Raw genomic sequence first — 126,292 nt, 5'->3', positions numbered from 1 at the left:
GTGCCGTGCCGTGCTTGGCCCATCTTCTCCATCCGTAGCCGCGGCCCGTCTGTGGCACGCCCATTTTCGTGCTGGGCCGTGCCTGGCCCATGGGCTGCTCGTGCCTTGTTCATGGGCCGGCCCATCGTGCTATTTTCCTTTTTTTTTGTTTTTTTTTTTTTAAAAAACAAAGAACTTTTTATAATAATTGTATGGTTTTAGTACTTTTTGTTGATTAATATAATAACTTAACTAAAATATATATTTTATTAAATATTAATGTAATTGATTACTTGTATTTTTAATATATTCGATTTAATCAAATAATTAAGAAACGATGAAAAAAAAGAGTTTTTTATTAAATGATTAAGAAACAATGCTAAAAAAAATACCTCAATCTTTTATTAAAAAAGCATGAAACGATATAACTACACGTCTACAAGTTTATTCAATTAAAAAAAACGATGAAACGATTAAGAAACGATATTAATCTAATATAATAATAAGAAAAAAATACAAAATACAAGTTTATTTAATATGATATGCAACTATGAATCTGACGAGGTGCTTGTTTCGTCGGAATCAAGCTCGTGCTCATGATCGACAAAGTCTTGTTGTCGATTTTCGGCATCCATCCAATCCTTATAGCACACTAACATTTTAAGTGTATCGGATCTTAGACGAGTTCGTTTTTCATCCAATACCCTTTTTGCTCCACTAAAGCAACTTTCGGATGCAACGGAAGACACTTGAATGCTTAAGAAGTCCCTTGCTATTGCCGACATCACCGGAAGCGACCTCCTTTGATTTCGCCACCATTGCAAAAGGTCAAGGTTGTTGGACTCTTCTTCGGTCATACCTCGCATATAATCGTAGGTAGTGTACATTTGATACTCGGCCAAGTTAGATGTTGGAGTAGATTGTTGTCGACTCGGCCTTACTCGACTCATCAAACCTTTAAGAGCGGTCAAGCTCGCTCCTTGAATAGCACCACCACTTGTACCAGCACTAGAAGTAGTATGAGAAGAAACACGAGTGAAGTTGTTAATAACGGACTCGTAATGGTTATATACAAGAAAAATTGCGAACTAATTCTTTCTCTATATTGAGCTTCGTCAAAAGGTAAACATAATAGACACCTATAAACACCAACTAATTGTATAGTTTCCTCTAATTTCCACCTAGGGTCTAAAATCATACAAAAAACGTAAACAATGGGAATATATGACCAATACTTGAGCCACTTTTGCTCCATTTTTGGAAGAAACCCGCTAAACATATCATTTTGACGATAATTGTTAAAAAGTTGCGCAATAGGAATAACATTACCAACGAAATTAGGAGCGGTAGGTTTATAAACATGTGAAAAAGAGAGAGTTGCAAAGTTAAAAGCACCTAATAAATCAATATACAATGAAATTTTCGTCCAATCCTCCTCTAATAACAAGTTATCGGGAAAGGATCGGTTCCAAAAAGTAGTAAGAGGTTCTTTATAGGGAATCATAGCACTCAACATAATGTACATAGAATTCCACCTAGTGTTATTTTCGTCGGGAAATTTAATGCATTTATATCCTTCGGCCTCGCAAAAATCTTTCCATTGTTTAAATCTCCACTTTGTCGAGTTAAAATGCATAACAATATTTTTAAATTTCGCATGATAAGTTTTAATGCCTTCAAGACCATCTTTAACACATAAGTTTAAAACATGACATGCACATCTAACATGCAACAAATCACCATCTAAAATAACATCATTTAAACTAGCTTTTAACTTGTTAGCAACAGAATTCATGGTAGATGCATTATCAAAAGTACAAGTTAAAATTTTAGATGCAAGTCCGTAATCATTAATACCGTTCATGATAATTGCATGTGTATTTTCGGCATTATGAGGGTATTCTAATTTAGCAAAGTCAATGATTCGTTTTTGCATAGTCCAAGTGTCATCCAACCAATGAGCGGTAATGCATATATACGAATACTCGACGCCCGAATCCCACCCATCGGCAGTTATACTAAATTTACATTTAGTCTTTTCAAACTCAGAAATAAGGTTTTGTCGTGCCGTCAAAAATAATACCATGCCTTTTGTTCCGGGTGTAATTCCAGAGCAAGTATCGTTACCACCCGTGGCTTGTAGAATGATGTCTTGAGTTGGACTCTCCTTTGGTCTTAATCGTTCCTCTCGGCCTCTCCTGCAACAATGAACGAACTGAGGGCTTGGCTTTGTGCCAAGCGTACTCACTCCGACGCCCAAGTCAGTAAACTTAAATGTATAAGTTGTATGCTAATTGGCTAGGAATATATTGTAGAGAGATAAGTAAGATTATACCGGATGAATAGTGTATTTAGGTTAAGTTGTGTATTTTCTGGATTGGATCCCATCCTCAATGAAGGTTGAGGAGTATTTATAGACTTCACCTTTTGTCACGTAGTGGCCAAGTGGCCAAGTGGCTAGCAGGTGGAAAGACTGATCTACCCCTCGGCCGAGGTTTCTACGGCGGGCCGGCGGGCCCTGTTGACTCACCGCCGAGGGGTCTTGGATGTGAGTACGCGGGTATGTGTCCCGGCTGGAAGGTTGTCATGCCGAGACCCGGGCTGACCGGCTGATGATTCTCATCGGCTAGGTTGTCTAGGTCGTTGACTTGCTGTGGACATCTTTGACCTTGCTCAATATGTTGACTTGGTCAGCGGTGCAGAATATGCCCCATCAATTTGCCCCCAGCGTAGTCTATGCCGTGGTATGGGCTTCGATGTACGTCTGAGCGTATATTCTGCGCAAGTAGTTTGTAGAAATTTTTCCTTCGTCGGCTTTTTCTGCGGCGGCTTCTTCCGCTCTGCCTAGTCTTTCTTAGGCCGTACCATATCCCCCCTCCACATGGATGTGTATTGGGCATCCGATGTGGAAAAGAAAGGGACGCTGGCCGAGACCGGGGTTGAGATTGCCGGTTACTTTTGATTGCCCCCGGCCGGCGGTGTCTAGCTTGGTCGATCATGTGGCCGGCGGAGAAAAAGGTGCATGGGAATTTGTTGAGGAAGGTGAATAGGCGGAGAGATTTGAATAGGCGTGTTGAAGACGTTTGGTCACTGTTGCATGGATTGACACAACTGTTGCAACGATTGACATCCCGTGGTTGCATGTCCGACACGTGTCTGCACGCTGATTGGTTGACGCTTCATGGGCTGTTTGCTGATTGGTCCTGCTTCATGGGCTTTTCCCTATAAATAGGGCAATTGCTCCGAAAATTTGGCCACCAATTTCATTCTCCAAAATTTCCTTCTCTCTAAACTTCCAAGGGTTTCTTTTTCTAATTTCCAGAGTTGTTACCCCGGCGAGCGTTTTCTTCAAGGTAAACAAACAAACTTTCCAATTTTTCAATTTTGTAATTTCATTGTAAACATGTCTTCTGCCGACGCCGGGCCTAGTAAGCCGGGCCGTAGGTCACCTTCTCCCGAGGTCGATCCTCGAATTCTGGAGGAATGGGAGGATGATTCTGATGTCGATGATGACGCAGAAGATTTTGGTGTGACGATCTTTGAGGAGGCTCGTCCCAACAACGTGAGGAAGTACGTTATGGATCACGGCCTTGCTTGTAAAGTCCGTCTTGACTGTACTTGGACCCATAAGTTAGCCCGCTGTTCCGGTGAGATATTTTTCGAGAAACATTTCTTCTTTGGTGAGGGCTACGAAATCGTTATCCCGGAGGAGGGTCAGGCTGTCTGTTGCCCTCCACCGGGCCACACCGGCGTATATATGCGACATTTGGAGTTTGGGCTCCGATTTCCGCTGAATGGGTACGTTGTGGCCATCCTTAAGGCCATGAACGTTGCCGTTGCCCAATTGCACCCGTTGGCCATGAGGACCATAATCGGGTTTGTCTGGCTTTGTCTCTTCAAGGGGGAGGCCCCAACGGTGAACTTATTTCGCCGACTTCACTATCTCCACCGTCATTCTCTCGGCCGCGCGGATGGTTCAGCGTGCACACGGAGAAGGGTTATATTATCTGGCGACAAACTTTCCTCTTGCAAGGCGGCGGGGTCGGTGGGTGTACGTTAAGGTGCCGAACGACTATCCGCTTCCTCGCTCCTTTCAAAGATCAAGTTAACTTGCGGTGTGAGACTAAGGCGGAGCATGACAGATGGGTCTCCCGGAAGAAACTCAAAATGGATGCTGGCAGGGTTCTTCTCTCGGAGGACGAGAGGTTGGCAATGCGGCTTTTTGAGGTAGACAAGGGTGGGCTGCCGAAAAGATGGATTCCTCCAACGCAGATCATTCTTCAGGATGAGCCGCTTTGCCATGTCGGCCTCATACCGGCCCTAGCGCAGGGTGAGTGGGGTCGGTGTGAGGCCCATCACTGTTCTCGTTGTGTCTTTAAACTTTGATTTATTTCTTCTACTTAACTATTGCTTCGTTTCCTTCGCAGGCCATTTTGGACCGGACCTGTCTGAGGATATCCTCCGGAGAATGGGGCTGAACAAAGATAAAACCGTTGCTAACTTACATCCCAAAGCTCTCCCCAATGACCGCAGGAGGTCGCCGACTGATCTCATAGAGCAGCGGCTGAAAGGCTTGAGTGCGGTGGAGACCCAGGCGAAGGTTGTTAGTAACGTGTCGCGTCATATGCGCAAAACGAAGTCCTCGGCGGTGGTGGCGTCGACACCGGCCCCGCCTTCCATCCTCCCTGTTCAGAAGGAGACGGTGGAGGTCATTTGTATCTCCAACGGGGATGACTCCGACGAGGAGGAGGGCTCGCCCCTCGTCCGTAAAAGAAAACAGACGGCCTATACCGCGACCGTTGATTCTGCTGCTGACGAGGAGACGCGCGTTTCGGCCAAGAGGGCCAAGCACGGTATTGTTCTTTCTGTGGCTTTAGATTTAGCCGGTTCCTTAGGCGCTTCGGCATGTCTGCGTATGTCGATACTTATGCTTGCTTTAAATTTTGTAGATCGGCCCCAGTCGTCCGCCGCTCCTGTTGGGCAGCAGGTGGAGGGGAGCTCTGTGCGGGCTGGCGATCAACACGTCACCGTGAACTCTTCATCCCAGAAGGTTTCCTTCCCCCGGCTACAGGCCGGTGATAAAAATGTCGCCACTGTCCCTTCATCCCAGAAGGTTTCCTTCTCCCAGCTCATAGATGAAGGCACGGAGCGATCAAAGAGGCGGCGAGGTGGAACAGTCTTACGGTGCTCGTATCGTAGAGCGGGGAGAAGGTCGTGGCTCAATCCACCTTGGAGCTAAATGCCACTAAGAGGGTGGCCGCGAAGGCCAAGCAGGATCTTCTCAATGAGCGGGCTTAGGGGAGAGGCCGAGAGGGCGCTCTTGGGCGAAAGAAAACTCGGGCGGGACGTTGAGAAAGAGGTCCTTCTTTGAGAGAGCCAAGGCCGAGGCTGCGGCAGCTGAATCTGTTAAGCTGCTGGAGAAGTGTACACTCGTTCAGAGGCACGCCGACCTCTACCTCAAGCAGAGGAATGAATCCAGGGACCTGTTTAAAGCCCAGGCGGAGGTGGTTCGGATCAGAGATGCCGTCATTAGGCAAAAGGACAGAGACATTGAGATGCTCCAAACCGTCATGCTCCCTAACATGTGTGCTGAATTCCGGGATTTAGCCGAAGGAGCTGCTAGGGAAGTGATTGAGGAGCTCTTCCCTCTTGATGGTTCCTTTCCGTGGGACAGATATGACAAGCTGCTTGATGACAAGCTCGAAGCCAAGGAGCAGGCCGTGGCGGAGAAGGCTAAAGAGGCGGTGAGGCGAAGGCGAGAGAAGGAGGCGGCCGCCGAGAAGGCGACTCTGGGCCGAGAAGGCTAAGGAGGCCCAAGAGGAAGCCAAGCGGGCAAAGGCGGCCGAGGCCGCCGAGGCTAAAGCCGAGGTCTTGAAGCCGAGGCCGCTAAGGAGCCGCTGCCGGGTACTCATCGAGGAAAGTGCCGCTGCCGCTGCTGATGGCGAGCAACAACGGACATAGGGGGATAGCATTTGTAATTTTTGGTCTTTTGGCTTATCCTTGTAATTTCTCGTGATTCGTTGAACATATTTAATAAGAGTCCGTTTTTACTTCACTTCTTTTCCTGGTGCTAGTATTCGAGCTTCGACTGTCCTTCTAGCGTCTCCGTCTTTGTCCGGGTTGTCTCTTTCCGTTATTAATTGAATCTCTTATGTTCCCGCCTCGGCTTGGCCGAGGCAGTCTAGAGTGCGTGTCTCAATTGTGTTAACGCTTCCAAGGCATCTTGATCGTTTCAGCGAGTATTAACCGCGCTGGTTGTAACCGTCGCAGTGTCTGCTTCCTTAGGGTGCATGCCGCTCTTGTCGATACGACAGTGTGAGCTGTCGTCTGCCGTGGCGTCTACTACTTGGAGTGACTGCGACGGCGTCACACCTCTTGGGGTGACTGCCGTGGCGTCTACTACTTGGAGTGACTGCGACGGTGCCTGTTTCTTGAAGGAGACTCCCGTGGCGTCTACTACTTGGAGTGACTGCGACGGCGTCACACCTCTTGGGGTGACTGCCGTGGCGTCTACTACTTGGAGTGACTGCGACGGTGCCTGTTTCTTGAAGGAGACTCCCGTGGCGTCTACTACTTGGAGTGACTGCGACGGCGTCACACCTCTTGGGGTGACTGCCGTGGCGTCTACTACTTGGAGTGACTGCGACGGTGCCTGTTCCTTGAAGGAGACTCCCGTGGCGTCTACTACTTGGAGTGACTGCGACGGCGTCACACCTCTTGGGGTGACTGCCGTGGCGTCTACTACTTGGAGTGACTGCGACGGTGCCTGTTGCTTGAAGGAGATTTCCGCTCTTGTCGATATGACAGTGTGAGTCGGCGTCTGCTCCTTCCTAGTGATTACGGGAAGAGCGTACATTCTGATGGAAGACTTGGATGATTTTTCATTTAGGTAAAAACATGCGCCGGGGCGCCCACAGCTATTTTGGACACCTCCGACGTTACATGGAGTATTCCCGAGATTTTCCGGCGTCCTAATGGCCCGTTGAAGGCGTACCTCCCCAGTTAGACGTTAGTTACATCCATGAGGTCGCTCTCCTGTTGTAAGGATAGACCTTTCCCTTTCTCCGATTTCTTTGCCACCTTAAGGGATTGCATGTTGCATCCTCTGGCAGCTATCTGGGCGTTCACCACCTCGTCATTCTCGTCTTTGGAGACGAGCTTATGCGCTTCCCCCCGGTCCGAGACGTACATCAATGTTAGGGCCCGATGGACATCACCGCATCGCCTCGCTCGAGTGACGCGGCCTATGAGAACGTTGTAGGCGGATGAGCCGTCGATGACCACGAACTCGGCTAGGACATTCTTGGCCGCATTCCTTTCGCCGAACATTACGGAGTCCGATTGATCCCGGTGGTACCGGTCCGGCCCCGAGAAACGTATAGCGGGTTGGTGCGGGGGCTTAAATCCTTGACCTTCGGTAGCCGAGGCCGAGGAAGCACTCCTGAACATGACATTCGTGTATGCGCCTGTGTCAATCAGGCACCTTTTGACCAGGTGGTTGGATATGTCCAAATTGACTACAAGTGGGTCGCTGTGAGGAGTGATGACTCCTTCGTAGTCCTTTCTTCCGATAGTCATGTCGGGGATGTTGGAAGAGGGGGTGGCTGTGTTGGGCACAAAGTTGATGGCCTGATAGAGCTCGTTCAGGTGTCGTTTGTACCCATGAGCGGACCCTCCGTTCTCGTGGCCCCCGATGACAACGTGGATCACTCCTATCCGTTCGAAGACGGATTTCTTCTCTGAACTGCCGGCGTCGGTTTTTTGGCTTTTGGCAACGTACTTGCCGAGGCTCCCCTTCCTGATCAGCTCTTCAATGGCGTTCTTCAGATGCCGCGATCGTTGGTTAGATGGCGGTGTGGCCGTGGTACTCACAAGATCTTGGCTCGTGTCACCGTCACTCTTTGGTTTTGGGGTCTCTCCCACTTCGGCCCTCGCTTTTGCTCGGGCGAAGACTTCGGCGGGCGATACGACGAGAGGGGTTTTATCGTTATACCGCCTCGGTGGTACGTTCCCGAACTCCACCGGCGCCCGCCGAGTCCCGTTTCTGGCAGATTTGTCGGGCCGTGACCTATTATTGTCACGGCGTCTTTCTTCGGACCGTGACCCGCTGTTGTCACGGCGTCTTTCCTGCGGATTGTCCTCCGCGCTCTTCTTTTCCGAGTGCTCGGCCTCGCTCGGCCCGACCACGTCTTGTGATAGTCTTCTACCTTGATGGCTTGGTCGGCCTTCTTCCTGGCGGCATCCAGACCCAGGCCTCCGCACTTGATGAGCTCATTTTTCAAATCTCCCCTTGGGAGGCCTTTCATCAGCGCGAAGGCGCCGTTCGGGATTAACCTCCCGAATCTGTTGGACCTTTCCGTCGAACCTTTTTATGTAGCTTCGTAGAGACTCGCCCCCTTCTTGTTTGATAGTTAGGAGGTCCGATGTCTCCACGGCCCTTCTCTTGTTGCAAGAGTACTGGGCTAGAAAGGCGTCCCTTAGGTCGGCGTAGTAGTACACCGAGCCGTCTGGGAGCCCCTTGTACCAACTTTGAGCCATCCCATGCAATGTCGTCGTTGGAAGACTCGGCACCATACTTCATCGGGCGCTCCCATACGACATGTGAGACTCGAAAGCCTCGGCGTGGTCGGTGGGTCACCCTCTCCTTTGTATGATATGGGTGGCAACTTGAGCTTAGTTGGCACCTGGACTTCTAGGACGTAGGCGCCGAGGGGTCGTCGATCACATCTTGGACGACACGTGGCGATCGGCTCCTCGCATTCCTAGCCCGACTCCTCTCCTCGTAGCGGGAGGGACTCCTTCCATGACTCGCGAGTCGGGCTTCTTCTTCTCCGACTACGATGGGTCGGACTTCTTTCATTCCTCCGGAGTGGGCCTCGTGGGCTGCTGCGGTGACGCTCCCCCCGCGAGTGCGGTCGGGACTTATGTCCATCACCGGCATTCAGGCTCCTCCGGTGTTTCAACAGGGCCAACCTCTTCTAGTGCTCCGTTCAAGTCTCTTGGAGTCACGTTACGGGCCCCGGTCTCTGGACGGGTCCCGCCGCTCTTGTCGGTGTGACAGTGTGAGTCGACGTCCTACCGATGAGGTCCAGGATTTGCTTTAGCAATGCCACGTCGACCACATGTCCCATGAGGGTGACTTGGTTGGCGAAGCGCGTCGCATCCGGTGTTATTGGCATCCCGAACTCGGTTGGATTACTCCGCCGGCGGAGGGCTGTATGACTCCAGAATTGTTGAAGGTATCATCCGGGTGGAGGGGCTCGTCGGTTACGAACACCTCTTGTTCTTTTGACATCTTCTTAGCTTTTTGGGTGGGTTTTTGTTGTTTTTTTTTTTGTTTTGGGAATGAATGTGACTAGCTTCTAGTGTCTATTCCCACAGACGGCGCCAATTGTTCCGGGTGTAATTCCAGAGCAAGTATCGTTACCACCCGTGGCTTGTAGAATGATGTCTTGAGTTGGACTCTCCTTTGGTCTTAATCGTTCCTCTCGGCCTCTCCTGCAACAATGAACGAACTGAGGGCTTGGCTTTGTGCCAAGCGTACTCACTCCGACGCCCAAGTCAGTAAACTTAAATGTATAAGTTGTATGCTAATTGGCTAGGAATATATTGTAGAGAGATAAGGAAGATTATACCGGATGAATAGTGTATTTAGGTTAAGTTGTGTATTTTCTGGATTGGATCCCATCCTCAATGAAGGTTGAGGAGTATTTATAGACTTCACCTTTTGTCACGTAGTGGCCAAGTGGCCAAGTGGCTAGCAGGTGGAAAGACTGATCTACCCCTCGGCCGAGGTTTCTACGGCGGGCCGGCGGGCCCTGTTGACTCACCGCCGAGGGGTCTTGGATGTGAGTACGCGGGTATGTGTCCCGGCTGGAAGGTTGTCATGCCGAGACCCGGGCTGACCGGCTGATGATTCTCATCGGCTAGGCTGTCTAGGTCGTTGACTTGCTGTGGACATCTTTGACCTTGCTCAATATGTTGACTTGGTCAGCGGTGCAGAATATGCCCCATCACCTTTATTTCTAACGGCCCGTCTACTTGTTTCTTTGTGGCGGGGTTGATTTTTTTTAACATATTCGTTAAAAGCACGATGTTCAACTAGTGTAAACGGTTTTTCCGTTTGAATAATCATTCTAGCCAATTGGGTGGAACATTCATCATAATTATAATTGGACGATTGGTTATCGGGGTGAGTCACGAATTGGTCCATTGTAGGTTGGTCACTTTGGATTCGTTTAGTACAACTTTTCCAATGTCGATTTAGATGACCGGTACCACCCGTAGTAGCACAACTAAATATGCGATCACAATATCTACATTTGCAAACCGGTCTAGTTTTACACTTAAAAAAATGACTCCATGCTTCACTAGAATGACCCTTTTTATGCATTTCGTCCATTTCTTGTTCGGTACACCATACATCTACTACGGGTTGTTTGGGTTGTGTTTGGGGTAGTGATGTCTCGGTAGATGACCCATGTTCGGACGGTGGTCTTATCCCCCCCGTCACAAAAGGTGGTAAAATAGGCATTGTACTAGGTCCTTCAAAAGCTTGATTTTCGAAAATAGTATTTTCAAAATGCATGTTATCAAGTAGTGACGGATTAAAATTCATATATTGGTTCATGTTTAATGGTGGTTCGGGGTTTGGTGAATCCGACTCACTAATATGACGTGACCTCTTAGACGAGTTTTGTGAGTCCATAATTATAATTAAATTTTTAAAAGACAAACTAATATTTAAAGAGAATTAATTAACTAAATTTAACTCAACAAACAAAAATTAAAACAATATAATAAAAAGTAGAGTTAGAAAATGCAAACAAAGCTATCGGAATTCGGAATATCGAAATGAAGAATTGAACCCTTGCTTGAACCGAATACCCGATTCAACAAACCCGATGTTATAAAACCCAATTGAACCCTTGCTTGAACTTCCGATTCAACAAACCCGATTAACTAATTACTTTATATAACTAATTATTTTATATTACTAATTATTTTATATAAGATTTTTATATATTTATAAGTTATATTGTAAAATTATAAGAAGTATATAAGAATAAAGATAAGTAGAAGAGAATAAGAGATGGATTGAATTGTGAAGAAATGAATTGAATTAAGGTTGTATTTATAGAGTTTGTAATTAAAAAAAAAAAAAAAAAAAAAAAAAAAAGAGAGAAAACAGACGAAAACAGACGACTAGCAGCAAGTACCAACGGTACAATTGTACAAATAACAAAACAGAGCAACGGTACAAAAAACAGAGCAACGACTATAATTCTACCAACGACTATAATTCCATGGGCCACCATGCCAGTTTCGTGCCGCCCACCGTGCCGCCCACCGTGCCGCGTGCGTGCCGTGCCTGGCCGTGCCAGGGCCGTGCCGTGCCAGGGCACGATGATTTCACAAATCTGCCGTCGGAGCCCGGTTCGAGCACGAACGTGCTGGGCTCGTGCCACCTCGATTCTGCCACCGTGCCGGGCCGTGCTCGTGCCGGCGTCCGTGCCTGGCCGTGCCGCCCATCGTGCCGAGCCCGAACTGCCATCTCTAGTCGTATCGGGTGTCAGAACGAGTTGATTCCGTGTTGTTAATATGTAGGGTTCTATTGGGTCGTGTTTCGAACGGATTGTTCAGATTTGTCGGGTCATGTCGAGCTTGTCAGCTTTATACATAGGTATCCCATAATTTGCTTTAAGAATACAATACACATGAATTGTGAGTACTTACTCTGTTTCAGTAAATAGTTTACATTCTTTATTTTGAAAGGGGAAAATAAAACAATACTCCCTCCATTCAACTCCACTTTGCAACTTTGGTTTTTACACGGATATTAAGGAGCGGATTAAAAAAAGTATTAAAAGTACATGGGGAAAGAGAAAGAAGAGGTTAAAAATATTAAAAAAACATAAAGGTGGGGTTTTATGGTGGGTTAGTGTGGGGTATGGGTGACATTTTTTGTAAATAAAGATTTTTAATAAGGATAGAATTGTCATTTTTTTAGCCAAATAAGGAAACCTGTAAAGTGGAGTTGAATGGACGGAAATGGAATACATGTAAAGTGGAGTTGAATGGAGGGAGTATAAACTACATAATTGTATTGAATTTGCTTTCTTTGTCTTAACAAAATCATTAAAGGCAAATTAGCTCAAACAATCATTGTCGTTTAGTGTGAATAAAATACATATCCTGTGAATGATGTGTCCTACTTTTTATAGCACAAATTCTTGTTTGTGACGGCACATATCCGTCACTCTTGAGTGACGGATACCATTTTACCTCACAAAGTACCCACTTTTTCTCTCTCTGCAACACTGTTCATGTGGTCCTCTTTCTCCACTAACCCATTTTGTTACCATTTTATCTCACAAAATATCCGCCACAAATGGTAACCCGTCACAAGGGAGACCAATTGTTTTTATAGTGTTCTAGTACGTACTTACTAATTTAATACTTTCTATATTCATCACGAACTAAGTAATTAGTCCACACTCAAATGATTTTGTAGTAGTTTTTGTGTTCCATCTTTTTCACCTACTTCGCTACTCATTGTGTCATCTTTCAAGACTATGGTAAAGGTTATCTCCTATTTTGGTTCTAGGAAGGTCTTGCATATTCTTATGATTGGGTGTCGGATGTTAATTGGTCGAAGTAAGTCGGAAATGATATGTCATTTTTATAAATTATAATTTTTCATATTGGGTTAGGAAAACATTATATTATATTTGTATTTCATTTAAAAAAGAGTTTACAAAGGAAAAGAAAACGATCTCATATTACAATAATATTAACTAGCGTCTCTTCCTCGAATTCACTAGTATAACTATATAGTACAAGCAAAAGGTTTCATGAACTTTGTAGTCATTTTATCTTCATTAAGACTTCTCACACTCCATCCAACCATCCTTTGCAAAACACATAAGCAATAGTGATTAAGGTATACTTCACCAATTCCTTCTCCCAGACTAACCATTTATTATTGTGGATTTGTCAATCCAACTTCGGTCGCTCAAAAATCCTTTACAACATCATTCTAGACAAGTGTCGTTCAATCAGCCTATAATGTTAAATGTGCACCTTACTAATAAATCGAATTGCGTTTATAATCATTCAAATCAACAAATATGTAAAACATGGATTAAAATCGAATTACGTGTAGGTTGTCACTCTAATATAATAACATTCAAAAATTCAGTCCAAGTATAGTACCTCGGCTTCGACACATTTTGTGCATTACTAAAAAAAAAAAAAAGGGAAAGAGTTGACGAGTGTTCGAATTAGTATAGGAAATTTATATCATAACTAATTGAGATATTTTACGGTATACCTTTAACTTTTTCGGTTTTCTATGTCGTATCACTACAATTTTGAAATTCTATGGTGTACCCTTGAACTCTATACATTATTCTATATCATATCTAATTTATTATCTTTACTAACTTAGTTTGTTAATTACTCTATTAAATCATTTATTTACTATTCAAAGTACTCGATAACCTAATGATCAAATACTTATTAGTTCGCCGAAATATCCATTAACCCACCAAATAGTATACATATCTAATTAAAATTCATCAAATCTCTATTATAATTTAATGCTTCATAACAAAAGTTTTTAATAGTAGTTTATACTGATTAAAAGTGATTCGTGATACTTCTCAAACATGATGGTGATCAACATTAATGAGTCAAGATAAAGATCAAAGTACGATTGTTTAATAATGATAAAGTTAAGTATAAATTACAAATAACCACCTTATATTTACGTATTTTTACAAATAATCACCTTGTATTTGGTTTTTTACAAGTAACCCCCAACATTCATCGTATATTCCCCAATCACCACCGTATTTTTGCCCTGAGCATCGGCTTTCTTGTTTTCCGACTCGTAAAGTGACGACTTATTTATATTACCCAAATTGCCCACCTATACTACAACAATGATTATCCCAATTACATTTCATTTTGTTTCCCCAATTCAATACCCTAAATTCATCATAGCATAAATTTGCCCAATTCATTAGTTTATCTCACTCCTTAACTATTTGCTCCCCTTTATTACCTCAATCTGGGCATATTTTTTCATTCGTTGGTATACAAGCTTAAACAGGTAATTATAGAAAATAATAATTCTTCTATCCCCAATAGTTTGAGACATAGAGTCATACTGGCACGCTACTTCTGCAGTTCTCCCTCTCTTTATACTCTTTTATCTTTTTTTTTATTAAGAAAAATCTAGCACAAAGCTAGACTAATTGATTCCGCCATAAAGAGACTTTGTGCTTGTTTGTTTACCCACCAAAATCCCATGAATTGCATTTTTTGCATCTCGTTTGGTTACTCCAAAAATTGCAAAATGGAGAGTTTTCAACTCCTGTGGAGTTTCCAACTCCTACATGATATAGGAGTTTAATTACCTAGCCCCTCCTAGGTAATTGGAAACTCAAACATCCTTCCCCCACCCAATTTACCAATTTGCCCTTAAAAAAAAATGTTTTTTAGATTATATAAGGATATATTTGTATTTACTAAGCAAAATCATGTGAACTAAAGTTGTTTAACCAAACGTAACGCGGGAGTTTAATTCCTTGGGAAAACAAACTCCTCCATGGTAACCAAACATGTTTTTCTCATTTTATGAGAATTGTATATATGAATTAGAATCCTATGAGTTACAAATTAACACAGGAATTCAACTCCTACATGAACCAAACGAGCACTCAGTGATGCAATTTGGATGGTTAAATTGATACCAACGAATAAGATGTAACAAAGGGGAGCAAATAATGAGGAATGGATAAACTAATGAATTGGGGAAATTTATGATATGAATTTGGAGATTTGGGGCTAATGATTCGGGAAATACAATTAAATGTATTTGGGGGTAATTAGTATTGTAGTATAGGAGGGTAATTTGGGTAATATGAATAAGTCGTCACTTTATGAGTCGTAAAACAAGAAAACCGATGTTCGGGGCAAAAATACGGTGGTGATTGGGGAATATACAATGAATGTTGGGGGTTATTTGTAAAAAACCAAATACAAGGTGGTTATTTGGAAAAATACGTAAATACAAGGTGGTTATTTGTAATTTATCCTAAAATTAATTGAGAGTTGAACGAGGACATGATGAAAAAACAAGTAAGAAGATTAGATGTACAATGTAAAATATAAAAACCCGAAAGACTCAAGATACACCGTGGAATATCCCTAATTAATTTAAACGATATCAGTAAAACTCGGACAATAAAAAACAACTCTCACCAAAGCCCAAAATATATTAGGCATAAGCCCAAACACAAACATTCACCACAACCCAAATCAACATATTAATAAAACTAATACCAACCGTCAGATGAAACAAATAATCAACGGCTGTGAAAAACCCTAATTTCTCATCAAAACCATCACTCTTGCCTCCTTTCACTTCTTCATTTTCCATATTCTTCCTTTCATCCATCCTCAGGTCACTCTCTCTATCTCTCACTATGTTTTTTTCGTTACTTAATTTATTTTCGCAGTACGTAAACGTCTCATGGCAATATATAGACATGTATATTTCTGTTGTTTTAATGGTTTGTTGGTATTTAGCAAGTTTCGCAAATGTTAGTGTATAATTATTGTTGATAATGAATTAATGATGCATAGTTAAAAATTAGTGTGATAGAATAGATTGGGTGTTTTTGATTTATTAGAATTGTTTGCTGTGATTTAAGTTTCTGCCATTTAGAGTACTACAAATTCTTGTGTGAGGCGGCTTTGTACTAGTAGTTGGTAAATCGGTCTTTTTTTTGCTAACTACTTCCTCCGTCCCAATCATTTGTTTACCTTTGATTAAATATTTCTTACTTTTAATATAAAAAGTAAACAAATGACCGAGACTAAAAGGGTAATTGATCCTTTTTGGACGACCTTATATGAGAGTGATGGACTCAACTTTTTGGTTGTTTTGATTGATTTTGCTTGGAATAAGGATTTCCCTGAAAGGCTTTATGAATAAGGTGTCGTCTTTGGGTGGTATAGACTTAGTTGTTGCTACTAGTGGCTGATCGTGAATTAGAAACTTGTGTGGCCGAAGTAATGAGAGAACGAAATTGCGTTTCCAAAACCTGGAACCTTGGATCACTGTGGGTTGTGACAAAAATAGTTGTATACTCCACAATGCACCCTCCGTCCAATCATTTGTTTACGTTTTATATTCGTTGTAGACTTGTAGGGGTAATTTAAATTAAAGGTAAACAAATGATTGAGACGAAGGGAGTAGCTATTTTATCTAAAAATGAAGTGGTGTAGGAGACCCACAGGCTACAATTTGGCTTCGCCATTGGTTGCTGTCTGATCTATGTTTGACCAGGGCCAAAGATGTCATGACATGCCTCTGAATGTTATGGTTTAGATGTGTTGAGAATGATCTTTTTTTGGTGGCTTTTCCAGTTTTCCTTGGGAATGGAATGTCAAATAAATGAACATTTTTTGGATCCATGATGCTGTGATTTGTTCCACTACAATTTATACCTAGCATGGTTTATGTACTTGTGTTGTTTGCCTACGTCTTTTCGTTTAGAAAATGGCCTCCTTCCTCCCAACTTTAATTTTAGAATAACATGTCTCCATAGTCCTGGATGCCATATCAGTTCTCTTTAACGGTTGGATGAGTTTCCAAAACCTGCAACCTAGGAACGGGATGTGAAAATGTTACCAACTGAACGACATTGACACTGAAATAGTCGTATACTCCGTAATACACCCTTTGTGTCAATCATTTGTTTACATTTTATATTCTGTAGGGGTGTTTTAATCAAAGGTAAACAATTGATTGGGACGGAGGGAGTAGTTGTTTTATCAAAAATGAAGTGGTGTAACTGTGTAAGTGACCCATAGGCTACAATGTAGTTCCACCAGTCGTTGCTATATGATCTGTGTGCTTTACCAGGCGCCAAACATGTCATGACATGCCTCCTACTGTTATGACTTAATTGTGTCGTAGAATGTTCTTTGTTGCGGCTTTCCCTTTGGAATAGAATGTTGATTGAATGAACATTTTTCGAAACATGATGCTGTGACTTGTTTCACTACAATTTATACCTAGTATGAGTACTTGCGTTGTTTGCGACATCCTTTGTTTGGAATCTGACCTCCTTACTCCCAACTTTAATTTTAGAAGAACATGTCTCCAAAGTCCTTGATGCCCTATTAGTTCTATTTTAACGGTTGGTTCAGTTACTGTAAATAGCCTGGTTTATCTTAAGAAAATAGAGTCTGACTTATGCATTGCCATTTTGTAGGTAATGGCTCCGAAACAGCCGAACACTGGTCTTTTTGTTGGCCTGAACAAGGGTCACATTGTCACCAAGAAGGAACTTGCTCCAAGACCATCTGACAGAAAAGGGGTAAGTAAGTTCATGTAAAAGTAAAACACTTGCATATTGCTTTTTTATAAAATCCCAGACTGAATTTTGTTCTCGATTGCCTCTAAATAAGCTTGATGCACAGTTTATCATAGATGTCTACTCATTTTAAGCCACTACCGTTGTCTACATCATTTACACCCAATTCACTACTGTTCACTTTTGGTTAATCTCTGAATGTCGAAACGACTAAAACATCTTTGAAGTCTATGGGTTTGACTCCATTCACCAACCGACTTGCACTCTATTGCATATACGCGCACTTTTACTTCCTCTTTCTTATTGTTTTTATGATATAGAACTGTAGTGAATTCATAAGAGTACTAGCAAATCTAGAATTCTAGGAATTTGTCAAGTCTTGGCGGCAGTGGCGTATCTTGAATGATGAGTCTGGGGTCAACTTTAATGTAATTTTCAAGTTTCTATTCATTATGGGGTCTAAAAGATAAAACTCCGTATAAAATTTTCAAATCAAACGAGTTCAACAACAAAGAATGTGTGTAGTTCAAGAGTCCCTCCGTATAAAATTTTCATTATGGGGTCAACTTTAATGTAATTTTCAAGTTTCTATTCATTATGGGGTCTAAAAGATAAAACTCCGCTTTCCTCTATGTGGCTGCTCGTCTGATTTGACACTTACCGTTGTATTCTGCAATATTCAGTCTCTCGTCTTTCAGTTGCATTCACGAGTTTAATAATTTGCTTTTATACTCAATTCAGAAAAAAACCAAGAGAGTCGATTTTGTGAGGGGTGTCATAAGAGAGGTGGCTGGTTTCGCTCCTTACGAAAAGAGGATTACTGAGCTTCTGAAGGTTGGCAAGGACAAGCGTGCACTGAAAGTGGCCAAGAGAAAGCTAGGAACCCACAAGAGGGCCAAGAGAAAGAGAGAGGAGATGTCGAACGTTCTCAGGAAGATGAGGGCTGCCGGAGGTGCCGAGAAAAAGAAGTGATAATGTAACCAAGCAGCTTTATTTCTGTTGTAGTTACCGTAACATTGTGTTCCTGTTATTATTAAGGTTAGCAGCGGATCTGAAAATTTTGGATTTTGGCACTTGAATGCTGAAAAGCTTTAGCATTGGTGAACTTTGTTTTTGTGCTATTTGTAGTTTAAAAGTGCTGCTGTATGGTACTTAATTTACGACCGACCCTTGAGGCCTTGTTGCATCATTTTGTCATGATTTTTGGACATGTTTAGCCTGTTATATCTTCACCCAAATTTTGCATGGAAAATTAGAATTACCAAATTTAGTTAATATAAGGAGACAACTATGCTGGATTTTAGGAATGTTTTCAACCCTGGTATGCAAAAACAAGTACAATCATAGAGAACAACACATTTTATTAAACCATTCCTCACAAACTTTACACTCCATGGTCCATAACTCCATATACACTATATTTGCTCTATTGATGAGTCAATAAGTCATTTTCTGCTTTAATTAGCTTGCATCACTGACTCCGTCTCATTTATTTATTTAGTGATAGCAAGGTGGTTGTAATGGTTACGTTGGTGTTGCTTCTTAATAGTGTGCAAGGAACTGCATTCTTATCAAGAAACATTGAGGATGATGATTCTACTATTACTAGTACTAGTACTACAATCCCACCGAATCACATTCTTAATTTCTTATCCCTCCTGCGGCATCAAAAATCACTAACTTAAGAGGTATCCCTCCTCCGTTGGGTAAGAGTTGTAAAGTTTGTGTCGATATCAAGGATACAGAAGTACGAGCTTATAAAAAAAAAATTGGTGTTAGTGTCCTAGATTATTCTCCCTTTGACGCTTCCTCCCGTAAAGAAAGATTAATGTAATTAACCAAATCATAGTTCTCGAAAAGATGATTAATCTGGAAAAACAAATCGTTACTTTCAAAAATCATAAACACGAGTTATAGCAGATTAATGTAATTAACCAAATCGTAGTTCTCGAAAAGATGATCAATCTGGAAAAAAAAAATCGTTACTTTCAGAAATCGTAAACACGAGTTATGGCTTTCCGGATCAAATTTTTGAATATTTCATGCAAGGTGTCAAACATTAAGGCCTCAAGGTAGAGTGCGAATTTTCCGATATAAATTGTTTTGTTGGTTTTTGACTATTGGACTAGTATTTTGCAAAAAATGACCTTATGGAACAATTTGTGATTTGCGTAATAATCTTATAAGATAGGCCCAATGTACCAAGGCGATCCAATTTTAAGAAGTCTAAAAGAGGTTCAAACGGACCAAGCTAACTAGATAAGGCGGTCCACCCATTTACTGCAAAAAGAATTTGAAATACCTACTAATTTCATCTTTGTGGATGAGAGATGATACAAATATACAATATCGCCACCTCGAAAGGTGGGACAATAAATATGCGATTTTATCAACTTCGCGAAAACATGAACCCTACTTCATAACTACATATAAAACAAATTTTGATGTAAATGTTTTATATGATCATAAATTCTTGTTTAAGACATGTATATCCGTTTTAAAACGAGTCAAATATAAAAGATCAATAAGTCTTCCTTGTGACAGGTATATATGTCACAACTTTGTGACGAGTCAAGTACTACTCATGTTGTTCCGGGTGTAATTCCAGAGCAGTTATATGTCACCACCCGTGCTTGTAGAATGACGTCTTTAGTTGAATCCTCCTTGCGGTCTCCTGAAACGATGAACAAACTGAGGGCTCGGCTTTGGGCCGAGCGAACTCACTCCGACGCTCAAGTCAGTAACTTAGAGAGGTAAGTTGTTGTTACTTGGCAAAGTACGTATTGTAGAGAGATAAGGAAGATATTACCAGATGAATAGTGATTCTTAGGTTAAATTGTGGATCCTTTACTCAATGAGAGTAGAGGAGTATTTATAGACTTTCACCTTTTGTCACGTAGTGGCCAAGTGGCTAGCAGGTGAAAAGACTGATCTACCCTCGGCCGAGGGGCTCATGGCAGGCCGGCGGGCCCTGTTGACTCGCCGCCGAGGGGTCTTGGATATGAGTTCGCGGATGTGTGCCCCGGCTGGCTAGTTGCCCCGGCCGGGACCCATCTGACAGGCCGACAGGCTGCGTCGGTTAAGGGTTGTCTAAGCCGTTGACTTCTTTGTGGATATCTTTGACCTTGCTCAATATGTTGATCGTCGGCGGTGCGAGAATATGCCCCATGAATTTTCCCCCAGCGTAGTCTATGCCGTGGTATGGGCTCCGATGTATGTTGAGCGTATATTCTCGCGTAAGACAAAATTTTCTCGCCCGCTTCTTCTACCTCGGCGTGGCTCGCTTAGGCCGTACCATATCCCCCTCCACATGGTTGTGTAATGGACATCCGATGTGGAAAAGGCAATGACTCGGGCCGAGACCGGGCGGAGAGTGCTTAGGTTGTTTCGATTGCCCCCGGCCGGTGCTTTACGGCTTGGTTGATCATGTGGCCGGCGGGAGAAACGGATACTTAGGAATTTGTTGAGGAAGATGAACAGGGCGGGGAGATATGAAGGGGCGTGTTGAAGACGCTTGGTCACTGTTGCATTGATTGACATTCAACTGTTGCAACGATTGACATTCCGTGGCTGCATGTCTGACACGTGTCTGATTGCTGATTGGCTGACGTTTCATGGGCTGTGCCCTGATTGGTCCTTCTTCATGGGCTTTTTCCTATAAATAGGGCAGTTGGTCTTTGAAATTGGGCACCAATTTCGCTCTCTTAAAATTTTCTTTCCTTCAAATTTCCAAGGGTTTTTCTCTCTTCTGATCTTCAGTGTCGTTACTTTGGCTAGTGTTTTTCTTCAAGGTAAACAAACAAACTTTTCTCGATCTCTTATTTTGTTGAACATTTTTAATAAGAGCTCGTTTCTTTTGCCTCCGGCTTTGCCGAGGTCTTTACCCCATTTTTCTGAGTTTTCTTGCGCTAGTAGTTGAGCATTTTAACTGTAAACGTTTTTCACTTTGCCTCTGGCTTGGCCGAGGTCTTTTCCCGTCTTCGTCTGGGTTGTCTTCTTACGTTATTAATTGAGCGCCTCTTTTGTTTTCGCCTCGGCCTGGCCGAGGCAGTCTAGAGTGCGTACCTCAACTGTTTAACGTTCCTAAGGAATGTTGATTGCTTTTGCGAGTATCACCGTTGTCTTTGTAGTGATGCTAGCCGTGGCGTCTACCTCTTGGGGTGACTGCGACGGCGCACCTGCTCTTGATGATGGCTGCCGTGGCGTCTACCACTTGGAGTGATCTGCTGCGCGCGTCTACCTCTTGGGGTGATCGCCGTAGCGTCTACTACTTGAGGTGACTGCGACGGCGCCTTTGCTTCTTGATGATGACTAGTGGCGTCTACCACTGGAGTGACTTCTGCGGCGTCTACCTCTTGGGGTGATGCCGTAGCGTCTACTACTTGGGGTGACTAACGACGGTACACGCTTCTTGATGATGATGCCGTGGCGTCTACCACTTGGAGTGATCTAGCTGCGGCGTCTAACTCTTGGGGTGACTGCCGTAGCGTCTACTACTTGGGGTGACTGCGACGGCGCCTGCTTCTTGATGATGACTGCCGCTCTTGTCGGTATGACAGAGTGAGCCGGTACCTGTTTCTGATAGTGACTTTTTGGGAAATGAACACTTTGATGGAGAACTTGGACGATTCCTCATTAGATATAAACATGTGTCGGGTACCCACATTGTCTTGGCACCTCCCAGGCACTTTACAAGGTACTCTCTGAGATCGTCGGTGTTTTAATGGCTTATTAAAGGCACACCTTCCTAGTTAGCCGTCAGTTGCATCCATGAGGTCGCCCTCCTGTTGTAAGGATGGGCTTTTCCCCTTCTCTGACTTCTTTGCCGCTTTGAGGGATTGCATGTTGCATACTCGCGGATATCCGGACGTTGACCACCTCGTCCTTCTCGTCCTTGGAGACGAGCTTATGCGCTTCCCCCCGGTCCGAGACATACATCAGTGTCAGGGCCCGTATGGACATCACTGCGTCGGCCTCGCTCAGAGTGACTCGGCCGATAAGAACGTTGTAGGCGGACGAGCCGTCAATGACCACGAACTCAACCAGGACATTCTTAGCCGCACTCCCTTCGCCGAACATCACCGGCGATCCCGATTGACCCCGGGGGGTACTAGACCGGCCCCGAGAAGGCATGCGGTGGACTGGTGCAAGGGCTTAGGTCCTTGACTTTCAGACCGAGGTTGAGGAAGCATTCCCTGAACATGATGTTCGTGTAGGCGCCTGTGTCAATCAGGCACATCTTGACCAGGTGGTTGGATATGTCCAAGTGGACTATGAGTGAGTCGCTGTGAGGGGCGATGACTCCCTCGTAGTCCTTCTTCCCAATAGTCATGTCGGGGATGTTGGAAGCGGGGACCGCTGTTTTGGGCACAAAGTTGATGGCCTGATACAGCTCGTTCAGGTGCCGTTTGTGCCCATGAGCGGACCCACCATTCTCGTTGCCCCCGATGACAACATGGATCACTCCTATCCGTTCAAAGACGGACTTCTTATTTGAACCGCCGGCCTCAGTCTTTTGGCCTTTGGCAACATACTTGCCGAGGCTCCCCTTCCGGATTAGCTCTTCAATGGCATTCTTCGAGATGCCTAGCGGTTGTCGATAAGGTGACCGGTGTGGCCGTGGTACTCACGATCTTGGCTCGTGTCACCGTCTCCCTTCGGCTTGGGGGGCCTTTCCCATTTCTGGCCCTCGCCCTTGTTCAGGGCGAAGACCTCGGCGGCGGATACAACCAGGGGGGTGTGATCACTGTACCGCCTTTGGTGATACGTTCCCGGGCTCCCCCCGGCGCCCGCCGAGCTCTGTTTCCTGGCGGATCTATCAGACCGTGACCTATTATTGTCACGGCGTCTTTCATCCGGGTTATCCCCCCGGTGGCTCCTCTTCTCTGAGTGCCCGGCCTCGCTGTGGCCTACCCAGGTCTTGTGATAGTCCTCTACCTTGATGGCTTGGTCGGCCATCTTCCCGGCGGCGTCTAAGCCCAGGCCTCCGGACTTGATGAGCTCGTTTTTTAAGTCTCCCCTTGGGAGGCCTTTCATCGGCCGCGAAGCGCCGGCTCGGGATTAATCTCCCGAATTTGTTGAACCTTGGCATCGAACCTCTTCACATAGCTTCGTAGAGACTCGCCCCCCTCCCGCCGATAGTTAGGAGGTCCGATGTCTCCACGGCCTTCCTCTTATTGCAAGAGTCTTGGGCTAGGAAGTTGCGTCCCTTAGGTCGGCGTAACGATATCCGAGCCGTCGGGCGACCCTTTGTACCAACTCCGAGCCATCCCATGCAAGGTCGTTGGGAAGACTCGGCACCAGACTTCATCGGGTTGTTCCCACACCGACATGTACGACTCAAAGGCCTCGGCATGGTCGGTGGGGTCTCTATCCCCTTTGTAAGTGAACGCCGGCAATTTTAGTTTAGTTGGCACGGCGGTGTCAAGGACATAGGCACCGAGGGGTCTGTCGACCACGTGTCGAATGACACGCGGCGATCGGCTCCTCGCATTCCTAGTCCGGCCCCTCTCCTCGTCTTGGGTGGGGCTTCTCCTCCGACTATGGTAAGTCGGGCTTCTTCTCCGACTCGACGAGTCGGACTTCTTTCACTCCTCCGAGGCGGCCTCGTCGGTTCCGCTGGCGACGCCTGTCCTCCGCGGTGCGGGAGGAACTTAGGTCTACCACCGGCACGCCGGGCTCCTCCGGCGTCTTGACGGGGCCGACTTCCTCCAGTGCTCCATTCAAGTCTCTTGGAGTCACGTTAAGGCCCTGGTCTCCTGGGACGGGTTCCGCCGCTCTTGTCGGTGTGACGGTGTGTGAGCCGACGTACTACTAATGAGGTCCAGGAGTAGCTTCAGTTTCGCTACATCAACCACATGTCCCATGATGGTGACCTGGTTGGCGAAGCGCGGCGTATCTGTATTATTGGCATCCCGTACTCCGGCTGAATTACCCGGCCGGTGGAGGGCTGCGCAACTCCGAGTTGTGGACGGTATCATCTTGCGAACTCGGTTTCGTCGATTCGAATACCTCTTGTTGTTTTGACATCTTCTTAGCTTTTTGGGTGGGTTTTTGTTTTGTTTTTTTTTTTGTTTGGGAATGAATGTGACTAGCTTCTAGTATCTTCCCCACAGACGGCGCCAATTGTTCCGGGTGTAATTCCGGAGCGATTATATGTCACCACCCGTGCTTGTAGAATGACGTCTTTAGTTGAATCCTCCTTGCGGTCTCCTGAAACGATGAACAAGCGAGGGCTCGGCTTTGGGCCGAGCGAACTCACTCCGACGCTCAAGTCGGTAACTTAGAGAGGTAAGTTGTTGTTACTTGGCAAAGTACGTATTGTAGAGAGATAAGGAAGATATTACCAGATGAATAGTGATTCTTAGGTTAAATTGTGGATCCTTTACTCAATGAGAGTAGAGGAGTATTTATAGACTTTCACCTTTTGTCACGTAGTGGCCAAGTGGCCAAGTGGCTAGCGGTGGAAAGATCGATCTACCCTCGGCCGAGGGGCTCATGGCAGGCCGGCGGGCCCCGTGACTCGCCGAGGGTCTTGGATATGAGTTCGCGGATGTGTGCCCCGGCGCTAGTTGCCCCGGCCGGGACCCATCCGACAGCCGACGACAGTCGCGTCGGTTAGGGTCAGGTCTAAAAGCCGTTGACTTGCTGTGGATATCTTTGACCTTGCTCAATATGTTGACTGGTCAGCGGGTGCAGAATATGCCACATCATGAGTGATGAGACAAAATAGATTGCTACTCCCTAAGCACTCTGCTTTTGTCTTATCTACCCACATGAATAGTATTTGATCCGTCGTAAGCTTGCGACGTCACAAATGAGAATTTGTGATAATAGATGGGAAAAAAAGCATAATGTATAACGACTATTAAAATTTTTGTCTCATGTATTTAAGTGCGGTGCTATTTAACTTGTTTTAATAAAAATAAATATAACAGTTGAGTCTCAACTCTCAACCACCACCTTAAAGTTTTGGCTGAGATGGTTCATCTATCATGATATCAGAGCTAGTGTGACCGAAGGTCACGTGTTCAAATCCTGACAGTCTCCAATAACTCACTGGGCTGGACTGGGTCGGGCCAGGGGCGGGCCGCGCTAAGGGTTGGCAGCACTAGCACGACACGGGTGAGGGACCGGGCCGGGCCGGGCCACCTATATTTTTAATTTTTTAGTGTTTGGACCGGGTTGGGCCAAGGAAAATGCGGCATTGGCCCGGCCCGAGGGGAGTAACGGGCTGTGCTGGGCTGGCACACGAGCTGTGCTAAAAGTCTGCTTACGAGACCGGACCGAACCGGATTGGCCCGCCATGTTGAGCACTTCTAGTAATAGGGATAAATATAATAGTTGATTCTCAACCATCACCTTAATGTTTTGGCTAAGATGGTTATCTCTCGGGTTACAATGTGTTTTAAGCGAGACCTAATTGACTAGTTGTTATACCTAGAGGTGGCAATCGGGTCAATCGGGTCGGGTTTGGGTCGGGTCAAGTCGGGCCGGGTCATATCGGGTCAACCACCCCTTTCGGGTCGGATCGGGTCGGGTTCGGGTCATTATCGGATCAGGTCGTCATTTCGGGTCAAATGATGTATCGGATTGGGGCGGGTTTGGGTCGGGTCATCATCAGGTCGGGTCATTCCGGGTCAAATGATGTATCGGGTCGGGTTGGGTTTAGGTCGGGTCATTATCGGGTCCGGTTACTTTATCACATTACTTCAATTTTTGACCATTAAATTTAGTTTTTATGCATTATTTGGTTTAATTACTACATTATTAAGTCAAACATAACAATCTAATAACAAAATCACTTTAATTTTGATCAATATTAAGCGTAATAATTGTATGTTTATCAATTTAATCGGTTCAGTATCGGGTCGGGTCAATTTCGGGTCGGGTCTGGGTCGGGTTCGGGTCACTGGTCATCGGGTCAAGTCGGGTTACGTGTCGTCATCGGGTCGGGTCGGATCGGTTTCGGGTCACTGGTCATCGGGTCATGTCGGATTACGGGTCATCGTCGGTTTCGGTTTCGGGTTGCAATATTCTCGGGTCGGGTCGGATTTGCTCGGTTTCAGGTCGGGTCAGACTTGCCCGCTCTAGTTAGACCATCCCCAAGCAGAAGGTCGAGTTAATCGGGTCACCAATATTTTTCCTCATTATCACACCTTAATTATCTTGACCCACTTTCATCCTCCCAAGCAGAAGGTCACGACCTAGGTCACCAACCCAATTATTTTTCACTTTTTACCAATGAGAGAGTGCCACCTACCGGGTCATCATACTCAACCAAATGTCACCTTCTCTTTATTTTGACGGTTGTCCTTTTTTTTGTTTCCAACCAATGGGAGTGTGTCACCTAGCGGGTCACCAACAAGGACACCAACTCAACTCAAGGTCACCAATTGACCCTGAGTAGTTGAAGGTCACCAAAATTAACCCCTTAATCCTAATTTAAGGTGTCATTAAGGTGACCCAACAAGGTCACGACCCAGTCGGTGACCTTGCTTGAGGATGGTCTTATACCCCTGTGCCTTGATAATATTCATCTCGCACGCTGAATATGACAAGCAACATGTACGGTGCGAATATTAACTCCACATCTCTATCCATCATTTTACTAGAGTAATTTTAAAGACTTGACTAAAACAAACAAACAAACAAACGGCCATAATATAGGAGAATAATTAAATTGATTTGGGGCGTCGAAAAAGGAAGAATTAATGAGAAATAAAATGACAAGTATAGAAATGAGAGAAATGTCAGAGAAATATTAGAATAAAACATTCAAGGCAAGACCCATGAGCTCTCCATACAAAGCTGCTACTAGATCGGTAGCCTTGAAGGAACCAAAACTATATCATATGTCATGTCTACAACTGCCTCAATTTACCCCACCCTCTTGCATAGTATGTCGGAGTTGGTTTTCCTTAAGACGGCTATATCTTTTCTAAAGGCAAGGCTTTTTATTGGTCATATGTATTCTGCTTTTATTTCATTTATCTATCCTATATAACCGGTTATAAATTTAAGACGGATATATCTGTTTAAACAAGAATCCGTGTTTCTAGATGCCTAATACGAAGTAGATTATTTGAATCGAGTTCAGTTTGGATTAGCTCAAGCATATTATAAAGTATCAATTTGGATCTTCTTAATTTCCTCTCATATTTGTTTACTTCCATTATTTTCAGGGTTTAGATAATATATATAGGTAATATATCGGAATAAGAATGATTCAATGGTAAAATTTCAAGCAATAGACAATGAGGTTGAGACGAAATTTATTATATGTCAAATGATCTGATTAGTGGTTGTTAAGTGAATCAATCACTTTAGATTCGATCATATTTCATTAAAGTTGGAGTCAAGTCAATTGAATTTTGAATTGGGTTACCATGTACTTTTATCTGTCAAACTTGGCTCGAGCGCGTGCTTAACATTGATTTAACCGAGCTCAAAGAATGTTTTGACCAAACTAATTTCACGAAATCTTCGTGTGATGGACAACTTTCTAGTAGGCTAGTAGTGTGAGTATCCGTATGCTATTCAATACTTCCTTTATTTTGATCATTTGTTTAATTTTGATTAAAATTAAGAATAGAATATAAAATGTAAACAAACGATGGAGACCGTGGAGTATTTGTTCTTGTATTTGAAAAGTTGAGCCCTGCAATTGATTGGTTGAATTGATATATTATGTTTACGTGACACTCTAATTGATTAGATCTACAAAGGATGAGATCAATTGATGATTGGTCGGCAAAGATAACAAATTAAAGTTACTAAATTAATGTTTGATGTGGCTTTGTACACGAGTAGTTGTCTATGAATGCCGTTCAAATTTTAGTTCGTGCAAATGTGCAATTGTAGATTTATGAATCTTATAATTATGGGCGTTTTTAAGATCCTCACAAGCAAGACGGAGTAAAGAGAGTGTATGGGCTATAATTGGCTTAAGATGTCGGATGAACTCCACGGTGACCATGCATTACAAGCGGATGTTTGAATGGAGAGGAAGACTTTTCGCTTCCGCTTCCTACACTTTAAAATTGTGGTGACGGTTAAAAAAGCGTGTTGATTAAGAGAATATATTGAACATTAAATAAAGATTGTGTTAAAATATAAAACCGATCATGGAATCCAACCATCAACTTAAACTTTTAGTTTGGATGATTTTTTAACATGGTATCAGAGCTAACATGGTATTAGAGCTAGTATGACCAAAAGGTCATGGGTCCGAATCTCAGCACCCTTATTTCTAAAGTGGAATATTAGTAGAATTCGTTTTGGGGAAAGATGAGAGAGAAAGGTAGAGAGAGAAAGGCGATTTCCTCTATTCTTTTCTAGGGTTTCTGAATCTTCAAGCAATGGCTGGAAATTCGTCCCCTATTCAATCTTCTGTTCCTCAATCTAATAATAATCAAAATAATAATAATTCTCAAATTAATAACTCACAAACAACTAGTAATACTTCTAATATGAATACAAATATTAATAATTCTACTGTTACTCCGGATAATACTGCGATGAATCAAGATGCTGAAATTGCGAGTGTTCAACAAGCGGTTGCTGCGCTGCTCCATGGGCAGACTATAGTAACTCCAGAACCTGTACTTGTTGAAGATGTTGATGAGGAAGAAAGTGAATGGCAGGAGGTCTCACCTAAGCGTACGAAAAAACAACGAGAACCAACTGCAGAGAGGATTCCTGCGAAAGGTACATCTTTAAAACTTACTCTTGAAGATGTCAAGGAGGAAATTGACTATTGGTCTCTAGCTGTTTATGGGTATGTTATGGGTGCACATCCGCCATGGGAAGTTCTGGAGGGCTATCTTAGGCGTATATGGCAGAATTATGAAATATCTAAGATATCCTTCTTGCCTAATGGTTTATTTGTTGTGAGTTTTGCTAAGCTAGAGCACCAGAAGTTAGTCTTGGCCCAAGGCATGTTTCTCTTTGATGGGAAACCTATTATTCTTCGTCCATGGGAACCTAATGTTAAGATTACTAAGGTGTCAGTGAAAACTGTTCCGATTTGGGTTAAATTTGCTGGTTTGGACTTGAAATTCTGGGGTAAGAAGTGTCTGGAGAAACTTGCTTCTCTAATTGGGAAGTTTGTTAGGATTGATGATGTTACCTTGGATAAAAGTCTTCTGGGCTATGCAAAGATTCTGGTTGAAGTGGACATTGACCAGCATTTCCCTGATAAGATCATGTTTGAAGATGAGACTGGGCAGCCTGTTACTGTACTTGTTGAATATGACTGGCTTCCAATCACTTTCCAAAAATGCAAGGGATTGGTCATCAAACTGTCAAGTGCAGGGGTAGGAGCAGGTTTGTTAAGAAGCCTGCAGTGGCAAAAAAAGTACCAGTTCCTGTTCAAGTGTGGAAGAAAAAAGATAACCCAATGTTACAGCTTGATCCTAAGGAATATCCAATCCTGCCTAATCCAGCTGGTGTTATTGGGGATAAAAGGAAAAAGGGGATTCAGTTAGAAGAAAGAATTAATAACATTTCAGATCATTTTACTCCAAAGAAATACTCCTATGCCTCTGCTGTCTAGTTATACTCCTGCAAGGATCATTAATAGAGTGACTAGGAATGAGTCCAGGTTGCCAGGGGTTAAGGAAGGTGAGCTGACTTTGGACTTCACTTCTATAATTGTTCCTGAGTCTGAACTGGTTGATAAAGGGGGGGGGGGAGGGATGGCCTCTTCATCCCATGACTAAATTAGGAGTTTGGAATGTGAGGGGCCTCAATAGTGACACCAAGCAAAGAGACATCAAATGGTTTTTGTATCAGTCTGAGATTGTCTTATTTGGGCTCCTTGAGACCAGGGTCAAACCTGGCTCTCTAAATAAAGTAGCTACAAATGTCTGTAATAGGTGGTCCTTTCTTACTAATCATAGTTGTCACTCTGGGGGCAGAATTTGGGTCCTTTGGCAGAGTCAAATAATTAGTGTAACTGTAGTTGATATGGGTGCTCAGTTTATTCATCTTAAGGTTAATGATCTTAGAGATGGTAAAACCTTCTATGCTACTTATGTTTATGGTTTTAATAAAATTGAGGAGAGGGTGCCTTTATGGGATGCTTTCCTTAGTTGGAATGTTAGGGAACCTTGGATAGTTTTGGGGGACTTCAACAATGTTATGTTTGTTAATGAGAGAATTGGCCTTGATGTTAAGGATAGTGAAATGATTCCTTTTCAGAATACTATGGCAGCTTGTGATTTACAGGATGTTAAAACCACTAGAGCCTTCTTCACTTGGACTAACAAACAACCTAGTGCCACTAGAGTGTTTAGTAGAATTGACAGGGTTTTAGTGAGTGATAGCTGGTTACATGTGTGGCCTGATTATTATGCCCACTTTGCTCTTGAAGGAAGCTTTGACCATTGCTCTTGTATTGTTGAGGGGTCTTCTAATTCCCTGGTTAGGAGGAAACCTTTTAAATTTTTCAATATGTGGAGTAAAGTTGATGACTTCCAATTTGTGGTTGCTCAAGGATGGAATGTATATTATGCTGGATCACCTATGTTTAGACTGGTCCAGAAACTCAAGTCTCTGAAACCTTTGCTTAAAGAGTTGAATAGAAGTCTGTTCTCAGACATTGAGAGGAATGATGAGATTGCCTATAAATTTTTGTTGGACTGTCAACAAAAGTTACATCTGGATCCTGGTAACACACATTTAATAGATATGGAGTATCAAGCTAGAGAGAGCTACCTTATGCTGTCCATTGCTAAAGAAGATTTTTTAAGGCAAAAAGCAAAAGTGAATTGGGCAAAGGATGGAGATGTCAATTCTGCCATGTTTCATAAAGCCATTAAGCATAGGCAAATTCAAAATAAGGTACTTCTCATTGAGGATACTGAGGGGCAGTCCTTTAAGACTCCTGATGATATCTTACAGGCTTTTGTGAAGTACTATGAGCAACTCCTTGGGTCTAGTTCCCCTACCTCTCCTTTTTATCCACATGTTGTTAAACAAGGGGTGAGGGTTAGTGAGACTGATTGGGAGGATTTATGTCAGGGCCCTACTGATGAGGAAATCAAAACCTTGATATTTTCTATACCTGATGATAAGAGCCCTGGTCCAGATGGCTATTCTAGTTGTTTTTTTAAGAAAAGCTGGGACACTGTTGGGGCTGATGTGTGTAAGGCAGTCAAAGATTTTTTCAGTTCTGGACAGCTGCTTAAACAATTAAATTGTACTAATCTGGTTCTTATTCCAAAGGTTGATAATCCTATGATCATAAGGACTTCGTGCCTATTACTGTTGCAATCTCATCTACAAGATTATCTCAAAGATTCTCTGTGCCAGGCTGGCTAAGGTTCTTCCTTATCTGGTTAACCCTTGTCAATCTGCTTTTATCAAGGACATGAGTATTATGGGTAATATCTTAATTAACCAATACCTAGTTCGTATGTATACCAGGAAGCATGCCTCTCCTAGGTGCTTGATGAAAATAGACCTGAGGAAGGCCTATTATTCTATTGAATGGCACTTTGTCAGGCAGATGCTCACTAGTCTCCACTTCCCTCCAAAATTTATTGCTTGGATAATGGTTTGCATCACTTCTACTTCTTATTCCATTGTTCTTAATGGCCAAACTCATGGTTTCTTTAAGGGTAAAAGAGGACTTAGACAAGGTGATCCCCTCTCACCCCTCCTTTTTACACTTTGTATGGAGTATTTAAGCAGGCTTATTCATGTGGTTAGTGCCTTACCTGGTTTCAAATTTCACCCTCTCTGCAAAGACTTACAGTTGACCAACCCTATGTTTGCTGATGACCTCCTCCTCTTCTGTAGAGGAGACATACCTTATGTGGTTGCTATTAATGAGGTTTTTAAATATTTTTCTGATGCCTCTGGTTTACACATTAATACTGATAAGACTGATATTATTATGAATGGGATTCCTTCTGATATTGAGGAAGCTATCATGAGGCACACTGGTTTTAAAAAAGGATCCTTACCTTTCAAGTATTTGGGGGTCCAAATTTCTCATAAAAGATTGTCCAAGATAGACTGTAATGTTCTTGTTGACAAGATGCTGTCTAGAATTAGAGGCTGGAACAAAAAGAAAATCTCCTACTCTGGAAGATTAATTTTAGTCAAGTCTGTTTTGGAAACAATTCACAATTATTGGTCCCAGATTTTTGTCTTGCCTACTGGGGTTATGGACAGAATAAAAGCTCTCTGTCGAGATTTCTTATGGGAAGGCAATGAAAGTTACACAAAGGCTCCTCTAGTTGCTTGGTTTGTCATATGTCAAAAGAAAGAGTGTGGGGGTTTAGGCCTAGTTGACACACACCTATGGAACCTAGCTGCTGTTGGTAAACTGGTTTGGTGGATAGCTGTCAAGAAAGATCACCTCTGGATTAGGTGGGTTGATAAGATTTATATCAAGGATACTTCCTGGTTTGATTACCAACCTTCTCAATCTAGTTCGTGGGCTTGGAGGAAGATTTGTGAGATTAAAGATAGATTTAGAGATGCTTATCTACAAGGAAAATGGCTGGAAACTGATGATGTGTATACAATCTTTAAAGGTTATGAGTGGCTTACTTATCAATCTCAACAAAAAGTTATGTGGGCAAAGGTTGTTTGGAACAGGTTTAATACTCCAAGGCACTGCTTCATCTTGTGGCTTTTGCAGAGGCAAAGACTTTTAACCTTGGATAGATTGCAGAAAATGGGGGTGGCTACCTCTGGAGTGTGTTTTGTGTGCAGCAGGGGGACTGAGAGCCATCAACATCTCTTCCAAGACTGTGAGTATGCAAAAAAATGCTACCAGCTCCTCTTCTCTTGGTTAAAGATTACACTGACAGGTGATGTTTCCGCTGAGAAGATGCTAAGACTGAGGAATCTCTCTGGTTTTCAGAGACTTGTGGTTAGCTCTTTGATTGTAGCTGTTCAGTATGGGATTTGGCATGTGAGGAATGTTTGTAGAGTGGACAAGTATTTGGTGCATCCAGAAACACTCTTACAGAGGGTCAGGAAAGAAGCTAAGCTGCGTATAATGGCAATGGCATTGGGTCAAGTCCGTAAAATTGATAGTGACTGGTGCAACAGTCTGGGTCTGATGTAATTCTTTGTTTTTTATTATGACTGTAGGATGTTTAGTGTCTACTTTGCTTTCTAGTGGTTGTTTGGCATAGTCCTTTCGCCTAAGGATTTATGCAGGAAAATGGTTGTAATGGTGACCTTTGAGATCCCTTTTGGGATGATTATAATACTACTCACATTTCCACCAAAAAAAAGTGGAATATTAGCACCAGGTTTGAGAGTTACAATCCATCCAAACTTCAAACCTAAAGGACATCTGTGTAAAGGCGCATGTCAGAATATAAAACTGATCATTGGACATCAGCCATCAATTTAAGCATTATTGATTAAGTTTCCAGCATAGACTTAAACTTTTACATGAGAGACCAAGAGAGCCTTTTGACAAATCACAACCTATGATCATACACTCATGTATCCATATTTCAAGCCTACAAAGTATAAAATTGACTCCCTAATCTCATGATAAATAACTATGTTAGTTAACTAAATGAGTTAGTTTTGTCTTGTCACATTTGAGTGAAACTGAATTATTTTACTCGCTCCCTCTATAACCCTTTCTTCTTCCCATTTTTCTAAGGATAGCGATAAGGCGCCACCTGGTGGCGTCGAATCTCTGCGCCACCTTAATTAAAGAAAAATAAAAATAAAAAAATAAAATATTACTTTTCGTATTCACGCCAAAATTTAAAGGGTGTATCTGTAATTTTGTATCTATTCAATTAAAATAAAACTCTAATTAAACTAAATTTATCTATAACATTTTACACCAAAATAATTTATTTACTATTAATCTAGTTTAATCTAAACCTTCTTCGAAGTTTCTTCATCTACTTCGTTTTTCATCTACAAGCCAATTCAATACGATCCCTCGACGAAAAAGACACTAATATTATCAATGTTATTGCGTTTTGACGTTGGAACTCTAGTACAATAGATAGTATCCCCTACCTTCTCCATGCATCAAATACTACTACATCATTTCTTAATCGAAATATCGAATGAGCACGACAATCGCCAATCGGCATAATTTGTGTTTTTTTATAGATTGTTGAATGCATTCTTATCTACTATACAAGCCGTTATATATTTCTTGTTATTCTCCTCCTCAAAACATGGCAAAAATGGTGGAAATCCTAATAATTTTTCATAGTTATTGTTGAAACTATAATTAATTATGCAATTATAGTTCCTAAAATACCCTTTTTTACTAATTAGTTTAAAATTCAAACTTTTTGAGAGGGAAATGAAAAAAACCCTATATAATTTACTACAATACCCTCGGTGCGCCCAATTTGAGTACCACCCGGTGGCGCCATTTCATTTTCCTTTTTCTAATATATGTGAGAAGTATTTTAATGAAATGGGAAGAAAATAGGTTTATGGAGAGATTACTCGGTATTAATATCTTGACTTATATTTGTCCAATTATAACGGGTTGATTGATAAATTAGCGAATCAACAAGTCTCATTGAAGACGAGTATATCTGTCACAAGCTGAAGACGGGTCAAATAATATCAAGTGGGTAGATAAGTCAAAAGCAGTATGCTTAGGAAGTATCATCACCATTCTACTTTTGTCTTATCTACTCATTTGGGTATAACTTGACCCGTCTTCAGCTTAGCTTGGGAGGGATATACCCGTCTTCAATGAGAATTTGGGTTAACTAATACACCGTACTAGATTTGATTAGGGTAGGTAAGAAAGGGATGTTTCATGTATGATACCTAAATACAAAAAACTACATTCCATGAATAAGAATTGCATATTTGGTTCTCAATCATGTGGTCAGTATACTCAGTATGTAATCAGTATGACTGTATTACCATACATCATGAACAGATCCTCTTTTGACCATTTCTTTACTGTGCTCATTTACCAGCATCATTCTTTCTCAATTTGAGATACAAATCTCATCATACATAATAAATGCATTTGACACCAACTTGGAGTATTTGCGTTTGGCCACTAAATGGTTTCCCAAACATATATTTATGGACGATTTCTCATGATAATGTTAAGAGTTGTTTGATTGTTATTTAAAAAACATGAAAAATGGATATTTTATGATGAATTATAAAAATTGGAGTTATCTGGTTGCCATGTTTTTTGTAAAAATGGGAGAGGTGACAATTGACAATACCATGAAATGTAATTCTTATAAAAATGTATAACGAACTACAAACGAGAAAACTTAAACCTATCCACAATTTGTACCAAAGGCACGTTATTTAATCTCTTGTATGACTGATTTACACTCTCTCCGTCCTGGTTATTTGTTTATCTATTTTATTTATGAGTTTTTTTTCTTTTTTCTTTTTACGAGGGAACCCGCAGCCGCTACCTTCAGTGCGCATTGGGTAAACCCTCGGGTGTACGTGATAGTCTACAAACCACGTATACCAGATAAGCCACCCGAGGGTGACAGGCTCGAAGTCTATTAGGGATGGACTTAGGCCAAGAATGCTCCACAAGATTTTGCTTTTGGGGAGGCTTAAACCTGGGTCTCCTGGGAATTTCATCCAAGTTTTAATCACTAGACTCCATCCTTACGGGTTATTTATGAGTGTCTTACTCTTATTCATTGTTTATATTTTCTATTTTAGGAATTCCTTTGATGGACAATTTGATACTTCACACTCGATTTGGTCAATTTTTCATAGAATATAATTGACCCCAACTCTTTCCTTGGTTTTATGTCAAAACCAAAGGTAAATAAATGAACGAGACGGGAAGAGCGTAATTTTATGTAAAACAGAATTCAACTCCCTAGAACAGACATTACCGACCTTAAATGTTAGTAAAAGGTAGTTACAAGAAGAGTACGTATTACCATGTACTATTTCCGTGATATAAAAAGGGAAGCATATGGCCGATTTTAATATTGATGACGGAATTTGAACTTAGATTATCACCCTATTTCTCAAAACTTATCAATTATAGAAAATCGGCATTAGTGCACTACCCAATTATTTGTGAAACCGGCTTGTTTGGATACTAAAATAGGAGGGAAAGGAAGGGGAGGGGGAAGCAGGGAAGGGAAAGGGAGAGAAGGGAAGGGGAGGGGGAATGTGGTGTGGATGTTTGGATACAATTTCCCTCCAAATCTTGCCTATTGTGGAGAGATTTTGACTAGGCTTGGAGGAGGGAAATTGGATCCCTCCAAATCTCTCCCCCTCCATTTCCCTCTATACTCATTTGCTATCCAAACAAGGGATTTTAAATCCCCTACTCTCCCTCCCTTTCATTTCCCTCCAAATCACTCAATCCAAACACACCAAACAGTTAGACAAGCAAGTTAACAAGCCAGTAAGAAGGATTGTACATAACAAATAATGGGGCTTCATTTGCATTGAATTTGCGATAGTAAGATGGATGTGCAAGTGCCAAGTAGTGCAAGTCATGAGAACATCATAACCCTAATCATTACTCGACCCCTCTCCTGCTACTGCCCCCATGCAAATTTATCACAAAATCATACCACCTTACTATACTATGCTCGTACCATCATTAATTAATAACAAAGCCACTCCACAAATGTAACATAGCATCACATTTCATCACTACATCACATTTTCAATTCATTACATTGCCTTATTTCAACTTTCTACTAATTAGTCCTTCAAATTCACCAAATCTTACCTACATCCTTTTCAAAGTTTTATTAAAATATTTGGGGAAAAAAAAATGTAAAAGAGCACATGAAATTAAATCAAGTAATCATCAATATCAAATACTTTTTTTTTTTTTAATATCGTCATTAACCTTTCCTATTGTTGTTTGAGCTGACTACTTGAAGGGGTTGGCTAGCCTGACAGTTAGATTGCCCATAGCCCATAGGGTATGTATTTTCCAGGCACGGCCAATCCAATATGGCCCGTGTAATACTCCAGACCGATTTAGGTCCACGATAATCGGCGTGGCCTGTTACTTAGCCACACTCCCAAGGATGGGTTCAGGGTCGACTAGGTTGTGCTCCAACAGCCCCCGAATTGGCACAATTCACCTTTGAACCACGTCTATTTCTTAGATTATTGATAACCACCTAACAATAGAATCTAATTTTTATGACAAATTATGTACACCTAAATTTGTAGATTACCATATGATCTAATCAATCAAACGATTGTAATATAGTTGTTCAGGATCATATGGTAAGTGCGGTGACACACTTTCAAAAATTTACAAAGTTCCAACCTACTAAACCATCCCACCGACTTAAGTTAGTTAACCCTCTTGTCGTCAAAATAAAAAACAAAACAAATACCCATGTAAATCCGACCCGCGTCCACTCCTATTTTAATTTTGCTTTTCATTACCCTTACGACTCTGATCTACTCCATATTGCCATTCTAAAGTACCTAATTAACTAACCCTAACAAAATTTACTCAACCTATACTCAACCCCCACCCTAAATGAAGACCTGGATTTGACAAGCAACTCGAATTAATCCATCTCTAACTCCTTCCATGATCCGACTTGAGTGACTTTTGTCTTATATAGTTATACTGACCATTTTCCCTATCTAACTCGATTGCTACACACCAGAAAATAACCTAGATGTAAAAAACCCAACCCAGCTCTACAGCCTCTACCTAACTTGCATCGAACCCATTTATCTGGTCAATATTTAACTAAACTATACAATAACGCAATACATCGAGTGTATCTAAGTATTTATTTAATTTATTTCCTTTTTTTTGTGGCGAGTAAACCTACAGCCGCTACCTTTGATGCACACTGGGTAAACCCTCGGGAATATGTGATAACACCATGTATATCAGGTAAGCCACCCGATGATGACATGCTCGAAGTTTAGAAGGAATTGACTCAAGCCATACCCATTTACAAAATACATTCTCCTACAAATAGTCCTAGCAAAATTGATCCGACCCAACACTCGAACTTAACCCGAATCCGATTGAGCCGATCAATATAACTCAACCCAAATGTTTATTATTCTCTGATTATTAACCACAAATAACTAGATAATAGCTAACCCAAAATAACCCAAAGCCAAAATAACTCGGACCTAACTAGGGATGGCAATGGGTCGAGTACCCGACCCAGACCTTGAGGGTCGGACCCTAATGGGTCGGGTATGGGTCTCGTTTTTTCAGACCCAATGGGTATGGGTCGGGTATGGGTCTTAAGAAAATATTTCGGGTCCGGGTCCGGTTCTAAGTTATGAGACCTATACCCGACCCTTAGACCCTTTAATAAAAAAAAAAAAAAAAAAAATCAAAATCACAACTTTTCTGAATTCATACGGTATTGATTTTAGGGTTCCGAGTTTAATTCTTTCACATGTATGGGGAGGTAAAATTAATTTAGGTATTCTTTGTTTTTCATAATCTCTATGGTATGTATGTATATTGGATTTGACAGTGTACAATAAAGATTAATAAACTCATAATGTTAAAGTAGTATGATTTTTTTTTTTTTTTTAATATTATAGACCCATTCCTGTTAATTATGTTATTAAAGTGGGTGAAACTTGGACCCGCGGGTAGACGCAACCCTTACCCATAGGGTCCGGGTATGGGTTCTCAAATTTTAGACCTTTGCTGGTCTGGGTCGGGTACGAGTCTAAAGGGAAAATCTCGGGTCCGAGTCTGGGTCTGAATCTGGACAAACCCGACCCAAACCCGACCCATTACCATACCTAGACCTAACCAAACCCAACCCGATTAACCGGTTTACCAGATCTACTATCTACAAATATACAATCATACAAAAATTACCCCTCTAAAACAACAAATTTCCACATAAATAACCAAAAATAAAATAGACCCACTCATTCCCACACACACATACACACAAGTCACAACTTACTTCCATCACCCAATCATCTTTCCTCTCTTATCCCTTCCACCACCACACCCACCACCACACCACCAGATCCAATCTCCAACCTCTCCATAACAAATAATGGAACTCACAAAATCCCTCAAAACGACACCGTATCCACCCAAAACCACAACTTCATTCCCAGAAGAAGTCCTAGAACACGTACTATCCTTCATCGAGTCACACTCAGACCTCAACTCAGTCTCACTCGTTTGCAAGACATGGTACGAGGTTGACCGTTGGTGTCGTCGTAAAATATTCATCGGTAACTGTTATTCTGTGGACCCCACTTACGTGATCCGTAGATTTAAGGATGTTAGATCACTTACTATTAAAGGAAAGCCTCATTTTGCTGATTTTAATCTTGTACCTGATGGATGGGGTGCTCATTCTTTTCCTTGGATTTACGGGTTTTCGGTCGGGTTTCCGGGTTTGGAGGAGCTTCGGTTTAAGAGAATGGTGGTTACTGATGAAGGTCTTGAGTTGATTGGGAGTAAACTGAGGAATTTTAAGGTTCTTGTTTTGTGTTCCTGTGATGGGTTTTCTACTAATGGCTTGGCTTCTATTGCTGCTAATTGCAGGTGGGTTTGTTTGGATTTTGATTTTGGGGTTTTATTGTTGATTGATTTTGATTTTTTGGTGTTTTTAATGTGGTATTTTGATTAGATTTGATACTTTTGAGTTAATTAGATGTTTTTGAAATTTGATTGTTGATTGAATTTGAAATTTGGTGTTTTTGATATGGTATTTGGATTAAAGATTTGATGTTTTGAGTTATTGGAGATGTGTAGATTTATTGATTTAGTTTTTCTAATTTGATTGAATTGAAAATTTAGTGTTTTTGATGATGTATTTTGGTTAATGATTTGCTCTTTAGCTGTTTAAGATCATTCTAATTAATATTCGTCTATGCAAGTGGGTAATACTTACTCGTTTTAACTATAAAGCGGATATCTCCGACTTAACAAGTGTTTTTAAATGGGGTGGATGAGTTAATTTTAGATTTGGCTTCTATTCTTGCTAATTGCAGGTGGATTGATTTTTCTGATTTGAGTTTTTGAGTTTGATTGTTCATTGACTTGGAAAATTGGGGTTTTCTTGTGGTATTTTGATTACAGATTTGATTTGGGTATTTTTAATTTTATTCTATGGCTGCTAGCCTGCTATGATTATTTACACAAGTTCTCATTTAAGACGGAAAGTATCCGTCTTAAGCTTTAAGATTTTATTGGGTTTTTTGAGTTTGATTGTTCAATGAATTGAAAAGTTGGTTTTTTCTCATGGTATATTGATTACAGATTTGATCTAGGTAATTTTTATTTTTAATAAATGGGTGGATGAATTTAATTTATAGATGTGACTTGTGAGTATTGATTTTAATTGGAGTTTGGTGATGTTGATGATGATTTTAGGTTTGACTGCTGGCATTAATTGATGAGTGCATCATCAATCTTATGAATGTTATGATGATTATGTAGTGGATCTAAAGTTGCTGAAATTTCCAGCTTCTGAGTCTTGTCTAATTTTACTTTCTTCAGTGTGATTTGGGTGGTTGTTTAGTTCCGAAGCTTTACTTTTTTTTAACCAGAAGTACTCTTAATATTTTTTGGGAGATTTCTAAAATTGACTTAGTTGTTTCTCATTCAAGATTGTGTGTTGATAATTGTTGACATTTCTGAAGTTTGGGTTTATGAGCATTACAAAATAATTTTTGGCGTCTGTTGAATCTTCATCAAGCAGATCTAATGTTACTTTGCATGCCTTATTATCGCCTTTAATGACCGAAGATTAAAAATTTGATCTTTAGTCTTTCACTTCATTTTAGGATCTGGGATGTGCTTACATATTTCAATTGCTTCCGGTCGTTGATTGGTTTTAGTGTTTATTCAATTATACTTCTCATCATCTTTTTTTAGTCATTTTTCTTAGCTTTGTGTTGTTTAGTGTTTGATTTTTTTGTCTTTGACTTAATTTGACATTTCTGTTCTATTACATTTGTATTTTGTTTAATTTCTTTTAAGAATTAAAGAGTTGATTTTGGGTCACCAATTGATTCCATCTACTGCTGAATAACGTGATCATGTTTTTGTTCACTCGATTCTTTTGCTTTTGGGGAACCACATTTCATCATTTTTTATTTTGTTATTGTCTATTGTTTTAAGGTTTCTAATGATACCAAGCACATTATAGATTTCGGGGTCTTAAAACACTATGATTTCAATCTTAGAAATTGATAATGGTTACTGTACTCTAGTTGCTTCATTCGGTGTTTGTTTGCGATGCTCCCCTTCTAAAATAGGGAGTGCTTTGACTTCAAAATCCTCATTTTACTCCTAGTCATGTGTTTTTTTTAATATTTGATTTGTTAACTGTAGGTTAAATTTCTGTGTTTTTTTTGCTAATTTTAAATCACGATATTTTTAACTTCCAAATGTCAATGCATTTACATTATTTTCCTTTTTTTTTTCTTTGCTCTTATAGTTTCTTGGATTTACGAAAGGGCAATATATGAGGTGGCTCATTCGCTGGTATCATTGTCTGTTGTGGTATCCTTGAATAAATGGCGTGACGAAAGATTTCGACTTTTTGTTCTGGACCACTGAGTATATCTCAGGGATAGTTTAGTTGCTTTCTATATTGGCATAGGTGATTGCTATGTGTATGAATGAGAATTTGCAGGCATGAGGATTCCTTACTATTCTATAAGATACATTTCATTTTTCCAAATCGAACCCGTCACAACATCACCTTACCCACCCCCTTTTCTTCAATTAAAAAGACTATCTTTTTATGTGTAGATAATATTGTTCATGGAAACCACACATGTAATGGATTGTATTTTAATGTGGTGGCAAATCCATTGTGGGTGGGAAATGTGATTATTTGAAGTTTTATTCGGACTTCGGGTTTTTGAGTTGGGTCTGCATGGGAAGTCACTATCTGATATTGCCTTTGCTTTGGGTTCTTTTTCTTTGCTAAGGACCACTATTTATGTGTTTTTTTTTTTCAGTTTTGGATGGTTGTATTTTGGACACTGCAGGCCCCTTAGAGATGCTGCCTTTTTAAAAAGAATAATTATTTGAGTTCCTTTGCTTTATATTGTTGTTCAAAAGAACAATAAGTAATTGTTCGCTTTTTATCTTCTTACTTTCTTCGGCTTATTCATGTTCCTGATTCTATTATGATTCCTAGATCGAATCTATCCTTTTGCCATAAGTGATGAAATAAGTAAAACTTCTAGTCAATATTTGCTGATGTTGGTTTTCTAGAACAAGCTGATTTTCTTCCATGACCTCATACTTCCTCGATTAGTCGATTTCATTGTATAACTTTCTATTTTCCATTTGACTTTTTTCCTCGAGACTTAAAAGAATCTAATTGTAATAGAATTTTCTTAGCAATGGGGGAAATAGTGTTTTCCAAATGGTTTTTACTTTTATTTTTTTAATAATTGTTTCTGTGTCTGTTCTTGTCCAAACAGGAATTTGAGGACTCTAGACTTGTGCGAAAGTGAAGTTGATGACCGGAGTGGAAACTGGATAAGCGATTTCCCGGACACTTACACATCCTTAGAGTCTCTTAACATCGCCTGCCTAAGCTCTGAGCTGAGATTCTGTTCTCTTGAGCGTTTGGTTGCCAGGTGTCCGAATCTAAAATCACTTAGGCTTAACCGTGCTGTTCCTTTAGAGAAGCTGGCAATTCTCTTGGAGAAGGCTCCTCAATTAGTTAACTTTGGCACAGGCTCGTTTTTGACTGAGCTCAGCACCGAAGCCTATTCAAAGCTCACAAAAGCCTTCGCTGGGTGCAAGAGCCTCAAGGGCCTTTCAGGCCTATATGACGTGGTGCCAAATTATCTTCCATCCCTTTATCCCGCTTGCTCGGGGCTTACCTCGTTGAACCTGAGTTATGCCACCATTCACTCCCCTGATTTAATCGACCTTGTGAGTCACTGTCCGAGTCTCCAACGTCTTTGGGTATGTATCTAATTTTTTCATAGCTTTTAGTAAAGTTAGTGCAGAAACTGATGATGAGTTTTTGGAACAATGGCTCTTTTTGAATTAGGTGAAAGTAGGTTAGGCTTGTGTCATGAGTTTAACCTAACCTTGGTTAGGTTTGTGTCATAGATTGAACCTTTACTCAGGTTAGGTTTGGTGAATTTAACCAAAAAAAAAAAAAAAAAAAAAAAAAAAAAGCTAACCAAGCAAAGGTAGGTTTAAGTTTAACTTTACCCGTGCATTAACATAGAAAAAGTCTTTTCTTAACATGGTGAACAAAACACTTAAAACCATTTAACCTGTGCTCACCTTAATCCGAACATATTTTAAGGCTAATTAGAATAGTTCGTGGGTTTAACTTGGAACAAATGCCACCCGTGTTCTGTACTACTGTTGTACTGCTTCTCTGTGTTGTTGCCTCGTGGTGAAAGAGTGGAGTACGTTGTTGTATTATTGTAGCTCGTAAAGGCCGACAATTCTAGCTATAACTATATCGGACCGAAAACCTAAAAGATAAACCTTTACGACGCCATGGATCATTTTCCAAATTACGTATTGTGATTCTAGTTAGCCTCCTGAATCCGATGTTGGTTTCCTCTATGAACTTGGGTCTTTGTTTTATTTATATATCACGCTCATTACAGGTACTTGATTACATAGAAGACAGTGGTCTTGAAATGCTTGCTCAGACTTGCAAGGACTTGCGAGAGTTGCGGGTATTCCCATCTGAGCCATACATTCAAGAACCGAATGTTTGCTTGACGGAACAAGGCCTAGTTTCTGTTGCAATGGGTTGCCCTAAACTTCAGTCGATTCTATACTTCTGTCGCCAATTTTCCAATGAAGCATTGTGTACCATTGCCAAGAATCGGCCCAACCTAACCCGCTTCCGGCTGTGCATTATCGAGCCCCAGTCCCCTGATTACCTAACCAACGAACCCTTGGACGACGGTTTTGGTGCTATTGTCGAGCACTGCAAGGATTTAAGACGACTTTCCTTGTCTGGCTTGCTCACAGACCGTGTATTCGAGTACATTGGCACACATGCCAAGAAGCTCGAGATGCTCTCTCTTGCCTTTGCTGGAGAGAGTGATTTGGGTCTTCATTATCTTCTATCCGGGTGTAAAAATCTTCGGAAGCTCGAGATTAGGGATTGTCCTTTTGGAGGAAAAGCGCTTATGATGAACGCAGCAAAGTTGGAGACAATGCGATCCCTTTGGATGTCTTCGTGCCAGGTGAGCTACGAGGAGTGTAAACTGCTTGGCAAGAAGATGCCGGGATTGAATGTCGAGGTTATGGACGAGAGAGGGCTTTCAGATTATTCTCAGACCAACGACTGCCCGATTGATAAACTTTATATCTACCGCTCACTTGTGGGGCCTAGGGCCGACTCTCCGGCTTTTGTGTTGACTATGAATGAAAACACAGGACCAGAAGTAATGGTAGACAATGAATAAAAACCCTAGAGCATGTGTTTCATTCAAATGGGTATGAGCTCCTCCCAGAACCTAAAGCAGGTCGGGCGTGGTTGCTATTGCAGCATCGGAAAGCGGGCATGGCGGTTTCCGACTTTGTAGGTTATCTGTACTAATGTTGTATTTTTAATTAGGCAGGATGATGTTTTCATCCAGACTGGAGAACCTTCATAATTTGTATGTATACATTGATGGTCACATTCATTTCATTATTTGATGTAACAGAATAATCCCAATTTTCAATGACTTGGCAGTTAAACGCGATTTGTAAATGTTTAATAATCATGAACAAATTAATCATGTTTTTTTAAAAGTTTTGATAATCATGTCAATATCCGAGCATAAGTAGGGCCTATTTATATAAAGGAAATTCACTATATTAATAAATGAGGTAAAATTAAATTGTGCTGTAGTATATTGTACAACAAATCTTATTTGAAAATTTGTATTAATATATGAGAATTCACGGCTTGCCCGATATTGCATTTTAAGTTCGTTTCTATGATCGTTATATCGTTATATGACGTACAACCATTTTATAATATGTCATGCACCTTAATTTATAATAGCTTATGCATCTCATTAACTTTAGCAATAAATGAGATCCATGAGCTATTATAAAATTGGTTTATATCGTTTAACGATCTTATTTGAGAATTTGTGTTAATATGTGAATCCTAATTTCTGACTTCAAAGATATTGCACTTATGTCATTGGGGGGTATATAATTGGTCTTTATAAAACAATACTAGTTTAGAACCCGTGCAAAATTGCACTGGCATATATAAATAATATATACAAATAATTATACAAATTTTATGATCACAATAATATTGTATAAATAGATGGTATAACATTATCATATATAAATAATTTTATATTATTACATGAGAAATGTTGTACTTGAAAATCTACTTAAATGAATTGTATGACAAATACAAACGAACAATTATAACAATGTTAAGCATTTAATGTCTAACGCAAATGATTCTCTTCAATCACAATAATATCGATATATCCAAGTGAGCACTCTAATTTTTTTTTAATCGACATTGTACTTCGACCTATCAAGGCAATATAAAAAATAATTACGCTTGTTAGTTTATTTACTAACAATTCTAAATACACAAATTCTCATTTGTGACGGCCGATATCCGTCACAAGCTTGTGACGGGTCAAATAAACCCCTGTGCATTCTATTTTTTGTCTTATCATGGTGTAATACTTGACCCGTCACAAGTAAAACGTATTGTAAAGTGTAATTAAAGCTAGATACGTGAAAGAGAGGCATAAATTAGTTGGAGGCAGGAGCTTAAAGTTGGGCCAGTTTACTATTGAGAAGGTAACAAAGGTGCAACTAAAGCTGGTAAATTGACTCGATCAGAGACCTGATTCCCGAATTCTAGACCTAACTCGAATAACCAGACTCGAATCATCCGTCCTTAACTCGACTTGACATCCGAACTCAAGATCCCAGGTTGGTTTGAAATCCGAATTGACCCGACCCGAATGTTGATTGTTTCAAACAAATTATTATCCACAAATAACTTGATAATAGGTGACCCGAAAATGACCTGAACCTAAAATAATCCGACCCAAAACCAAACTTGCCTCGACCCAGTTAACCCGCTTACCGTGTCTAGGTGCAAGGTGTTTGATTAAGGGGTCTCCAGAAAGGGTATGGGAAAAGAAATTAATGATTCTCTTATGTTTGATTGACCACTTTAATGATTCCCTTTACCCATATTCCCTATTAGCAAACCCCCAATTCCCCAAATCCCTCTAAACTGATTAACACAGCAATCCGACGGCTGTACCTGCCGCCCTGCCACGGCCGCCGCTCTGCCACTGCCGGTCACCCTCTGCTCACTTCCACCGCTGTCCTCTTTTCTGTCACTACAATGTTAGTTCTCCCCTTTCTTTCTACTGTGACGTCTCCTTTCCCCTCTTTCTTTCTTTTTTTCTTATTCAAGTATAGATTCATATAAATATTGTACCCATTATCATTCTCAATTTCTCATACTATTATTTTGATTTTTTTTTTCTTTGATTTTTCCTCCAATTTTTCAGTTTTTTATTCTTAAACTACCCGTTGTTTGTTTATTGATGTTGACCACGTTAATGGTGATAGCTTAAACTTTGGCGAGACGATCTTTCATTAAGTTAGTGAGAGACCACTTTTGTCATACCCCTTTATGTATTCTTTCGTACCCGTTTCATTATTAATTGTGTTTTCACAAAAATCGTACCTATTTATCATATATTGTAACCATTTTTATTCGTTTCCCATTTTATTGTATACGTATTCATTTGATTACTACCATTTGTCCATTAAATGGTAATTGGTTCCCAATAAATTTATTGAAAGTCCGTCACTCGGCAGACTTACTACTGTTTGTTTTTCTGAAATTGTGTACGTATCAGACCATACTTTAGTTAGCTCCAATTTAGTATTGTGTTTAATTTGCAGACCATGTTATAATGTTTATTAGAAGACCAGCTGCACTTGATGACGAGAGATATAGTTTTTGTTGTGTCTAATTTGCAAATTGCAATGTCTTGGTCAGTTCTGTAAATGATATGGTAGAAATGGCTCGTAATGATCTTTCATTGAGAAGAAGGAGAGATATGGACTTTATTCCATATGTCATCACTATAATAATTGTGTTGTATTGCTACATTTGATGTGGTACACCATTAAGAAAACCATAGATGCGATACTATGTTGTGGTTATTTGATTTAAATTAGCTTTGTTGCCAATTTTATGTTGTTGTAATGTTTAATTAGGATGAATGAAAGTATTGCTAGTGGAGGTGGAAGAGGTAAAAACAAACGTTTTTGGACTAAAGAAGAAGATAATGCCTTGATAACCGCTTTGTCTGACTTGAATGGCGATCCACATTGGAAATGTGACAAAGGATTTAGGAATGGTTACATGGTGCGGTTAGAAGAGGTTATTGGCAAGGCTATTCCTGGTTGTGGTTTGAAAGCTTCGCCACACATTGATTCTAGGCTCAAGACACTCGTAACCAAATTTAAAGCCATTGTTCAAATGTTAGGTACAAGTGGCTTCAAATGGGATGATGAGAGACACATGATTTCTGTGGAGAGATCGGTGTATGATGAGTATTGTAAGGTAATCAAGCTTACAACTAAGTATTTGTTTTGCACGTTAATTTTGTAATCAAGAGATATGTATTTGTTAATTACATTAAATTTCTTTTGTTCATTTTTAAGGTTCATCCAAACTCCAAGAACCTATATGGACATGATTTTCCTCACTTCAATGCATTATGGGATATTTATGGTAAAGATTATGGAACTGAAAAACCTGGAAAACCGACCGAGAGGTTTGTTGATGCTATTGATAATATGAAGAAACCTATTGATGCTATTAATAATATGGAGAAACCTATTGATGCTATTGATAATATGGAGAACTCTATTGATGCTATTGATAATATGGAGAAGTCTGCCACTATGCCGGTCATGATTGATTCAAGTGATGAAGAAGATACTATTGTTAGTGGTAATGAAAACCAAATAGTGGAGTCCGCGCCTCCATTGAAAAAAGTGAAGCGAGAAAACACTTCTAACAGTGAGGAAGGTAAGAAAGAATGTGAAAGTGGAAGTAATTCTGAATTAGCTAGCTTACAAGCTTTTATGAAAGACATGAATGTTCATCTTTCTACTATGGCTAATGTAATGTCTCGTGCTGATAAACGTGAGCAAGAAATAATCGACAAGAGTGAAAAAGTGTTAGACGTACTTCTTGCTTTGGAAGGTGTTACTCCACAACAAGCTTTGGAAGTAGCTCAAATTTTGACTGCACACCCAAACAAGCTCATGATTTTTTTCAAGTGTCCCGATGATTTGAAATGCATCTTTGTCAAAAGTCTTCTTGCTTAAATGAAGGTGATGTTTCAGTTTATAAAAGACTAGTAGTTGCACTAGTAATCGTTTATTGCTTTTGAACTTTTTTTTTAGTCATGTAGAACAATGTTTTCGTTTTGGACAAGAGGTGATATTTTGAAAAAAGAAGTTTGATCATAATAATACTCTGTAGGTTGATTATTTGCAAAAGGTTACCTACAAAAATAGGTGGAAAAAAGGTTGAAAAAAAAAAGTTGGAAGAAAAGGGTGGAAAAAAAAGACCGGAAAAATAAAACCAGAAAATCACGTGAAAAAACATACTCCCTCCATACCACACCAATGGTAACATTGACTTTTTCACACTTGTCGATACACGTTTTGTAACGTGAATATCTTTTGTTACACATTATTAAAAATTATAAAAATTTGATATTATTATAACATTAATGACGATAAATCAATCAAGATCTTACATGATTATATTTATTAAGAATAATATCGAAGATTCCCTACGATCATGAATAGTGACAAAAAGAAGTAGCGGGAAAAAAGGCATAAAAACAGATTGATTCATTTCTTTAATAACCAAACAGCTACGAAGGGAATCAAGGGGTAAACCATTCCCTTTGAAAATTACAACCAAACAAGTTTAATTCAGGATAATCCCTTTCCTTTCCCCGTGATTCCCTTTGCCTTTTCCTAGTGCGAACTAAACGCAAACTCTCTAATGCCTCCGTCTCTTCTTTAGACAAACGAATTGTAATATGTTTCTTTACTTGGACTTCTCGTAAAATGGAATGAATAACAATTCACCAGGACGGTGAGAGTACTTCACAAGCTGAAAATGTCCTTATACTAGATTCATATCTTTAATTTCGCAAAAGAATAAAAATCTCTATAATATCAAGATCATAATAATATACAACATGAGGCCCAACTTCCCCAAATTCTAGAAACTAGTTTAACATATAAATTTTCTATTTCGACCGAAGGAAAGCGGAAAAAAATCCGAAAATGGTTGAAAATGAAAAGAGAAAAATAAATTATACCCCTAAATACAATTCCTCAGCCTATTCAGGCTGCACCTCAAACTCAATCCGGCAATGGTGCAACTATGTTCCAGTTTCCGGTATTTATTTTCCCCGAGTTTTGGAGCTACTACTGGTATCTCTTCGGCCGGTTGACTTGGGTTCACTGCCCTCAACTACATTCTTCTTCTTCCGCCTGGGTCCACCAGCAGAAGCAGGGTCCACCAATGGTCCCGACCAATGCTGACCTGGCCCTTTCGCGTATGTAAAAGACGTGGTACTGTAAGGAATGTCGGTTGGGATGTTTGCAGGATCTATGTGCTGTGAAACACCCAAGGGGTAGCCAAGGCCTCCGTCTTGGTGAGGTGGAGGAAATTTTTCACTCTTGCTCTTTGCATTTGCTTGGGTAATCATACGACGCCGCTGCTACATGATTGTGAAACAAACTTGATTAAAGAACATGATTTCAAAGCAGCAGTTAGCTGACATAATCATGAACTGAGTTATTTATGACCGGACTTTAAAACCCATCGGCATTAAGATTGCCCTTGCGGGCACCCCTTATAACCAAGACGAACACAATAGCATTCGTTAATGTGGACAGAAGCATCTCAGTATTCAATAGCAAATTAGTAGTTAGAAACCCAGATTACCCACGCTAACACGCTAACAAAAATTATACACAACTCTTGTTTAAACTGATTTTAGGGACTTGTACATTTATCAAGTACAATTTTCTCAAAAAAGGAAAAAAAATGAATCATTCAGTTCAATGAGGAAGCCATAAAAGTGACGGAGGAGAATAATTTTGGGCCTTTGTTGGTTTCTACAAGATCAGCCTGAAGAGCCGCGAGAAATGTGTGGCATTTGGCATAGAAAGGAAGTTGTCATGAAGAAGGCAATCTAAATACGTTAAATTGTGAAGGTGTGGGGTACAAAATGGAATTCTGTATTCCAGTGGCTGAATTATCGTAGACAGTAGAGGATAACAGGAAAATGTAATATAAGACACATACATCGAGATTAACTTGAAGCTCTGCATTAGCTTCAGGGGCCGGCTTTGCCCTAAGTCGGTCACGTGTCCTAGTTTTCTTCGCCCCATCACCTTGTTGTTTGTTAGCAGCTCTTAGCCTGCAGCACAAAAATTAACTTTTAACACTTTATGAAAAGGCATACTGAATATTTGAATATGGAGATTGTCTTTGTAGATCTCAAGTGTACAAAGGTCGTTGAATATGTAGAATTGTCGACGAGGCATCACCTGAAGTTCATTGATAATTTCCAAATAAAATAAAATAAAAAATACACAGCAGCACATCTTCAACCAAAGTCTAGAGGTTAAAACAGAGGTATTAGGGACATTTGAACGGAAGTTTGAATCTACTCTACTCCTGATAATGTATTTCCCTCACTTATGGCTCCTTTGACGCAAAAAAAAAAAGGAAAAAAAAAAACTTGGAACTGTAAAATAATGGCGTGGTGTCGTGAGTATCAAACGGTGACGAGTAGCAACCTCATGACATTACCACCTTCTCTACCTGTCGTGTGGATGTATGTTTTAGTGTTTCTGTTAAGCTATCAAATATACAAGAGGTTGCAAGAAATTCTAAGACGAATTTCTACGTGGTACCCTTTTGTGTTTTCAAATTCTATGTGGTACCCCTCGTTTTTTTTAAACATCACTGATTCACTGGTACCCCTAAACTTAGCAAATAATTCTTAAAATACCAAAAATACTAAAAATCGAGTTTTCAAAAAATGAAATTTTGTAAAGAAAATATGTTTACGATTGAATAAACGATATTAATGTTAATGATATGACAAATTATTGCCAAAAGATCAATAAAAAGTGTATAAAATAAACTTTTAAAATAGGCGGATTTGTGCATTTTGGGTATTTTGAGACGTTTTCATTAAGTTTAGGGATACCAATGATGTTTTGAAAAATCGAGGGGCACCATGTAGAAAAACCCTAAAAAAATTTTAGAACCAATGTCTATGAGTGCAATATCTCGATTGTGACAGTGACATAAGTTGGACTGAAACAGCATGACGCAGAACGAAATAAGCCAATGGCTCAGATGGAGGTCACAAGGTGATATTAGGAAGTAGAAACCACATCATTTAAGTGGCCAATCAAATGAAGGCAGTAGATGCTTCACTAAGTTCCACAGTAAATAGCAATGTCCAATAGCTATCAATTTGCAGATCAGCTCACTTATTATAACAACATTACCCCGCTGCCTCAACGGCTCTTGCTTGTGGCAACGTAAGAGGGGTCGGATGTACATATTATTTTCCTCTGTGAAAATTGCATCGTCGACCGCATCGACACTCGACCACATCCCGATATAAGAAGCATAGAGAGTTTAATGAGACTTTGGTTAATTCCATCAAATAAAAGGTGAAGAATAGTGGTTCTTTCTATTGGAGATGGAAACTACTTATCTTACTACAATCCTAGTCTCCTAGAAGAGAGGATGGTTCACTAGCAGTAAGAACCAAGAAGATATATTGTCCTACTGACGAGACTGATTGAGGCTTAGTACCTTGTAACTATTTCAGTAAATGAATAGTGGAGAATAGGGTTGAGACTTCAAGATGCTGCCAAGATGGTCGCTACTAGCCCTCCTTTTCATTTTTATCATTGTTCATTTGTTAGAATACTTATCCTTTCACAAACTAGGCGGATTCATCCCCCAGGCCCCAAACCAATGAGAGGCAGAGTGAGATTGATTATTATACAAACTACAAAGAACAACGATACTTTGAACAGGAAATATGTCCAGTGACATCAAATGAGCATCATCCTGCCCGATGAAGTGCTAAAATTTTTGCAACTCACAGAAACATGAAACTAGCACAGCAAGAGGCTCAGTAACATACAGAATAAGATAATTCCTCAAAAGGAGATGAAAATCATTAAAATATACTGACCTCCTAGCCTCGTCGTCACGTCGTTTTGCATCCATCTCCTTGCTTGGTGGATATTTTGGAAGCGTTGATGGATCACACGCAAGAGGCTCAGTATTGAAAAACTGCTCAACATCAAGGTAAAGTAAATTTCATTACCATTTCCAATATATCTGCCAAAAGGCAACCTAGTAGATTAAGCTAATCATGAAGACAATATCCCTTCAGGTTTTCAAGTAGTTATGGTACACATTCTTCGCCGAGTAAAGTTATAAATTCCTAAAATGTCGACATAACTAAGTCTCAAATTGGAAAACAACCCTTTTAAGTTATTCTTGTCTAACAATAGAAATAAATTCAAGCAAAGGCAGGCAAAATTACAAACCAGTTTATGCGTAAAGCCGTAAATTAAGAAATGAGTACATATCTAGAACTAGAACATGACATGTTCAATGTATTGAATTGAAAATGAATAAATCAAAGTAGCTTCACCTCCAAGACAAAGTATATAGCAGTAAGGCTGAACTTAACTTGTAACAAAGGTAAGCACAGGCGACAAAAATAGAATCCTGAGTATAAAAAGTGTAGGTAATGAAATATTAGAAGTCCTCCAAGTTGGTGAGAACAACCCAAAGACGTGTAGCAATGGTTTACAAGTCAAAAATACAATTTGAAAAACATAGATCATATTTAGAAAAAAAAAGAACCGTTAAACGAGACGCATATCAAAAGCTAGACGATGAGCCTATAGCCAAATGAAAAGTACTGTAAAACCTAACAATGACAATTTCAATAAGATTCTCATCCAAAAGGTATGTATGTTCAGGTTCAACTGTTCCTTGATTATACATCACACTTTCGAGTCACAAATGGGCTGAAAAAACACAGCATGGGATAGAGATGGATGGCATATACAAGTATACAACCCTTTCAGCATCATCAACACCAAAAATTCCTTAAATTTCTTAAATTTTTGGAGAATCGAAACAAATTATACCTAGACAATCAATAGACATTTGACCAAATTAGTGGAGCAATGAACCATGACGCAAAACATACAAGCAAGCTAAATAAAAGCAGTGCTTCCTGAGAGAGAGAATCTCACATCACTATTCAAAGCATCTGTGGCAGTTAAACGTTCTGCTGGATCAATTGCAAGAAGAGTATCAATTAAAGACAATGCTGATGGTGGAAAATCTTTAAATGTCTCCCGTATGGATCTTTTGTATGGATCTCGTGGTCTGAAAATGGTTGCATTTGGTAACTTCGATTTTTTCCAGTACTCATCGGAAGGCGACCCGCATAGCTTATATATCTTATGCAGTTGCTCCACCTAGGTCAATCACATAATTGTTAGATACACTTTACAACAAACATCAATTATTCGAGGCAATTATTGGCGCAATTTTCATTATGAGTAATCCAACATCAGCCTGTTTGCGTTAACATAACAGTAAGATTGCATACATCCGAACCCCTGTTCCACCATTTGAGGAAGCCCCTCGGGCAATGGGATAATGCTGTTTTTGTGGTGGCTGGTGGGAGGCATATATGAAGCTTAATACCATTTAAACGGGCATGAAGGATTCCAGAAAACACGAAAAGAACAATGAGGACTGGAACAGAATTATTTTGAAAGCTTAGATCCCAAAAGGTGGAAAAGAGCTTACAACAATTGCAAGCATAGCATGCTAAGGTGCAACAATCCTCTGGAAAACAACCCAATACTAAGTGGTCTAGCTTTTTAGTGGGTATAGAATACCCTATATTCAACGTATACGCTAAATGCTCCAGCTTTTTAGTTCTTGATCAGCTCTCGATTCTATTTATATTAAGAACATAGTTATTGATCCGTTTTTGATTCTCTTTACATTAAGAAAAGCAGACAACCTTATAAAAGCTGAACTAAACCAATTGATCAGTTCTGGATTCTCTATTTTAAGAAAATAGGAAATTGAAAGTTTACCTCGGTTCGGCCAGGCATGATAGGTCTCCCAGCCAACAACTCCGCCAAGATGCAGCCCGCACTCCAAAGATCAATGCCAACACCATAATCAGTTGCACCAAGAAGCAGCTCAGGAGCTCGATACCATAAAGTAACAACACGACTCGTCATAGGATGCTTTTTATTTGGATCAAAGAAAGTTGCCAATCCAAAATCAGCTATCTTCAGTATTCCCCCATTGTCAAGGAGAAGATTAGATCCTTTTATATCACGGTGAAGCACACCACGGTTGTGGCAATGCTCTAGCCCAGAGATCAACTGGTTCATATAACATTTTACCTGCAATAGGGGAACAGCTTTTGACTAGGAACTAGGCTGAAAGTAACACGATAGACTCAAAAAGTCGAGTAATTATTCAATGCCAAAGGATAGTTCACCACCAACCTGAGGCTCTGTAAACTTAATATCGGGACTTGCAGCAAGTCCAGCTAGATCATGTTCCATGTATTCAAACACCAAGTACAAACTACAAGACATCCTTGATGTTACCAAACCTTCAAGCTTTACCACATTAGGATGGTTCAATCTACGTATGATCAAAATCTCGCGTGCCATGAATTTTACACTCTCAGGCTCCAAATTGTCAAACCGAACCTTTTTAAGAGCAACAATCTTCCCACTTAAAGAATCTTTGGCTTTATATACATTACTATATGTCCCTTGCCCAATCTACCATTGACAAAGAAATGATATCAGCAGTGCACGATTCCACGCTAAAGCATACTAAGTCAACAACTAACTCAAATTCTCATATGAGACGGAGTCATATCATAATAATCTCAGCATAAGACCAACCTATACAATGGAACACTAAATCATTGTTTCAGACTTTCAGTTCGTCTCGTATGTTAATTGAGAAAAATGAAGTGAAGGGCAATCCACATACCTTGTCAATCTTCTCAAAAGTATCGGCTCGTCTAGGAACCCAACCATTAATTGCTTCACCAGCAACCGCCGAGAGCCAAGAAGGCCAGCCAGCAGCCACTTGTTCACCATGTATATTTTTCGGAGGATTACTCAACCTAGGATTTGCCTTTGACCGCTTTCTTTCTCCTCTTGACTTTTGACTTTTCTCCACCTTCACTTCTTCATCCTCACCACCTTCCTCCCCATTCTCTCCACCCTTCCTATCCTCCTCCTCATCCTCCTTCTTCCCACCATCACTCAACTCAGAAGCACCATTCTCCCCCTCCTTCCCTTCACCCAAACTCGAAACGACACCGACTTCAGGCAACTCAGCTTTCCTGCCAGATTCAGCACCCAAATCCCCCTTACTCTTTTTCTCTCTTCCCTCTAAAGCTAACCCTTCTTTCCCAAACACACAACCCATCTTCTACACAATCTAAATACCCTCATACCTCAACATCATCCAATCATCTAACGATCTATAGCATTAAATCAAAAACTAATCACTACCCACAAACCCTAACCCCTCAAAATCCCCAATTTACAAACTGAAACACACACAAAAACATCAAATCACAAAAAAGATTACAACTTTGGAACTTAGATTTGATGGGTACTTAGTAAAACACTTAAATAAACAAGATTAAGCAGAAAAATCACCTTGGATTGATTAATTGATCGTTTCTTGGGCAATAAAGACTGTTTTTTTCCCAAATTATAAGAGAAAAAACACAAGAAAAGGGAGTAAAAGGGAATTATAAGAAGGGTTGGAAAAAAGAAGTTAGTTAAGTATGCATGTAGAGAGTAGAAGACTGAAGTCGTAGTTTTGAAAAGGGTGTAGTTACTTTGAGACTAAAGAAAGCAGACAGTAGAAGTAGTAGAAATAGTACTATGTAGAAATGTAGAATGTAGTTGTAGTCTTCTTTCTTCACTTCTTTAGTTTTTATGATCTCAATTTCTTGATTCACCCACTTCAACTGTGTTCAGTTTAACTATAGAATAGAACAACTAAGAATTAGTACTTTCATTTGATTGACAATTGGTCTCCCTTGTGACGGGTTACCATTTGTGACGGATATTTTGTGAGATAAAATGGTAACAAAATGGGTTAGTGGAGAAAGGGGACCACATGAATAGTGTTACACAGAGAGAAAAAGTGGGTACTTTGTGAGGTAAAATGGTATCCGTCTTCAGCTTGTGACGGATATGTCATGTCTTCAATGAGAATTTGTGTTTGATTGATTGGTCATTTTTTAACCAATTACTTCAATTATGTTGTGAAAGTGGGAGGTTACACACTCTTGGATTGGGTTTGTGTATGTACTCCCTCCTCTTTCGAATAAGTGTCACCTTAGGACAATGACACGAAAATTAAGGAATATAGTTAAAATAATAAAAATTATTGTATAAGGGTAAAAATATACTCCCTCCATTCAACTCCACATGGCCCTTTTCTATTTTACGCACTATTCACAAGTGAGCGTTCACTATCAATTTTCTCTCAATACGTAAGTGAACATATATTCGTGTGAGATCTTGTTTAATTCATCTTTACGAGTACATTAAAAATATCTAACTTTTATAATTTTTGCAAATACGTAGCTAACGATATTTACCGCGTAAAACACGCGTTGGCAAACGTGATAAAAGAAAAGAGCCATGTGGAGTTGAATGGAGGGAGTATGAGTTAAATAATGAAAAGTATTGAATATGATGGGGTATGGTCGTATGGGTGGTTGAGGTGGTAAATAAATAAAAGAGCTAAGGATAGGAAAGTAAAAAACCATGTCCAAATATGGCAAATGGGATAATTATGTGAATAGACGGAAATAGCAAATGGGATAGTTATTTAGAATAGGAAGAAGTATATTTTATCATTTTTTTTTAATGTGTATCCAGTATACACGTTTTAGTGATCTGAAATGAGTATAAATACGAGTATTTTTATAACAGATTTTTCTTCGTGTTATGTTAGCTACAAGGGTAGCACAATAGTCCATGTAAATACGAGTATTTCTATACCTTCTTTTGATTGATCACAAATTCTAGCTTGCGACGGACAAAATCCGTCACAAACTTGTGACGTGAGACAAAGAAGTAAGTGAGAAGGGCAAGTGAGAGAGGGTTGTGAGAGACTGAGAGGTCACAAGTAAAAGAGGTGGTTGATTGATTGGCCTAACGCAGTAATGGGGCGAGGGGCTTCAAACTTGAGATCTAATGTACACTATGTGGCTATGCACCTATACCTTTTTCTTAATTACTAAAGTTAAAAGATTTTCTATTTTTATCAATATTATACTTATTAGATGTTATAAAAAGTGATCTAATGATCCAAATTCTCATTTGATTTTTTTTTTAAAGTATCATTGGATCTTTATTATGTGTTTGATACTCTGGTGAATATGTCTGGAAAAAAAAAACATATGTTCGATAATTTATAGCATGAAAAAGTCTTTTATAAACAATACATTTAGTAGATAATACAATTAAATTATATAATTATTTATATTATATGTTGTCTCATTTACAATCGTAGATCTAACTCTTGATTAGTACAAGTAATTGTGAATATATTCCTCATTGTTCTAGGTTCTTGGCACGGAGGTGTATTTTTTTTTTGTTGTAACTTGTAAGGGACTCACAAGAATAAAGATGTTGTTGACGGGATTTAAATCCAGTTCATGAATATCATCCCTTATAATTTTACGCAATCAATTAAACTAGGTAATATCTACATATAATACATATACAGATATACTATCAAGAAAAACACATTAGAAACGCATGGTATATGTAGTGTTGATACAAATGAATTGCTAAAGGATCAAGAGATTATTTGATGTTGAAGCAGTTTTGTTTATCCTAGCAGTTTTCAGAAATGTGAGGTTTGTAAATTGTAAACCGAAGGATAGGTTAATGAGGAAGCAAATAACTAGCAAAAATGGGCAATTAGAATTCTCTTTATTTTCTAAAAAAAAAATAGAGGGTCTATTTCCTATTAAGGGTCAAGATTTCATCTCACGGCGATCTAATGGTCCATGTTTTCAATCGATAAATAAAGGAAAAATGTAATAGAAAAAGAGGTGTAATATTATATTGTAATGTGAGAGGAAATGGACAAGAAATAGAGAGAAGGAAATGGAGAGGATTTTTACTCAAAAATGAGTGCTTTAGCCGAGAGATTAATTGATTTAGTAAGTCTTTTGTTTAAGAGGGTTCTAAATTTAAAACCTTTTACAAAACTCTTTTCATATAAATGCTATTTTTAACCTTACTTACATGGATTATGGGTTTGGTCTTAACTCTGAACTTATACAAAGTGTCTTGCTTATGACGGGCCTCATTCCGTTACAAGCTGAAAACCTCTCACAACAAGGGAGGGGGGACAAGGTGGGGCACCCCCATGTACTTTTCACTAACTTCTTAATGAGTATTTTATAAGAGGAAACAGTATCTGTCATAAGCTTGTGACGGATATCGCCCGTCTTCAATGGGATTTTGCGGAACTTATAATGGTGTCTTTAACGAGAATTCGTAAAATTTGGTGTTGAACTAAGCAACTAGCTATCTTTTCTTCAGTTGCCCATTATAATACTTTCACAAATTATTGTTTTCGACGGACTATTTTTGTCTTTAGAAAGAACGGGATTTTATAGTTACTTTATGGTCAAATGTACCAGCAATGGTCCTGCCAGTTTTACAGCTTGTGATAACTTATTTTTCAAAATTGGTCACATTTACATATAAAATAATCTTAAAATCCCATTTTTTTAAAAGACTAAAATGACCCGTCTAAAAGAAGACCAGTTGTAATACTTTATACTTTTTGGAGTCAACTCTCTGTACTCTGTAGGGCCTTGATTTGGTGCCGTAATAAAAACGGAGGAAAAAGTTATTGGGAAAAAAAATTGTGAATTAACATGTTGATGTGTAATACTGTAATGTACACTTCAACGGTAACTCCAAGAGGAAAAAACAAAGAGAGGAAAGGATGAAAGATATGGTTAAACAAGACAAACACTAATCTATGTATGAAAAACAAATTTCATTATCTATTGGAATGTTTTAAACTAAACAACGTAACTCTTCAATCTACAATGACTTACATAAAGTCCTCCATCAAAGATTCCGTAATGAAGACTAAAACCGATATTTAATACCATGGTTTGTAATGAAAAACCTTCCCTCCCAACTAAGATTTTATCTGCCAAAACTCGAACCAAACTCCTGATGGTTGAAGAGTATACTATAATGTGTCTCAATCACCAGTCTTTCTTGCACTACAAAGACTATCTCCTAAATTGACCTGAATTTTGAAGCATTCGACAGTATTCCGCTATAATAGAAGAGTGCTTCACCAAATCCCATATCTTGGCAGTGTTTTTGAGCCATTCCCTCTCAGATACTGTTCTAGAAAATGGCGGACGTGTCATTGACAAAACATAATCCCTAATTTTCCACATCGCAGAATCATAGCTTTCATGTAGAATTTCCGAGGAATGGTCTGTTCTTCTAGGGACTACGAACAAGTCTAACTTTTTCGAGTCACCCTCGGTGGCACAACTCTTGCTTCTTGGTCTCATAAATGAAGATGAACGGAAATATTGAGCAAGGACCTTCTCCATCTTATCAGTTATCTGTGATGATGTCTCTTCCTCACGCAACCTGCACAAACGTTACGAATACATGGCTTTATATTAAGCTTGTGCTGCATACTACAATACCAAAGAAAGACTATTCCTTCAAAAGAATACCGAAGAAAGTCCAACTACATAACTAACATAAGCGAACTCACAAAAAAATCACCTTTCTGTTCTCAAAGAGAGAAACCCCCCATTATGCTACAGGAATTAAAGGGGAACCTAACATACAAGGAAGCCCAACACATGATATGTTAGAGACTTGTAGCGCTGTCGCCAATATAGACCACTTAAGAGTGAGATTTAAAATCCCATTGACTCCTGCTTGAAAGTTGAAACTCTCACCTTAGGTTATTCGTTACCCTTTCTTTTTCAATTTTACGACTTGTTTGGCAACAAAGGGAAGCAGGTATAGTGGCAGCGGATAGCAGAAGGAGGTGAAGAAGGCTAATAACTACAGCCTTTAAAGCGGTGCTACCACCCCTTTATCTTCCATAGTTTCGTTCACTTCACCATTTGATTACTTCTATCATTTTTTAGCTCCATTACTCTTGTAATAACTACCTTCAATACAATGGAGCCATTAGGGCTTGCTTGGATAATGGGTTCGTAATTTAGGGGGTGGAGGAATCAAGGGGGTGAAGGAAGCAACAGTGGTAGTGGTGAGAGGGAGGAAGGGTAATAGTTACCCACCACTGAACTCATAAACTAATAGTGTGACACATTCCAAATACGTAATTGTTCCCACACAACCACCTTCATTGTTTTTGCATTACCAGTTTAGCACCATTTCCCTTAGTCTTCCTTGGTTTTGCGACTTTTTTACCTCCATTCCAAACAAGCCCTTGTACTTAAATGTTTTTCATGGACTTTCACCTACATTCTTACTCCACGGACCAAGCTAGGCTTAATCTAGTGTAAGAAATGTTATTGGTGGTGGTGGGATTTACGTCCCAAGTTCAAGCTTTCCTCTAGACAGTGTAAGAATTTCCTCCCCATCCCTTCTCATAAGCCCGACATGGGTCCACCACCTTGCCTATTGCAGAATTACTTGTAGAAAAATAGCACTTCTAAATAAGAATGCTTACTTGGTATGTACAAAGATAGGTGTTGCAATGTGTTCTTCTCCAGCTTCTTGGAGTTTATCCTTATTATCCTTCTCTGAGCCCAAGTTTGAACCATGCGACTGTAATGTCACCGACGATGGATCAGGAATCCCATGTTTCAGCAAGTCCACCTGCATATGCATTTGTGCACATGTGAAATAATTAGAAAATTACTAGGATATAAACACAAATCTTCTACGAAAAACACAAACCGATGAAGGATCAGGTATCCCGTGTTACCGTTGACATCAAACGCCACATGTTAGCATCATGAACTCCTTCTGCGACCACCAACACAACGTGACATACAGATGCTAAGAGGACACCAAGCTATAAATTCCCTTGCAGCAAACAGAGGGGATAAATCAATCAGTAGAACTTTGCTTAAAACGAGTTGCAACTAGCAAGACTCTAAATAAAACTCACATTTTTGTCAAGAATGTACGAGAACATATAATGTTTCTGTATTTTAATGCTTACCTGAATGCCAAGAATTTCATGAGCCAATTCTGAAGAAACAGTTTCTCCGGTTAATATAGGAACAGTCGATGAGCCGTCAGGTCTTGTCATTTCAGCCAGAACTGATGGGCTAAACAAGGGCTATAAGATAAAAGTGGGAGTTACACATAAGATACCCAATTGGAAGGAGAGAGACACGTAACACAGTCAACACAATTAAGAGGTGAAAATTCATGAAGCCTTGATGTTGTAAAGCTCTTTTTATTTACATCATGTAATAACAGACTGATGGGTAAAAATTAGCTACTCTATGGAAGAAGCTACCAATATGATCAACGCAAATTGCAGAGTTCAAAGGAAAGAAAAAGTAACCTGGGTATCAAGAAGGATAAAACGTTCAGAAGAGATGCGGGGTTCCATGCCGGTAGTACAATGCCTAGCATTTGCTCGAGTTTCCTCAGACTGAATCCCAAAAGGAGGTAACATTCCTGCAACCAGTAATCCTCATTTTCATTTTTCTAAACAACATTAACGCATTTGTACCACAGAAAATCCCTCATAGTAGCCTTCCTCCAACAGCAAAACTTTAATGGCAATATAAAAGGGATGGGCGCTATCAACACTCTCACTTGAGAGTTTCGAGGAAATGGGCAATGAGGCAATGAAATCGAGAAAAGATTAGTGATTGATAGTGCAATACTAAGTAAAGGGTGTGTGTGTCAATGTAGCAAAAAAATTGCTACTTTCTTGATCCCATTTATATTTTTCTCGTCCAAATTTGGTTGTATAACCATATAAGTGTATAAGATGTCAATTTTGATTAATAAGTTCTCAATGGTAGAGTATTTACTACGGAGTACTACTTAAAAATTGTGATGTGAAAATAATTATTTCGATGAATCAAAGATAACAAATTATATGCTGTATCTCTTTGTACATTTGGAAAATAATGATGACTATTAAGGACGATATAAATGGGATTCAACGAGTATAAAAATGAAATTAACAACCGTAGTAAAATATTACCGGGAGATGTAGGATCAAAGCCATAAATCAGGTTCAAAATGGTCGACTTTCCAACACCAGGCGGACCAATCACCCCCACCACCGTGAAGTCTGTATTGTCCGTCAAAAACTGCACATTTTCATTTAACTCATTTTCCAATACTAAATAAAATTGAAGAAAAACAATGACTAAATTATATTCCCTTCCGTCCCAATCATTTTTTTACAATGAATATAAAAGGTAAACAAATGACTGAGACGGAAAGGGTAAGAGAGTGAGAATCAGCAGCAGCATACATACAGGAAGAAAGCGATCAAAGTGAAAATCCCAAGTATCAGAAAGGAGATTGAGGGAGGCCACTGGAGGTAACCGTGACCTTAATGAAGCAGCATTCGCCTCGTCATCACCGCCTCGAATGAGCTTTCCCCCACCCGACCCGCCACCTGCAACCAGCCCTGGTTTTGCCAATAATATTTTCGGCGATGGCGATAATGAACCGCCTGACGCCATTCTCTATCTAGAGGGACAGTATTATGGTTCTTTGTCCTTAATTGTAAAACTTGAAGGAATTGGTAAAATTACTCTTCTACATCAAAAAGAGTAAACAAATTCAACAATTAAACTGATAAAATCGCCATTTTTGCACCAATTTTACACAGGTAACTACAATCAGTACAATTTTAGACATTTGAAATTAATCAAGGTGCATAATCATGACTCCGCCACTTGTTCAATTAGTAAATTAACAGTAAATCAAAATCACAGAAAATTGAAAACAGAAGTTGAAGATTAAAGTTTGAATTTTACCTAATTTGGTCGTCTAAATTAGAATGTTGGGGAACAGCTGAAAAACTTCAGAAATTGTCGAAGCTTCAAACCATCGTAAATTCGCAACAAAACAAGGTTGTACCCGTGTTTTGAAAAAAAGAGGGCACCATTTAGAAATCGAAAAAATACGGGGTACCCTATAAAAAAAACCGCTAAATTAATTGAGCTGGTAAATCTGACCCGATCCGAGTGTCCCGATTCGAACCCGAGCAAACCCAACCTGACAATATTGCAACCCGAAACCGACATGCCCCGATGATCAGTGACCCGAAACTGACCCGGCCTGACCCAATGACGACCCGTAACCCGATACATCATATGACCCAAAATGACCTGACCCGATAATGACTCGACCCAACCCGATACATCATTTGACCCGAAATGACTCGGCCCGATAATGGCCCGAACATGACCTGGCCCGACCCGAAAAGGTTAGCAGACTCAATATGACCCGAACCCGACTTGACCTGACCCAAACCCGATTGCCACCTCTTGGCTATGAGCCCCTTTTTGAGAGGTTGGGTCGTATTGAATTTGAATTCCGTCACTCTGTGGCTTACGGCGGATTTCTATTTGGGGGTGTCATTTTGCTAATTCGTTTTATGGCTTGGGGGTGTCATTTTGATCTTCTTGCTAATTCGTTTTCATGTTTTTGGTTTCTCGAGTCGGTTTCGGTTCTGATCAAGTTTGGGACAAACAAAGTTATTATTGGCTTAAATTCCAGTCAAGTCAATCACAAGAATTTTGAGTTCCATGGGGTCGGGTTTTGGGAGATTTGAATTTGGTTCCTTGGTTCAGGTCAAGTTGTCTAGGTTGCTCGTAATTATTCGTTGCTCTTAACATATAATCCAAGGATAGAATGAGAATCTTGTTTTCGCAAGAAAAATGTTTTGGAACTATGATCAAGTCTATTAAGACCTGAGAGACGACCTCATCTTATCGAGACACCATTTACAAATTAAGTGTACCAACACTAGTAACCAATCCGCGGTCCTCTCAATAGCTAGAAAGTCTCACATCCAACCAAATAGAGCATGTCTAGACTACTCCAGTAAGATCCTTAAACTAATAGATGAAACTAAGATGGACTAAATTGAAATCCAAAAGGGAGTAAAATGTAGGAATTCATGTTAAAATATAAAAACTAATACAGCACAAATTCTAGGACATAGTTCATCTCATTAAGCAAGAAACTACTAGTAAAACAAGTCTGTTTGCTAGCAAATCTACGACATACATAAAAGACCGAATAACAAAATCCCAACAAAGAGCAGATTATACAATGGAAGAACATCATGCTCTGTTGGGAATTTAAGATATTAACCAAAAATTCCGATTTGCAGTTCCGAGTAGGCCTCATACTTCAACACCCTTTTTCTTTTTCTTCTTTTTGTCTTTCTTCTCGCTCGCAGGTTCAGCATCATCACTCACATCTGCGTGTTTTCGCTTCTTTTTTGTTTCCTTCTCTTCCTCATCATCGACCGCCTTTTTTTTCTTCTTTTTCTCTTTTTTCGTCTCCTCTGCTTCCGGCTCAGCATCCTCAGCTCGCTTCTTTTTCTTCTTCTTCTTCTCCTCCTTGGTAGCATCCTCTACTTCTTTATCATCCCCATTTGCAACACCTTCGTCTGCCACAGATTCCTTCTTTTTGTCCTTCTTTTTGTCTTTCTTTGACTTCTTTGAATCATCTACACTAGGAGCGTCCTCTAACATGGGAACCACCTTGTCATCTTTCTTACTAATGATAGCATCTGCTGAAGGATTGTATGTCTGGAAAAAATAGAGAAGTTAGGAGGCTACATTTTTCTCCAGAACGTTATTTAGGGATTGAAGTCATTCTGGTCAGGGTTGTTTGGAGTTAGGTCGTTACAAGGCGAGTCCTAATACTCCTTAAGGACGTCTCAAATGGTATATTGGGATACAAATCTTTTTGAATCAGGTGGTTCAAGTCACTTTGAGTCAGGCTGTTCAGGTTGTTACAAATGGTCAATATTAAGAATCGCTTTGAAATGCAAATTCAGGTCAGATAATAAGGTATACCAACAAGTACCACGGGTCTGAAAACAAAAAGAAGACCCGACAACCCAGGCAACTAATAAAAAACAGTGGAGGGGGTTCATTAGCACAACCATACCATCTCCTCTCATAATCCACGGAATAAGGAAGCAAGATGAAAGAGAAATACCTTAGCAGGAGTGATTAGTGCACCAGATCCCTTTTTACGGTCTTTGTCATACACTTCAATATTCGCTTTGCCCTTGGCTGATCCAGCGGACCGTCCCAACTCCCTGCCTTCCAAGTTTCTCAAACGATTTTCAAGCTGTACATAAAACCAAAAACAAGGGAAATGAGAAAATTAACAATATAATATGAGTATCATATTGAAACATTCTTCGAACAAAAATTCTACCTTCCTCTCAGAGGACGGTACTCCTCACACACAAACACAATAATGGCTTGTGTTTGTGTGTGAGGAGTACCGTCCTCCGGGAGGACAGTAGAATTACTCTTCTTCGAATAGGTAAGTTGTTACCTTGAGACGGTTGTCAACACCCATTGAATTATCGGGGTTATCTCCAAGAGCATCATAGCGAATAGCAAGTGCAGCCTTCGCTGCTAAAGAACGAGATATTTTACCCTTGTGCTTCGGGGCAGCCTGCCCAATCAAGGAAGCATGATAGATAAGCCCATATTTAGGTGTGGCATGCTTTGTTTTCAGGGCTCTGAAAAGAGCCTTCTCTGCCCCAAGAATCTGTACTGTACTTCCAGGCTGCTTTGCAAGATTTATCAAACTTCCACCATGTGCAATTAGGCGAGCACCGACAAGCTCGCCCACAAGAGCAGTCAAATTTGGTGCAATGGTATTCATTCTGCTTTTAAGATAATCATAAAGTTGAGCTCTATACTCCGAGAGAGACAACACTTGGTCACAGAGTTGTTTGATGTTAACTAAATCAAGTTCGCTCACTTCAGTTCCCATAGAAATCACTGAAGCCTCTTTGAGATCTGCTTCAACCTCCTCAGGTAACACCTGCAAATAAAGAAAAGATATAAGCAGAAATCCCTATCGATCGATGCATCTTGTAATCGGTCATTGAGCTAAGAATGCAGTCAACAGGAAAGAAAACAAAATAGAATTACTGGAAATTAAGATTTAAAATTCTATACCTCGGAGAAGTCCAACTTTGCAGCGTTAACACGATCTCCCATTAATTTAACAGCCTTAGAATAGAGTATATTATCTTGAACAATCTTTGCAAGCTCAGGGAAATGCCATCCATACCATTCACGAACTCTCATTGCATAGGTGTTGAGCTCTTTGTCGAGATCATCTAACAATCCAATGGCTTGAATGATCATTGTATCAACCTGCACAAATACAATGAGAAGGGTCAAAATCTTTCAAATTTTGCAACAACTTCAGAAAGAAAATAACGAACTCTAAAGAACAAATTCTTACTGACCTTGTCAGGACTAAACTTCAACTTGTATCTGGACAAGCTATGTGATAAACCCAAGCTCATTGGAGCTAGATCTTGAGATCCTAGACCTGAAATGAGTTCAGTCAACTGACTCCTTATACCTCTCATTAGCTCCATGACGGAATTATTGTGTACACAGTCAATTTGCTGCAAGAAAGGATTAAAACCCAATCAGATAAATGCAAATGCAACACAAGGACAAAGATATAATATTGAAAAGGTATACTAACCAGTTTCTCCTTTATCGCACTTCCAAGTTTAGAATCAGCAACCGCTAAAGTTTCACCCTGGCAATGTGATTTCAAAAACTTTCTGAGACCCTTGCTCGTTTTGCCGTCAATCAAAAGGGTAGCTGCTGATAGAGCTTCTGCTGTATTTTCAAACTTGTCAAAAGCTTTCAGCTTTACTACCTGTACAAAATTGTGTTAATTAAACCATATTAAAGAAGAGAAATTCATAGTACGAGTACACCATTCAAACCATTTTAATATTCTCATTATTGATGTAGTGAACTGAAGTGCTGAACACCATTAAAAACAAAGTTTTCTCAGAAAGAGCAAGACCAAAAGCAAATTTTACATTATTGACGATCTTGAACTGAAATTTTGTAGACAGCTAATCAGAGAATAACTCATACTTACTAATATTTGTAATCGCTTCTCAAACATTATAAAATATTTAGAAATTGTTCATCTAAGAACTCCATGTTACGATTTACACTGTAATATTCAATGCCTTGGACAAAATGTAACCTATGGTAGACACAACTTTCGCAGAACAGTTTGTCTTAGCGAGCTTTAGGCGATTCAATCATTCCATTTAAGAGAAAATTAAGCCATAAACATCACTTTTACATTCAATTTATAAAGCATGCATGTCACTAGGTGACCAGGTGCACCTTTTAGATATGGACCAGCTACGCTAACTAGCAAGGCACATGACTAACGCAAATACGGAATATTTTTTTGCAAATAAAGATTCGTCTGCAAAAAAAACTATGGTAGGAGAACTCCCTATCTTTTAGGCTACAAAATAGATCTCCCTACATTATATTTTGCAAATAAAGATTCGTCTGCAAAAAAACTGTGTCTAATCGCCTCAAGCTCTCGGGGCCGCCTTGCTGCTCTTTAAACCGAGACAAATACAAACCAATACCATAACTCTTCAAACCCAAAAGACAAACATATCACTTGTACCCAACAACAACAACTCCATAAACTCAAAACAACACTACCCACATTCTCTACTCTACATTATATACTCCACCATCCCATCATTTGTTTACCTTTGATTAAAATACCCGTCATAAAGAAATAAAAAAAGTAAACAAATAATCGGGACGGAGACATGCAAAGATTAACACTAAACCAAATTTAAAAAACAGTAAAATAATTGACCTTTCTAGCTGCATCAGTAGAAGCAAACTCCTTCCATAAATCCTGCAAAACACAACAACCCAATTAAAAAGTTGAAATCTTTTGATTTAAAAACAGACAAAAATCACAGTAAAAACAACAATAATTAAAAAAAAAATACTTACATCAATTTGAGAAAGCTTTCCTTCATCTAAAACTTTGAAAAGGGCAAACCCTGCTGGAGTTTCAAAGAGGACCAACATAATGCAAAACCCTAAAAAAATTCAAACTTTAGAAGAAATTAGAATTAGGGATTCAAGTGTAAAACCCTAAAATTAAAATGAAGAGATAATAAGTTGGTATTTAGAGAAAGGAGGTACCAGAGAGGAGGAGGAAGAGAGGAATTAGGGTTTTGGAGAAGGAAGGAAGGCGATGTGGTGTTGTTTATATGAGGGTTTTAGAGTTTGAGAAAGTGGGATGAAGTGGGTTTTATAATTGGAGGGCAGATTTGTGTCGGGTCGAATATGTCGTCAAAGGCTTAACATTTGGGCTTGTACTTATTCTTGGACTCTTTTTTTTTTTTTTTTGGCAAATTCTCATTTGTGACGACGATATCCGTCCGTCAAAACTTGTGAGTGCAGATTTTTTCTCACAAAATCTTTCGTTGAGAGGTGAGTGAGAAGCACATAAAGTCTTTTGTCCCCTCTCCCTTTTTTGTGAGAGGTCACAAGCTTGTGACGGGATTAGCCCGTCACAAGTAAGACTAGCTGTTTTTTTTTTTCGGTCTTAGGGTAATGAGACTAGCAGGTAGCTTAATAATGTTGAGAAACGAAATACTCTCTGTTAGGTGTAGTTTATTTTCACATAACGTATTTTACTTACGCGGTAATTTTTTCACAATAAATTTCATTTGCACACTTTTAAACTACAAACCCCTAATAAACAAAATTCTCTCAAATTATAACCATATAATGTCTTTGATGGGGCATATTCTGCACCCTCTGACCGAGTCAACACATTGAGTAAGGTCAAAGATATCCACAAGCAAGTCAACGACTTAGACAGCCTAACCGACGCACCCTGTCGGCCTGTATCTTGGGTCCCGGCCGGGACAACTAGCCAGCCGGGGCACACATCCGCGAACTCATATCCAAGACCCCTCGGCGGCGAGTCAACAGAGCCCGCCGGCCTGCCATGGGTCCCTCGGCCGAGGGGTAGATCAGTCTTTCCACCTGCTAGCCACTTGGCCACTTGGCCACTACGTGACAAAAGGTGAAAGTCTATAAATACTCCTCAACTCTCATTGAGAAAAGGATCCACAATTTAACCAAAACACCTCATAATCTGGTAATATCTTCCTTATCTCTCTACAATATATACTTCGCTAAGTAACAACAACTTATCTCTCTAAGTTTACTGACTTGAGCGTCGGAGTGAGTTCGCTCGGCCCAAAGCCGAGCCCTCAGTTTGTTCATTGTTTCAGGAGACCGAAAGGAGGATTCAGCCAAGGACGTCATTCTACAAGCACGGGTGGTAACAAATAACTGCTCTGGAATTACACCCGGAACAATTGGCGCTGTCTGTGGGAATAGATACTAGAAGCTAGTCACATTCATTCCCAAACACAAAAAAAAAAAAAAAAAAAAAAAAAAAACACAGAACGAAAACCCACCCAAAAAGCTAAGAAGATGTCGAAACAACCAGAGAAGGTGCTGGTGGAAAATGAATTCTACCAAGATGACACATTCCACAACTCAGAAATCGGGCAGTCCCCCACCGGTCGTATCACCGATACGACGAACGGATGCCGAAGGAACAAGATACACCGCCGCCACGACCAGTCACCATCATGGGGCATGTGGTTGATGCGGCAAAGAAAAATCAAGCTACTCCTGGACCTAATTGGTAGTACGCCGCTCACACTTTGTCACACCGACAAGAGCGGCGGAACCCGTCCGAGAGACCAGGGGCCTGAATGTGACTTCAAGAGACTTGAACGAGCACCGGAAGAAGCCGGCCCCGTCAAGACGCCGGGAGCCCAGTGCTAGTGGTAGACCCGAGTCCTTCCCGCACTCGCGGGAGGACGGCGTCGCCGCAAAGACCGACGAGGCATACCCCGGAGGAGTGAAAGAAGTCCGACTCGCCGTAGTCGGAGAAGGAGTCCGACTCACCGAGTCAGAGAAGAAGCCCGACTCACCAGAGTCGGAGAAGAAGCCCTTCCCGCCACGGGGAGAGGAGCAGGACTAGGGACGCGAGGAGTCGATCGCCGCGTATCGTTCGACACGTGGTTAGACAGCCCCTCAGCGCCTACGTCCTAGAAGTCTCGGTACCAACTAAGCTCAAGTTGCCACCCATATCATACAAAGGAGAAAGTGACCCAACCGACCACGCCGAGGCTTTCGAGTCTTACATGTCGGCATGGGAGCAGCCTGACGAGGTTTGGTGTCGTGTCTTCCCAACGACCCTGCATGGGATGGCACAAAGCTGGTACAAGGGGCTGCCCGACGGCTCGGTATACTGCTACGCCGACCTAAGGGTCGCCTTTTTAGCCCAGTACTCTTGCAATAAGAGGAAGGTCGTGGAGACATCGGATCTCCTGACTATCAGACAGGAGGGGGGCGAGTCTCTACGAAGCTATGTGAAGAGGTTCGACGCCAAGGTTCAGCAGATTCGAGAGCTGAACCCCGAACTGGCGGCCTTCGCGCTGATGAAAGGCCTCCCAAGGGGAGACTTAAAAAACGAGCTCATCAAGTACGGAGGTCTGGGCCTAGACGCCGCTAGGAAGATGGCCGACCAGGCCATCAAGGTGGAAGACTATCACAAGATCTGGGTAGGCCACAGCGAAGCTGGGCACTCAGAGAAGAAGAGCCATCGGGGGGACAACCCGGATGAAAGACGCCGTGACAATAATAGGTCACATTCTGACAAGTCTGACAGGAAACAGAATTCGGCGGGCGCCGGGGGAAGTTCGGGACCGCACCACCAAAAGCGGTACAATGATCACACCCCCCTGGTCGTATCGGCCGCCGAAGTCTTCGCCCTGAGCAAAAACGAGGGTCGGAAGTGGGAAAGGCCCCCCAGGCCGAGAAGTGACGGTGACACGAGCCAGTACTGTGAGTATCACGGCCACACCGGTCACTTAACTGACAACTGCCGGCATCTGAAGAATGCCATCGAAGAGCTGATCCGAAAAGGAAGCCTCGGCAAATATGTTGCCAAAGGTCAAAGGACTGACGTCGGCGGTTCAGACAAGAAATCCGTCTTTGAACGGATAGGAGTGATCCATGTTGTCATCGGGGGCAACGAGAACGGTGGGTCCGCTCATGGGCACAAACGGCACCTGAATGAACTATATCAGGCCATCAACTTTGTGCCCAACACAGCGGCTCCCGCTTCCAACATCCCCGATATAACTATTGGAAAGAAGGACTACGAGGGAGTCATCGCCCCTCACAGCGACCCACTCGTAGTCCACTTGGACATAGCCAACCACCTGGTGAAGAGGCGCCTGATTGACACAGGCGCCTACACAAACATTATGTACAGAGAATGCTTTCTCAACCTCGGTCTGAAGGTTGAAGACTTGAGTCCCTGCACCAACCCGTTGTACAGCTTCTCTGGGGCTGGCCTAGTACCCCTTGGGTCAATCAGGTTGCCGGTGAGTTTCGGCGAGGGAAGTGCGGCCAAGAATGTTATGTCTGAGTTCGTGGTCATTGACGGCTCGTCTGCCTACAACGTTCTCATAGGCCGGGTCACCCTGAGCGAGGCGGACGCTGTAATGTCCATCCGGGCCCTGACACTGATGTACGTCTCGGACCGGGGGGAAGCGCATAAGCTCGTCTCAAAGAACGAAGAGGACGAAGTGGTCAATGTCTAAGTGTCCGCCAGAGGGTGCAACATGCAATCCTTCAAAGTGGCGAAGAAATCAGAGAAGGGGAAGAGCCCATCCTTGCAACAGGAGGGCGAACGCATGGATGCCTCCGTCGGCATGGTCGAAGAAGCGGAGACCGAGGAAGTGGAGATTGACCCAGGCCGCACCGTAACTATCGGTGTTAACCTGGAGCCAAAATTCAGGGCCGCCCTCCTAGACCTACTGAGGAAGAACAAAGACGTCTTCGCCTACTCAGCGGCCGAGATGCCAGGCGTGAGCCGGGAGGTAATCGTTCACAAGCTGAACGTACTCCCCACCGCTCGCCCTGTCAAGCAAAGGATGAGGAACTCCTCAGCCGAGAAGGATGAGGCCATCAAAGCCGAGGTAGATAAATTACTAGCGGCGGGCTTTATCATGCCTTGTACCTATCCTGAGTGGCTGGCTAATGTTGTAATGGTGAGGAAATCATCGGGAGCATGGAGGATGTGTGTAGATTTTACCAATCTTAATAAAGCATGCCCCAAAGATTGTTATCCCTTGCCTCGAATAGATAGTTTAATCGACGCGACGGCAGGCTACACTATGCTGAGCCTGCTGGACGCCTTCTCAGGGTATCATCAGGTGTTCATAGCCGAGGAAGACATGCCTAAATGCGCATTCATCACTGCTAACGGCACATACATGTACAAAATGATGCCGTTTGGTTTGAAGAACGCCGGTGCAACTTATACAAGACTGGTGGACAAAGTGTTCCAAAATCAAAAAGGGCGAAACATTGAGGCTTACGTCGACGATGCTATTGTGAAAAGCAAGTCTGACAGCGAGCACTTAGCCGATTTACACGAGACATTTTGTTCACTAAGGAAATACAAGATGAAGCTCAACCCAATGAAATGCAACTTCGGTGTCCGGGCAGGTAAGTTCCTCGGCGTACTTGTCAGCGCCAGGGGAATTGATGCCAATCCAGACAAAGTCCGAGCAATCTTAGACCTGCCGGAGCCAAGGAATCGAAAAGAGGTTATGATGCTGACCGGGAGGATGGCGGCTCTAGCCCGTTTCATCTCTCGGTCAGCCGACAAGAGCACCCTATTCTTCAAAGTGTTGAAGGGGAATAAAGACTTCACTGGGGGAGGAATGAGCACGACTTTCAAGCAACCGAAAGCTCATCTTCGACTCTCCCAACCCCGTCCCAGCCGATCTTTGGGGGGAGACGCTATATCTATACATAGCAATTACCTCGGCCACGGTCAGTGCCATGATCGTCAGAGAAGAGGACAAACAGCAACACCCAATCTACTTTGTCAGCCACACGTTGTTGCCCGCCGAGAGAAATTACCCGCTGATTGAGAAAGCAGCCTTTGCTGTCGTCGTCGCCGCAAGGAAACTGAAACCCTACTTCGACGCACATCCTGTGACGGTCCTAACCGACCAGCCATTGGAGAAAGCACTGGAAAAATTTGAGCAATCCGGCAGGCTCATCAAATGGGCAGTAGAGCTATCCGGCTTCGGCATTCAATATAAGTCGAGGCCCTCGATAAAGGGGCAGGCACTTGCAGACTTTCTTGCCGAGTGCGCTTACCAAGAAGAATCACACCCCGGGGTATGGGAAGTATACACCGACGGGTCCTCCACGGCGAACAGCTCAAGAGCCGACATCCTTATCATCAGCCCAAACGGGGACGAGTTTGAGTATGCCTTGAAATTTACCTTCTCGGCCTCGAACAACGAATCCGAATACGAGGCGGTGATAACCGGAGTCGAGCTAGCTAGGGCTGCCGGGGCGGAGCACATCATTTTGAAAACAGATTCACTTCTAGTGGCTAATCAAATCAGAGGAGAGTACGAGACTCGAGACGACGGGATGGTAAGATACCTGGAAAGGGTAAAAGCTGACACTTCTAAGTTGAAATCTTTTCAGATACAATGCATTCCCAGGTCTGAGAACAACCGAGCCGATGCTCTCTCAAAGCTTGCCAGCTCGACCATCAAGAATGTCAGCCGAACCGTGCTGGTGGACATCAGGAATGCCAAGAGCATTACTGAGGCCGTCGGCATGGTGGGTAACATAGAGACCGAGACGACGTGGATGACTCCGATAATGAAATACAAATTGACAAACGAGTTACCGGAAGACCGCAGTCTCTCGCAGAAAATAAAAAGGATCGCAGCAAGGTACTTGGTATTTGAAGGGGAATTGTACAGGAGGTCCGTGATAAGGCCACTCCTGAAATGTGTCGGCCCAGCCGATGCGGAGCTAATAATGACAGAAATTCACGAAGGCATCTGCGGCCATCACATGGGGGCAAGAACACTAGCCCACAAAGCACTCCGAGCCGGCTACTTCTGACCCACCATGCTTGCGGATTCCAGAGCCAAAACTAAAAAGTGCAACAACTGCCAAATGCATGCTCCGGTGATACATGCACCTTCCCGAGACTCGCAGCCGTACTCAATCCCCTTCCTTTTGCACAGTGGGGGATGGATCTACTAGGGCCATTTCCAACGGCTTCCGGAGGAAGAAAGTACTTGATCGTCGCCGTTGACTACTTCACCAAATGGGTTGAAGCTGTAGCGGTACCTGCCAAGACCACGGCGGCCGTAAGAAAGGTAATCTGGGAAAATGTCATAACTCGTTTCGGGTTACCCCAAGTTATGGTATTTGACCACGGCCGAGAGTTTGGAGTGACACGATAATGAACTGGTTGGAAGAACTTGGTATCAAATTCGCATACTCCTCCGTCTGCCACCCACAGAGCAATGGACAGGCAGAGGCAGCTAATAAAACAATCCTCAACGGTTTGAAGAAGACAGTTGAAGACTTAAAGGGAAGATGGGCCGATGAACTACCCGGCGTCCTGTGGTCTCTCCGGACCACGGAGAAAGAAGCAACGGGGTACAGTCCATTCCACTTAGTCTACGAATCCGAAGCGATCCCCGCGAATTGAGGCAACGGTGCCGACATTCGAACGGCCACCTTTAACCCTATTGAAAATGAGGAAGGCTTAAGAACCTCCCTAGACACTGTCGAAGAAAGGCCGAGATACAAAGACGCCTCAACTTGGCAGTATACCAAAACCGAATGAGAAGAGCTTACAACCGGAGAGTCCACAAAAGGGACTTGAAAGTAGGGGATCTAGTCCTAAGAAAGTCGGCCGCCACCAACAAAGGAAACATTCATGGTAAACTAACGGCCAACTGGGAGGGTCCCTACAAAGTGGTTGAAGAAATGAGGCCGGGTACATACCGGCTGACCGACATGGAGGGTGTGCCTCTGATGAGCCATTGGAACACTGACAATCTCAGGAAATACTTCGTGTAGCGGCGGAGGTGTCCAAAACAATTGTTGGCACCCCAACGCATGTTTACATCTAATGAAGAATCACCCAATTTTTCCATCAAAGTGTTTATCCCCTCCGCAGTCATATCGAGGTAGACGCCACGCCCAAGCGAAATCACCCCAAGAACGCTGTCGCGCCGTAACCCCTAGTCGCCTCGGCCCACCGAAGGCCTGGCAGGGGACACAACGGTCGATACGCCAAAGAACGCTGTCGCGCCGTAACCTCTAGTCGCCTCGGCCCACCGAAGGCCTGACAGGGGACACAACGGTCGATACGCCAAAGAACGCTGTCGCGCCGTAACCCCTAGTCGCCTCGGCCCACCGAAGGCCTGGCAGGGGACACAACGGTCGATACGCCAAAGAACGTTGTCGCGCCGTAACCCCTAGTCGCCTCGGTCAACCGAAGGCCTGGCAGGGGACACAACGGTCGATACGCCAATATACGCTGTCGCGCCGTAACCTCTAGTCGCCTCGGCCCACCGAAGGCTTGGCAGAGGACACAACGGTCGACACGCTAACATGTTCACAACGGCGGTTGGGAAGCGCAAATCCGACACCTCGGCTAGACCGAGAGTGAAAGAGGAAGCGACCAACACGCTAACATGTTCAAGAAAAAGACGTTAAACGCAGTTGAGATACGCATTCTAGCTGCCTCGGCTAAGCCGAAGGTAAAAATGAAAAAGCGCTCAATTAATAACGCAAGAAGACAAGAAAAGACCTCGGCCAAGCCAGAGGCAAAACAAGCAAACTTCTATTAAAAATGATAATAGGTTACAAGTGAGGAGAATACAGATGACGGCCGTCCCCATAGGGATAAGCCAAAACGCAACCTACCAAAGTTTTACAAAAACAAGGAAAAGAAAAGCAAAAGGTTACAGACGTGATCATTTGAAGCGCCAAAAGATGGCAGGGAGGAAAGGCTCAATAGTTAGCCCCCGAACAGCTACAGCTATCCGAGATGCCGGGTGAGTCTGGTGACGACCGCCCGTCTCCCTATGCTAGTTGCTGCCCTCCATCGGCAGCAGCAGCATCATCAGCAGCAGCAGCATCTTCGGTGGCCGGCCCAGAGGAGGGCTCGTCATTTTCACGTGCCTTTAGCCTCTCAGCCTCCTCTTCGGCCTCTTTCACCTTTGCATCGTAGGCCGCCTTGGCCTCGGCTATCTGAGCCGCCTTCGCCGCCTCCGCCTTTTCCGCAGCCGCTTTTTCCGCGACATCGGCCATCTCATCCAGAAGCTGTTCAAATTTTTCCCACGGGAAGGAGCCTTCAGGAATGAGCTTCTTGATTGCCTCCCTGGTCGCTTCCTCAGCCTGATCCCGGAATTGAGCGCACATGTTAGGGATGATCTCAGTTTGAAGCATCTCAATATCTTTCTCCTTTTGGGCAAGGATAGCCCTAGTGTCCCTATGCGCCTCCGACTGAGCCAAATACATTTCCCTCCATTCTTCCCTCTTGGCAACGACGGCGTCGTAGCCGCCCTTATACCTGTCCCGCTCCTCCAGCAATTTGGCAGAGGTGGCATCAGCAGCCTCAACTTTGGCCCTCTCGGCCAATAGCGACTTCTCGGCTTCCTCCACACGCTTCCGAGCAAAGAAGGAGGTCAAGCTTAGCCTTCCCGCTTCCCCTTTGCAGCGGAAAGATCAAGCTTAAGCCGTTCGATCAATGGCCCAGCTTGGGCCATGACCTTTTCTTGCTCTATAATGTGGGAGCCGGCTAGTTGAGTCCACTTCGCCAACCTCTTGTATATTCTTGTACCCTCTGCCACAAGCTCGGCGGGGGAAACCTTCTGGAGTAAGGAGTCAACGGTGACATTTCTATCACCCGCCTTCTCAGGCTGCTTCTCTAATTGCCGTTCGGAAGAACGACGGCTGCCGACGGCGGATCTACAAAAAATTCACACAACGCATCCATGTCAACATTCATTGACACATCGTAGAGTCTGTCATCGGGAATGCATAATGAACCACTAAGTCTCGAACCACGAGTTAGGTCCGTACCAGTCTGGACCCTCTTAGATGGAGGACCGGGTGAATCATTCTTTTCCCCAACGGTAGAAGCGGCGGTGGCTCTTTTCTCTTCTTTGGAGGAGGAGGGCCCTTCGCAACGGTCACCACCTCCTCGGAGACATCGATGACCTCCACATGCTCCTTATGGACCGTTGGGGTTGAAGAGGAGTTGGGATTGACGCCGTCGCCGACCGGACGCCGCCTTTGGTTTTCTCTTCGACACGCCTCCGAGAACCCGTGCTTGAGCCACCGCCGGATCCAAAGGCCTTCACCGCTTTGTCCATAAGTTCGTTGGGAGCCGCCTACGATCACGCGCGTCGGCCACCGAGGCCGCTCAACGACGTTCCCGTCCTTATCAAGCCCTAACCTCTTCAAGGTCCTCTCGAGATCCTGGCCAAACCGGTCTGCAAGAAACCAGACAAGAGTTACATAAAAGAAGTAAAACAAAGCTCTAAAAACAGGAGCGTAACGAGGCAAGATGGGCCTCACACCGACCCTACTCACCCCCGGTTGAGGGCCCAGATGAGGCCGACGCGGCAAAGCAGCTCATCCTGAAGAATAATCTGAGTCGGGGCACCCATCCCTTCTCGAAGATCAAACAAATGCATCGCCCGCTCCTCATCTGCACCAAGAGGAACCCTACTGGCATCCATCTTGAGCTTACTTTGGGAGACCCATTTTTCACGCTCCCTCTTACTCTCGCACCGCAAGTTGACTTGGTGCTGGAAGGACCGGGGCAGCAGATAGTCATCCGGCACTTCGACATACACCCACCGCCCCTTCCAGTCCTTGCAGGAAGAAAGCTTATCAACAGAGACGTAGCCCGGCTCCATCTGCACGCTGTACCACCCCGCTTTGCCGGGGGTCGATGCCCGAAAATGATGAAGCCGGCGGAATAAGTTAACTGTAGGGACCTCCCCCTTAAAAAGACAGAGCCACACGAAGCCAACTATCATCCTAATGGCCAACGGATGCAGTTGAGCCACGACGACGTTCATAGCTTTGATGATGGCCGTGACGTATTTATTCAAAGGAAACCGGAGCCCATACTCCAGGTGCCTGATATATACGCCGATATGACCCGGGAGGGCAACAGACCGCCGACCCTCCCCAGGGGATAACAATTTTGTACCCCTCACCGAAGGAGAAATGACCCTCGAAAAGAGTTCCACCGAACAATCGGCGAATTTATTGGTCCAGGCACGGTCAGGACCAGTCATGCAGGCCTCGCCGTGATCCAGGATATGCGGCCTCTCTTCACCAGAAGGAATCCTTTCCTCACCGTCATCATCAAAGTCATCATCAACATCATCATCCTCCCAACCCGCCAAAGCTTTTGGATCGACTTCGGGAGACGGAGATCTAGGGCCCCCAGACCTTATCGGGATGGCGTCTAGTATCTCCTCCTCATCAAGACGCGACGGGGAACCCCCCGGCGCAGGTTTACTAGGTCCGGCATCAGCAGAGGACATGTTTACAACAAAACTTACAAAATAAAAGAGAAATCTGTTTGTTTACCTTGAAGAAAAGCACTAGCCGAAGTAGCGACTCCGAAGATTAGAGGAGAAAGAAGCCCTTGAAAGTTTAGAGAGAAGAAAATTTTAGAGAAAATGAAATTGGTGGCCAATTTCAGGGACTAACTGCCCTATTTATAGGGGAAAGCCCATGAAGAAGGACCAATCAGGGCACAGCCCATGAAACGTCAGCCAATCAGCAAATAGACACGTGTCAGACATGCAACCACGGAATGTCAATCGTTGCAACAGTTGAACGTCAATCAATGCAACAGTAACCAAGCGTCTTCAACACGCCCCTTCATATCTCTCTGCCTATTCATCTTCCTCAACAAATTCCTAAGTATCTGTTCTCCGCCGGCCACATGATCAACCAAGCTTGTCAGCACCGGCTGGGGGCAATCAAAAGCACACGGCACTCACAACCTCGGTCTCGGCCAGCACCACTTTCTCTTCCATATCTGATGTCCATTACACATCCATGTGGAGGGGGGATATGGTACGGCCTAGGCAAAACCAAGCCGAGGAAGAAGAAGCCGGGGCAGAAAAATTTTCAAAAAACTTGCGCAGAATATACGCTCAACATACATCGGAGCCCATACCACGGCATAGACTACGCTGGGGGCAAATTGATGGGGCATATTCTGCACCCTCTGACCGAGTCAACACATTGAGCAAGGTCAAAGATATCCACAAGCAAGTCAACGACTTAGACAGCCTAACCGACGCACCCTGTCGGCCTGTCTCTTGGGTCCCGGCCGGGACAACTAGCCAGCCGGGGCACACATCCGCGAACTCATATCCAAGACCCCTCGGCGGCGAGTCAACAGGGCCCGCCGGCCTGCCATGGGTCCCTCGGCCGAGGGGTAGATCAGTCTTTCCACCTGCTAGCCACTTGGCCACTTGGCCACTACGTGACAAAAGGTGAAAGTCTATAAATACTCCTCAACTCTCATTGTGGAAAGGATCCACAATTTAACCAAAACACCTCATAATCTGGTAATATCTTCCTTATCTCTCTACAATATATACTTCGCCAAGTAACAACAACTTATCTCTCTAAGTTTACTGACTTGAGCGTCGGAGTGAGTTCGCTCGGCCCAAAGCCGAGCCCTCAGTTTGTTCATTGTTTCAGGAGACCGAAAGGAGGATTCAACCAAGAGACGTCATTCTACAAGCACGGGTGGTAACAAATAACTGCTCTGGAATTACACCCGGAACAGTCTTAAATCGATTATGTCTTCAATTATGAATTATAATTCGATTATAAAACACGTCTTTGCTTCGTTAATTAATCCAATCTTCTTTTAGTATTAGTTTTCTTATATTTAGGGTTACAGTCTTATTAAGGTGTGATTTTGTGGTTCGTGGTTGTTAGGTGAGATGCATATAAAGGCGTCTAGGGGTGAGCATCGGTCCAAGAATGGACCGGACTGGACCAAACCGAACCGAATACCAAAATCGTGAATTTTTTGGACCGAAAACCGGATTATAAATTTTCGGTCTTATACCGGAACAAACCCGAAATATTCGGTCCGGTCCGGTCTTAGACCTAATTGAACCGAAAACTATGATTTATCACTAATAATTATGTACTAATTAAATTTAGTTTCGCCAAATCTAACATAATCAATAATCAAACTACTATTTGATTTAAATAATCGTTAATATTGAGTTTGTAATGTCTTTTGAAGGTAAATTAGTAAACTATTTCAAAAGAGTAAAGATTAACCTTACAAAAACATCGAATTCGGTCTTTTCGGTCCAGATCTAAAATAACCGGTCTTGGACCGGACCGGAGACCAAACCTAAAAAAAGTGGACCAAGGACTGAACATAAAAGAATTCAGTCCGATTTCCGTCCAGACCAAATGGTCCAATCCGGTCCATTTTTCCGGTCCAAATTTAAAGTTGCTCAGCCCTACAGGCGTCAGCTGTCGTGTGGGCGAATGGAGGGCGACACAGGGCGACCCATATATAGAGCATTTCAGCTCTTCGCACGGGGCCCAAGTGTATAACGGGCCCAAAATTTCTTGATCCACTTCCTAGCTAAAAAGAAAAACTACTACTATTCATATGTCCTAACCCAATATACAACGACCCAATAAAAGAAATCATAAACTTCTAAGGCCTAAAATTTACTCTTCCCCTAAAACAAATGGCAAACCCTCATTTGTTATGGGTTTCCCCAATAAAGCATTTGTTCACGCTTACCAGTAAACCTCGACATTTTTTTTCAATTTCAAATATCTTATACAAACCCCCAAGGCCCAAACTTGACTTCATCTTCTCCCCCATTTTCATAGGCTTTAAATCTTTAATCCTAACTAGTTTAGATCCCGCGCAATGAATGCGCGGTATTCATAGAGTTTTTATTTTTGTATTACTTAATCATGCTAAATTAACACCTCATTAAATTTTCATATTTCACGTCATTATATTTTGATATGAAAAAAAAATTGAACTGTAAAATTATTCAAGAAAACTGAGTAAAATTGAACTGTAAAAATAATAGTGGTAGTATCTCATTAACGTAATTGTTCATTTTTCTCGTTATTGTATTTTGTTTCGAGAAAAAAAAATTAAAACTGAAAACTAATCCAAGAGAATTGAGCAATGTGTTGAAATGTATTTTTTTTTAAAAAGGTATTTTTTTTATACCACAAAACTAATGATTCCAATTTATAAATTCTCTCAATTTTTTTTGTCATGAAATTAATCAAAACGATTTCTAGTTTTGTTTATACATATTATGATTCAACTCATTCTTAAATAATAACATCAATAAAAGATTTAATATTTTATAGTTTTATATTATTTATATGTTAATTAAAATATTATAGTTTAGTGTTTATGAAAATTATATAATTTGATGAAAAGATTAATTTTAATGAAAAGAATTATATAATGAAATACATTATAATTATTAATTTCTCTATTTATTTAGTGAATACAATTAAATTATCAATAGTTTCCTTATTTAAAAAGATGCTTTTTGGAGGAAAAATATATGAGTTCACCTATTCATTTAGTAAATAGGAGATTTCTTCTATTAGGTCGTTGTATGTTATAGGAAGGTCCTATATGAGAGTTGTTGTTTGTTTAGTTTTTTTTTCTTTTTTCATTGGTTCTTTAATTTATATTTTTGTTGTTAATACTAACTTTTTCTTTAGTTAATTGTATATATTTACTGGAATTCAGTCGATAATAAATTATATAGTTGTGCCTCAATAACATGGGTGACTTCTCAGTCTTTTTTTCTTTCTCAATTGCTCATTTGCTTATATGTTTCGTCTTATGCTAGTTGTTAATTTTTCCGTCATGTGTGCTAGAATTTGCTTCTCAAAATGCAAGGAAGTAGGAAATATTCAAACAAAATCAATAATGTCATTGGAGATTGTTTTATTGTCTACTTCTTTAAGAACAATATATTGCTTTCTATGATATATTTTTCCTAAAACGACAATTTTAGATTGGTTTTATTTGAAAATGAAATTTATTTATATATCGAGGCCTCACTTTAGATGTTGAACCGGGCCACCAAAATTCATTGGCCGCCCCTGGGGCGACGCTGTAACGTAGATCTGTGGTGATAGGGGTGTTGGGAGGGGGCGTGTAGTGGTGATAAGGGTGGGTGAGTGGTGGGGTTCAATTCGGGGGGGGGGGGGGGGGATGTATTATAGATCGACAATTAGTGAAAGTAGTGGTTTGACGGTGATAGTGGTTCACTGGCGGTTGAAGGAACTGTAGTTGATGGGGTGCAAGTGGATGGATATGAGTGCTTGTAGCCTTGTGGGTGGTTGCTGATAGGGAGAAGGGGGAAGTGCACTGTACGTTTTAGTATTACATACAAAGTAATATATTATTTTCGTCTCGTAGTACATGGTGGGATTAGAAAAGAGAGAGGAAAAAAAGATGATAGGGTTTAAGGAAAGGTGAAATGAGAGTGGTAACATTAGAAAAAGGAGTGTATTGTAATAAATAAAAAGTGTACTGTAAAAATAAACGCTCTAAAAGTATTGATCAAACTATATCTTAGATAGGGCGTGACATTTTTCATGTTTGCCTTATTTTCTTACTTACTTAATTTCAGTTCAGTTTATTTCACATGTTTATAAACTTTGTTTATTTCAAGTAAGGTTATTTTTGTTTTTTAGCTTTAGTTCAACTACAAGTCCTAGATATAACACCCAACCTCTCAACAACTGGAAGTGGTCAAACACAACCTAGCCTCTCCGTGGGTTGTAATAGTCACACATGGCAACTTTTCAAGCTGTGCATCGAACCAATACACTAGCAATATTCCTTTGAAGCGCATTTTGTTCTTTCTCACGTGCATTCTTAAAACCGTACTCTTGATGTCAGTTGTTATACTGCTCAACAACAAAAAGGCTTAAACGTGGAGTTCTTAGTACTTGGTCAGGGGATCATAAAATAAAGTGTATTTTGTGGTTAGTCTTGAGATGGAGTTTCTCAACACTCGCGATTTGAAGAAGGATTTAGTGGCAACCGGAAGAAATGTCAAAGTGAAGAAAATTGGAACGAATAGCCCACAAATGTAGATTCAGAATTCCAATGGCTTCCGCTTGCAAAGCTGTTTCCGCACAAAAACCATTAGCAAAACTGTTAATACAAAACCCTTCATAACTATAGACCACTCAACCGCATGAAATTTGGAGAGATTGCATTCAACTTGCATCAACCTTAGCGCGGATTGCCTAGCATTTACTACCCTCCCCCATCATATAAAAGGAATACCATCTATTTGAAGAAGTGTAGAATTGGTCTCGCCCTACAGTCTACTTTCAACTTTAGAGTTTGTCAAATTCAATGCCAAAATAGCATTAGTTTGTAGATTAAAGAACTGATTCGCAGAGAAATTAGTGCCCTTGAAAATAATATATTTCCTTTTACACCAAATGCTCCACGAAATGGAAAAGAATATAATGGTAAGCATAGAAGAATCATTCAACGATGAAAAATATGAAAATCAATTGATGATCCAATCACTAATAGTCACATTTGGTCCACGGTAAATATAGCAAATAACCCCACAAGTTTGATACTAGGTGCAATTAAGCCCCCTAACTTATTAATGTAGCAAATCACCCCCATAAGTTTCTCCCAACGTGTAATTAAGCACAAATCTTATTTTTAAGAATAAAATTTACTAAATTAATTATTATACTATTATTGAAAGTCCAAATATTTAATCAAATATAAATTCTAAAATTCCTGATTATCAAAAAAACATGTTCAAATATATTTTTATAATATTTATATATTTATTTTGGTGAAAAAATGTTCATAATATGAGAATTTAAGTGAAGTTACAAAGTTACATGACCAATTTTTTTGTTTAAATTAAATTTGGTTTGCATTTTTCGTTGAATATGTAGAAATATAATGTATTTAATTTTTAATAGATATATTTAAAATTATTTTTATAATAGAATATATTAATTTTAGTTAAAAAAAAATGATAGAAAATTTGATTTGTGCTTAATTACAGATTTTTGGAAACTTATGGGGCTAATTTGCTACAAGTGAAACTTAAGGGGTTGATTTGCACATAGTATGAAAGTAATGGGGGTAATTTGCTACATCCCCGCATTTTCCACATGATTCGAATTTATATCGAGTGAAGAAGAAGCTTACAACTATGTAAAATAATCGAGTGAAATATCTTAAGATAAAATTAACTCGATTCATCATTTAGCGCGTTTTAAATTGTTTTACGGATTAAACCAGCTACTAAGCTAATTAGGGTTCTTTACTTCTTTCAAATACACAATGCTTGGCACCCTGCCAAAAGTACAAAGTAAAACTAGGTCACTCGGAAACAATCATAGAAATGTTTGACCCTCAAACACATGAACATCCGTTTTTTTTTTTAAGATAATGAACACCACAAAATCTTGACCCATAACCCGAAACAACCAGACCCAAAACCCAAAACTCCCATAACTGTAGAGTCATAGTCCGGCCAACCCATGAACAAACCAACCTGAATATATTTACGAAAAATGCGTATGCCGTATATAAAGTATGTAAAATTTAACACAAAATGGAAGTTGACCCGAATCATACATTAACCTGAGGCCGTGAGCTGCCCGACCTGTTTGACAAGTCTACATAAATAAGCCGATTGTAAAACAATCAAAGTTTCTATGTCTTTAACTGGAGTACTAAGGCTCACACTCTGATAAGCGATAACCCAGTCAAATAAAATCAGTATTGTTCATTTGTGCTGGCGTTGTACAGTCGATGAATGCATTCATCTACAAAAATTATACAGCCAATTCCAGTGTACCACGAAGTGACTCGCCTTATGGAGAAAAAGTCGGAATATCCAGTTTATCCTTGGATATAAAACGGAAAATTGCCCTGTCAATAATATTCCTGTAAGGATCTTCTTCTCTCTTCTGGCGTAAATATGCTATTCCTGATTTAACTTCAGATTGTATTTTGGCATACAATTCTTTTGCACTCTCTTTATCGTTCACCAGCTCTGGTTTCCCTTTAGTTTTAATCGGCTTCCCAAATAGATAGTAAAACCGACCAGGAAGTTTTGGAATAACTCCTGGAAGATAGATGTTTTCATTCCCACCATCCCCTTCTTCGCCATTCCTGTGACCACAAGTATATTTTGCAATATTAACATGAGAAATCATTCCATCCCCATCAGCTGTACACCGTATCACATATTCTCAAAAGAGAAGGTCTTACACAATATCTTTTGTGACATGGCTCCAATTACTTCACCAATATCGAATAATACATTTTATTATGCAACATTTTGTATTTGCGATTTTCAAGGGTGATGACGGAAAATATAAGGAGATTTGCAAAAATCAGGATACAAAATTAAAAACTGGTGTCGTTACAAGGGAAATATGTACATAGGACTAACTTACCTCACTTTTGTCACTTGGCAAGAAATTTGTTCTAGAAGATAATTCACCACAGGCATTTTCATGTAATCATCATAGTCGAGGACCAGCTGACAAATCACAAAATCATGAATTAGTTGCTTCTTCCTTATTTGACCTCTACAATAAGCATAAAAATCCGTATACCATCAATGTTAACAAATAAAGAGCATATTTAAAGAATGTGTGGAAAGACGCAATGCAAGGGAAGAAATACCACAAATCACGCCTCATTCAAAGCACTCAAAACATATTGGCTGTGACTTGTGAGTTTGCGACAGAGAAGGCTAATACAATGAACAACGGGGCTTTAGTGTGCTCCGCAACCCTAAAAAAGATAACATAAAAACCAGGAGACTGAAGAGCCTCTTGTGAATTTTCCAACCAAAGAACCCGATTCAAAGTTGGATAACATAACAGTGATGTATGTCCTCTAAAGTTTCTTCTAGCTTTTTTTCGGTTTGATTCAGCAGGGTTGTGCAATAACTTGCAGTTATATTCAACAAAGAGAAAGCCAAAATGTAAGGAAAAAAATAATGTAAAATTCAACAAAATCGAATAAGCTTGATAAAAGCTCAATAGAAAAAAAAACATACGCAGGATTAAGCAAAAAGAGTCTTAGAGAAAACTCTTATTCAGTACACGTCAGGCACACACAAAAAAGGATTTGCCATTTGCCAACGGCAACCATGGAAATAATTTGTGGACAACCAGTAACAGATTTGAAATTTTTTTCTTCATGGGCCCCCTTTAAATAATTGCGCCAAGGATTGCAGCTAATGATTGCTACTTCAAAAATAAAAAAGAAGGGCAGCCAATTAAGTGAGTCATTTTGCTTTACTACATCATAATTCAAATCCAAAGAAGAGTGAGTCTTTGGCTCCAATTGGCCACCCGTAAATAGCCTTTCAGTATTGCAGGGGTAAGGTTGTGTACAACTAACCTTCTCTTACCCCACAATTAGCGAGAGCCCTTGAGGACCTTGGCTAAATGGGTGAAGATGTTGTTCCTTTGAATAATTGAACTTAATTATCGCACAAATCATAGGGAAAATGCACAAAAGGAAAAAAAAAAAACATTAAGGTATCCTGTAACCACGGTAGCTCCTTCATAGAACTACCACTTTGCGGAACTCTACTGGATTAGTAATACTAAATTAACTCAAAGTGTATTCAATAAGCATGAATGAGTATTAAAGAAGGAATCTAATAGTGTTATCAATAGGTAGATGAATACAAAATTATATTATATGAGAGGTTACCTCAACTAAATCATCCTCTCCCACAACTCCAAATGGTACAATGGTGGCCCCAAATGCTGCCGCCATCCGCACAAATTCTTGTCTGTCCGACCAAGATAACTTGTATTCTTCACCCTGCCAGTTAGTGAACACTCAGCTTGATGCTATTTATAACTTTAGCCCTTGTTTGGATAAGAAACCAGGGACGAAAGGAGAGGGACGGGAAAATGAGGGAAGGGAAAAGGAGGGGCAGTGGAGGGGGAGAATTTCCCACCAAATTTCCTTTTTATTGGAGAGATTTTGATTTGCCTAGGAGGAGAGAAACGGAGGGTTTCGATTTCCCTCCCCCCAAATCCCCCCACTTCTATTTTGCTAACCAAACAAAGGAAATCACCTACCTCCATTTTCCTCCCCTCCAATCCCTCAAAATCCAGCGATCCAAACAAGACCTTATAGAACACAAACAAATACTATAAACTACTTTACTTTAACACTTCACTTTGTTGCATGTGCCATGCGAACGGGATACAAAACTTTACACTCAATTTTAGGCCATACATTAGTTTGTTTCACAAAATAGTTGTGTTATACACACTGACACGCACCTGCATCAATCACTTGTGGGCTTGGAGCCAAGTCTTAAAAGACATAAATATTACCTACTTCATAAAATTTACCATTCTTATTTCCACATTTAAGGGTTTTATTTATTTATTTATGACGGTCACTATATGCCTTTAACAAACACACACGGTGAAGTGTAAGAAACTAGCCAACCAATCGACATATTTATACTGACCTTGAGATGGAGAGCCTCTCGTGCACCACCAGGATAAAGAAGTATGTGGGACTTTGTCGAAAGTAATTTGAAAAAGTTGTGTGCTGACACAGGTGTTGCACCAAAAACTCTGGTGTAATCAATAAATGACACTTCATTTGTGTATCTTAGAGAAAGTAATTGTGGATGCGCTAAACCTCGAAGCATGATTTTCTTCTCGCGTAAAAATACTTCATGTAAGCCACAGAGTTCGAGGCCCATTAACATGTGATAACCAACTAACAAGACAGGGCCCTCATTCGGAACCCCAGTAAGACCACGCACTATTTTCCCGTCTTCTAAGGTTGAGAAGTAAACAGGACTGATACAATTCAGATTCGGGCTGCAGTTCATATGAAACAAATTTCGTTGATAAGTTGAAAACTGAGCACACTTTTTCGGTATTCGTATAGAGATAGACTGAGTCGTTCCAAAAAGAAGTAATAATCACACTGTGGTCAGTAACTTGATAAATGAGAACATAAAGTGAAAAGTAATTAACACGAAGGATGATTTGCCAGTAACCAAAGCAACAATTTATAAACAAGGAACCAGCTATATCAAACAGTAAAAACAATTCGTTTGACATGATGCATAAAAGCATATGGTTTAATAAAACAGACTTCAAATTCACAAGTTCATAACTATCAACATTAAAAACTGAGAGAAAAAGATAAAAAAGCATCGGGATTTTGTGTATCATAAGCTAATAACCGGTTACACCTAAAATAGTACGATATTAAAAATAAATATTTTGACTAGTTATACATTGCTATTTTGGTATCTATAATGGTTTCAAAAGGATCGAAAGTAAAAAGAAAAAAAAAGACATGATATCTCCACAATGACCAAGAACAAAATCTTATTTCTGGCTGGCTTACCTTTACGGAATGCCCTGTGAGATTCTAAGAATAATGCCAAGGGACTTGAGAGAAAAAAGGGATTTGTGATTCTACAACAACATATCATCATAAAAGCTACATAATTATATCTAAAATGCTAGCGTCTATCTTACCACATCACACTACAACTTTACAGTCATGCCATATTAACATTAATACGTCATACATGTTCTGTTGGGCAATCGAACATCTTGTATGTCAGATAACAAAAATATATACGGAGTACAAGTTTGAAATCTACCTGGTCATTTGATCAAATTCAACTTTGTATTCCTGCACACTTGGGGGAATAAAGTCATTAACAAAATCAATCTTTCTTGAACGGCGATATTTGTTGGTGGCTTTGATGATTGTGAGTATTTTAACGCCTTCTTCCTGTTCCATAATAAGCACCATATAACATTGTGAGCTTGTAACTAATACACAGCATTGTCCGTCATTCTTTACTACCAGATTAACAGTAGTGTAATTTAATTTAAAGCTCAATGTTAATGTTATGACTTATGAGGACTTCATGTCCTTCGATGCTACTTCTTTTTCATGAAGAATATCAGCATCTAAGCCTTAGGCGCTCAGTCCTACATTAGTTTAGGATCGGCTAGCATGAATTGATGCTAAAACTCTAAAAGGGTGGTGAAATACTGAAATCTATAGAAAGAAAAGAAGGGAGTTTTTTTTTTTTTTTTTCTTCTTCTTTTTTTTTTTTTTTTAAAAAAAAATTATTACTATAAGCCGTGTTTTTTTATATAAGATTTGACTTCATATTTAAGAAAAAGTAATGTGAGAAATATTACGGAATTTATACCATTAGATTCTTGATGAAAATTGCTTTTATTTGAAAGATACGGAGTATTAAAAAGAAAAGTGAGTGTTTCTATAAATGAGAACAACTTAAGAAAATAAAAGAAGTAATAGAACTCTAAAAGAAGAATGAATGGGAGGCAAATGAGTTATAGAGACATAAAACAAGAATATATTAAAAGGGAGTACAAACGAAAGTAGCACCATAAAACCATTAAGTCATCACTACAAACCATGTAAAGAATTGGAGGAATATGTGCAAGGTTAAAGACAGGATGGTGACAGGGTATCAGAATAGCATTTGGTTCAGAAATCAGAATCTGAAAGGCTATACTATAGGCTCTGGGTACCTCTCGCTACAAGAAATGCACCCCTCTGTCTAGTGGTATAAGGATGTTTGGGACAGTAGGTGTGTCCCCAAACATTCCTTTACTGGTTGGTTAATTAAGCATGAGGCATTGAACACAAAGGAAAAATTATTCAAGATTGGTTTAAGTGATAATAATGAGTGTGTACTGTGTGGAAGGGATATGGAGACTCATGAGCATTTGTTTGCTAACTGTGTGTATAGCTCCCAAGTAATTGCAAGTTTAGAAGCCTGGTTGCAGTTGAAGCTCACTGGTAACACCAACAATTGCTCTAGAATACATCTCAAGGTGTGTCGTATGGTCAGGACAGCCTGCTGGTACTATATTTGGATGGAAGGAAACAAATGCAGGTTGGAATTAAGACTAACAAGACCTGGAATGATTGAAATTCAGAAGCTGGTGCATGGAAGAGTGCAGCAGAGGATAGATCAGACTGTATTAAGTCGTGATAGAGATTGGCTACATAGGTTGGATATCATGGTCTAAATATATTGTATGTAGTCTATGTTTGGCATTAAGATGGATTTGGATGTAATGTTGGATGTAATAGTTGTTCATTAATGAAAATCTTACATTTTACCAAAAAAAACCATGTAAGGAAGGAAAATATAAAAAGAAAATGAAAGCGTGATTAATAGTGAAATTAAGCCCATGAAGCTCCTAATTTTCGATAGTAGTAATTAGCCCCCGTATTTTTAACCATAAGTAAAATTAAGCTCTATTTTTCATTTTCAAACAATCTCACCATAAAATGATAGTAGATACACTTTATTTCCTCTTTATTGTACAGATGATAGTAAGTTTTAGACACATTTATCCACTTTTTAAAAGTTTATTATAAAAATAGGAATATTTTTAACGAATATATACAATTTAGTATACATGCAACAATACCACATACAACTTTATATGGAGCAGTTTGTTAAACTGCTCCATATTAGTCGGCACTATTCATTATGCATGTAAAACTATTTTAAGTTGTATATTGAATTCTTCAAAATTTGCTAAAGATGTAAACTAATTTTTTTTGTGTAAAACAAATCCTATAAAATGATTTTTTAAACAATTTTGGTTGAAACCAAAACTGGAGCTGAGTTTCACTTTTGGTTAAAGTCAAGTTGGGTAAATAGCTACAAGTGAAAATTAGGGGGCTTAATTTCATCATTAAGTAAAGTTAAGGTGAAGAAACTCAAACATAATCTTTTACAATACAAGTTTGTAATTATATACTCCCTCTCATCCACTCTTTTCTTCCCTACTTCCTAAAACGGATTATTCAGGTTTTCTTCTCATTTCCTTTTTGAGAAAGTTTTTATTAATATTATACTCTTACCTCTCTCCACTAATCAAACCCCCACTATATCCTTTATTAATATTTAATTCTAATTATTCCTACATCTCTCCAATAACCAAACCCCACCCATCTTCTTTATTAATATTTAATCCTAATTATTCATACCTCTCTCCAATTCTCAAACCCCACTCATATCTTTATCAATATTATACTCCCCACCCTTAATCTCCGTGCCCACTTCAAAGGGGAAGAAAAGAGTGGATGGGAGGGAGTAACATTTAGTTTGAGAAGGCTCACTAATTTTATAAAACTAAAAAGAAAGAAAATTTTAAAAGGGTTGCCATTTAGTGCGGCAAAACGTACATGTCTTGGATAAATCTTGAATGAAGAATATTTGTGTGATGATACATATCTATGTCCTTGAAATAATTTTGGGATCGACAATTATCCTAACATACCTGTTGTGCAATTCTGAATAGAAATGGAGGGTCCATTCCCTCTTAATGGGGTCTAGATTTCATAAAAAATAAATTGTTTTACGAGGTAATGGTTCCATATATCGCTTTTTTAGTTTTGCAATGGAATATGTGAAATGATACAGGGACCATTTTTCGAGGTTTTTCATTGATGACGGTAAGTTTTCAGAGGGTTGTTAAATGGGTGATGTGGGCGATGCATCAGTTGGTCATTTCAACCTCCCGGTCATTCTTGCTTTAGTGTGGGAGCCTCTTCAAAGACACTCAACTCAGTTTTTCCAAGACAATTTAAAGTATGAGCAACTCGAACATGGTCCAGTAGACGCTCCCACGAATTAAAAAAGTAGAAAATCACAGTAGAGCACGAAGTGTAAATTTTCTCCTCTAGAGAAAAGAACATACCATCAAAAGTGTATGCCCACTATCTTTAAAGATCCGAAATTCGCAATTCTTCAGCAAACCTGAAAGCCTTTTTGCTTCATTTTCACTCGGAACCATGTTATCCTTTCCACTGAAAACCAAAAGGACAAAGCAGTTACTACATTAAACAGATACTCGTAAAAACTTGAAAAGAGCTTTCAAGGTATATCGACAAAAAAACAGTACAAAGATAGAATTATGTGGGAAGATTTATAAATTGAGAAAACTACGGATAGCAAAAACTAGAAGGTGCAAATAAGTGTGAGGAAAAGAACAAAAAATAAGCCACAAACATATCATTTCAACGTAAAATAACAATTCTTGAGATTTAAGATTTTACACAAAGGGTTTGTACCGTCAGCGTACAAAAAAAGTTAGCTATCATGAAGCACCATTTATACGGAGTCCTTGCCGTTGTAGATAATATTCCGTAATAAAGAGTATTATCTACGACGGAAAGGAGAGACAAAGAGCAGGATACGACTGGTAACTCTGTTCAAAATAATTGCACATGTCATGCACCTCAACGCATTGCATGAAATACAAATAAAGAAAACCCTAGAAAAGTGCCTGCAGCACAATCCCGCAACAAGGCAAAGAAAACAATTTGACCACCGTTGTATTAGGTAATCGAATGGGATATTCCCCATACATAGAAAAAAAAAAAAAAAAAAAAAAAAAAAAAAAAACTCATTAGTAAGCACTTCACAACGAACCTAGCAAGCACAAGTACTTCAGCTTTGACAGCATGCAGCCGAGGATTTGTGTAATCAGCAGCTGATATCAGCAGCTTCAACTTCCAAACTAAGGTGTCCTTGGGTATAACGTCTGCTACAACCTAAAAAGGAAGAAATGTAGTCTCAGATATTTGCATTCTAAAAGGGTCGGTGAGGACTTCTTGATGACAGACAATATATTTTGCAAAAGAGAAGGGAGGTTAAGACAATTTTAAGAAGATAATAAATAAACCTCTCTTATTGGTGTGAATACTCGTTTCTTCCTAAAGTGTATGTCCTTAACATTTATCAAATTGCTTTAACAGATTTTTTATGAAACCGCATAAAATTACAACCCATGATCATATGGGACAAAGTCAAATCTTTTGAGAAAACCTCTTTAAATGAGTAAGCCCTCGTAGTCAGGATTGGAAATTTGCATACTCTCATATTCTCATAGAAGGCAATCAGAATGTAAAATGACAAGTACTCAAACACAAACGCAACAGAAACTTCGAAAATAAAACGCAAAAAGTCAGAGCTGCACCACCTAAATCATATATTCTGACTAACTGTCAAAAATATAACTGTTTGCCTGTTCAGCATAAAAGTTCACTCATTTCTACCATTGAGTAAAGAATTCCAAACAAAGACAAACTGATTTTCCTAAAAAACAATACAAATAGCAAAAATAGGTATGCCAAAAAGAGAATAATTTTGAGTAAGAGATTCTTACAGATAGGCGTGGTAACAAACATAGTAAATTTTCAGCGAAATGCTGAAGCTTTGAGCTAGGGGGGAGCTTTGTGTCAACATTGACCATCGCCACCTTCAATGGATGACCTGAGTGTATGAATAGGGAAAAGGTTCAATACAATTGAATTAAGACTCGGCTAGCAAGTGTAAATGCGGAGGCGTGTTAAGAGTATCAAACACAGCCATTTTTCTGAACAAAAGAAAAAGTCTTGGGCCTAAAATGGAGCGTCTTGTCATGTCAAAAAGGGACATGACACCAAAGTGAAGTGTTCTAGTAACATAACAAAGTATCACCTTTCCATTTGTTATTGAATTAGCAAACAATTTATGGGAGCAACAAGTGAAGTCCTACACAAGGAGTTCACTGAACAGAAAAACAGGGACCTATTCGCAATATAAGTACTATGGGAAGGACCATAATTTAAAGGAAAAAATATTAATTTGATGCTAGGAGTACAACGATATTGAGCAAAACACAAGTCCGAGTAAAGACAATGTACGCAATTTATCCAACTCAGAGGTGAAGGCAGCTTTCCAACCAAACATGAAAAGAATCAAAAGAAGCTTAGCTCTTCTATAATGGACGACGATTTGTTCACCTAGAGTAGAGCTGTTCATGGGTCATCCCGTCCATTGAACCCGGCCCATCCCGCCTGCTAAAAAAGCGAGTACGGACAAGGCATTTTAAAAAAAAATACAAAGGGCCAACCCACTAACCCGTCCCGAACCCGCTTGTCCGTGGGCCAAAAACTAAACGTGAGCACAACCCATGTCCGGCCCAAGCCCGCATTTGAACACCTCTAACCTAGAGTGACGAGCACTTAGCTATTATGGATATACGAACACAAAGATGAAAATGCATTTAAGGGGGCGTTTGGTACGGGAAAGGGAAAGAGAATGAAAACAAGAAAGGGAAATGAGGGGAAAGGTATGTGTTACCCTTAGATTATATTAGTTGTTTGGAAACAAGAAAGGGAAATTAACTTTCACCGTATCCACCACCAACACCACAAACCACCTTATCCTACGCCACCGCCACCACCACCACCGGGCAATTCGTCGTCGCCGCTCAGTAGCCGCCTCACCGTCGTATTGTCGACCCCATCCTCCCACACCGTCATACACTCCTTAACCCAAACCCGAAACCAACCTAAAAACAACCTCCACCACCCACGAAACTCCCTCCCTCACCGTTGGTTGGGGGACGCTTCGACAGTGGTGGGGCTGTCGGGAAAAGAGGTGGCTACCTGCGAGGGAGGGAGTTTCGGTGGGGTGGGAGAGTTATTGAAGGTGTTGGTGTGGTGTTTAGTGGTTGGGGATGCGGGGTCCGAATGAGTACGCCGGTGAGTGGGCCGGAATGAGGGGCCGCCGGCGTCGCTGATGATGGTTGTGTCGGTGTGGGAGGGTGTGGTGGGTGTTGGTGGCAGTGGTTGACGGTGGGTGTACGGATGTAGTGGTGGAAATAGAGAGTAGGAGGGAAAGGGTATGGGCTTACCCTAGGGGGGTGAGGGTATGGATGTGGATGGCTTTGGGGGTAAGGGAGGATATGGTTACCCTTTGTTTGTGTCAAACAAACAACAACAAAAGGAATCACCTATTTTCATTCCCTTTCCCTTTTCTAAAGCCCCCGAACCAAACGCCCCTATTGAAGCCTGAAATGAAAATTTTAAGTCACGACGATGATGAGAGAGTCTAAAAAACCCCGAGAGCCCGAGGATGATGAGTGATGACGTGCAAAGACAGAGTTGTTTGATTCACAATTTCACACCCGACCCTTGATGCAAACCCCTAACATTGATAGAAGTATAAAAGAGTGCAGCGTATAATATAGGAACAAGACTGGAACATACCCAACGTACAGCTGAGGATATAAGGGAGTGTCCTGTGAAGTCCATCAGGCAATGCCCCAAGTACAGGGAAAAAAGGTTTAAGGGGGCTCCTGTGCACTGATGTTGCTATCAAATACAAAGAAAAACTGTCAGTGACTGTTTTTTAAAATGAAAAATGGAGTGAGAAAAGCTATACAGCAAAGCATACCAGGGTTAACAAGTATAAGAACCAAGTCGATGGTAGGACAACGAGCAGCAACAGCAAGTGCTAGACATCCTCCAAATGAATCACCCACCAAATAAATTGGTTTATCTGGATATGAAGCATGTTCCTCTCTTACCGCTTTTTCGACAAATTCAACCAATCCTGCATAGCAAAAAGGGGAAAGTTTAGTCATTGATGCTTTCCTGGACAACGCCATAATGCATTTTTGATCTACATCATCATAAAAATTATACAGTGCCACAAATCACAAGTTGACACTGGTCCAAAGGTCAAAAGAGGTCAGATTTTTTGGGAGGGGTCGCAGTATTAATTTGATGCAATTTTCGCTGTAATTTTATGACTTATAGTCTATACATGTGACCACTTTTATCCTGCCATTGCATTGGACGTAAAATTTGCTAGTAATATAGCAAACATTAGAACTAAGGCCTGCAAGTAAAAAATGTTTGCCTGCAGCCTCATTATTAATGATGACCTATGACTCAAAGTTACAGCATTACAATGTTCACCTAAGCATAAAATATGAAATGTACCTCTAAATGGTGTCCTATCATAAACTGGAATGTGAAGGCATCGAACTTCAAACACCCTGCAGCCAATGAGAAATTTAAAATTTGGAGCAATGTCATAGGAAGCATCCTTATATAGGCGAAAAGACTGTGAATCGATAATACATGCAGAAACCCACATCAGTATTCAAATATTTTATGGTGAATCTCAAACGATAGAGCAAGGTTTGCAAAACAAACGGTGTTAGATAGATAACAATTCATACAGAAAAAGGCAGAATTCATCACATAGACAATATCCGGTTTCAATTCCACGAGTATAGCTACTTTCTGCAGCTTAACATTATCTTCTACCAGTAATTAGACAAAATCATACTCAAGTAATCATTGAAGACGAACCAGACTTACTTCCCCAGGGCCTTGTGATGCATAATGAGACCCAATCCAACGCCATCCATACCTACAGTAATGAGGAAAGAATATCATGTTAACTTAATACCATCATAGATATATAGAAAAGACTATTCCCACTTTCGGTGCTTCGGCTCGGGCTTATTTAACTTTGTTGCCTTAAGGTTTCACTAATTATCCAACATGGGCCTTTTACCAAAATGAAACTTATCCTCCCTTATTGGATTTTCCCCTATTATAAAATTTTCAATTTGGGTTATTCGAAAACAGCTACTTCTGTTTTGCTAATGCTAACACAGGAGTAAGGCGCTGCGTATATCCGAACCCCCACCCCCAAAATCTACAAGATCCCTTAAGGCAATAAGGTAATGTTGTTGTTTTCCCAAAGTCAAGAACAAAAAAAAAACATCTAAAAATTCGGAACCACGTGAGCAACAAAAATTACCCGGCAAATACATAAGCAATGGTGAATCGTCTAATGGACGGCCACACTCGACAGGGCAAAACCATCTAGGAGGTCCACCATCCGGCCTTATCATCTCCGTAGAAATATCAAGAAAATCCTTCATACTTACACCCCCATACCCATCATCCCAGAACACTTCCAAATCCACTGGACCTAATTTCCTACCCCTCTTACCTCCTCCACCAATCCTACCAAAATCCCCCTTTCCGCCACGAATTGCACACCCATTGTTCTCATTCCCCTTAACAATAGAAGCATCATTCAAACTAACCCTACTTAAATTACACTTAATCCCATCTCTAAACCCAGATTTGTAACCTAAATGTTTAAGAAAACTAGGAGATACCCAAGAAGCAAGAACAGAAGCCATGGCTTATTCAATTAAAATGCACTATTTTTAACACAAACAATTTCATAAAAATTCAGTCTTTAATTCATCAGCAAAATACCCATATAACAATAATTAACAGAAAAGCATCACACTTTCTAGTTTCTCCAGCATTTGGCGCAATACAAGGAAGCACACAACAAACGTGATTATTTGTTCAAGTGATTACGTAAAATTTGGAATTACATAACGACATTCGAATTAAAGTTGGGTTAAAATATTCCGTTCAAGCCAATTTCATACGTTTGCTCGATATATGTGAGAGTGTGAGGTGTATTTTAATCGAACTTATGAAATTGAATTGAACGGAGGGAGTACGATACTTACATTATGGGAGAGGAACCCAGAATTGTTAGAGCATAGGAAATGTGATTTTTGCGAGATTTACTGCAATTTTGCGCCATATGTTCCCAAATTTGTTGAGTTTCCCATAAAATTTCTTGCTATATAACAGATTAAACGTTGACAGTCGACAATTTGTGTCGATTTTGGTGCGGTATTTGATCTTGATTTGGGTGTTAGTTTCTGATGTTTTGTCATCATTGTTGCATGACATTCTGGAGGAGTGGAGGGGGAGGTAACTTTCGATTGTGTACTTGGGGTAAAAACCAATAGAATTGATCCAATGTTGCAATATGAGATATCAGCTTCGCGATTAAGACCTGATTCGCCGCATTGCTTTTCTGTACCTCCACCATAAGCAGCTGCACTAGACTCGTCAACTCTGCAACTTCGTTTTTCAACTCTTGCTGTGACGGAGTGGATGGTGGTGGGGCTTCATTTGGAGGCTCATATGGTTGATGCGGTGAAGTAGGAGCGTAATTATACGAATTGTCGAGCTGAAGTTGATGAAAAGCGATCATCTTCTCCTTAGGGTGCCCGCATGCATCAGGTGTGTGTCCCGCTCCGCCGCATCTCTCACAAAACAGCACCTGCTGTTCCTGAGAATGGAACATGGGTGCACCCTCCTGAAGTACTGTAGATAGGACCTGTAGGACCTAACAAAACAACACTAGAGGAAATGGTAAGAACTGCCTCAAGGTACTCAGTCTTCCCTTGAGGCTAAACACAGACTAAAATAAAAAACAACTAAAACTAGCGCTGCCTCCCCGGCAACGGCGCCAAAATTTGATACCCGTCGTTGTGAGTACCAAAAATAAGATTTATAATTCCTATTAAAACTAACCTAGGCTAGTGGTAACAGGGTCGAACCACAGAGAGGCGGGGGAGTTATAGTTGCTTTTATTTCAGTCTATCGGTAACAATTGTGGGGGTTTTTATAGGGAAAGAATCTAAGTCTAAATGCGAAAATAAAAGGGCAAATAACAAAAATAGATGTAAACTAATGATAAAAAGGAGCTAAGATGATCGGGTCACTACAGCTACGATGGCACACAAGTCTAGGTAAGTCTCGAAATACAGTCGTGGGTGATGGGGAAAACAAGTCCTCTCGGTCCATGTTAATTAGTAACTACCTCTCGGCCTATGCTACTAATCCCTAAGTCTCATTAATACTAACTCTCGTTCTTGACTAATGATTCTTAATGCAAACTAAATTACATTATCTTTCGATCTAGCAATCTAGCCGTCTTAAATCGTTAATCTAAGTCCTTCCCTATCTTTCGATCTACAAAGGGTTGGTGAACTAAGCATCTAACAAGTCTCCGCTAGGTCTCATTGATAGATATTGCACTTAACGATTCAAACGAAGCAAATCAAACACGAAGTCGATCGATCGACCAGCTACCCTGATCGATCGACCAACCGACTCGATCGATCGACCACCTACTCGGTCGATCGACCAAGCCCTAATGCGAGGTCGCCTATTCTAATGCCATCTACGCCATAGATCCCCTACATCCTAGCAAAGGGTGATTTAGCTACACATACTAACAGTGATAACAACAATATAATTCGGAACTAAAGCATAAGAATACATAATTGAAATAATTAGACAAGTAATTAACATGAATCAATAATACGGCTTTGGGAATCCTCACTAGCAATTCTACACTACGAATTAAAGTAATAAACCTCAAAATAAAGAACAGAAAGATACCGATAGGAAGCAAGAATAGAGATCAAAACCGGATGCGAAAGTAATTTTATTGATTGATTATGTATCCTAATGCAAAACTTAATATCGAACCCTAAGTATTTCTCTAAAAAAATGAATGTATAAAACTGGATGTCAGGTTACGTTATATAGAAATCTCACGTAACATTATTCCTAAACCTAATATATATTGGGCTTCCTTATTCTCGATCTTTTATTTTGCGTCGGACCCGTTGTTCATCGATCGACCATAAGCATCGATCGATCGACTAAGTAGCAAAAACAGTAGCTACTGGAACCCGTGGGGTGGTCGATCGACCACTTGGGCGATCGATCGACCAAGAGTCTTTGTCTGAGAATAGCATTCTGACGATTCCTGCAGCGCGCACCGATATTAAAACAGCTGTCATTTCTTCGTTACTTGGTCAAATCAAGCGTTCTACGCGGCGTTGGAAAGTTAAGAGGATAAGCTTTCACCTCCAGTTGGAATCACTCGATTATCAGGTCTAGAACTCGAGATATGGCCATCTGAATCAGGCTGCAATGTCGAGAAGCACTTCTTAAACTCGTACACACCCTTTCTTTTGCTATCTTTAGGCATTGAAACGCGCACCAAGCTCATTCCTCGAGTCAATACTCCATGTCAAATGCAATGCTAAGTAATTAGGGACGGATTCGGCTCGATTTCCGCTCAATTCTTCATATTTCTGCAATAATGGACAAAAACACGAAAGTAGAGGAAAATAGGGAAATAATGGCATATATTGCACATTTGAGCTCTGAAATGCGTGTAGAATAAAGTGTGAAACATCATATTTTAGACACGCATCAAATCTCCCCAAACCAAACCTTGCTTGTCCCCAAGCAAGAACTAGACTCGATCCTAAAACCTAATGGAACGAGTTCAATCTCAGAGCGAAATGCAAACTGTAAAGCCTAAACCAATTTAATGCACAACTAACAATCAATTAGCAATATGAATCATGCAAACGAGTTATGATGTCGTCAAAGACATGCCGAACCATTAACTGTAGAGACTTATCAAATTGGACTCTCACGGGTCGCTCAAATCACTCAATAGGTACAGGTGAATATATGTAAGATAGAAAGAATTAATTTTGTAGTGACTCTCACCTAACTACGACCTATAAGAACATGCCTGCAATCTAATATGAAAATAATCCCTACAACCGTACATATGCATTCCAACCAAACAGATGACCATGACACATGCCGATGTAAATATGGATATGTGAGGTAATGGGTAAGAAGGGCTAAAAAGAATTTGGATATGAGGAGTAATAAGCCAAGCTAGTAACTTCAATCCAAACTATAAGCGAATCCCAACTTCAAACTCAATGTAAATGATACAAGACGGTGCCAATTCAAGGCACAAAGCTCACAACCTCCATAAAAGTTAACTCCCCAAATAATATAAATGAGAACATGGGAGTGAAAATCACCAAATCGTAATAATTGAAACATGTGATTTTTTCGATTTTTATTTTTCTCGGGATGCAGTCGATCGACCATGTGGAGCAGTCGATCGACCAGCTTCTACAGCATCGTTTCTTTTTTCTTTTCTTTCTTTTTCGAATCATTTTTCTCCTCTTTTTTTTTCTTTTCTATTTTTTTCTTCCTTTTCTTCCTTTTTTTCTTTCATCTTCCCAACATCATCTCAAAATGAGCTTATAACCAAATCGCAATAAAATATTCCCAAAAATACAAGTACTAGCTCGGATAAGGTAGGCTAATTTTAGACTGTAGTTTATGGGACAAAAGAGGCTAAATTTGGCTATGAGGGGTTCATGGGCAAAATAAGAAAAGGGAAACCTCTACCACATGTGTCAACAAACCACAAACCGAATGCATACAGGTATTAAGTAGATCAAATTCATATTTATGCACATTTATGTAACATGTCTCATAAGGAGTACTAATCACATTCCTAAATAAACCGGTCATAGATGACACCAGTTATAGGCTCTAAGTCTCAGAAATATGATGTAGGTTGCCAAAATTCTAAGTCAAGTTTCAAGTTCAGCAAATAATTAACGAAAACTCGTAGACTATGCATATATGATTCTACTAATAACATGTTAATCTAGCAAGGCTCAAGCGAAACAGGTGCAAATGCAAAATCATCATAGAAATACTACCGTTCCGACTCGACCTATATGCTAAAATAAACGTGCATTTTTTTGAATTTTTTGAAATTTTTCAAATTTTTTTTTTTTTTTTTTTTTTTTTGAATTTTCTGTATATATAAGAAATGAAACAACAATGCAAAACAAAATGTAAACGTGAATGCAAGCAAATGATATGCGACGCAAAACCCTTCCCCAAACCAAATCGCACAATGTCCCCATTGTGCAAAATCATGTAATGAAAGCAAAAGGAAATGAGATTTTGCGGGAAATAAATAAACAAGACATGAAGAAGAAATCAGGAACTCACAAGACTTTAAGCGCAGCAAAAGGAAACCTCCCCAAACCAGCGTGAGCTAGGAGGTTTCAGTAGCCAGCAGTGCTACCATAGGTACCTAAAAAGACAAACAAAAGATACCGCGCATAAAACCGAGAAAACAATTTTAAAGCGGAAAAAATTGTGCACAAATGAGACAATAGAAGAAATAGATAATTTGACGGAAAATAAAGTGGAGTAGAAGACTCCCTTAGGTCCGCATATCGACCAAACACAGCAGGGGAGAGGTCGTGAATGAAAATAGCGAAAGAGTGGTGGTCGATCGACCACTTAACCTAGTCGATCGACCAGGTGGGCGTGAACAGTAGCTCCTGTAAACACACCAAATCGATCGATCGACCATACAATCGATCGATCGATCGATCGAAAACACTCAACTGCAGCGTCTTATTTCTTCGTAATTGCTCAATGATTTGAGCTAACAAGCTCTAAATACCTGCAAATGCACAATAATACGCGCCCAAAATTGCGCAAAACCCAGAATAAAGTCTAGAGTACTTAAAAATCCTAAGCAAGGGAATTAAAATGCGAAGTTTCGCGCACACAAAAGCAATAAAAAGTCTAAAGCAGTAAAGAGTCTTTAAAAAGTCTAAGAAACGCATAGATCAACGGAAACTACGGAAAATCTCCGACCAAGGCTTCTGTCTACATGAAGTAGCTTCCGCAGTGCTCATCTCAGAAGCTGGGCTCCACTCTACTCCAACTGGGATGCTCAATGGATCATCTCTAGCATCCTCCCAAGCATGGCCATCATCTCCTAGCTCCTCACACTCAATATCCGACTCCGAGATTTTGACTGGCTCCTTCTTCTTGGGCTCCTCATCTGGCTCCTCGTCAGTTGCATAGCTCAAACATCCCAAACCGCCTCTCTGAACAATGGGCTCCTTCACAGCTGGAGTAGCGAGCGGTTCTTCCTTCCCCAAACCGGTTCCTGCAACATTCAAAACAAGAGAATTGTCCTCCATATTGCTCCCAATCTGGGGCGGAGGTGTCATAACAGGAATAGGTACAGGTAAGGAAGTGGGAATGTCAGAAAGCACAAAATAAGATTTCTTTTCAGAAATCATATTACAGGTCATGGGCCACATGGGGTCTTTCTTCCTAGGGGACTGGGCAAACATAATAGAATGCTTCCCTACCTTAAATTTCAAAGTTCTTTCCCCTACATCAATTATGGCACCAGCAGTGTGCAAAAACGGTCGTCCCAAAATAATTGGGGTGTTGACATCTTCAGGAATATCCAAAACAACAAAGTCAACAGGAAAAAAGAACTTTTCAATTTGAACAGGCACATTCTCTAAGACCCCTCTTGGAATCGCAGAACGGTCGACCATTTGCACATCATGTCGGTAATGGCAAATCTAGTCAATCTCAACTTCTTAGCCAGACTCAAAGGCATAACACTGACACTAGCCCCTAAATCACATAATGCCTTCTCGATTGAGAAGGTACCAATATTGCGGGGACGGAGAAACTACTACAGGTCGGACGGTTTATGAGTAGCGGTGTGAGTTAAGTACGAACTAGACTCTTGATTAAATGCACCGACTCCACAACATTCAAAGACCTCTTCTTAGCTAGCAACTGCTTCATAAACTTCATGTATGCAGGTATTTGATTAACTAGCTCTAAGAAAGGTATTTGCACATTAAGACTACGCACGACATCTTTAAATTTATCGAATGTTACCTCATCTTTGGTCGGCACTAGTCTTTCTGGATAAGGGGCTGTCAGAAGTAGCTTTGCCCTCTCTTCTAGGTCTCTCACACTGGCATCAGTGGACTTAGGCCGAAAATCCACTACTTTGTCTTTGTTGTAACTTGACCCATCTTCGACCGTCTCGGGAATGAACCATTAATCATCGTAGGATCATACTTTGGAATTGGAACGGACCCATCAAAGCACTCGGGGTCTTGCCTCAATAAATTCGGAGTCGTCTCATCCCGAAACAAGAAATCCCTCAAGTTATCGGCATTGGAGGACGAATTGGCTCATCATCAGAAGCATCATCATCGATCGATCGACCGGTGTGGTCGGTCGATCGATCGATTTCTTCTTTTCCGAATGAACAGAGAGATCGGAAGGTATCACCGAGGATCGCGGGTGGTCGATCGACTAGGTGATGCGGTCGATCGACCGGAATCGCTTCTTTGTCCGTCTTCTTCTCGCCCTTTTTCTTCTTTCCTTTTCCAGCAGCTTTCTTAGGTCCATCAAGAGCGGACCCGCTCCTCAGCGTCATTGCATGTACGGTCTCAATACGCTGATTTAGAAAGTGAAATTGACTCGGTATCTCACCGCATTTTGATCCAATGTTGCAATATGAGATATCGGCTTCCGCGATTAAGACCTGATTCGCCGCATTGCTTTTCTGTACCTCCACCATAAGCAACTGCACTAGACTCGTCAACTCTGCAACTTCGTTTTTCAACTCTTCTTTGTGACGGAGTGGATGGTGGTGGGGCTTCATTTGGAGGCTCATATGGTTGATGCGGTGAAGTAGGAGCGTAATTATACGAATTGTCGAGCTGAAGTTGATGAAAAGCGATCATCTTCTCCTTAGGGTGCCCGCATGCATCGGTGTGTGTCCCGCTCCGCCGCATCTCTCACAAAACAAAGACCTGCTTGTTCACGAGAATGGAACATGGGTGCACCCTCTGAAATCTTGTAGATAGGACCAGTAGGACCTAACAAAACAACACTAGAGGAAATGGTAAGAACGCCTCAAGGTACTCGGTCTTCCCTTGAGGCTAAACACGACTAAAATAAAAAACAACTAAAACTAGCGCGCCTCCCTCCCGAACGGCGCCAAAATTTGATACCCGTCGTTGTGAGTACCAAAAATAAGATTTATAATTCCTATTAAAACTAACCTAGGCTAGTGGTAACAGGGTCGAACCACAGAGAGGCGGGGGAGTTATAGTTGCTTTTATTTCAGTCTATCGGTAACAATTGTGGGGGTTTTTATAGGGAAAGAATCTAAGTCTAAATGCGAAAATAAAAGGGCAAATAACAAAAATAGATGTAAACTAATGATAAAAAGGAGCTAAGATGATCGGGTCACTACAGCTACGATGGCACACAAGTCTAGGTAAGTCTCGAAATACAGTCGTGGGTGATGGGGAAAACAAGTCCTCTCGGTCCATGTTAATTAGTAACTACCTCTCGGCCTATGCTACTAATCCCTAAGTCTCATTAATACTAACTCTCGTTCTTGACTAATGATTCTTAATGCAAACTAAATTACATTATCTTTCGATCTAGCAATCTAGCCGTCTTAAATCGTTAATCTAAGTCCTTCCCTATCTTTCGATCTACAGGTTGGTCAGAACTAAGCATCTAACAAGTCTCCGCTAGGTCTCATTGATAGATATTGCACTTAACGATTCAAACGAAGCAAATCAAACACGAAGTCAGTCGATCGACCAGCTACCCCAGTCGATCGACCAACCGACTCAGTCGATCGACCAGCTACTCCAGTCGATCGACCAAGCCCTAATGCGAGGTCGCCTATTCTAATGCCATCTACGCCATAGATCCCCTACATCCTAGCAAAGGGTGATTTAGCTACACATACTAACAGTGATAACAACAATATAATTCGGAACTAAAGCATAAGAATACATAATTGAAATAATTAGACAAGTAATTAACATGAATCAATAATACGGCTTTGGGAATCCTCACTAGCAATTCTACACTACGAATTAAAGTAATAAACTGAAATAAAGAACAGAAAGATACCGATAGGAAGCAAGAATAGAGATCAAAACCGGATGCGAAAGTAATTTTATTGATTGATTATGTATCCTAATGCAAAACTTAATATCGAACCCTAAGTATTTCTCTAAAAAAATGAATGTATAAAACTGGATGTCAGGTTACGTTATATAGAAATCTCACGTAACATTATTCCTAAACCTAATATATATTGGGCTTCCTTATTCTCGATCTTTTATTTTGCGTCAGACCCGTTGTTCAGTCGATCGACCATAAGCATCAGTCGATCGACTAAGTAGCAGCGAACAGTAGCTACTGGAACCCGTGGGGTGGTCGATCGACCACTTGGGCGATCGATCGACCAAGAGTCTTTGTCTGAGAATAGCATTCGACGATTCTGCGCAGCGCACCGATCTTAAAACAGCTGCCATTTCTTCGTTACTTGGTCAAATCAAGCGTTCTACGCGGCGTTGGAAAGTTAAGAGGATAAGCTTTCACCTCCAGTTGGAATCACTCGATTATCAGGTCTAGAACTCGAGATATGGCCATCTGAATCAGGCTGCAATGTCGAGAAGCACTTCTTTGCTTCTTAAACTCGTACACACCCTTTCTTTTGCTATCTTTAGGCATTGAAACGCGCACCAAGCTCATTCCTCGAGTCAATACTCCATGTCAAATGCAATGCTAAGTACTTAGGGACGGATTCGGCTCGATTTCCGCTCAATTCTTCATATTTCTGCAATAATGGACAAAAACACGAAAGTAGAGGAAAATAGGGAAATAATGGCATATATTGCACATTTGAGCTCTGAAATGCGTGTAGAATAAAGTGTGAAACATCATATTTTAGACACGCATCACTTATTATTATTATTATTATTATTATTATTATTATTATTATTATTATTATTTTATTTTTTATTTTTTTTTAATAAAAAGGATGCGCGCAGCTTTCATTAAAAAATGAAAATAAAAATTTACATGAAATTGGTGGGGAATCGAGAGACAATCTGGGCTCCCACACCCTTAGCAACAGCAAAGCTAAGTCTAGTAAAAATGTAAGCGGTCACCCGAACCCCCGCATCCTGAGATACCGAGAATTTCCGGATCCGCTTGAGCAAGGCAACAGCATCCGAACCTAGCTCCCCAAGTGAAGAGAAAGAGAAAGAAAGGAAACCATAACCCGCTGCCGCAGACAAACCCCCGTACTTAGCACATTTACGCTGAGCAGCATCAGGGACAACTCGGTCAGGCACAAAATCCGTCATCCCAGTCTGAGTCAAAGGAGAAGACCCAGTCAAGTCAACGCACACATCCTGCCCTCTGTCCCAAGAATAAAGCAGCAAATCCGCAGGACGAAGAGAGCCACCATGCCCATCAACCAAACCAATATCAACCTCATTTCCCGCAGTAATACCAGATCTATAACAGATGTCGAAAAGAGTGTCCCGGACGAGGTTATGCCGATGCTTAACGCCCACAGTACCAGCACAAGAAACAGCATGGTCCCCAAAAACATCCTCAACAAAAACCCGAGAGCAAGCAGGGCAGGGCCTAGATACCGTGAATAACGGAACACCCAGACGATACCCAAGCACACAACGGTAAGTCCTCCCGTTCATAGTTTGACCCAACCCCGAGATAGGAACCGCACGTAACCAATCAGAGGAGTGAGACCCCTGCTGAGACTGCCATAAAGCAAGCTGGCGTGGTGTCGAGAAAACAGACTCTGAGGCAGCAGCAACCGTCGCGAAATAAATGTCTGCCAATTTCTTCATAAGTTTGGGGGCAGCAATTTCACTAGGGTTGCCTAAGATACCAGAACTTGTAGTCACAGTAAACACCCGCGCGACATCATCAAAATTAGGGCCAACAACTACAATACTAGAAGGGCCAAGGAGCTCAGCCTACAAACGGGACGCAATAAAAGCACAGAATAAAACATCTCCCGCCGCATAGACACGAAGACCACCAAAGTGAAAAGGGAAAGTAGCAAGGCGCCACTGCCAATCTCTAAAACCCGGCCCAGACGCGGTGACAATACGTTCCAAGCTGGAACGAAGAGCGACATCAAAAGGAAGATGGACTGACCCAAAAACACTAGAGGAGCAAGTACGAAGTGAGAAATAGAGTTTAGAAATACCAGTACAAGCTCGAAGTAGAGGCAACTCACACTGCGGGTCCTCAATCCTCGCAACCAAGTCCATAAGCTCAATGGTCTTAGTTACTCTTTTCGCCACAATCTCACTGCTAAAACCAGGACAAGTACTGACAGGTCCACCCAAAACTGTAACACCACGCAATGGCTGAGAAATAGAAGGTGGGAAAACCCCAGGAAGCCGACTCCGAGGATCCTCAACAGGCCAAAAGACCTCCGTCTTGGAGACATTAAGATGTAGTCCAAAACGAGCCAAAGGTCTCGGAATACCATGAATATGGAAGGTGTAGAGGCCATCAACACACTCTGGATGCATCGCAATATCACCCCGACTATGCCGACATCTAGCTCTAACAGTACGGGTTTTAAAACATGCCCCACACAACCAGAGCCCCATCCATCTCAAAGAACTCTCCGCATTAGAATAAACAGTCAAACTATTAGCAAGAGTCTGACGCGTAAGGTCCAACGCACCATCATGACAATGTCGGTCCTGTAAATGTTTCTGCCAAGCCGCCTTAGTCAGGCCTTTACCGAAACCATCCGAACACGAATGAATACCCGAAAATGTACAATGGTACCGTACTAGCTCAGGCATGAAAGGACAACAAAACCCAACACCCTTCCTCGCACACGACGGCGTTGAACAGCTGAGGACCACCACCAACAAACCACACCGTAGCTGTTGACAAACGGCCCAACACCCACACAACCCGAAACTCCACACCACACGAACCGCAACACCCACTACAACCTGAACCCACACAACCAAGGCAGTGGCAGAGGCGGCAGTGGTCGGTCACTGGCAGGAACACCGGACCACCGCAGCAAAGCAACAAACAGTGCGAAAAGAAGAAGGAGAAATAAAAAAAAAATGATAGGAAACTAAAACACTCACCGGTGGAAGGAAACCCAATGCAGTGCCGTCAGCCCCCACCAAAATGACCGGCGACTTGAGGTCTGATGGCCAACTGGTGACGGCGCAAGTCGACAAAAGCCGCAAAACAGGCGACAATTACCCCTGAAAGACGACACAACACACGCTCCCTTCACAACAAAGAACCACCGTGTGAACAATCCACAACAACAGCCCCTGACCGGCGACAAGAGGTCTAATGGTCGACGTGGGGTGGTTGTTGGCAGCCAACGGTGGAAGAAAAACCCAGAAACCCGATGCCCTAAACCAAGAAAACGATGCCCTAATCACACAAACAACCCTAAACAGCCGATCGACACCAAGAAAGACGACAGACACCGACGAAGGGATGGCTGGCGTGAGACGTCAATGGGGGTGACGGAGAAAAGAGCGGCAATCAAGGATCACCTGAGGAATCGCCTGTGGAATCGTGAAATCGCCCCTCCCCCTCTCTACTACTACTACTACTACTACTACTACTACTACTACTACTACTACTACTACTACTACTACTACTACTACTACTACTACTACTACTACTACTACTACTACTACTACTACTACTACTACTACTACTACTACTACTACTACTACTACTACTACTACTACTACTACTACTACTACTATTATTATTATTATTATTATTTTGGTTGATTCACTCAATCGCTTTAGTTCAATTCACTCCATTCGATTCGATTCAATTCACTTCATTCGATTCGATTCGAATTAGTTCGATTCGATTCGATTCGGCTCATCCGATTCAGCTCTCCATTCGATTCGATTCGATTCAGCTTTCATTTCGGCTCTAAAAAAAAAGCGAGAAAGAACCCTGTTTTTTGGACTGAAATTGTCTCAATCGAATCCAATGTAAACAACTTAATGGAGCTGAATCGAATCAATCAAATCGATCAATCAATCAATCAAATAATAATAATAAAAAAATTATAATAATAATAATAATAATAAATATTATAATAAAAATAATACCAATAATAATAATAATAAATATTATTATAATATTATTCATCAAAAATAATAATATATTAATATAATCTAATAATAATAATCGAATAAGATATATAAAAAATAAAATATTAATATAATAATAAATATAGTAATAGTAATAATAATAATATATTAGTAATATAAATGATAAAATTATTAATAATAATATAATATATTAATAATAATAATAACTAAAAAATAAATAATAATAATAATATAATAATAATAATAATAATAGTTCTAATATAATAACTTATTAACATAATAATAATAATAATAATAATAATAATAATAATAATAATAATAATAATAAATATGTGATTAATAATATTAATAATAATGAGTATATTAATAAAATAATAAATATAAAATAATAACTTATTAATATAATAATATTAAATATAATAATAATAATAAATATGTTATGAATAATATTAATAATGAATATAATAATAAAATAATAATAATAATAATAATAAATGTATTAAATTTAAATATAATAATATAAACAATACGAATTAATTATTAATAAATATAATAGTAATATAATAAATATAAAAATAATAATAATATAATAATAATAATAATAATAATAACAATAGTAAATATATTAATATAATAATAATAATGATAATGATATCAATAAGAATAATAATAGTAATGTTGAAATAAACTAATATGAACTGAACTTAACTTAATCAATCAAATCGATCGTCGATCTGAATCGAATCGAATCGAATCAATTGTGTTGAATCGAATCGAATCAATGGAGCTAAATCGAATCTGAACTCAACTTATTAGAACTGAAATTAAGTCCAAAAGAACAGGGCCTTAGTGTAAAAACTGATCGGATTGAACTGAACTGAATTTATATGACTAGTTTATATTCAATTATTTGTTTGTCTTTAATTAAGATACCCCGCCTTTGATAGGATTCGGGCAAACACATTCCCGATACTTAGAGCTGTTGGTAGTGTTGGTGGGTACGCTTGGGATGCCGACACAGTGGCTTATCTATATAGGCAGTTGGGGATTGCGACGAGGGCTGATTGTAAAGGTTCGTGCGGTTGTTTAACCTTGTTGCAAGCTTGGATCTCTGAGTACTTCTCCTCATTTAGGCCAATGGCCACTTTGGTGACCCTTCCTGGTGCACCTAAGGCTTCGTTGTGATCTACTAGTACGGTACCACAACGTGAGGCGAGAAGAGCCTTGATCTCCTATCGAGAGCAGCTTGATATGATACCAGTTGAGTCGATAGCTTGGAGACTGTACCCTGACCCTCCCGAGATGGAGCACCCGCGTAGTCTTTACCATGGGTTGCTGATATTTATTAATATTGTTGAGCCCTACCAGCTAGATCGATATCTTCGACAGTTTGGGTACATGCAGACCATCCCGACCCTCATGACACAACCTGACAAGGCTTACCGTCCATTTAACTCGATTGCCTATGATGTGCAGTATAATGGTGTGTATTTGGACTACACTTGGAATAATTGGGCAATGCACAAGGCACATCTGGTCAAGTTGTGATTACCCGCTCACCAACCACATGCTTATGTGAAAAGGTATATTGAGTGGTTTGTTTCACATTTGCATCCTTATGTGATGAACGTTCCTCGCGATATGATCAGATGCTCGTTGCCAGGTCCCATTTTCCAACTACGGTACGTAAAATATATTTTATTTACATATTCGTCCTCGGGAAACAGCTTACTGAATAGTGTCTCAATAACATCTCTTTGGACTGAATGGTGGATCGGTGGGAATTTCGAACTTCATCGAAAAGTTCCTCCATAAAAGCATTAAGGCTAGAATGACGATGACTGGATTCCGTGTAGGCTAACCTTGAGAATTGATTCTTCTACCTTCATGGAAAGCTCTATGTAACTAACAAGCACACAACAACCTATGGTACTCCATATAGTGCAATCACAATTGTCCTCCAAATAATAATCCAGGTCAGTCCTACGATTATATTACACTTGCATTGCTTAAATATCGGTCGCCGACACTCTTCCCTTCAACATTGAAAATATATTCCTGTGCATTATAACATCAGCCCGTTTCCATAGACTGTCAAGAGTAAGTTCAGCTGATCCTAACCACATCTTCAATTGAGCATGAGCAGACTCAACTCTAGACGTAGATGTGTTACCAAAATGAAGCACTAAATTAGTAAAACATTTCACAAACATATGGATATTATGCCACCATGTCATCTGAAGATAACTCAAAAGTGCGAGATGACAACAATATTTTTTTCTTCAATTCATCCCACTCATTGGTCACAATCCTATCTCATGGTCATTTAAGAAGCAGTGCGCATTATCACGGTCATGCCACTCCTTCGTACTATTGCCGATACCACTTCGAAAATGTTTTGGTTAAAGTCGCTTATCTCTGAACTCAACATTACATTACCTAATGGTCTAGTTATATTTTGTGATAATTTGGGAGTTACAAATTACTCGGCTAACCTTATATTTCATTCAAGAATGAAGCATCTAGATCTTGCATTTCACTTTATTCGGGAACAAGTACAATTGGGCACCATTATAATCCAACATGTCAACGATGATGATCAACTGGTTGATACACTTACAAAACCGTTGGCCAAACCACGCTTCACATCCCTTGCTTCCAAGATTGGTTTTACTCTACGACCGTCCATCTTGCGAGAGCGTGTCAAGACTAGCTAAAACCAAGCCAACATCGTATACCAAAATCGAGTCCACAAACAACAACAAACTCGAGTCCTCTGCATTAATACTCCTATTTTTACTCTTCTGTTATTTTGTCATTTGTATCCTATTTTCTAGTGCTTGTTAACTAGTCTTTAGGCTTTAGTTATTAGCTTTGTAGCTATATATACTTGTACTTTGTATTCATTAATTCATCAATGCAAATACTATCAAACCGTCTCAATCTTTGCATAAGACAGCTATTAGACCATCCCCAAGCAGAAGGTCGCCTTAATCGGGTCACCAAAAATTTTCCTCTTAATCGCACCTTATTAATCTTGACCCACTTTCACCCTCCCAAGCAGAAGGTCACGACTTGGGTCACCAACCCAATCATTTTTCCACTTTCCAATATTTCCAATCATTTACCACATTCACTACCCCCACCAAAACCTCTCTCTTACTTTTACAATTATTATTTAATAACATACTACAATTAAGTTATTCTTTTCATTTTTAAAATAAATTCTACTCAAATATGCTAAGTAAATTAATTTGATAGTGTACATTAAAAAAAATTATTGGCAATAAATAAAATTTATTGAAAGCATGAGTCAACATATAAAAAAACCGCATACATAATTAAAAAAAACACGATCTTGAAAAACATTAAATACTACGAAATAAAAAAAATGCATTCTAAACTAATTCGAGTTACGGAAGTTTTGCCAAATATGCTCAATGAGATCATTTTTCAGAGCGTTATGAGTGGCACGATCACGAATCTCACCATGAATTTCTATGAATCGTTCTTGAGGCGATCTTCTAAGACGATGATATTCATATGGATCATCACTAGCTGAAGTCGGATTATCTTCTTTGAACTCTGCGATTATGTTTTCATAGTTAAGATAAGTTTCTCTTTCATCTTCAACTATCATATTATGCATAATAATACAAGCCATAAGAACCTTCCCCATATTAGCTCGATCCCAAAGAAGATAAGGGCGTTTGATGAACGCAAATCGAGCTTGTAGGACGCCAAAAGCACGTTCCACATCTTTTCGACAACTCTCTTGTCGATCTGCAAATAACTTATGCTTTTGAATTTGTGGCGCATTAATTGTTTTAACAAATGTTGCCCAACCAGGATATATACCATCAGCAAGATAATATCCCATATTATAGTCCGTACCATTAACCGAAAAATTAACAGGTGGGGAAGATTCTTCTAAAACGTCATTAAAGAGTGGAGAACGTTCAAGAACATTAATATCATTAAGCGAACCTGGTGTGCCGAAAAAGGCATGCCATATCCATAAATCGTACGAAGCGACCGTTTCCAAAATGACCGTTGGCTTTGAACTTCTCCCGGCATATTGTCCCGCCCATGCTGTGGGACAATTTTTCCACTCCCAATGCATGCAGTCAATGCTACCCAACATACCAGGAAATCCACGAGCTTGCCCTATATGAAGTAACCTTCCTAAATCTTGAGGGTTGGGTCTGCGTAGATACTCGTTCCCAAAGCAGCTGATTACACCTTCGACGAACAATCTAAGAGAGTCCCTGATGGATGTATCGCTCATACGCAAATATTCATCTACTGAATCGGTAGAAGTACCATATGCTAGAACTCTTAAAGCAGCCGTGCATCTCTGTAATGGTGAGAAACTAGGTCTCCCATTACCGCCGACCCTTTGTTGGAAAAAGCGATCATTGGCGGATAGAGCATTAACTATGCGCATGAATAGATGCTTGTGCATGCAAAATCTGCGGCGAAATAGCTCTTCGGGATAAACCGGATCCATAAAGTAGTCATTGTACAATTGGTTATGACCTTCTTCACGATTCCTCTCAATGTTTCTCCTACGACGTCTAGGAGGAGGATTTGGTTGACGAATTCTTCTGTTAACGTATTCATTCATACGTTGGGATATAAGATTTTGTATAGCCTCAGATCTTTCATCGGTTTCGGTTTCCCATTGGTAATCGGAAAGCCTATTTTGATCGACAATATTATCGTTTGATGAATCAGAATTGGAATTTGACTTAGACATTCTAATAGTTATTTTGTGAGAGTGATTTGAAAGAAGGAAAATGTATGAGTGATTTTGTTCAACAACCATATGGGGTATATATAAGTTTTTTATGTAACGGCTATATTTCTAATCGAATGGCTATAATCAATCCAACGGCTATATTTCTAATCTAATGGCTATAATCAATCCAACGGCTATAATTCTAATCTAATGGCTATAATCAATCCAACGGCTATATTTCTAATCTAATGGCTATAATTAATCCAATGGCTATTATCAGTTCTATTGACGTAAATTTTATATCGGAAAATTTACATAAATTTTTACATAAATATTTACAATTATTTACAAATACAATTACACCAACCCATTTACAATTATTTACAAATACCACTCAAGTCTTTCATATAAATACAATTACTTAAAAAAAAAAAGGAAAAAATAAAATAAAAACGATGAAAAGTACACCAACCCCACGCATTCATATCATCATTCATCTGTATTTCATAAAATACAATTTCTTAAAAAAAAATAAAAAAAAAATAAAAAAAAAATAGGAAAAACGATGAAAGTTACACCAACCCACCAACTATCTAGCATTCATCTATATCATCATATCTCTATCCAGTATCTATCCAACTATCTACCCAAAAAAAAAAACCCAAAAATCTCATTCATATCATCATTCATTGTTGATTTTATCTCATAAATTGCTATATCATTCATAAAGTTGGGTTTTATTTCGATTTGGGTTTTATTTCGTTTTGGGTTTGATTTCGATTGGTTTTCTGATTGGAGATTTCATCAATTCATTCATCCCGATTTCATTCATGCAGGTAAATTCTTGTTACATCGTTTTCATTCATCGATTTCATTCATCCCGCTTTCTGATTTATTTTCTGATTAATAATTAATTATCGAAATCTTGTGGGAATTTTGTTGGAATTTTGTTACATCGTTGGATTTCGATTGGTTTTCTGTTGGAATTTTGTTACATTACTTGTTACATCGTTGGAATCTTGTTGGAATTTTGTTCAATCGTTCATCGTTGCAAATTTTGTTGTAATTAATAATTAATAAGCGAGTTACATATTGATCTTTCAGCTGATTGATGATTAAACCAACAATAAAAGCAGAAAATAAAAAACATATTAAATAAACTAAATATCAGACATATATTTGTCCATTAACTTGTCCTTCAACTCTTGATCTTTCGGGTTTATATTTTGTTGCGAGAGCAATGTGTTCAACCAACCCATCTCCATTTTTGTTTTCATTTTTTGAATTCTAATTTTTTCGATTTCAAAATCAGCTGCAAGCCTTTTTTGCTGAAAATCAATTTGCTCTTTCGTAGTGAGCCTATTTCCCTCCATTATTTCTCGGTCGTCTGCACTTAACATAGAATCAGGCACGACCTCAGGTGCTTTTCCATTCCGCTTCTTTTTAGCTGCCTCCCGTCTTTCGGGTCGGTCACTTGCGTCGACATTAAGACTAGACGGGGTTGGAACATTAACACTAGACGGGGTTCCAACATTTAGACTAGACGGGGTCCCGACATTTACACTAGAAGGGCTAGAATCCATTTCCGACCTTGACCTTTTTGAACCCGACTTAGAGTTTCCAGAGAGCTCAAATTGATGTTTTTGTAAGCTCCACTTGGGGTGACCACTCATGATTTTATCGTAAACATAAAAGTCAGTAAAATCGTTACCATTATTTACCTTTCGAAATAATTTCTGAGCTAATTCTATGTCGTCGTTGATGTTATTGCCGCTTGCCGGTGGTCGATTTAGAACTTGTGTGTAGCAACCAACCCATTTACTCACAGCTGTATTGAGTCGTTTATAGCGATTTTTCATTCCCTCGATACTCCTAATCCCAAGTTTATTTTGATTTTGATTTTCCGTACGACTTTTTTCATATAGCTGAAATACATCATTCCATCTTGTGATGGTTCTTTGGTTTTTTTCCAAGTATTGAGTCGGTACTACACATAATCCATGCGGACATAAGAGCTTCTTCTTCCTTTTCGGTCCAAATCCGATCATCCATTTTGGAATTGGATTGATTTTTTGTGGATGCTAATGATTTTTTTTTTTTGAACAAAAAAGGGAGGTTTCTGATACAAATTCTTGAGTTTGAAGTTCGGACAACAAGATTTAATTTCCAAAAACATCGATATTTTGATTCTTTTGGCTATCCGAAATTAATTCCGTAAAAGTGGGAATTGGAGTACTTTGATTTAAATCGAAATTTTGAGAGTCTTGATATGTTGAATAATCATCAATAGCATAACTTGAAAAATCAAACTCGTTTAAATCCATAATATATTTGAAAATTGAGAATTATATAAGTGTTTGAGTTATATTTTTTTTATGTTTGTAATTTATTTTAGGTAAGAGATTAAAAATATTATTGATTTGCATTTTTTACTTCTTCTTTTATACTGTTTTTTACATACATTTTTACTACATAATTAATATTTATGGTTGTATGGTAGGAGTTGAGAAAATTATGGATGAAAAAATTTAAGAGGACTTGGGGAAAGGGAAGGAAGTTGGCGTAAAGAAAAACAAGGAAGAAAGGCTAAAAAGGCAACAACTATGCAGCAGAGAAGCAGAACAGCAGAGAAGCCTGCAATTTTTTTTTGTACTTTTTTGATTTTTTTGATTTTTTAATGTTGTAAACCAATAGAAATACGCCACGTGTAAGGTCACCAACTATTAACATTTTCTCTACTCAGGGTCATGGGTTGCCCCTGAGTTGTTCAAGGTCACCAATTTCACGTTGTTAATCCAAGTTTAAAGAGTCATTAGCGTGACTCGACAAAGTCACGACCCAGTCGGTGACCTTGCTTGGGGATGGTCTTAGTTTTTTCCTTTTTCAAAAATAATACTCCCTCCGTCCCGACGAATTGTTATCTATTTCTATTTTGGGTGTATCATTCATTTGTTATATATTTCTATATTAGATATGTATTGAACAAGTGGGTTAGAGTGAGCAAGTGGACATACTTTTTTTTTTAATATATTGGTCTATTTCATATATTATATGCTTTCATTGATCTTTGTGTAAAATGACATAGATAACAATTGACCGAGATGCAGAAAGTAAACATCTAAGACTATACCTTTTTTTTACGGTTGCCCAAAAAAAAAAAGCATCGTCATCAACCACATAACCTCAACCAATTTCATAATCACCCATGATCATGATGTTGAAAATTGACTAGGCCAAAAGGTATGCAAAACTACAAAGCATGACGAGGGGTTAGTGTCAAGTGTGGGACTAGATATATAAACAAATATCAATTGACGATTTACAACCGACGTGAGATTATATGAAAGCAAAGTTTAAAATTCGCAATTAAATTTAATTATGAACATCATAGGATAGCCTGATTGATAGCCTAAACTATTTTTCTATACTTATATAGTTATATTTGTCGGCGCCTTTTAAATGAATTAATCATTTTGCTGTAACCTGGCCGAAAAGGACCTCAAAAAATAATACTCCTTACCCCATATGTGTTTGTTTATGTCGATTTAAAAGACATGATCGCTTGGCAAGTATGAAATAGTTTACATTTGATAAAATAGTTTATATTAAAGCAATTGCTTGATGAACTTTTGTTTGGAAATGATATGAGCTTTCAAAGTTGACTTTTTGCATATTTTATGAGCAAAGATTTATGATATTACATTTGTAAAGGCAAAATATAGTTTATGTACGTATATGGAGTATGATACTTGATGAGAAACCAATAGCACAATCATCGAACATTTTCTTAGTGAGAAACCAATTAATGAAGATTTTACAAGAATGTAAAATTACAATATCCTTATAAGAGATGACGATGTATACTTATACAAAAACCCTATTAAATCCAGTTCAGTTCAGTTACCAATAACAAAAGTTGAAAAAGCAAAAATGAAATTACCAATAGCCCAATCAACTCCATTAAATTCACTTCGATTTAGTTAAGTGCTTAACATTTTCACATACAAACTAGTTAATTACTCGTATTTAGGTATGTTAATTGTCGTATATGCTTGTATTTTGTTAGTATCTACAAAATTTGAGTAAAAACAAAAATATACTCTCATGAAAATCCAAAGAACAACCTCAAAAGCTGACATATTGTAAATTGTAATCTTTAAACTTTTCTGAAATTCATCATAGATGAAACTTCTTCTACTAACTCTACACTAGTGACTAGTACGTACATCCTATGTTGTAATATAACTACCATGTTGTTCATGTACGTGTACTAACATCTCCCACGAGTAAAAAGTCTCCCTTTTGTCCCTACACTCTCATGCCTTTGCCTTACTCAAATTATTGCACTTCAACTATATATTCCCACTATCAACTTATTACATTTCTTCAATCAATTTCCTCCTTCTAGCCATGATCAAACTCAAAATTATTAATTTCAGATATCTTCTCTTAAACCTTCTCCTCCTTACGCTCTCATGTGTAAGGGCTGACTTGCCTGGCACATGGGAGTTACTCTTGCCAGATGCAGGAATTGCGTCCATGCACACGGCCGTGACACATTATGGCACGGTGGTACTCCTAGACCGGACCGACATAGGTCCGTCCCGGTTACTACTACCTAAGAACCACTGTAGGAACGATCAAAACGACAACGTATTAAAACGCGACTGTTATGCACACTCAGCATTATTTGACCCTACAACAAAAACACTACGACCGTTGACTATTCAAACTGACACGTGGTGCTCATCTGGCCAATTCCTCCCTGATGGGACCCTCTTACAAACTGGTGGTGACATGGACGGGTGGAACAAAATTAGAAAGTTCGTTCCGTGTGAGACGTCAGAAGCTTGTGACTGGGAGGAGTTAAACGATGTTGTATTGGCTAAAGGTCGATGGTATTCAACCAATCAAATTTTACCGGACGGGTCGGTAATTATTGTTGGGGGTAAAGTTGCCAATTCAGTCGAGTTTTACCCTCCTAGGAAACAAGGCGAGGTAAAATTTCCTTTCCTTGGTCATGTGGAGGATAGGCAAGGTGATAATCTTTACCCTTATGTTCATCTTTTACCTAACGGTAAATTATTTATTTTTGCTAATAATGAAGCTGTTGCTTATGATTATGAGGTAAATAAAGTGGTAAAAAATTATCCACCGTTGGATGGCGGTCCAAGAAATTACCCATCTGCTGGATCATCGGTTATGCTTGCTTTAGAAGGTGATTTTTCTACCGCGGTAATTGTTATATGTGGTGGGGCCCAGTTTGGGGCGTATATTAAAATGGATGCTAGTGAACCGGCGCATGGTAGTTGTGGGCGCATTACAGCAACCCAGGACGTTGACCCGGTTTGGGAAATGGAGGATATGCCATTTGCTAGGATCATGGGTGATATGGTCATGTTACCAACGGGTGATGTGTTGATTATAAATGGGGCCCAAAGTGGGTCTCAAGGGTTCGAGTTAGGTTCGAACCCGTGTCTTAATCCGGTTCTTTATCGACCTGATGAACCAGTCGGGTTAAGGTTTATGGTATTGAACCCAGGGACGGTCCCTCGAATGTACCATTCTACGGCTAATCTGTTACCTGATGGACGGGTTTTACTCGCCGGTAGTAACCCACATTATTTCTACAATTTTAAGTCAGAGTTTCCGACAGAGTTACGACTCGAGGCGTTCTCACCCGAGTACTTGAGTCCAGACCGGGCGAACCTGCGACCCGAGATTGTAACTTGGCCTCAAATACTAAAGTATGGGGAGGAATTTGAAGTGGAAGTACTTGTGACATTACCAGTTGTAGGACCAAATGATGTGAATTTGGCAAGTGCACCATTTGCTACACATTCATTTTCACAAGGACAAAGGTTAGTGAAGTTGAACACGAGACCAGCTGTGCCTAGTGGAGGTAATAGTTATAAAGTTCAAAGTGTGGCGCCACCGAGTCCAAGGATGGCGCCACCAGGTTATTATATGATGTTTGTGGTGAACCAAAATGTTCCAAGTGTGGCTAAATGGGTTCAATTGGTGGTTTGACGACTTATATATTGGATATGGAGTATTTTAACATTCTTTTCATGAGAATATATACGTAGCTTATTATTTGTGTTAGACATAATATGCATGTGGTCCATATTTACGTGTAGTCATTATTATTCTTCTTAGCTAAAAGCTAGAGAAGTTTCCTTTCAAAAGGAAAAGGAAAAAAAATGTGAAGATTGTTCGACTTTGTGAAGTGTTTATAGAGTTAATATAATGAAAACTATTATGATATGGCCGACGCGCGTCGTGTTTTGTTTTTGTGCCTACTTTCCGTAATTTAGACTGGATATATTTGAGTTAGGTATGATCGCAAGAGTGATAAAGCTTTGTCTAATGAGTTTTAATACTGTTATATTTTCAATGCTCGAACTTGAGATCAGACTCATAGTTAAGTTAAAGCAATTTATATCCGCTGATCTAAATGCTCGTGGTTACCGTTTGGTGATGGGTGTCATGATAACTACAAAAACGGTGTAGGGACGTTGGTTGTTAGCAAGCATTGAGTAGTGATGTTAACGTATACGTTGATAATGATATGTTTGGTCCTATAGGGGAATATTTCTTTTTATTTTAGCTACTTTAATTTATCTTATTGGAAGAAAATGCGTAGCTGACCATACTAAAACAATAATAAAACTATGATTATTGGGTAGATGTTATCAATAGAATCCTATTTTATTTAGCCTTTTCCTATAGCTTTTCAACTTTACACTATTGGAAATATTGGAAATAAGTGTAGCTTTTACGACTAATGGAACGAGATTACAATTATAAACAAACTACCAATCGATTGGGTGTATAGTAATCATAAGGCTTTATTAAAACTTTACGAAAATAACATATTTGAGAATTATTTGATTTTTAAATGAGGTGACTGAAAAGTGTGAGAAACTGAAAATGTTGTAAACTTTTTAAAATAGATTAATTTTTTACTTTAGATATGAAACGGTCACTACGATTACAATTGAATATAGAGTTTTATCATTACTCTGATCTAGACCTAATATTTAACAAAAATGACATGATTTTTCCAATAGAAATGGAATGTCAAAAGAGGGGGTATTGGGTAAACATGGATAGGGGTGTTTATTGGTCTGGGACCGGATCGGACCGGACCAAACTCTCTGGACCGAAGACCAAAGAAAGGTTAAGAGGTGGACCGAGGACCGGACCATATTAATATTGGTCCGGTTCAGTCTGGACCATAAAAATGCGTGGACCGGACCGGACCGGACCAAATGGACCAAAGTGGACCAAATATTATTGTCATTGACATGTTTTAGCATATAAAACTAGAACTCGAGAAGTTCGTAATGATCAAAATAAACAACATTATTTTCTTACTAGATTTAACTACATAATTACACATCTTATAATACGTGTAAACAAAGTAGAAAATAAAATCAATAATATTACAATTTAAAAAATTCTTTTCTTACATAACTTCGGTCCACGGTCTATTCGGTTTGGTCCAGGACCGGACCGAAGACCAAAGTAGAGTAAATAGGTGGACCGTGGACCGGACCAAATGGTCTAGTCCGGACCAAATGGTCCGGTCCGGTCTGGTCTGGACCACTGAGTGAACAGCCCTAAACATGGATATCGTAGAACTTTATATTCGTCCCAGTTAGACCTAGTATGGGTATATTCAAATGTCTTTGGGGCGAGTATGACTATATGATCAGTATTAAATATTGTATTTCCTGTAACACCCCCATACTCCGAGTGCCTTACCAGGACCACTCAGGTATAAGGATACTACCATCTCGGTTACCCGAGGCATGATAATCATAAGACAATAACGAAACAACAATAAATAATATAACTTTAGTGAAAGGTTACAACTGAAACCAAATATCAAAATACGATACATGTTCTCAAAACCAACTGTCTACTGAGTTAACTGAAATGTTTATAAAACTAGTAAAGCTACAGCGGAAGACTTCTATCGTCGACGGTGGCACATCCCGACTAACCAAGTAACTCAACTCAAACTCGCTCAATTCTTGCTCACCATCCCCGAATGGATCACCGCAGTTTTACAAAACAACAACCGGGGTCGATCTTAATCACACAACTTATATATATCAACAATACGATAAATGCAGACGACTTACACCGCCACACACACACAATCACACCACGATCCATCAATCTCAATCACCGATCGTCCACTGGACCCGACCTTGCCCGATGGGGGAGCGCACCGTACCCACCAAATCCCCGCTCCTCATATTGAGCGATAACCCCCCATTAATGTGCACATCCCCTTCCGTGGCGGGTTCCACGAAGGGCGAAACTAGGGCGTGAAGCCACTCCCGCAAGTGACTCCACTCAGCCGAGAACGCATCTCGAGAACCAGAGACAAACAATCACAATCACAACCGTCACAAAACAACTACGATATTAATCAACAATAAACTATCTCAACACATCAATCATCTCATTATGGGACTAATACTGAGTAGGAAATCCTACCTGTAAAGCACAACAATCAGACGGTCTCAACAGCTTTACCAAAATGCCTCTTCTACAAATCCTCCTCCTATCATACATACACATAAACACTACCAATCATAATCTACAACAAAACCCCCAAATCCCCATACTAGGGTTTAAACAACTTAAAGGAAATACTATAAAAATGGTACATAGATCTTACCCTCGACGCAAGGATCTCAACGGTATAACGAAAGGTGAAATCCGACCTTCCAAACTCCGGGATTTGCTAACAATGCGATTAAAGCGAAGAACGTACTTTGTTTTCTCTCTTGACAGTAATTAGGTTTTGAAAAGTGTTTAAGAACAATGACGGAAAAGATTATATACCTAATCGCATTATTAACAAAACCCGAGAAATAACTCCCCGTAAACCGGCTACTCGATCGAGTAGCTAAGGTACTCGATCGAGTGCCCCCCTACTCGATCGAGTACCCAACATGTCAGAATCTTTTATAAACTGCCACTCGCCCTTACTCGACAGAGTAAGGCCTACTCGATAGAGTACCCTGAGACTCATAAATCCGTAGTATTACAATCTTCCCTCCTTAAAAAGAACTTCGTCCCCGAAGTTCAACCCATATATAAAAACAAACCTACCAACCTGACTAAGACATAATAACGCAACTAAGACTCAAAACAAAACCTCACCCTATAACTCATGAACTCTTAACACCAACTCCACCAACTATTCCTACCTCCACACATCGCTCACGATGTCGTATCAAGTACATCATAAACTCTCCCGACACTAATTCCATACACTACCAAGTACCAACTACCATCCTCTAACCCTGCTAGGTCCATAATATCATCCACTACCAAATCCAATATCAAAACACTCATAGACATCAAACGGAATGTTACATTCTACCACCCTTAAAAGGAACTTCGTCCTCGAAGTTTACTCACACTCATAACCTCATCATCTAACTGTCAACACTAGTGAAATATTCTCACACTCCTAAACATCACACTACTACAAGCACGACCATGGCCTTTTTAACAATATCAACCACAAACAAATCCTTCCTTTACGCTACGCTAATACTATACTTCCAATTATATTACAACATGCATAATCATGAAACTCTCTTTTATCGCATCCTACTCCTCTTAAGACAAATGTTACATCCTCGTAACTCACTAATACTAAATCCTTAGACATACCATCTCATTATCCTCATCACCATCGCATGTCAAAGATAACCGCCTATAACCTCATTTCTATAACCATTCCTATTTTCAAGGTTTTCTTACTTAAACAGTTCTCCCACCTCAATTCACTCGGCACACCACTTAACCTATACCACAAAATCTTTAACATAACCAATACTCCAACTCTTCCACATTACCCCAACATGACATACCTATCTAGATAAGACACCTATCGCCAAAAACATAACTCGCGGTCCACACTTGCTACGCATACTCACAGTAGATCTTCGATTTCTTTTCTTTTATTACCACAAAACTCATTCATCACTTAACATGATACTATTCTCCAACACCCTATATTCACTGTCCCAATAAGAGATTATGAATCACTTACAGCTTCCATATCAGTACAACACCTATTCCACAAATCACTTGTCATGACTATGTCTGCCGATACCTCATCCTAAAACAAGATCAAAATTATTGTAATAACTTCTCACAATTGTGTCCCATCAACAGAATATCACTATACCATGACAACAATGGAAACATGCACAACTATCTTTCATATCATACTCTACCTTCATTCCCAAACCGAAACTGGTCAGAAACATCAACAAACAAAACAACAGTCCACCTGTTCAACCAAAACTCACTAGGAACAGCAGCAAACAAAACAACAATCTATGGATGACTGGTATGTACTTTTGAAATTCGAATCATAATTATCCCGCCTACTCCACCACAACCGGTGACGGTATCGCAACACCGCCACCAACAGCCACACCGCAGTGCGAAAATACCCGCATCACAACACTAAATACCGTGCCCGGATCACCACCTGAGGCACCACAACCACATCGATAGTCATCACAACTTACACAATCCCATAAGCACTGACTCAACATAACTTCTCGGACAAGAAAAACTTACTCAAACCCACTTTACTTAATCACAAAGCAATATATTATATGAATTAAACAGATAATAACCTCATGATTATCATCCCCTTACCACATCACGGAATCAACATATATCATGAATACATACAAGTATAACCAGTCATGCCAGATCAATCAAATTATTACCCTTTTGAATATCATTCAATTAAATTACCGTGTCCAACATATATTACAGAACATTCAGATAACAACATTATAACTATCACACCATACCGCTTCTCGTGAGGTCACAACCTCACACCAACATTTATATACATCTTAGACCCATAATTACATCCAACTAGTCAATCCTGATCACGTAAGTTACCACCTGATAAAAGTCATCTCTCACCCGAGCTTAACTCGTATACACCTCATAACTTATTCTCCCATTCGCATATCCATCACCCTCTGCCAAATGTAGCCACACCATTAATACTCAACTACTAATAACCGCCTCATATAACCACATCTTATACTCTGTTCTAACCATACTTATCAATCTGGTCTCTATGAAATCAACCTCTTTAGAATTGCTACCTTTCTAATATACCATCACCTTTAACCACTAGTCACAAACCATAACACTACCACTGTCCGGACATCAAACCTTTTACACTCATCTCTAAACATCACAATTTCTTTCCTATCTTTGGTTAACATCCCAAACAACGAACATCTGATCCATCAACAAAATTACCTCAACATTTTTCCCAATACCATCCCGAACTGTATCGTCATCTAACTCTCCACCAAAATCTCATAGAGTGCATATACTAAATCAACCTCTTACTCCCTTAATTCCTCGAAACTCATGATTAATCATGTTGTCCTGAAACTTCTGTATGACCATTAACTCACTGACTCTTGGTAGTATCACACATCTCGATGATTCCTTACTTTTATATCACATAGCTCCGGTGAACATTTTTCTCAGCTTACTTTTATCCTTCTTTTCTCTCTAT

General features: G+C 40.2%; 8 protein-coding genes and 1 long non-coding RNA gene across 14 annotated transcripts; 5 read left to right on the top strand and 4 right to left on the bottom strand.

Annotated features, from left to right (window-relative positions):
* The first annotated feature begins 15,362 nt into the window (after window positions 1-15,362).
* On the top strand, window positions 15,363-18,558 carry LOC141647279 (large ribosomal subunit protein eL36y-like). Its single transcript, XM_074455402.1, has 3 exons — window positions 15,363-15,451; window positions 17,271-17,375; window positions 18,114-18,558. Exons 2-3 carry the CDS (start codon window positions 17,274-17,276, stop codon window positions 18,342-18,344), a joined length of 333 nt encoding a protein of 110 aa, XP_074311503.1. The 5' UTR covers window positions 15,363-15,451; window positions 17,271-17,273; the 3' UTR covers window positions 18,345-18,558.
* A 20,628-nt stretch (window positions 18,559-39,186) lies between these two features.
* Window positions 39,187-45,020, top strand: LOC141647278 (protein TRANSPORT INHIBITOR RESPONSE 1-like). The gene is made up of 3 exons (XM_074455401.1): window positions 39,187-39,867; window positions 42,768-43,260; window positions 43,926-45,020. The coding sequence occupies exons 1-3, from the start codon at window positions 39,368-39,370 to the stop codon at window positions 44,736-44,738; spliced, it is 1,806 nt and encodes a 601-aa protein (XP_074311502.1). The 5' UTR covers window positions 39,187-39,367; the 3' UTR covers window positions 44,739-45,020.
* A 1,407-nt stretch (window positions 45,021-46,427) lies between these two features.
* LOC141647276 (uncharacterized) lies at window positions 46,428-48,815 on the top strand. Its single transcript, XM_074455396.1, has 3 exons — window positions 46,428-46,659; window positions 47,545-47,893; window positions 47,995-48,815. Coding segments are annotated over exons 1-3 (1,023 nt in total). The 5' UTR covers window positions 46,428-46,657; the 3' UTR covers window positions 48,667-48,815.
* A 688-nt stretch (window positions 48,816-49,503) lies between these two features.
* LOC141647277 (putative serine/threonine-protein kinase At1g54610) lies at window positions 49,504-56,518 on the bottom strand. 3 transcript variants are annotated; one of them, XM_074455398.1, is made up of 8 exons: window positions 56,143-56,518; window positions 55,463-56,030; window positions 54,961-55,245; window positions 54,538-54,855; window positions 53,677-53,904; window positions 52,596-52,696; window positions 50,675-50,789; window positions 49,504-50,084 (listed from the first exon to the last, which is right to left on the bottom strand). In XM_074455398.1, exons 2-8 carry the CDS (start codon window positions 55,904-55,906, stop codon window positions 49,764-49,766), a joined length of 1,812 nt encoding a protein of 603 aa, XP_074311499.1. In that variant the 5' UTR covers window positions 55,907-56,030; window positions 56,143-56,518; the 3' UTR covers window positions 49,504-49,763. The 3 variants fall into 3 exon arrangements, with proteins under 3 accessions (XP_074311499.1, XP_074311501.1, XP_074311500.1); XM_074455400.1 differs by having other exon boundaries at window positions 49,504-50,081; window positions 56,143-56,448; XM_074455399.1 differs by lacking the exon at window positions 56,143-56,518 and having other exon boundaries at window positions 55,463-56,034.
* Window positions 56,519-59,510: 2,992 nt separating this feature from the next.
* LOC141647275 (uncharacterized) lies at window positions 59,511-63,625 on the bottom strand. 2 transcript variants are annotated; one of them, XM_074455394.1, is made up of 8 exons: window positions 63,501-63,625; window positions 62,994-63,279; window positions 62,714-62,822; window positions 62,060-62,175; window positions 61,709-61,828; window positions 61,469-61,558; window positions 61,211-61,359; window positions 59,511-60,147 (listed from the first exon to the last, which is right to left on the bottom strand). In XM_074455394.1, exons 2-8 carry the CDS (start codon window positions 63,201-63,203, stop codon window positions 59,772-59,774), a joined length of 1,170 nt encoding a protein of 389 aa, XP_074311495.1. In that variant the 5' UTR covers window positions 63,204-63,279; window positions 63,501-63,625; the 3' UTR covers window positions 59,511-59,771. The 2 variants fall into 2 exon arrangements, with proteins under 2 accessions (XP_074311495.1, XP_074311496.1); XM_074455395.1 differs by having other exon boundaries at window positions 62,994-63,276.
* Window positions 63,626-64,628: 1,003 nt separating this feature from the next.
* Window positions 64,629-68,887, bottom strand: LOC141647273 (putative nucleolar protein 5-2). 3 transcript variants are annotated; one of them, XM_074455393.1, is made up of 9 exons: window positions 68,736-68,887; window positions 68,541-68,629; window positions 68,398-68,439; window positions 67,231-67,410; window positions 66,983-67,147; window positions 66,687-66,887; window positions 66,052-66,549; window positions 65,704-65,838; window positions 64,629-65,288 (listed from the first exon to the last, which is right to left on the bottom strand). In XM_074455393.1, exons 2-9 carry the CDS (start codon window positions 68,616-68,618, stop codon window positions 64,878-64,880), a joined length of 1,710 nt encoding a protein of 569 aa, XP_074311494.1. In that variant the 5' UTR covers window positions 68,619-68,629; window positions 68,736-68,887; the 3' UTR covers window positions 64,629-64,877. The 3 variants fall into 3 exon arrangements, with proteins under 3 accessions (XP_074311494.1, XP_074311492.1, XP_074311493.1); XM_074455391.1 differs by having other exon boundaries at window positions 68,541-68,644; window positions 68,736-68,824; XM_074455392.1 differs by having other exon boundaries at window positions 68,541-68,742.
* A 16,187-nt stretch (window positions 68,888-85,074) lies between these two features.
* LOC141647272 (phytyl ester synthase 1, chloroplastic-like) lies at window positions 85,075-97,929 on the bottom strand. The gene is made up of 13 exons (XM_074455390.1): window positions 97,223-97,929; window positions 96,775-96,826; window positions 96,391-96,446; window positions 95,840-95,998; window positions 95,653-95,757; window positions 93,783-93,889; window positions 93,047-93,168; window positions 92,313-92,421; window positions 89,213-89,346; window positions 88,052-88,412; window positions 87,274-87,387; window positions 85,998-86,083; window positions 85,075-85,710 (listed from the first exon to the last, which is right to left on the bottom strand). Exons 1-13 carry the CDS (start codon window positions 97,611-97,613, stop codon window positions 85,410-85,412), a joined length of 2,097 nt encoding a protein of 698 aa, XP_074311491.1. The 5' UTR covers window positions 97,614-97,929; the 3' UTR covers window positions 85,075-85,409.
* Window positions 97,930-115,258: 17,329 nt separating this feature from the next.
* On the top strand, window positions 115,259-117,738 carry LOC141647271 (uncharacterized). The gene is made up of 2 exons (XR_012545701.1): window positions 115,259-115,529; window positions 117,194-117,738. It is a non-coding gene; the product is annotated as an uncharacterized LOC141647271 (long non-coding RNA).
* Window positions 117,739-118,944: 1,206 nt separating this feature from the next.
* LOC141647270 (aldehyde oxidase GLOX-like) lies at window positions 118,945-120,964 on the top strand. The gene has a single exon (XM_074455389.1). The coding sequence runs from the start codon at window positions 119,104-119,106 to the stop codon at window positions 120,721-120,723; it is 1,620 nt and encodes a 539-aa protein (XP_074311490.1). The 5' UTR covers window positions 118,945-119,103; the 3' UTR covers window positions 120,724-120,964.
* The last annotated feature ends 5,328 nt before the right edge of the window (window positions 120,965-126,292 follow it).

This window comes from Silene latifolia, chromosome 3 (assembly GCF_048544455.1).
Source record: "Silene latifolia isolate original U9 population chromosome 3, ASM4854445v1, whole genome shotgun sequence".
Lineage (NCBI taxonomy): Eukaryota > Viridiplantae > Streptophyta > Magnoliopsida > Caryophyllales > Caryophyllaceae > Silene > Silene latifolia.
The sequence above is the reverse complement of the archived record's forward strand: the minus strand, read 5'-3'. Positions and strand labels throughout refer to the sequence as shown.

Coding starts and splice junctions, on each gene's coding strand:
- LOC141647279 (XM_074455402.1), top strand. CDS start 17,274: ATGGCTCCGAAACAGCCGAACACTGGTCTTTTTGTTGGCCTGAACAAG. Junction 17,376..18,113: donor GACCATCTGACAGAAAAGGG/GTAAGTAAGTTC, acceptor TACTCAATTCAG/AAAAAAACCAAGAGAGTCGA.
- LOC141647278 (XM_074455401.1), top strand. CDS start 39,368: ATGGAACTCACAAAATCCCTCAAAACGACACCGTATCCACCCAAAACC. Junction 39,868..42,767: donor TCTATTGCTGCTAATTGCAG/GTGGGTTTGTTT, acceptor TTGTCCAAACAG/GAATTTGAGGACTCTAGACT. Junction 43,261..43,925: donor CGAGTCTCCAACGTCTTTGG/GTATGTATCTAA, acceptor CGCTCATTACAG/GTACTTGATTACATAGAAGA.
- LOC141647276 (XM_074455396.1), top strand. Junction 47,894..47,994: donor TGTATGATGAGTATTGTAAG/GTAATCAAGCTT, acceptor TTCATTTTTAAG/GTTCATCCAAACTCCAAGAA.
- LOC141647277 (XM_074455398.1), bottom strand. CDS start 55,906: ATGGGTTGTGTGTTTGGGAAAGAAGGGTTAGCTTTAGAGGGAAGAGAG. Junction 55,246..55,462: donor CTTTTGAGAAGATTGACAAG/GTATGTGGATTG, acceptor TGTCAATGGTAG/ATTGGGCAAGGGACATATAG. Junction 50,085..50,674: donor AGCTTCAAGTTAATCTCGAT/GTATGTGTCTTA, acceptor ACAATCATGTAG/CAGCGGCGTCGTATGATTAC.
- LOC141647275 (XM_074455394.1), bottom strand. CDS start 63,203: ATGGCGTCAGGCGGTTCATTATCGCCATCGCCGAAAATATTATTGGCA. Junction 61,829..62,059: donor TTATCCTTCTTGATACCCAG/GTTACTTTTTCT, acceptor TTTATCTTATAG/CCCTTGTTTAGCCCATCAGT. Junction 61,559..61,708: donor ATGAAATTCTTGGCATTCAG/GTAAGCATTAAA, acceptor GGGAATTTATAG/CTTGGTGTCCTCTTAGCATC.
- LOC141647273 (XM_074455393.1), bottom strand. CDS start 68,618: ATGTTGGTCCTCTTTGAAACTCCAGCAGGGTTTGCCCTTTTCAAAGTT. Junction 66,888..66,982: donor TGAAGTTTAGTCCTGACAAG/GTCAGTAAGAAT, acceptor GTATTTGTGCAG/GTTGATACAATGATCATTCA. Junction 66,550..66,686: donor CAAAGTTGGACTTCTCCGAG/GTATAGAATTTT, acceptor CTTTATTTGCAG/GTGTTACCTGAGGAGGTTGA.
- LOC141647272 (XM_074455390.1), bottom strand. CDS start 97,613: ATGGCTTCTGTTCTTGCTTCTTGGGTATCTCCTAGTTTTCTTAAACAT. Junction 93,890..95,652: donor TATCCTCAGCTGTACGTTGG/GTATGTTCCAGT, acceptor TCATACACTCAG/GTCATCCATTGAAGGTGGCG. Junction 87,388..88,051: donor GAGAGGCTCTCCATCTCAAG/GTCAGTATAAAT, acceptor ACTAACTGGCAG/GGTGAAGAATACAAGTTATC.
- LOC141647270 (XM_074455389.1), top strand. CDS start 119,104: ATGATCAAACTCAAAATTATTAATTTCAGATATCTTCTCTTAAACCTT.